The sequence below is a fragment of the Salmo trutta genome, chromosome 37 (genome assembly GCF_901001165.1).
Source record: "Salmo trutta chromosome 37, fSalTru1.1, whole genome shotgun sequence".
In the NCBI taxonomy this organism is placed as follows: Eukaryota; Metazoa; Chordata; class Actinopteri; order Salmoniformes; family Salmonidae; genus Salmo; species Salmo trutta.
The window spans coordinates 22,958,544-23,102,722 of NC_042993.1; the positions used below are offsets into that span (position 1 = coordinate 22,958,544).

Below are 144,179 nucleotides of genomic sequence, written 5' to 3' on the forward strand. Positions count from 1 at the left end.
CTTTTCCAAGTGTCCCATTAGGTGTCAATGCAATGAGGCGCGTGCGCGATTCGCCCCCATGGAGAAATTTCAGTCGGCTGTTTAGGCTCATTGCAGATTCCCGGTCGGAATATTATCGCTTTTCCACGAGACAAATGGCATAAAAATTGGTTTTAAACAGCGGTTGACATGCTTTGAAGTACGGTAATGGAATATTTAGACATTTTTGTCACGCCATGCGCAATGCTCGTGACCGTGATTTAGTATTCTGATAGTGTCTAGAACTCACGAACAAAACGTAGTTGATGGAACATAGCGATGGATTATTTGGGACCAAACCTACATTTGTTATTGAAGTAGAAGTCCTGGGAGTGCATTCTGACGAAGAACAAGAAAGGTAATAACATTTTTCTTATAGGAAATGTGATTTTGATGAAGGCTAATCTTGCCGGGTGTCTAAATAGCTAGCCCGTGATGCCGGGCTATGTACTTAGAATATTGCAAAATGTGCTTCATCCGAAAAGCTATTTTAAAATCGGACATATCGAGTGCATAGAGGAGTAATGTATCTATAATTCTTAAAATAATTGTTATGCTTTTTGTGAACGTTTATCGTGAGTAATTTAGCAAACTGTTAGTAAATTCCCCGGAAGTTTGCGGGGGGTATGCTTTTTCTGAACGTCACATGCTAATGTAAAAAGCTGTTTTTTGATATAAATATGAACTTGATTGAACAGACATGCATGTATTGTATAACATAATGTCCTAGGTGTGTCATCTGATGAAGATCATAAAAGGTTAGTGCTGCATTTAGCTGTGGTTTGGTTTTATGTGACATGATATGCTAGCTTGAAAAATGGGTGTCTGATTATTTCTGGCTGGGCACTCTCCTGACATAATCTAATGTTTTGCTTTCGTTGTAAAGCCTTTTGAAATCGGACAGTGTGGTTAGATTAACGAGATTCTTGTCTTTAAATAGCTGTAAAATAGTCATATGTTTGAGAGATTGAAGTAATAGTATTTCAAACGATTCAAAAATCGCGCCACTGGATTGAAGTGGCTGTTACGTAGGTGGGACAAATTCGTCCCACATGCGCCAGACAGGTTAATGTCCAACCTTTGACATAAAGAAAGAAAAAGATGAATACACACAATTTCAACAAACATTTATGAGATTCTATTAGCTCAGACCTACGGAGCCTTCAAACGGTATTCATGCCCAAAAATTCATTGTGGATAAAACAAAATAATTCTCACTCATCTACACAATACCCCATAATGACAAAGTTATTGACAGCTGAGTCTTTCTGGGTACGTCTCTAAGAGCTTTGCACACGTGGTGTCACACTGTCAAAAGGAGTGGACCAAGGTGCAGCGTGTTTGTAGTTCCACAATTTATTTAATCCGTGAAACTTTGCAAATACACAAATAACTGAATTGACAAAATAACAAACCATGATGCAGAGAGAAACAAACACTACTCAAAATATAATAACCCACAAACACAGGTGGAAAAAACCCCTACTTAAATATGATCTCCAATTAGAGACAACGAGGACCAGCTGCCTCTAATTGGAGATCATCCCAAAGAACCCAACATAGAAATAGAAAAACTAGAACTTAAACATAGAAATAGAAAACATAGACAAACCACCCAAAACACCCCCTGTCACGCCCTGACCTACTATACTATAGAAAATGACATCTTACTAGGGTCAGGATGTGACACGTGGATTGTACAATATTTGCACATTGTTCTTAAATTCTTCAAGCTCTGTCAAGTTGTTTCTTGATCATTGCTAGACAATCATTTTCAAGCCGATTTAAGTCAAGACTGTAATGTAAGTAGGCCACTCAGGAACATTCAATGTCGTCTTGGTAAGCTACTCCAGTGTATATTTGGCCTTATATTTTAGGTTATTGACCTGCTAAAAGGTGAATTTGCATTTCATTGTTTGATGGAAAGCAGACTGAATTGGGTTTTCCTCTAGGATTTTGCCTGTCTACTTATCTGTATTCCGTTTCTTGTTATCCCCAAAAAACTCCCTAGTCTTGCCAATGACAAGCATGCTTATAAAATGATTGTCACGTCCTGACCAGGAGAGGGTGTAGTTGGGTCAGGACGTGGCAGAAGGGAATGTGTGTATTATTGTTTCATTGATTTTGGCCGTGTGACTTCCAATCAGGCACAGCTGTAGAGGGTTGTGGTTGATTGGGAGTCACACATAAGTTGCCTACGTTTCCTTTGTGTTTCGTGGGTAATTGTTCTTGTCATTGTGGTTGCACCTGACAGGACTGTGTTCGCTGTCAGTTTTGTTGTTTTTGTGAATTGCATAGTGTTCGTTGAATTAAATATGACGAACCCTAACTCCGCCGCATTTTGGCCCACTTCTTCCTCAGACAGCCGTTACAGAATTACCCACCAAACCAGGACCAAGCGGCGGAAGAGGAAGGAGCAGCAAGAGTGCAGTGTGATGGACCAATGGACTTGGGAACAGATCCTGGACGGAGAGGGACCATGGACTCAGGCTGGGGATTATCGCCTCCCGCAGCGGGAGATTGAAGCGGCAAGAGCGGAGAGGCGCTATTACGAGGAGAGAGAGCGCAACGATCGCGAGAGGCAGCCCCAATAATTTTTTTTGGGGGGGCACACGGGACATTCGGTGGAGCTGAGGTCGGAACCAAAGCCAGTCGGGATGACATTGGAGGTGAGCGAGGGATATGAGGCAGAGACTGTGACGGTGTTAATGGGGAAATTAGGAGAGAGAGAGATGAGAGAGCTGCTAGTGTGGTGCATAAAGTACGGCATTCGCCCTAATGAGCGTGTCGTGGGAATGACGTCACCTGAGGCAGCTCTCCATACTCGTCCTGAGGTGCGTGCTGGTTGTCTGGTAAAGACTGTGCCTGCGCCCAGAAACAGGCCTCCTGCATGTCTTCCCAGCCCTGCACGTCCTGTGCCTACGCCCAGAACCAAGCCTCCTGCATGTCTTCCCATCCTGGTCAAGCCCGTGCCTCCTCCACGGACCAGTACTCCAGTGGGTCTCCCTATCCTGGTCAAGCCCGTGTCTCCAGTGGGTCTCCCTATCCTGGTCAAGCCCGTGTCTCCTCCACGGACCAGTCCTCCAGTGGATCTCCCTATCCTGGTCAAGCCCGTGCCTCCTCCACGGACCAGTCCTCCAGTGGGTCTCTCCACCCTGGTCTCTCCTGTGCCACCTCCTCAAACCAGGCCTCCAGCGGGTCTTCCCAGACTGGTGAGTCCAGGGCCTGCGCCCAGAGCCAGGCCTCCGTTATGTCTCCCCAGCCTGGTGAATCCTGAGCCGGAGCTTCCAGAGTGGCCAGTCTGCCCGGTTCTGCCAGAGTGGCCAGACTGCCCGGTTCTGCCAGAGTGGCCAGACTGCCCGGTTCTGCCAGAGTGGCCAGACTGCCCGGTTCTGCCAGGGTGGCCAGACTGCCCGGTTCTGCCAGGGTGGCCAGACTGCCCGGTTCTGCCAGGGTGGCCAGACTGCCCGGTTCTGCCAGAGTGGCCCGACTGCCCGGTTCTGCCAGGGTGCCCTGCCTGCCCTCCGGTCCAGCCCGAGTGGTCCTCCTGCCCTCCGGCCCAGCCCGAGTGGCCCGCCTGCCCTCCGGCCCAGCCCGAGTGGCCCGCCTGTCCTCCGGCCCAGCCCGAGTGGCCCGCATGTCTTCCAACTCAGCCAGAGTGGTCCGTCTGCCAGGGTCAGCCCGAGTGGCCCGTCTGCCCGGCGCAGCTATCGGCGTCACCAAAGTGGGCGATGCCGAAGGTGGAGCGAGGTCCACGTCCTGCACCTGAGCCACCTCCAGGATAGGTGGGTTGGAGAGGGAGGGTGTAGCACAGTGCTGTCGGTGACGGCAGCCACCCTCCCTTCCCTCCCTTATTGTTTAGGTGTTCATTTTTGTTGGGGTATTGGGGATTTTCTTGTGATTTCCTTTTTTAGGTGCATCCCGGGGGGGTACTGTCACGTCCTGACCAGTAGAGGGTGTAGTTGGGTCAGGACGTGGCAGAAGGGAGTGTGTGTTTTTTTGTTTCATTGATTTTGGCCGTGTGACTTCCAATCAGGCACAGCTGTAGAGGGTTGTGGTTGATTGGGTGTCACACATAAGTTGCCTACGTTTCCTTTGTGTTTTGTGGGTAATTGTTCTTGTCATTGTGGTTGCACCTGACAGGATTGTGTTGGCTGTCAGTTTTGTTGTTTTTGTGAATTGCATAGTGTTCATTGAATTAAATATGACGAACCCTAACTCCGCCGCATTTTGGTCCACTTCTTCCTCAGACAGCCGTTACAATGATAGAGCCACCACCATGCTTGAAAATATGTGTGGTACTCAGTGATGTATTGTGTTGAATCTTCCCCAAACATAACACTTTGTATTCAGGACAAAAAGATAATTGCTTTTAAAAAATGCAGTATTAAATGTTTTGGAATATTTTAATTCTGTACAGGCTTACTATTTTTCACTTTGTCAATTAGGTTAGTATTGTGGAGTAAATACAATGTTGATCCATCCTCAGTTTTTTCACAGCCATTAAACTCTAACTCTTTTAAAGTCCCCATTGGTCGCATGGTGAAATCCCTGAGCAGTTTTCTTTCCTCTCCAGCAACTGAGTTAGGAAGGATGGCTGTGTTGTACTGACTGGTGTATTGATACACCATCCAAAGTGTAATTAATAACTTCACCATGCTCAAAGGGATATTCAGTGTTATGGTTTTTTGACACCACACTCCACAAAGCAAGCCCTGCAGGCTCTATTTTTAGCTTCTCTTGATGACTGTCCAGTCATATTGTCAAGTGCTGCAATGAAGGACATACAGTAGTTAAGCTGCAGCTGGCCCAGAACAGAGCGGCACGTTTTGCTCTTCATTGTAATCAGAGGGCTAATATTAATAGTATGTATGCCAGTCTCTATTGGCTAAGAGTTGAGGAAAGACTGACTGTTGGAAATTCCAACGTGTTTGCATAGTCAACTTAGACAACTTACATTTTAGTCATTTATCAGGTTATCTTATCCAGAGCGACTTACAGTAGCAATTAGGGTTAAGTGCCTTGCTCAAGGGAGCATCTACATATTTATTCACCTAGTCAGCTCAGGGAACCAGCGACCTTTCAATTACTGGCCCAACGCTCTTAACCGCTAGGCTACCTGCGGCCCCAACACACACACTTATCCCACCAGAAATGCAACCAGGAGATTTTTCACAATCCCCACAATCCCCACAATCCAAAACAAATTCATGAAATCTTATACTATTATACAGAGCCATGATTGCATGGTACTCCATTCCATCTCATATAGCGCAAGTGAACAGCATACCTGGTTAAAAAATAATAATAATGCAGCATTTTACAGCACAACCTCTCCCCCATGTTACCTACTTATTGTGTGTCTGTACTGACATGTATGTGTAAGTGAAAGACGCATACACACACTACATATTTATGTTTTTTTGTATGTATGCAAATTGTAATAATAACATAAAAAAATTGAACGTTTGATTTTTTATTTTGGACCCACCAATCCTGAAGAAGTTTTAAGAAAAATACTTACTGAGGAAATTTTCCTGGTTTAGGATTTGTCCGATCTTCACCTGTAAAACAAAATATTTGACTCTGAGAATTACAATTACCAGTTCCTCACTTTTTCATATAGGTCTCAGAGGTACCCTATACTTCCCACACAAAATCAGTTCATAAAAGAACAGAAAATCTGGGTAAACAAAACATGACAAACTTGATGGTAATTCAAACTGTCCAGCGAGATCAAGCACGATAAAGAAAAGAGGAAGAAACTCACCTCTGATTGTTCAATAAAGTATACAGGGGGGTGCAGTCCAGTTAACCAACTGTCCAGGTGTGCCTCTGAACACCAGCATCCTAGTTGGGATGTATATGTAGTCTCTCTCTCTCTCTCTCTCTCTCTCACACACACACACACACACACACACACACACACACACACACACACACACAACCGGAGGGATGAGGGGAAGGACCTGATATACAGTATCAGTCAAAGGTTCGGGGACACCTACTCATTCCAGGGTTTTTCTTTATTTTTTGTAATTTCTACATTGTAGAATAATAGTGAAGACATCAAAACTTCTAAATAACACATATGGAATCAAATCATGCAGTAACCAAAAAAGGGTTAAACAAATCAAAATATAATTTAGATTTGAGATTCTTCAAGGTAGCCACCCTTTGCCTTGATGACAGCTTTGCACACTCTTGTCATTCTCTCAACCAGCTTCATGAGGAATGCTCCATGTATCATCCTGCAGTCAGATGTCGCACTATGCTAATTCATTCCCACCAAAATGGGACTCAACGGTATGTGGTGTGATGGGTGGTAATGACTGACACTGGAAAACACACTGACCAATAGGTGTCAGTGTGATGAATGAAAACTCAGCTGTAAAATCCTCCCACTGGGCAAAGACGTCAATTCAACATCTATTCCACATTGGGAACAATGTTTATTCAAGAAGTGTGTTTCCAGTTGGCTACTTCCTGAATCCTATTTCCAAAATATTCCACAATACATAATTTGAGATGTCCCCTATCCTGTCAAACATTATGAAATAGGGTGCAGGCCAGGCAGCAGGCTGTTAGCCAGCCTGCCAGCTTAGTGGAGTCTGCCATTAGCACAGTCAGCGTAGTCAGCTCAGCTTTCCCCATTGAGACCGTGTCTGTGCCTCGATCTAGGTTGGACAAAATTAAAAATGCCGGTGTTCGCTTTAGTAATCTCACTAGTATAAAGACCTCCTCCATTCCTGCCATTATTGAAAGAGATTGTGATACTTCACATCTCAAAATTGGGTTACTTAATGTTAGATCCCTCACTTCCAAGGCAGTTATAGTCAATGAACTAATCACTGATCATAATCTTGATGTGATTGGCCTGACTGAAACATGGCTTAAGCCTGATGAATTTACTGTGTTAAATGAGGCCTCACCCCCTGGTTACACTAGTGACCATACCCCCCGTGCATCCGGCAAAGGCGGAGGTGTTGCTAACATCTACGATAGTAAATTTCAATTTACAAAAAAAAACAATGACGTTTTCGTCTTTTGAGCTTCTAGTCATGAAATCTATGCAGCCTACTCACTCACTTTTTATAGCTACTGTTTACAGGCCTCCTGGGCCATATGCAGTGTTCCTCACTGAGTTCCCTGAATTCCTATCGGATCTTGTAGTCATAGCAGATAATATTCTAATTTTTGGTGACTTTAACATTCACATGGAAAAGTCCACAGACCCACTCCAAAAGGCTTTCGGAGCCATCATCGACTCAGTGGGTTTTGTCCAACATGTCTCTGGACCTACTCACTGCCACAGTCATACTCTGGACCTAGTTTTGTCCCATGGAATAAATGTTGTGGATCTTAATGTTTTTCCTCATAATCCTGGATTATCGGACCACCATTTTATTGCATTTACAATTGCAACAAATAATCTGCTCAGACCCCAACCAAGGAGCATTAAAAGTCGTGCTATAAATTCTCAGACAACCCAAAGATTCCTTGATGCCCTTCCAGACTCCCTCTGCCTACCCAAGGACGTCAGAGGACAAAAATCAGTTAACCACCTAACCGAGGAACTCAATTTAACCTTGCGCAATACCCTAGATGCAGTTGCACCCCTAAAAATTAAAAACATCTGTCATAAGAAACTAGCTCCCTGGTATACAGAAAATACACGAGCTCTGAAGCAACCTTCCAGAAAATTGGAACGGAAATGGCGCCACACCAAACTGGAAGTCTTCCGACTAGCTTGGAAAGACAGTACCGTGCAGTATCGAAGAGCCCTCACTGCTGCTCGATCATCCTATTTTTCCAACTTAATTGACGAAAATAAGAACAATCCGAAATTTCTTTTTGATACTGTCGCAAAGCTAACTGAAAAGCAGCATTCGCAAATGGAGGATGGCTTTCACTTCAGCAGTAATACATTTATGAACTTCTTTGAGGAAAAGATCATGATCATTAGAAAGCAAATTACGGACTCCTCTTTAAATCTGGGTATTCCTCCAAAGCTCCATTGTCCTGAGTCTGCACAACTCTGCCAGGACCTTGGCTCAAGGGAGATACCAAAGTGTTTTAGTACTATATCTCTTGACACAATGATGAAAATAATCATGGCCTCCAAACCCTCAAGCTGCATACTGGACCCTATTCCAACTAAACTACTGAAAGAGCTGCTTCCTGTGCTTGGCCCTCCTATGTTGAACATAATAAACGGCTCTCTATCCACCGGATGTGTACCAAGCTCACTAAAAGTGGCAGTAATAAAGCCTCTCTTGAAAAAGCCGAATCTTGACCCAGAAATTATAAAAAACTATCAGCCTATATCGAATCTTCCATTCCTCTCAAAAATTTTAGAAAAAGCTGTTGCACAGCAACTCACTGCCTTCCTGAAGACAAACAATGTATACGAAACGCTTCAGTCTGGTTTTAGACCCCATCATAGCACTGAGACTGCACTTGTGAAGGTGGTAAATGACCTTTTAATGACGTCAGACCGAGGCTCTGCATCTGTCCTCGTGCTCCTAGATCTTAGTGCCGCTTTTGATACCATCGATCACCACATTCTTTTGGAGAGATTGGAAACCCAAATTGGTCTACATGGACAAGTTCTGGCCTGGTTTAGATCTTATCTGTCGGAAAGATATCAGTTTGTCTCTGTGAATGGTTTGTCCTCTGACAAATCAATTGTAAATTTCGGTGTTCCTCAAGGTTCCGTTTTAGGACCACTATTGTTTTCACTATATATTTTACCTCTTGGGGATGTCATTCGAAAACATAATGTTAAATTTCACTGCTATGCGGACGACACACAGCTGTACATTTCAATGAAACATGGTGAAGCTCCAAAATTGCCCTCGCTAGAAGCCTGTGTTTCAGACATAAGGAAGTGGATGGCTGCAAACTTTCTACTTTTAAACTCGGACAAAACAGAGATGCTTGTTCTAGGTCCCAAGAAACAAAGAGATCTTCTGTTCAATCTGACAATTAATCTGGATGGTTGTACAGTCGTCTCAAATAAAACTGTGAAGGACCTCGGTGTTACTCTGGACCCTGATCTCTCTTTTGAAGAACATATCAAGACTGTTTCAAGGACAGCTTTTTCCATCTACGTAACATTGCAAAAATCAGAAACTTTCTGTCCAAAAATGACGCAGAAAAATTAATCCATGCTTTTGTTACTTCTAGGCTGGACTACTGCAATGCTCTACTTTCCGGCTACCCGGATAAAGCACTAAACAAACTTCAGTTGGTGCTAAATACGGCTGCTAGAATCCTGACTAGAACCAAATAATTTGATCATATTACTCCAGTGCTAGCCTCCCTACACTGGCTTCCTGTTAAGGCAAGGGCTGATTTCAAGGTTTTACTGCTAACCTACAAAGCATTACATGGGCTTGCTCCTACCTATCTTTCCGATTTGGTCCTGCCGTACATACCTACACGTACGCTACGGTCACAAGACGCAGGCCTCCTAATTGTCCCTAGAATTTCTAAGCAAACGGCTGGAGGTAGGGCTTTCTCCTATAGAGCTCAATTTTTATGGAATGGTCTGCCTACCCATGTGAGAGACGCAGACTCAGTCTCAACCTTTAAGTCTTTACTGAAGACTTATCTCTTCAGTAGGTCCTATGATTAAGTGTAGTCTGGCCCAGGAGTGTGAAGGTGAACGGAAAGGCTGGAGCAACGAACCGCCCTTGCTGTCTCTGCCTTGCCGGTTCCCCTCTTTCCACTGGGATTCTCTGCCTCTAACCCTATTACAGGGGCTGAGTCACTGACTTACTGGTGCTCTTCCATGCCGTCCATGGGAGGGGTGCGTCACTTGAGTGGGTTGAGTCACTGACGTGGTCTTCCTGTCTGGGTTGGCGCCCCCCCTTGGGTTGTGCCATGGCGGAGATTTTTGTGGGCTATACTCGGCCTTGTCTTCGGACGGTAAGTTGGTGGTTGTAGACATCCCTCTAGTGGTGTGGGGGCTGTGCTTTGGCAAAGTGGGTGGGGTTATATCCTGCCTGTTTGGCCCTGTCCGGGGGTATCATCGGATGGGGCCACAGTGTCTTCTGATCCCTCCTGTCTCAGCCTCCAGTATTTATGCTGCAGTAGTTTATGTGCCGGGGGGCTAGGGTCAGTCTGTTTCATCTGGAGTATTCTCTTGTCTTATCCGGTGTCCTGTGTGAATTTAAATATGCTCTCTCTAATTCTCTCTTTCTCTCTTTCTTTCTTTCTCTCGGAGGACCTGAGCCCTAGGACCATGCCTCGGGACTACCTGGCATGATGACTCCTTGTTGTCCCCAGTCCACCTGGCCATGCTGCTGCTCCAGTTTCAACTGTTCTGCCTGCGGCTACGGAACCCTGACCTGTTCACCGGACGTGCTTGTTGCACCCTCGACAACTACTATGATTATTATTATTTGACCATGCTGGTCATTTATGAACATTTTAACATCTTGACCATGTTCTGTTATAATATCCACCCGGCACAGCCAGAAGAGGACTGGCCACCCCTCATAGCCTGGTTCCTCTCTAGGTTTCTTCCTAGGTTTTTGGCCTTTCTAGGGAGTTTTTCCTAGGGAGTTTTTCCTAGCCACCGTGCCTCTTTCACATGCATTACTTGCTGTTTGGGGTTTTAGGCTGGGTTTCTGTACAGCACTTTGAGATTTCAGCTGATATACGAAGGGCTATATAAATAAATTTGATTTGATTTTGATTTGATTTGATTTGATTATAGTTCACTATCCAGTGCGTGAAAATCCTAAATTATTCATCCATTACCCATTTACCAGCAGGGTTTGTTGTTCATTTTCTACAGCGATTTTTGAAAAAAATTCGTGCCCATTTTAAACGGCCTCCTACTCAAACTCAGAAGCTAGGATATGCATATAATTAACCTCTTGTCGTTCGCCTAGGATAGGGGACGCTACAGCGATTTTTGAAAAAAATTAGTGCCCATTTTAAACGGCCTCCTACTCAAACTCAGAAGCTAGGATATGCATATAATTAACTTCTTGTCGTTCGCCTAGGATAGGGGGCGCTACAGCGATTTAAAAAAAAAATTTGTGCCCATTTTAAACGGCCTCCTACTCAAACTCAGAAGCTAGGATATGCATATAATTAATACTTGTGGATAGAAAACACCCTAAAGTTTCTAAAACTGTTTGAATGGTGTCTGTGAGTATAACAGAACTCATATGGCAGTCAAAACCCCGAGACAGATCATAACAGGATGTGGAATTCTGAATTGCGGACTCAACTTCATCACTTTGCCTATAAATCACACCGTGAGCTATGGTTCATTGAGCACTTCCTATTGCTTCCACTAGATGTCCCCAGTCTTTACAAAGTGGTTTGAGCCTTCTACTGTGAAAACTGACAGAATGAGAGTCTGTGGAACGTGTCACATGGAGAGGGCCATCACCATTATGACGCCGGCGCCCCTGGCTACCCTCCCCTTTCGAAACGTTTAGAAAGACAATTCAACCGTCTCCCTTGAATCTTATTGGAGCTCTGGTTGAAAAAGGCCCTAAAGATTTATGTTATACAACATTTGACATGTTTGAACAAACCTAAATTTTTTAAAAAGCATTTTGTTGAGAGAGAAGTCCCGCGAACGACGGTACTTTTGGAGCAGCCTTCAGAACAAGGCTAACAACAACAAGCTATTGGGACATAAAGGATTAACTTTTTCGAATGAAAATACATTTGTTGTGGACCTGGGATTCCTGGAAGTGCCTTCTGATGAAGATAATCAAAGGTAAGGGATTATTGACAATAGTATACAAGAGTAGATTTGATATGCGATTGTTCCAAGATGGCGCTGACCTGTAACGGTAGCCTATTTTTCTGAGTATCGCATCCCCTTTTATCGCAGTGTGATTACCCAGTAAAGTTATTTTTAAATCTGGCTTTACAGGTGCTTTCAAGAGATATTCATCTATAAATCTTAGAATGACAATATTACATTTTAAAAATGTTTTTGAATAGTAATTTAGTAAATTGTAGCTCTGATTCACTGGATGCATTTGAGGGAAAATAGTTAGTCAACGTTACGCGCCGATGTAAAATGCTGTTTTTATATATAGATATGAACTTTATCGAACAAAATAATGCATATATTGTGTAACATGATGTCCTAGGAGTGTCATCTGATAAAGATTGTCAAAGGTTAGTGCTGCATTTAGCTGTTTTTTGGTTATTTGTGATGCATGTGTTTGGTCGGAAAATGGCTATGTGGCTACTTTTACGATATACTCCTCTAACATAATCTAATGTTTTGCTTTTGCTGTAAAGCCTTTTTGAAATCGGACAACGTGGTTCGATTCAGGAGAGGTGTATCTATAAAACGATATAACATAGTCCTATATTTGAAAAAAGCCCATCCAGAGGTTAATTGACTATACAGTACGCTTATTGATCATAGTATGGATATAGTTAGTATGCCAAAGTTCCCAGATGTCATACTACATTTGCCAAAATACGAAGTATTCATGCAGTGGACACTATTTCCGTGCTTTTAGGGCCCATAATGCAATTATTTCGAAGATGGGCGTGGCTTCACATTTTCAGATTTGAAGAAAATTGCGGAAAGTCCAATGAGAGCTTATACAAATTCGTCCATGAGTTTTACTCGGTTCATTGGAACCTAACACTCCTGTAGCTGCAACCAAACTTATTCTGAGTGATGCCAACTTCCATGGAAATGTTTTATTTAATGCTCTCCTGGAATTGGGTCTGGTGATGCCAACTTCCATGGAAATGTTTCATTAATGTTCTACTGGAATGGGGAGTGGCAATGACAAAGTACAATAAATGAAGTTGATTGGGTTACGTGGAAAGGTTAATCTTCAGTCTTTTGATTGGCTCACAATCCCACAGCTGCAGTGTAAAACATACAGAAGCTGCAACCAAACGTATTCTGAGTGATGCCAACTTCCATGGAAATCTTTCATTATTGTTCTACTGATGAATACAAATACTGAGCTAAATTGTATGAAAAAAGGACAGTTACATTATTTTATACTAATTGTATACTACAATTGCTCAGAGAAATACTTTTTGTTTATCAAGTAATAAGATTTTTATTTCTCAAAAAGAAGAGGGTCAAAATAATTGGCACCCCTGATTTCAATACCTTTCAATTTCTCACCTTGCAAAGATAACGGCACTGAGCCTTTTTATAAAATGTTTTATGATATTAAAGAGCACATTGGTAGGGATTTTATGCTTGGAGTTATTGTCTTGCTGGAAAATCCACTTGCGGTCAAGTGTCAGCTTCCTGGCGAGGCAACCAGGTTTGGGCTAAAATGTCCTGGAACTGGGTAAAGTTTAGGATGCTGTTGACCTTATCAAATGAAACATAATAGCCCCATTGATTTGCTTTTGAAGTGATAGGTTAGCGTGAAATCTGTTGCCCATCTCCGCTGTGCCTTATCAGCACAATTGACAGTGCCCTACAAACTAAAGAGAGGCCTATTTGGCAATGAATATACGCTAGAGTCTAGTTTTCATGTTGAACACATCATTTTTATCAACAAAACATAAAAGTTTATTCCAGACAGTTTATTCAGAGTATTTTTGACCCTGCTCTTTCCAATTAGGGGATGTGAAAGCTCTGTGGGTAAGATATTACAACCACATGGCCACAAAATTACAGAGCATGTTGGGTGTTTTCAAACTATAATTCCATAGTCACAGCTTCTGTCACTCAGATAGCCCTACCGTTAGACTTTGATTGTTTTGCTATGATGTCATTGAATATATACAGTTGAAGTCGTAAATTTACATACACCTTAGCCCAATACATTTAAACTCATTTTTTCAATTCCTGACATTTATTCAAAGTAAAGATTCCCTGTCTTAAGTCAGTTAGTGTCACGTCCTGACCATAGTAAGTTGTTATTTTCTATGGTAGAGTAGGTCAGGGCGTGACAGGTTTTTGTCTATGTTTTGTATTTCTATGTTCAGCTTCTAGTTTTGTATTTCTATGTTGGTTTTGTTTGGTATGATCTCCAATTAGAGGCAGCCGGTTGTCGTTGTCTCTAATTGGAGGTCATATTTAAGTTGATGTTTGTCCCACCTGTTTTTGTGGGTGATTCATTTTTGAGTAGTGTGTTTTCTCTCTGCGTCACGGTTTGTTGTTTTGTGTATTCAAGTATTTTGTGTATTGCATTTAGTTTCACGGTAAATAAAATATGTGGAACTACGAACATGCTGCATTTTGGTCCGATCCTTTGAACAGCCGTGACAGAATCACCCACCAAAAAAGGACCAAGCAGCGTGGTAAAGAGCAGCTGGAGGAACGGACTTGGGAGGAGATTTTGGATTTTGAATTTTCCGCCCTGATATTTCACAGGCTGTGTCCCGCACGTAGCCCTGAGAAGTTAAGGGAATCTGACCTGACCTCAACCCCTCATTCGCCTAATCCACAGATGCCCATCTGCTTCCCCTATAGCAATCCTGTGTCTTCCTCCCGTCCATCCAACACCAGTCTCTTTCACTCCTTAGGTACTATACTTCTGAGTATAACAATGTTCCAAGTTTAAACCAGAATCTAACAATATACTTAAAATGTCACCCCCCCCAATCTCAAAGTAAGTTTTTGGAATTCTCAAAGCATCCTGAATATACCTGACCTGTGTTTAATATATATATATATATATATCTTCCACCCTGGTCATAGGCCTAAGCCATGTCAAAATACATAGAATTACATTAAATTAGCTTTAAAACAGTAAAATGTTCCTGGGGAGAACCCCCAGATCACCAGTCTATGGGTTGTGCCAGGGGGAAATTAAATTCATATAGCAAATCTCACTTCATGTAAGGGTTGTCGTCGGGAATGGAGGACCAAAACGCAGCAGGAATGTGGATGCTCATCTTGTATTTTATTTTAACCAAGAAAACACCAAAATAACAAAAGAAGAACTCACGATCAACAAAACAGTCTTGTCACGCTCACACACGCAAAACAAGAAACAATCTCCCACAAACACTAAACCAAACAATACCCATATATAGGAAAATCAATCAGAGGCAACGAGAAAGCACCTGCCTCCAATTGAGAGTCCAACCCCCCCATTAACCTACACATAGAAATACACCAACCCAGAAAGAACATAGAAGTACAAAACATAGAACATAAACCAAAACCCGGAAATAATAAATCAAACGCCCTACTAAATAAACCACCACCCCGAACCACATAAAACAAATACCCTCTGCCACGTCCTGACCAAACTACAATAACAAATAACCCTTATTCTGGTCAGGACGTGACCCTTCAAGCTTTGTTCAAAAGTTGGCACCCCTGGGTGAGTGATAAGATCTTTAGAGGCTGAACAGGCAGGACAATAATTGAGCCTGGCTTAACCTTTAGTGCACTAGAGATAAGGAACCAATAACAAATCTCTCTTTTGTGTGGTGTATGAAGAGGTAACTTGACAAATTACCAGGGAATAGTACTTTTCAACTTGAACCATTTTGCACCCACTGGTGTGAATACTTTTGTAAAATAATATTTGTGTATTTCATTTTTAATAAGTTAGCAAACATTTCTAAAAACATATTTCCACGTTGTCATTGTGGGATAGTATGTAGACGGGTGAGATTATTTTTTTAATCCATTTTGAATTCAGTCTGTAACACAACAAAATGTGAAATAAGTAAAGCAGTATGAATACTTTCTGAAGCCACTGTCTTGTAATACTGATAGCTTAATAACCTTCCCTGTAGCTCAGTTGGTAGAGCATGGTGTTTTCAATGCCAGGGTTGTGGGTTTGATTCCCACGGGGGGCCATGTATGAAATGTATGCATTCACTACTGTAAGTTGCTCTGGATAAGAGTGTCTGCTAAATGACTAAAATGTAATGTAAATGTTAATATAATGTGCCACGTGAGTATCTCTGGTAATTTAACCTATTTCTTATGTTATTTTTGCATAGTTTGATATTGCCTATAGGGCTCAAAATTGCTGGGACCATGGCAGGCAAGTTGTGTCACGTACGCCTAAAATAACATTGCAGGATGAGCGGTTGGGTTCTGGATCAGATCTTGCAGTAATGGGTGGGTCAAAGCCATTGGCAGCTGGCGGTTGCGGTATGAAAAGCTGTGGGTGTGTGAGGGGGAAATCAGTCCTGCACAGACCTGAGTGTTTGTGTGTATCGTGGTTTTGTTCACATTCAGTCCTTAACATTGCGTCGGCATTCTAATCCAAACTGCTTTTTAGTATTTTTGTTTAGCATGAATAACTAGGCTACTACGTTTAGCATTTAGTTTGCTTTATCACTGTGTGCAGGGCTGCATTCACATAGGGTAATTAACCTATTACAAACAGCCTATATATTTTGTAGGCTACTGATGGGTTCTGACTCCTAAACTTGAAATATTGAGCGCCATAGTCTGGTTTTGTCATGCGCTGACCATAGAGAGCCCTCGGGGTTCTCTATGGAGTTTTAGGTCATGGTGTGACTTGGGGGGTTTCTAGGGATTATATTTCTATGTTGGTGTATGTGTATGGTTCTCAATTAGAGGCAGCTGATAATCGTTACCTCTAATTGGGGATCATACTTAGTGTGTCCTTTTTCCCACCTGCGATGTGGGATATTGTTTTTGGATTAGTGCCTATGTGCGTTACGTACTTCACGGTCGTTATACCTTTGTTGTTTTTTTAAAGTTTCACTATCATAAAAATGTGGAACTCTACTCACGCTGCGCCTTGGTCCAATTATTTATACGACAGTCATGACAGGTTTCTACATGGTTATCTGTAGGAGGAAAGTATATGGTGGGGGCAATTAAGCTTGCAATATATTGAGTAAAGGAAAGACAATCACATGGTTGCAGGGACTGATAAGGGTGGAGAGATGTGGTTTAGTGAAGAATGGAGGTCAGGCCCGGTCACATTAAGGGAGAAGGAACTGTTTATGGCCTGCATCACTTAATCACTTAACTTCCTGCCTAAAAATAAAGATGTCATGTTTAGAGGGAAGGAGGATGCTTCACCCAAACTGGGGTAAATATACTACCACTGGTGGAAACATGTATTTGTCTTATGGAACTGTATGACCCAGTGGGTGAATAAATTTGGTTTGAGCTTTACTAATCGTCCATGAGTTTTACTCGGTTCATTGGAACCTAACACTCCTGTAGCTGCAACCAAACTTATTCTGAGTGATGCCAACTTCCATGGAAATGTTTTGTTAATGTTCTACTGGAATGGGCTCTGGTGATGCCAACTTCCATGGAAATGTTTTATTTAATGCTCTCCTGGAATTGGGTCTGGTGATGCCAACTTCCATGGAAATGTTTCATTAATGTTCTACTGGAATGGGGAGTGGCAATGACAAAGTACAATAAATGAAGTTGATTGGGTTACGTGGAAAGGTTCATCTTCAGTCTTTTGATTGGCTCACAATCCCACAGCTGCAGTGTAAAACATACAGAAGCTGCAACCAAACGTATTCTGAGTGATGCCAACTTCCATGGAAATCTTTCATTATTGTTCTACTGATGAATACAAATACTGAGCTAAATTGTATGAAAAAAAGGACAGTTACATTATTTTATACTAATTGTATACTACAATTGCTCAGAGAAATACTTTTTGTTTATCAAGTAATAAGATTTTTATTTCTCAAAAAGAAGAGGGTCAAAATAATTGGCACCCCTGATTTCAATACCTTTCAATTTCTCACCTTGCAAAGATAACGGCACTGAGCCTTTTTATAAAATGTTTTATGATATTAAAGAGCACATTGGTAGGGATTTTATGCTTGGAGTTATTGTCTTGCTGGAAAATCCACTTGCGGTCAAGTGTCAGCTTCCTGGCGAGGCAACCAGGTTTGGGCTAAAATGTCCTGGAACTGGGTAAAGTTTAGGATGCTGTTGACCTTATCAAATGAAACATAATAGCCCCATTGATTTGCTTTTGAAGTGATAGGTTAGCGTGAAATCTGTTGCCCATCCCCGCTGTGCCTTATCAGCACAATTGACAGTGCCCTACAAACTAAAGAGAGGCCTATTTGGCAATGAATATACGCTAGAGTCTAGTTTTCATGTTGAACACATCATTTTTATCAACAAAACATACAAGTTTATTCCAGACAGTTTATTCAGAGTATTTTTGACCCTGCTCTTTCCAATTAGGGGATGTGAAAGCTCTGTGGGTAAGATATTACAACCACATGGCCACAAAATTACAGAGCATGTTGGGTGTTTTCAAACTATAATTCCATAGTCACAGATTCTGTCACTCAGATAGCCCTACCGTTAGACTTTGATTGTTTTGCTATGATGTCATTGAATATATACAGTTGAAGTCGTAAATTTACATACACCTTAGCCCAATACATTTAAACTCATTTTTTCAATTCCTGACATTTATTCAAAGTAAAGATTCCCTGTCTTAAGTCAGTTAGTGTCACGTCCTGACCATAGTAAGTTGTTATTTTCTATGGTAGAGTAGGTCAGGGCGTGACAGGTTTTTGTCTATGTTTTGTATTTCTATGTTCAGCTTCTAGTTTTGTATTTCTATGTTGGTTTTGTTTGGTATGATCTCCAATTAGAGGCAGCCGGTTGTCGTTGTCTCTAATTGGAGGTCATATTTAAGTTGATGTTTGTCCCACCTGTTTTTGTGGGTGATTAATTTTTGAGTAGTGTGTTTTCTCTCTGCGTCACGGTTTGTTGTTTTGTGTATTCAAGTATTTTGTGTATTGCATTTAGTTTCAGGGTAAATAAAATATGTGGAACTACGAACATGCTGCATTTTGGTCCGATCCTTTGAACAGCCGTGACAGAATCACCCACCAAAAAAGGACCAAGCAGCGTGGTAAAGAGCAGCTGGAGGAACGGACTTGGGAGGAGATTTTGGATGGGAAAGGACCCTGGAGGCAGGCTGGGGAGTATCGTCGCCCGAGGGAGGAAATCGAAGCAGCAAAAAGGGAGCGACGATACTACGAGGCGCTATATGCACCGAGAGGCAAGGCTGATAGGCAGCCCAAGGCTGAGAGGCATACGGGGAGTTTGGCGATGTCAGGGGGATACCTGATCTAACTTCCCGTGCTTATCAGAGAGAGCCGTGGAGTGAACCGGAGCCAGTCAAGGAGTCAAGCGCGGAGCTCGACGCAAGATTCCAGAGAGAGGTACTGGCATTGAGAGCAATGCAGAGCGGGTATGCTGAGGAGCGAGTGGATGAACGAGCAATGGGTTATGGTGTGATGTGCACTATATCGCCCATACGCACTCACAGCCCGGTGCGGTCGGTGCAAGCTCCTTACCGGTGTAGGACGAAGATGGTCATTCAGCCAGGAAGGAGTAGGCCTGCTCAACATGCCTGGTCTCCAGTTCGCCTCCATAGTCCGGTACGTCCTGTGCCTCCTTTCCACACTCGCCCTGAGGTGCATGTTACCAATCTGGCACCTCCTAGGCCAGTTCCACGCATCAGACCTCCAGTGCGCATGCCCAGTCTGGAGTGTCCTGTTCCTTCTCCCCGCACTCGCCCTGAGGTGCGTGTTACCAGTCTGGCGCCACCTAGGCCAGTCCCACGCATCAGACCTCCAGTGCGCATGCCCAGTCCGGAGTTTCCTGTTCCTGCTCCCTGCACTCGTCCTGAGGTGGGGGTTACCAGTCTGGTGCCACCCATGCCAGTACCACGCATCAGGATTCCAGTGCACATTCCCCATCCAGAGCTTCTGGCGACAGTTCCCGTCCAGAGCTTCCGGCGATGTTTTTCAGTCCGGAACCTACTGAGACGGCCTACAGTCCGGAAACTACTGAGACGGCCTACAGTCCGGAACCTACTGAGATGGCCTACAGTCCGGAGACCTACTGAGATAGCCTACAGTCCGGAACCTATTGAGACAGATCTCAGCCCGGAACCTCCAGCGACGCTCTCCAGTCTGGAGCCTCCAGTGATGCTCCTCAGTCTGGAGCCTCCAGCGACAAAGCTTTAACTTCCTGATTGATGTCTTGAAATGCTGCTTCAATATTTCCACATAATTTTCCTCCCTGATGCAGCCATCTATTTTGTGAAGTCCACCAGTCCCTCCTGCAGCAAAGCACCCCCACAACATGATGCTGCCACCTCCGTGCTTCACGGTTGGGATGGTGTTCTTCGGCTTGCAAGCCTCCCCCCTTTTCCTCTAAACATAACAATGGTTATTATGGCCAAACAGTTCTATTTTTGTTTCATCAGACCAGAGGATATTTCTCCAAAACGTACGATCTTTGTCCCCATGTGCAGTTGCAAACTGTAGTCTGGCATTTTTATGGCGGTTGTTCTGGAATTGATTTTGCACTTTTCGCACCAAAGTACGTTCAACTCTAGGAGACAGAACGCGTCTCCTTCCTGAGAGATATGATGGCTGCGTGGTCCCATGGTGTTAATACTTGCGTACTATTGTTTGCACAGATGACCGTGGTACCTTCAGGCGTTTGGAAATTACTCCCAAGGATGAACCAGACTTGTGGAGGTCTGCAACTTTTTTGATGAGGTCTTGGCTGATTTAATTTGGTTTTCCCATGATGTCAAACAAAGAGGCACTGAGTTTGAAGGCAGGCCTTGAAATACATCCACAGGTACACCTCCAATTGACTCAAATGATGTCAATTAGCCTATCAGAAGCTTCTAAAGCCATGACATCATTTTCGGGAATTTTCCAAGCTGTATAAAGGCACAGTCAACATAGTGTATGTAAACTTCTGACCCACTGGAATTGTGATACAGTGAATTTTAAGTGAAATAATCTGTCTGTAAACAATTGTTGGAAAAATTACTTGTCATGCACAAAGTAGATGTCCTAACCGACTTGTCAAAACTGATGTTTGTTAACAAGAAATTTGTGGAGTGGTTGAAAAACAAGTTTTAATGACTCCAACCTAAGTGTAAGTAAACTTCCGACTTCAACTGTATAACACAGTGAGTACAATTCATTTTTCCGATCTGTAACTCCTCACCTTAGATGCAGATTTAGACAATCCTCTAGTGCAGTGTCAGCCCTTTCCTCAAACATACTATACTGTGGTGACCAAAGACGAACAGCAAACCAAATAAATCAAGATAATTTATTTTAACATAGTAATATCCATCTTTGTTTTTATTTGATACAGTAATTTCTGTGATAAGAGTAAGGCATATTGACAGAGATACTAGAACAAAATAATAATTCCTTTAATATCAGAGAAAACATCTTGAACATTTTATTGCCCTCATTATCTAAAGAAAACCACACAAACATGCTACTCTGTATGAAGTGATGATAGTGCCTTGTAGATGAATTATATTATCATTTGTGTTGTTTAAGGCTCATATACTCCTATGTTGACAACGTAATATAGACATGGTTTAAAATGTTCAATATGGAGTCCTTCTTACTTAGTGTAAGGAGGTGCAATGAATTGAGTTCTTTTCATCCCCTTTAAAATGTTGAAGTTGTTGGCAATGTCTAGTTTATAATATGTAGGCCATAGACATCAAACCACCACTTCATAATCATTAATTGATTGCATTTATATAGTGCTTTTCCATATGCTCAAAGCACTGTAAGGGGGGACTCACCTCATCCACCACCAATGTGAAGCACCCACTTCAGATCAACATGTTTTGTAAAATAAAATATATAAAAGTAGTAAAATTCCTCAGAAAACAAAGGTGCAAAATAGATTGAATGCAAGGAAAGTAGAATGGGTTAAACATTATGATACTAAATGTAAGCACGCTTCATAGGGTTGTGGAACTATGGACTTTTATAAACTTAATCAAGATGACCTGTGATAACACAATTTCTGTTAAACAATACAATAGGTAAAGATGTAACGAGCATTTCTATGCTAGGCATTCATGAGTAAACAAACACGTCTTCCTCACAGAAATAACATGTCTTAGCATGCCGTGTTGTGGGTTGATTGATCAAATCCCATGGAATGGGAGCAGCTTCTGAGAAGCAGTGTGTGCCAAAATAACAGAGACAGGAAAAACAAGAAAAAGTCAATTGAGTTGTCATCATATGAATGTAAATTGCAGCAGCTGAAATGTGAGTCTGCAAGTAAAAGTTCACTCTAAGGTGTTTGTTTATATACTGAACAAAAATATAAACGCAACATGTAAAGTGTTGGTCCCATGTTTCATGAGCTGAAATTTAACATCCCAGAAATGTTCCACGTGCACAAATAGCTTATATTGGTGCATACATTTGTGAGCATCCATGTTTTTGAGCATCCATCCACCTGACAAGTGTGGCATACCAAGAAGCTGATTAAACAGCATGATCATTACACAAGTGCACCTTTTGCTGGGGACAATAAAAAAACACTGCAAAATGTGCAGTTATGTCACACTACACCATGCCACAGATTCCTCAAGTTTTGAGGGTGCGTGCAATAGGCATGCTGACTACAGGAATCTCCACCAGAGCTGTTGCCAGAAAATTGAATGCTCATTACTCTACCATAAGCCACCTCCAACATTGTTTTAAAGAAATTGGCAGTATGTCCAACCGGCCTCTAAACCGCAGACCACGTGTAACCATGCCAGATCAGGACCTCTACATCTGGCTTCTTCACCTGCGGTATCGTCTGAGACCAGCCACCCAGACAACTGATTAAATTAAGGGGTATTTTTGTCTGTAATAAAGCCTTTTTGATTGTCTAGACCCCTGCCCAGTCATGTGAAATCCATAGACTAAGGCCTAATTAATTTAATATAATGACTGATATCCTTATATGAACTGTAACTCAGTAAAATCGTAGAAATTGTTGCATGTCACGTATACATTTTTGTTCAGTATATATAATAAGGAGGAATAAATGCAATTTTAGTTATGCAAAATATTGACTGATTTTGTTTTACAGACAATACAAACATTAGGCAGTTATATTTACACACTTCATAAAAAGTATGTTATTTTTTTCAATATAGAATTTGTATCAAGACCCAAAGTTTAATTTAAATTCTCAGAGGCATAGACCATGACTATCAGTTATTATGAGGTATATTTTCTGGGTGATTTCAATATTGACTGGCTTTCATCAAGCTGCCCAGTCAAGAAAAAACTTCAAACTGTAACCAGTGCCTGCAACCTGGTTCAGGTTATCAGTCAACCTACCAGGGTAGTTACAAACAGCACAGGAATGAAATCATCAACATGTATTGATCACATCTTTACTAATGCTGAAGAAATTTGCTTGAAAGAAGTATCAAGATCCATTGGATGTAGTGATCACAATATAGTAGCCATATCTAGGAAAACCAGTTCCAAAGGCTGGGCCTAATGTAGTGTATAAGATGTCATACAATAAGTTTTGTAATTATTCCTATGTTGATGATGTAAAGAATATTTGTTGGTCCGTGGTGTGTAATGAGGAAAAAACAGACACTACACATTTATGGAATTGCTTATTCCAGTTACTAATAAGCATGCACCTATTAAGAAAATGACTGTCTATGCCACTGTCTATGTATGCGGATGACTCAACAATGTCGTGTCTTTGGCTATGCCGGATTAAGTGAAATGACATGCTATTCTATAAAATCCTTTCTCTGTAATTAATATTACCTGATTGAGCTAATCATGTAAAGGTAATTAACTAGAAAGTCGGGGCACCACGAAAGAGTGTTTATACAGCTGTTATCTTCCGAATAAACTCTGAAAGACCTAGTCATATTTTACATCAATAGCAGTCAATATTAATCGTCACCTTATTTCAGTCTCATCTGAAAGTTAAAAATTCTTTGTTATCTTCACGAACCCTGGTTAACAGGTTGAATCAACAATACAACATTGGGTTTAATTATTTATTTACTAAATACCTAACTAATCACACAGAATGCAAATTATGTCATACAGAAAACATCCCTGGTGGACGGAACCTGTATGATGGCTTGTTACACAAAGAGAGGGGGTTGGGCTTGAATGAAAGAGCAGGAAGACTGAGGAACAAAGGGAGAAGCTGTGCTATTGTAAATACAGTATCTTATGCATTCTAAATTACCGACCATTTGGAAAAGGAAAATGCAATAAATATTTACTCTGAGCTGCGATTCGGTAGGTTGGTCGTAGATGCTGGCCGTGTTGGCCAACAGAGATCTTCTTGTCCTCGGAAGAATGTCTCTTGTGGTAAATTGGATACGTTGTAGTATCTTCGTTGTGTGTTAGACTGTATACGTCGTCCGTCCTTTCCTAGCCCACGTTTACAGCTGCTGTTGCTAACTCAACGGCTAGGAGGTCTCACTTCTTTAGTGAATAAGAGTTCAAAGTTCATACCATTCACAACCAAAGCTCTTGCTGAGGTTGGGTTAGTTCTGTAGTTGACATGTTAGTCCTTTTTAACGTATGGACCGACGTCCTATCGTCCTCGGAACAGGAGGTTACATTTTCGTCAAGGGCTTATATAGTGGAGGGAGAGAAGGTTGTGTTTCATAGTTTATAACCCATGTCTCTTCACAGGGGTGGGCCACTGATTGAGCAGGGCTCTAACCTTATGAAAACCCAATTCTCTCATTTGGATGCTAAAATTACATTTAATCTTATCACAAATAGTTTCATATTCAAACATTTAATTTGCACAACAATTCCATGTGAATCTGATAACTAGAATATGTAGACTTTCCCAGATACAGTTTATGTCGTCCTGTCATCAGTCATAATGTCTCAGATGACAACCGAACAGACATCATATACATTAAGTACCAACGCATATTTTCAACTGGTTCTATTACCTAAATATGGTTCCTTTCCCCCCACTTGTTTGATGTTCCCAGACTCTCTATGTTTAACAACTGCTATTCAAGAGTCCTTGAGTAGAGTCAGAGAGAGAGGGAAGGGAGAAAGGTATTTATGGGGGGGTCATAAACCTTACCCACAGGCCAACGTCATGACAACACTATACATGTCAGCTACTACAGTGACTGAAATTACTGCAACACTTAACAAAGAGTTGCAGTTAGTTTCAGAGTGAGTGGCAAGGAATAAGTTAGTCCATTCACCAAACCCTAAACCTCAGATAAATCTTGTAAAATATAATGTGGAAATTGAGCAAGTTGAGGTGACTAAACTGCTTGGAGTGACCCTGGATTGTAAACTGTCATGGTACAACAGTAGCTAAAACGAGGAGAAGTACAGTACCAGTCAAAAGTTTGGACACACCTACTCATTCAAGGGTGTTTCTTTATATTGACTATTTTCTACATTGTAAAATAATAGTGAAGACATCAAAACTATGAAATAACACATATGGAATCATATAGTAACCAACAAAGTGTTAACCTGTTAGTGATCCCTTACCACGCCAATCCCTTTAGCAGGATCGATTTGACATCATCCAGTGAAATTCAAATTAAATTCATATAAATATTAAACTTTCTTGAAATCAGACATGCAATACACCAAATTAAAGCTAAACTTTTAGTTAATCCAGCCAACGTGTCAGATTTCAAAAAGGCTTTACGGCGAAAGCAAACCATGCTATTATCTGAGGATAGAACCCCATCAAACAAACACAGACAATCATAATTCAACCCGCCAGGTGCGACACAAAACTCAGAAATAACTCATTTCTAAAGACTGTTGACATCTAGTGGAAGCCATATGAACTGCAACCAGGTCCCTTATAAATCTAGTTCCCCATAGAAAACCAATTGAAAAGACAGTGACCTCAACGACAACAAAAAATCCTGGATGGTTTGTCCTCGGGGTTTCGCCTGCCAAATCAGTTCTGCTATACTCAGACATAATTTTAACAGTTTTAGAAACTTTAGTGTTTTCTGTCCAAATCTACCAATTATATGCATATCCTTCTGGGCATGAGTAGCAGGCAGTTTACTTTGGGCACACTTTTCATCCGGACATGAAAATAGTGCCCCCTAGCCCAAAGAAGTTTTAAACAATAGTAAAAATGAAGAAATACCCTGGAATAAATAGGTGTTCAAACTTTTGACTGGCACTGTATGTCCATAATAAGGTGCTGTTCTACCTTCTTAACAGCACTATCAACAAGGCAGGTCCTACAGGCCCTAGTTTTGTCACTCCTGGACTACTGTTCAATCGTGTGTTCAGGTGCCACAAAAAGGGACTTAGGAAAATTGCAATTGGCTCAGAACATTCCAGCATGGCTGGCCCTTGGATGTACACAGAAAGCTAATATTAATAATATGCATGTCAATCTCTCCTTGCTCAAAGTTGAGGAGAGATTAACTTCATCACTACTTGTATTTATGAGACATGTTGAATGCTCCGATCTGTCTGTTTGAACTACTGGCGCACAGGTTGGACACCCATGCATACCCCACAAGACATGCCAATAGAGGTCTCTTCACAGTCCCCAAGTCCAGAACAGACTACGGGAAGTGCACAGTACTACATAGCGCCATCACTACATGGAACTCTATTCCACATCAAGTAACTGATGCAAGCAGTAAAATTTGTTTTAAAAAAAAGAAAAATACACCTTCCCGAACAGCTAGGACTGTGAAGCAACACAAACATCAGATCAAATGAAATTGTATTTGTTAAATGCGCTGAATAAAACAGGTGTAGACCTTACAGTGAAATGCTTAAAAGCCCTTAACCAACAATGTAGTTTTAAGAAAATACCTAAAATATACAGGAGGTACTGGCACAGAGTCAATGTGCAGGGGCACCGGTGTCGAGGTAATTGAGGTAATATGTATAGGTCGGTAGAGTTATTAAAGTGACTATGCATAGATATTAACAGAGAGTAGCAGCAGCGTAGAAGAGGGGGGAAGGGCAATGCAAATAGGCTGGTTAGCCATTTGATCAGATGTTCTGGAGTCTTATGGCTTGGGGGTAGAAGCTGTTTAGAAGCCTCTTGGACCTAGACTTGGCGCTCCGGTACCGCTTGCCCTGCAGTAGCAGTGAGATCAGTCTATGACTAGTGTGGCTGGAGTCCTTGATGATTTTTAGGGCCTTCCTCTGACATCACCTGGTATAGAGGTCCTGGATGCAGGAAGCTTGGCCCGGTGATGTACTGGGCCATATGCACTACACTCTGTAGTGCCTCACGGTCGGAGGCCGAGCAGTTGCCATACCAGGCAGTAATGCAAACCTTCAGGAGGCTCTCGATGGTACAGCTGTAAAATCTTGGTGCTCGGTCCTCCTTTTCCTGTAGTCCAAAAGAATTTCCTTTGTCTTGATCGTGTTGATGGTGATGTTGTTATCCTTGCACCACACGGTCAGGTCTCTGACATCCTCCCTATAGGCTGTCTCATCGATGTCGGTGATCAGGCCTACCTCTGTTGTGTAATCAGCAAACTTAATGATGGTGTTGGAGTCGTGCCTGGCCATGCAGTCATGAGTGAACAGGGAATACAGGAGTGGACTGAGCACACACCCCTGAGGGGCCCCGGTGTTGAGGATCAGCGTGGCGGATGTGTTGTTACCTACCCTTACCACCTGGGGTGGCTCGTCAGGAAGTCCAGGACCCAGAGGTGTTTAGTCCCAGGATCCTTAGCTTAGTGATGAGCTTTGAGGGCACTATGGTATTGAACGCTGAGCTATAGAGATTGCATCATCTGTGGATCTGTTGGGGCAGTATGCAAATTGGAGTGGGTCTAGGGTTTCGGGGATAAGGGTGTTGATGTAAGCCATGACCAGCCTTTCAAAGCATTTCATGGCTACAGACATGAGTGTTACGGGTCGGTAGTCATTTTGACAGGTTACCTTAGTGTTGTTGGCCACAGGGATGATGGTGGTCTGCTTGAAACATGTTGGTTTTATAGACTCAGACAGGGAAAGGTTAAAAATGTCAGAGAAGACACCTGCCAGTTGGTCAGCGCATGCTTGGAGTACACGTCCTGGTAATTCGTCTGGCCCTGCAGCCTTGTGAATGTTGACCTGTTTACATTGACATTTTTTTTTTTTTTTTTACATTTTAGTCATTTCGCAGATGCTCTTATCCAGAACAACTTACAGTAGTGAGTGCATACATTCCATACATTCTTTCCCATACTGGTCCCCCGTGGGAATCAAACCCACAACCCTGGTGTTGCAAACACCATGCTCTACCAACTGAGCCACACGGGACGAAAAGACCAAAAGGTCTTACTCATGTCAGCAGCGGAAAGCATGATCACAGAGTCGCCCGGAACATGCACAGTCGCCCGGAACATGTATAGGTAGGTACTCTATGGAGTTTCAAATATGTAGTTCAATATGTAGTTCAATATGTAGTTCAATGCAGTGTTTTAATGGTTTTATGTTATAGAAATGTTTTAAGTATTCACAGTTTGTTGTCTGCATTATATACTCAATTCAAGTGTGTTGTATATCACATCATCAAAGTGCCAAATGATGAAAAAACAACCAACCAATAAAGATCTGAAGTACAGTATGAAGTATAAACAACAAGCAGGAAGCCAATTAGCAACTTCAAACACTATGATGTACTAGAGTAGACTGTGACTGAACGGGTGGTGCTAAGTGCATAGTAACAGTGTCCATTTAAGGAAATTGCGTAGAGTATCTAGCATTGGAATAACATAAGACAAGCAGGGATTAAGACTAGTTTCAGCCTGGAGGCCATTTTAGATGTAATACTATCATTGTATGTCACATAGGAAGTTACAGAACATTTACTACACAGTATATTATGTATTATACAGTAGAATGCATATACCTCTGCTGCAATAAATCATGGCAAATTGTATTGACTAATCATCAAGATCATTTAATTAATTTAAAAGCACCAATTTGACAACTGGCGTGAAATTATTTCAGGTCAAAGTACAATGTTATGAGCTCACACCTTAATAATAAAAACCTAATCCATTCTCCTTTGGCCCTTCAACTACAACCACCATCGCCACCACGGTCGCTTGTCAGCCAATCCAGTCAATTCCAAGTAGGGTGTTGGCGTGATAAACTGTCTGTACGAGATTAAACTTGCCAAGCTGAAGTGCATGTTCCACAGAAACAACTGGAACAACAGCAACAAGACAATGGAAACTATTCTGTCAGCGTCTTAGTCAGCCTTTCTCTGCTGCTGAGGTCTGCCCCAAATGGGTTTACACCGCAGAAGATTAGGGAAAATGTCACCCTCATATCTCAACCTGATCTATCACCTACTTTTACAGCTGTCAAGGGAGGCACAGTCTTTAAGACCGTAGAGAACAGCGACTACTGAGTGAGATGTCCAAGAAAATCCAAGAACTCTAGAACAGTCTGAATAAAGCCACCATAAGAGATTTTCACTCTGTATTTGTATATATTATGGATCCTTATTAACTGCTGCCAAGGCAAAAATTAAGGCAGTTATACCATTTTAAAACATAATACATTCACAAAATATTTCACAACACAAAGTGTGTGCCCACAGGCCACTACTCTACAACCACATACAGTTGAAGTCAGAAGTTTACATACACCTTAGCCAAATACATTTAAACTCAGTTTTTCACAATTCCTGACATTTAATCATAGTAAAGAATCCCTGTCTTAGGTCAGTTAGGATCACCACTTAATTGTAAGAATGTGAAATGTCAGAACAATAGTAGAGAGAATGATTTAGTTCAGCTTTTATTGCTTTCATCACATTCCCAGTGGGTCATAAGTGTACATACACTCAATTAGTATTTGGTAGCATTGCCTTTAAATTGTTTAACTTGGGTCAAACCTTTCAGGTAGCCTCCGCAAAAGCTTCCCACAATAAGTTGGGTGAATTTTGGCCCGTTCCTCCTGACAGAGCTGGTGTAACTGAGTCAGGTTTGTCGGCCTAATTGCTCGCAATTGCTTTTTCAGTTCTGCCCACACATTTTCTATAGGATTGAGGTCAGGGCTTTGTGACGGCCACTCCAATACCTTGATTTTGATGTCCTTAAGCCATTTTGCCACAACTTTGGAAGTATGCTTGGGGTCATTGTCCATTTGGAAGATCCATTTGCGATCAAGCTTTAACTTCCTGACTGATGTCTTGAGATGTTGCTTCAATATATCCACTTATTTTTCCACACCATCCACTTATCTATTTTGTGAAGCGCACCAGTCCCTCCTGCAGCAAAGCACCCCCACAACATGATGCTGCCACCCCCGTGCCTCATGGTTGGGATGGTGTTCTTTGGCTTGCAAGCCTCCCCCTTTTTCGTCCAAACATAACGATGATCATTATAGCCAAACAGTTCCAATTTTGTTTCATCAGACCAGAGGATATTTCTCCAAAAAGTACGATCTTTGTCCCCATGTGCAGTTGCAAACCTCAGTCTGGCTTTTTTATGGCGGTTTTGGAGCAGTGGCTTCTTCCTTGTTGAGCGGCCTTTCAGGTTATGTCGATATAGGACTCGTTTTACTGTGGATATAGATACTTTTGTACCTGTTTCCTCCAGCATCTTCACAAGGTCCTTTGCTGTTGTTCTGGGATTGATTTGCACTTTTCGCATCAAAGAACATTCATCTCTAGGAGACAGAACGTGTCTCCTTCCTGAGCGGTATGACGGCTGCGTGGTCCCATGGTGTTTATACTTGCGTACTATTGTTTGTACAGATGAAGGTGGTGCCTTCAGGCGTTTGGAAATTGCTCCCAAGGATGAACCAGACTTGTGGAGGTCTACAATTTTTTTCTGAGGTCTTGGCTGATTTATTTGGATTTTACCATGATGTCAAGCAAAGAGGCACTGAGTTTGAAGGTAGGCCTTGAAATACATCCACAGGTACACCTTCAATTGACTCAAATTATGTCAATTAGCCTATCAGAAGCTTATAAAACCATGACATCATTTTCTGGAATTTTCCAAGCTGTATAAAGGCACAGTCAACTTAGTGTATGTAAACTTCTGACCCACTGGAATTGTCATACAGTTAAGTGAAATAATCTGTCTGTAAAATTTTTTTCAAAAAATGACTTGTGTCATGCACAAAGTAGATGTCCTAACCGTCTTCAAAACTATAGTATGTTAACAAGAAATTTGTGGAGTGGTTGAAAAACGAGTTTTAATGACTCCAGCCTCCAGACGTGACGCTTTCATTCGGGCCAAAGAGTTCAATCTTGGTTTCATCAGACCAGTGAATCTTGTTTCTCATGGTTTGAGTCCATTAGGTGCCTTTTGGCAAACTCCAAGCAGGATTTCATGTGCTATTCATTGAGGAGTAGCTACCGTCTGGCTACTCTACCATAAAGGCCTGATTGGTGGAGTGCTGCAGAGATGGTTGTTGTCCTTCTGGACCGTTCTCCCATCTCCACAGAGGAACTCTAGAGCTCTGTGACCATCGGGTGACCATCGGGTTATTGGTCACCTCTGACCAAGGCCCTTCTCCCCTGATTGCTCAGTTTGGCCAGGCGGCCAGCTCTAGGAAGAGTCTTGGTGGTTCCAAACTTCTTCCATTTAAGAATGATGGAGGCCACTGTGTTCTTGGGGACCTTCAATGCTGCAGAAATGTTTTGGTACCCTTCCCCAGATTTCACACAATCTTGTCTCGGAGCTCTATGGACAATTCCTTCGACCTCATGGCTTGGTTTTTACTCTGACATGCACTGTCAACTGTGGGACCTTACATAGACAGGTGTGTTTCTTTCCAAATAATGTCCAATCTATTGGATTTACCACAAGTGGACTCCATTCAAGTTGTAGAAACATGTCAAGAATGGTCAATCGAAACAGGATGCAAGAGCTCAATTTCGAGTCTTGTAGCAAAGGGTCTGAATACTACTGTAAACAAGGTATTTATGTTTTTACATTTTTAATACATTTGCAAAAAAATTCTATAACCTATTTTTTCTTTGTCATTATCGGGTATTGTGTGTCGATTGATGAGGATATTTATGTATTTAATCCATTTTAGAACAAGGCTGTAACGTAACAAAATGTGGAAAAAGTCAAGGGGTCTGAATACTTTCTGAATGCACTGTCTCATCAATATTTAGGCCTGTATAGCATTTGCGATGTCATCAACAGCTATTTTGTCAATTCAACCAAGGGTTCAACAACAAAAAATGTCAATAAGCTACATACTGTATATTACCCAAATGTCCGCTTTGAAATGATTTGGTGTGCCGAGTGGGACCTGTACACATTTTTTTTTATGAGAATGTTTCAATTATAGGTTGAAGTTGAAATTGTTGAAGTTGAAGTGTACCGCTCTGTCTTCGGCTGCAAGGATAGCTTCTCTGTCCTGTAGATGTGTCCAGGTCACAGAGAAAACATGTAATATGATGACAGATGACTTAAATGTAGGCGATTCAACACCACTCGGTTGATTTGAGGCAGTCGAGGGAGATGGAACAGAATGAAATGACGTCCTCTGCTGGATGAGGGAGGTCCCACAGGAAATTAAATTAAAGTGACCAAAAACGTGGACCACTCCTTCTTGTGGATAATTCAATGCACTACACTTGAGCAATTGTTGTTGAAGAAACTGTACTCACAGTGAAACAGAGCAAGTGGATGTTGAACACATCAACCAGGCTGAGTACGTCAATGTTACTGACCAGCGCCTTGTACAAATTAGACAGCACACAGACAGGGACGAGCACCTCCAGGTCTGTGATTTCGATGGCCTTGCCCAACTGCAAGGAATAAACAGCTTTAGCCACCAGAGAATATTTGCCAGTCAAAGAGGAGCCCGGTGTTCAAAATTGAGAAATATTCAAGGGTCAGAGAGTCGTTATTCCCCAGTCCCTGCGCCCTGAGATGTTGGCACGTGTCCACTCAAGTCACATTGGAGGTGAGGCCTGTTACAGACAAGCAGGTGACACACTGTATTGGCCAGGAATGCAGAGTGAAATAAAAGACTATGTAAATAGTGTGCAGAAAGTTGCACCACGCTCTTACTTGGTCGAACCGTCATAACATCACCTACTCAGAACAATGATGGTCATAGGGGTCGCGTGACAAAGGACGGAACCCCAGCAAGTCACATGGGGCCTGAGGCACTGGTCAAAGAGCCAGGGTATCACAGGACGCCCGCTCCCTCGTCCATCAATAGCCCCTCAGACAGTCAGGTGACACACCTGTGCGTGATCCCACAGTCCTCACAGAAAAGCCCGCTGTCTTTTCACGCTGCAGGTAGCTGTCCCAGCCACCTAAAATACTTAATCTGTAGGTTTCCTATTATGCATTGCTGACAGAGGTTTGAAAAAAGGAAGAAATGGTCAAAGTGAAGAGACTATCAACATGTGTTGTTTATTTTTTCTATCTGAAAAAAACCTAAACTGTTCATGTTGGATATTATTACTAGGTTTGCTTTGTTAGTGTATTGACATCTCCTGTCCTATTTTATAAAAGGGAAGATGTTATGGGTGTAAGATGGCAGGTTAATGCCATCTATTGGTAAATGTTAATTGCTGCAACACCAGTGTTTTTACCAGTGTGCTTGATATACCCGGATGTATTACAATGTGCTGAACAAGACTGGTTACTCGCATCAATGACTCCTTCTCGTCATTTAACATCCAAACAAATGCTGGCAATGAACTATTTGATAATGATTAACGTCACTAACAAATACAATTTCTCACTCTCCCTTTCCCTCTTTGTCATGTGTTGTTGTGTACAGTAGACTAATAATCCATAAATGCTGTGCTCTAACTGAACTTTGACCCATCTGAGTCATAACCTAATGGGCACACACTGGTTGAATCAACGTTGTTTCCACATCATTTCAATGAAATTACGTTGAACCAATGTGGAATAGATGTTGAATTGACGTCAGAGCTCAGTGGGAAGCCACTGATCTGTATGCACACAGCCGCCCTGGTGGTGAGGGATGCTAGTCTGTCTCTCCATCACAGAGACAGGCCCAAGCCATCAGTCAGTTCCACAGATCGATACAAACTCACGTTGGATCAGAGGAAACAGATAAAGGTTCAGAGGCTAGGATAGGGCAGCTTATTGATTGCAGACAAATTCACCCCAGAGGTCATCCTTGCCCCTACAAACCAAGTGAACCACCTTCAAACTTTATGCAAATTAAAAACGTAATTACTCTGACTATCGTGAATCTTGTTTAAGCATATGTTTTTACTCCCTAATTTTAGGATTGCTTTTTGCTGTAAGTTTCAGCAGAGCCGCTCATACATTAAAATGTCTCTGATGCATGCAGATAGGAGCAATGTTAGAAAATGTGGACAACAGCTACATTCCAATAATCTGTTTAATTGTAACCAGATTATACTGTCTATTGTGTCTCAAATCCTATTCTGAGGTCTATTTGCTTGATGAGTTGCTCACAACCCAGTGAGGCTGTGTAGCTCTCGTTAGAAGCTGGCCTCATCAGTATTTGATTAGGGTCGGTGGTCAGCTAGACACTCACCTGATTCTTTCACGTGCCTCATTGTTCCAGTATCATTTGTCACGGCCCCCTGCTGTGGACCCCAGTCTACCACACACAAGCCCACGATTTTCCGGCCAAACAACTAATACCATTAACAGGAAGAGAGGAGTGCCACAGTGCTTAGTAGAGGCCACATATGGTAACCATGAGTGTCCACCAAAGTCTGCTAAATAGTTAAATACAGTAATACTTGTACGGTGGCTTGCGAAAGTATTCACCCCTTTGGCATTTTTCCTATTTTGTTGCCTTACAACCTTGAATTAAAATAGATTTTTGGGGGGTTTGTATCATTTGATTTGCAAAACATGCCTACCACTTTGAAGATGAAAAATATGTTTTATTGTGAAACAAATAAGAAATAAGACAAAAAACAGAACTTGAGTGTGCATAATTATTCACCCCCCCAAGTCAATATTTTGTAGTCACCTTATGCAGCATTTACCGCTGCAAGTCTCTTGGGGTACGTCTCTATAAGCTTGGCACATCTAGCCACTGGGATTTTTGCCCATTCTTCAAGGCAAACCTGCTCCAGTTCCTTCAAGTTGGATGGGTTCCGCTGGTGTACAGCAATCTTTAAGTCATACTACAGATTCTTAATTGGATTGAGGTCTGGGCTTTGACTAGGCCATTCCAAGACATTTAAATGTTTCCCCTTAAACCATTTGAGTGTTGTTTTAGCAGTATGCTTAGTGTCATTGTCCTGAGGGAAGGTGAACCTCTGTCCCAGTCTCAAATCTGTGGAAGACTGAAACAGGTTTCCCTCAAGAATTTCCCTGTATTTAGCGCCATCCAGCATTCCTTCAATTCTAACCAGTTTCCCAGTCCCTGCCGATGAAAAACATCCCCACAGCATGATGTTGCCACCACCGTGCTTCACTGTGTGGATGGTGTTCTCGGGTTGATGAGAGGTGTTGGATTTGCGCCAGACATAGCGTTTTCCTTGATGGCCAAAAAGCTACATTTTAGTCTCATCTGACCAGAGTACCTTCTTCTATATGTTTGGGGAGTCTTCCACATGCCTGTTGGTGAACACCAAACGTGTTTGCTTATTTTCTTCTTAAGCAATGTATTTTTTCTGGCCACTCTTCTGTAAAGCCCAGCTCTGTGGCTGGGATTGGCAGAGACAGCCAGGCAGAGCCATCCTGCCATTGATCCAGACCCTACAGGGCCACTCTGATGCTGCCCTCCATCAAATCACTCATTTGTTTATGAAATATTGATATTGGCTGCGATCTCTTCCCGAAGACGGGTAAACGTGGGTAGTATGGGAATAACATGTCTGTAGCTCTCTTCACGACAACAGACACAGGTTGGTTCCTTGAAACGGGCGTTTATTGCATTGCAGGTCTTTTTCTTTGATGCATCCACGTCACGCCGTGAGAACTATATGTTTGAATGAACACAGTAACGTTGATAAATTATACAGTACTGAAACAAAGAAATACAAATGGCGCTCGGCGCAACAATACAAATGGCGCTTGGCGCGACAATACAAATAGAACTTGGCGCGACTATAAACAAAGTTCTATAGATTGAACAAAATACCTCGTTGGCTGCTTGTCCTGAAAAGAGGTTCTTGAATCCTTAAAGTCCCTTGAAAGTCCCTTTACTGTCTTTCTTAGCCTCTGCCATCAACAATTATGACTAAGACTAAGATCTGCTTAAGTTAGATTGCACACAGTCAATTAACAAATTCCGTAGCAGTAACACAACAGAGAACGTTAGTTCCGGGATGGAACATAAAAACACAGACAATGGCCTAACGTTAATTTACATGTTACATCACATTTAAATTCTTATCTATACATCAATAAATCATTTATTTATTTACTACATCAAATAAACCTTGAATTATGTATTAATCATGCATCGTGAACACAGCATCTATGTAACAACACTTACAATGTCTCTGAACAGGCCTTTGGATCTACTAGATAGGTTTTATTAGAATTCCTAAGCAGGGTAAAATATTAAATCCAACAAACCTGTTGCTGATTTTTCGTTAATGTCTCCTAACATTCGGGGGCTCAGCTATTCTGTGCAATCAACATGATGAATTTTGTTTCCTGTCTACTCAATGATGATTGTCACAGAGTGGAAGTGTATAGGCATAGATTCCAATGGAAATGTCAGTCGTGGCTTCTTTTCTATTTCATCTGTATCTAGGAGCGATTTGGAGATGGAAGACAGGGATCAATACTCTGATTTTCAATAGTGCCACTGCTTACATCAACTACATGTGGTCCTGTTGAATCATGTGAATCTTTCAATGCTTTATTAAAGTGAAAATAAAAATCAAGCCGTTTAGGAAAATATCTTCAGATTATGATTATTTTCTAGTATTGAAAGGTTTAACATTTTACCACATATTGCAAATAAACTGGTATGAACAATCTAACACGGTCATGCACAATATGTGGTAAATAGCTTCAAATGTTAATCCCTAACTACTTTGAGACAGCTGTATATTGTGGAGAATCACCATACAATATCTGTCATTCTGAGGGAGTCTTGGGGAAGACCATTGAGAAGCCTGTTGATCTGTTTGTTGATAGAGCCCTCTGTTTTCAGAGTAGCACAGGCTCCATGTCACCATACAACCTTTCTTATATGGCCGACTCTTTTCTCTGTATACATCAATGATGTCGCTCTTGCTGCTGGTGATTCTCTGATCCACCGAGGACACCATTCTGTATACTTCTGGCCATTCTTTGGACACTGTGTTAACTAACCTCCAGACGAGCTTCAATGCCATACAACTCTCCTTCCGTGGTCTCCATATGCTCTTAAATGCAAGTAAAACTAAATGCATGCTTTTCAACCGATCGCTGCCCGCACCCGCCCGCCCGACTAGCATCACTACTCTGGACGGTTCTGACTTAGAATATGTGGACAACTACAAATACCTAGGTGTCTGGTTAGACTGTAAACTGTCCTTCCAGACTCACTTTAAGCCTCTCCAATCCAAAATTAAATCTAGAATCGGCTTCCTATTTCGTAACAAAGCATCCTTCACTCATGCTGCCAAACATACCCTCTTGTAAAACTGACTATCCAACTGATCCTTGACTTCGGCGATGTCATTTACAGAATAGCCTCTAACACTCTACTCAGCAAATTGGATGCAGTCTATCACAGTGCCATCTGTTTTGTCACCAAAGCCCCATATACTACCCACCACTGCGACCTGTATGCTCTCGTTGGCTGGCCCTCGCTTCATATTCGTCGCCAAACCCACTGGCTCCAGGTCATCTATAAGTCTTTGCTAGGTAAAGCCTTATCTCAGTTCACTGTTCACCATAGCAGCACCCACCCGTAGCACGAACTCCAACATGTATATCTCAATGGTCACCCCCATAGCCAATTCCTACTTTGGCCGCCTTTCCTTCCAGTTCTCTGCTGCCAATGACTGGAACGAATTGCATAAATCACTGAAGCTGGAGACTCATATCTCCCTCACTGACTTTAAGCATCAGCTGTCAGAGCAGTTCACAGATCATTGCACCTGTACATAGCCCATCTGTAAATAGCCCAACCAACTACCTCATCCCCATGTTGCTATTTATTTTTTTGCTCCTTTGAACCCCAGTATCTCTACTTGCACATTCATCTTCTGCAATTCTATCACTCCAGTGTTTAATTGCTAAATTGTCATTATTTTGCCACTATGGCCTATTCATTGCCTTACCTCCCTAATCTTACCTCATTTGCAGACACTGTATATAGACTTTTCTATTGTATTATTGACAGTACCTTTGTTTATTCCATGTGTAACTCTGTGTTGCTGTTTGTGATGCACTGCTTTGCTTTATCTTGGCCAAGTCGCAGTTGTAAATGAGAACTTGTTCTCAACTGGCCTACCTGGTTAAATAAAGATGAAATAAAAAATAATTATAATAAAATAATAATTCATTATGGAGAAACCCGGATAATGTTTTTAACCAGATGAACTAAGTAACCTTAGCTCCTTTCCCACAAAGCAGATTCCCTCAATAGACCAGGCTGGCAAACAGAAGCTTTTGTCGTTCCATACTGGCAGTTGGAATTGACGTGCTATCACAGGGAAAGCTCTTTATACAGGAGTAGAGCTCCATGGATCAATAGATGTTACCCAGGAAAGCCCTCAGAACCACTAATGAATACAAAAGGTTCCATGGGCTTAAGCTGTATGGTTTCTGCAATAAGAGTTGAACTAACCACCAAGCTACAGTGAAAAACAGACCATGGAGAGTGACAACGTCTCCAATTCTGTATTTAAAAAAAATAAAAACAAACCCCACCAGCCTATGAATTGAGACGTTGCAATTATTTCCTTACTTATATACTATACTATAGCCTATAGCCTAGGCTGCATGAAGACCAAAATGACGTCCAGAGATGCCGTGTTTACTCCAATTTCCTGTCCTCCTGGGGAATATTTGACAATGGAATTCAACTTTGTGGCATTGTTTATCCTGTTGTGATGATGCATTTCACCAGTGGTCTGCAGGACAGGTTGTATGGTGTGTTTGAAGCAGTGGCGGTTCTAGCTTGTATGGCTACCAAGGCAGTAGCCTACCTAGCTCACAAACTAGAATCAGGGCGCCCACTCCGACAAGGTTAATTGAACCACAGTCCCACACGGTGACATGATATCATTGATGTGATGTGCAAATGAGCGATAGAAAACCGATCGCGCAAATGTCACCATTCCGATTTTTTGGGGGCGGGTGCACTGTGACGGCCCCCGGCAAGATGCCGCACTGGGAGGCTGCCCATGTCTTGTATACCTAATTCCGCCACTGGTTTGAAGAGAAGTGCTCTTTCATGGTGACTATTTGACACACCCATTGGTCTGCAGCATTCTTTCTCTTTTCAACACCACCTGTTTTTCAATGGTGGTAAATGTATGATCAATGAGATCCTTCTTATGGAACTCATACCCTTGACTATGAAACTCAACCTTCAGAGAAGAGCAGTGTTATCCCATAAAGCCACCCTAGTAAACAACAAGTAAACAACAAGAAATATCCTAACTCCTGTTTTCCTCACACAGCCCATAGACACATTAAGAGAGGGTGCATGGAAGACAAGGGGATGATTAAAATACATATATTTCCTACTGCACTGTATATTACAGACTGCACTCAATGAATTTTGACAGGCTTGATTAACGATAGTGTAGCACTGAGGCTAAAGCCCTAGCAGAACCATATAGCTACTCCACTGACCCAGAACTGCTGGCCGTCTCCACTGCTCTCCACCTCCAACACAGCTAATGAGTGATTCCATCATGCTGATCCAAGCACTTTGGAGCTCGTCCTCAGGATATTAGCTCAGCCAAAGATTATTCATAGACTATCAAACCAAAGCTGTGGACAGGAAACGCTGACTTATGTGCAAATAGCAATTCAATTAGTAGGGGACCCGGTGAGTGCGGGTGCACTAGCTTGCTTTAATGGAAATAGACGTCAACATGTTTACACAAGACAGGCAAGACACACATATACTGCTCAAAAAAATAAAGGGAACACTTAAACAACACATCCTAGATCTAAATGAAAGAAATAATCTTATTAAATACTTTTTTCTTTACATAGTTGAATGTGCTGACAACAAAATTAAACAAAAATAATGAATGGAAATCCACTTTATCAACCCATGGAGGTCTGGATTTGGAGTCGCACTCAAAATTAAAGTGGAAAACCACACTACAGGCTGATCCAACTTTGATGTAATGTCCATAAAACAAGTCAAAATGAGGCTCAGTAGTGTGTGTGGCCTCAACGTGCCTGTATGACCTCCCTACAACGCCTGGGCATGCTCCTGATGAGGTGGCGGATGGTCTCCTGAAGGATCTCCTCCCAGACCTGGACTAAAGCATCCGCCAACTCCTGGACAGTCTGTGGTGCAACGTGACGTTGGTGGATGGAGCGAGACATGATGTCCCAGATGTGCTCAATTGGATTCAGGTCTGGGGAACGGGCGGGCCAGTCTATAGCATCAATGCCTTCCTCTTGCAGGAACTGCTGACATACTCCAGCCACATGAGGTCTAGCATTGTCTTGCATTAGGAGGAACCCAGGGCCAACCGCACCAGCATATGGTCTCATAAGGGGTCTGAGGATCTCATCTCGGTACCTAATGGCAGTCAGGCTACCTCTGGCGAGCACATGGAGGGCTGTGCGGCCCCCCAAAGAAATGCCACCCCACACCATGACTGACCCACCGCCAAACCGGTCATGCTGGAGGATGTTGCAAGCAGCAGAACGTTCTCCACGGCATCTCCAGACTCTGTCACGTCTGTCACGTGCTCAGTGTGAACCTGCTTTCATCTGTGAAGAGCACAGGGCGCCAGTGGCGAATTTGCCAATCTTGGTGTTCTCTGGCAAATGCCAAACGTCCTGCACGGTGTTGGGCTGTAAGCACAACCCCCACCTGTGGACGTCGGGCCCTCATACCACCCTCATGGAGTCTGTTTCTGACCGTTTGAGCAGACACGTGCACATTTGTGGCCTGCTGGAGGTCATTTTGCAGGGCTCTGGCAGTGCTTCTCCTGCTCCTCCTTGCACAAAGGCGGAGGTAGCGGTCCTGCTGCTGGGTTGTTGCCCTCCTCCACATCTCCTGATGTACTGGCCTGTCTCCTGATAGCGCCTCCATGCTCTGGACACTACGCTGACAGACACAGCAAACCTTCTTGCCACAGCTCGCATTGATGTGCCATCCTGGATGACCTGCACTACCTGAGCCACTTGTGTGGGTTGTACACTCCGTCTCATGCTACCACTAGAGTGAAAGCACCGCCAGCATTCAAAGTGACCAAAACATCAGCCAGGAAGCATAGAAACTGAGAAGTGGTCTGTGGTACCCACCTGCAGAACCACTCCTTTATTTGGGGTGTCTTGCTAATTGCCTACAATTTCCACCTGTTGTCTATTCCATTTGCACAACAGCATGTGAAATTTATTGTCAATCAGTGTTGCCTCCTAAGTGGACAGTTTGATTTCACAGAAGTGTGATTGACTTGGAGTTACATTGTGTTGTTTAAGTGTTCCCTTTATTTTTTTGAGCAGTGTATATACATCCAATAACAGCTTATGTGTTGCCGTTTGTCACGAAGCATAATGACAAATGTAGAATTTAAATGATGTTTTTATTATGACTGAATTGGCACGAATTAGAAAGATTAGTCAATTAAACATCACTTCACATCCATGCTGTAACAACTGGCATGAATAATGTGTTCACAAATAGGCACAGCTTGGGAGGTAATACCATTAAAGTTCTGCTACTGCAGCATGCTTGATATGAGTTCAGAAGCAAGAGTTTGAGTGTATTGTGAAGACAAGGCACAGTAGAGAACACTGAGTGCCAAGTTGTTTTCCCGGATGGCAGAACAGCTTCCATGCTCTCTTTCATTGTAATGTAGGCCAGCCTGTGTCGTAGAGAGACAAAATGAGAGCACAGCTCACAAGCTACAATCTCAGCAAAATCATCTCTGTGGAATTGTGGGCAGCAAGGTTATTTCTCACATAAACTGTGAGTATTTGAGAGCAGGGTAAGATGCATTGAGTTAAGCTATTTAACTATGAGAGAATGTTGAGTAAAATGTGGTCATAAGCTATGGTAGGAGTTAGTCACTTATAATAATAAAATGCATATACAGTTAATGAAATACTCTGCAAACACTTGGCTATGTAACACTGCCTCAAATTAGCAATACATTCAGATTTCTATGCAGTGAATCTAATTGCCACCAAAGCTACTTGCTATACACAGTGCATAGTATTACTTAATGGCTAGGACAAACTGCATGGTGTATTCACAAAACCTCATCACCATTTACCTTAATTACGCACACATCCTCTTTAAGGTGGTCAAATAGGCACCTTAAAGAGAATAACCCCTCAGGTGTTATTTAGAATAACCCCTCAGGTTGATAACATAATGATCCCTATTTGTCTGACTTGTTGCACCTCTATCAGCATCACTCTGAGTGTACGCACAGCGCCACGTTCTTGTGCCTCTCCCAGTAGTGGCAGTCCTCAGGGAAGCTCCAGGTGGCCCCGCTCTCCTTGTGGTGACTGACAGCATGTACCACGAACCCCGCCAGCTGCTTCTCCAGGACCTTCTCCATCACCCTTCTTCCCTGGCTCCTCCATCAGTTGCCGGATGCAGTCGCGAGGCACCGGTTGGGAACTGGTGCTGTAGGAAACCACCAGGTTGGTATCGTTCTCTTGCAGCACCGCAAACCAGTTCTGACCGGCCATGTGTTGGAAGTGGTACCCCGGCACGCCAGTTCCGATAGCTGCTGCCAGAGTGGTTGACCACTCGGACCGACCAGCTCACCCAGTCGTATTTCCTGGTGAGGAATTCCTGTACATCCTGAGCTGTGTCCTGAAGATTGCGTTCCTCTTTTTCCTGGAGAAGACGCTGGGCGTCAAGGCAAGCCTGTTCAGGGAAGGCTGCTACGCAGGCCTCGATGCATGCCTTCATTTTTGATTCCACTTCCTCGATTTTTCTGCTCCAGTTGTGGATGGTTTCCTCATCTGATCCCTTGGTGAGGGCATAGTGGCCCGGCAGGGCAATTAGGCCCAGGCAGAAGAGCTACTTCATCCTCACACAGAAGTCCTCCAGTAGGCGCCTGTTCCTCGCCTCATACCTGAGACAAATGGAGAACCAACCACTCAGCTGTTGTGAATAACAATAAAATTAATCATCATATTTACCATAATCACAAGTTAACAGTTCAAATTCATTCCACAAACTAAATTACTCAACCAATGACATGCTCCACAGATGCATAAAGGCCCATTTAGCATGGTTAAGAACACTTTACCTCTCCACCACCTCCAAGATGGACTCCCCAAAGCTGTTGGTGCCCATCAGAGCATCATACAGCACATACAGGTTCTTCTCCCCTCCGGTCTTGGAGAAGTGCTCCAAAAACAGCCTCTTCTTGACCTCCTGAAACTGTGGCTTGGCCTCCAGAATGTCCATGTACTTCCGGAACTGGTTCCTGATGTTCTCCTCCACCGAGAAGTACTGGGAATCCAGCCGGCCCTTCTTAATCTCACAGTCAATGTCTTCCTGCTGGGTGGACAGTATGTCGAGCTCGTTCCTCACGGACAGGAACTGCTCTTTGACATAGAAGACCTCTTTGCTTTTCACGGTGTCCAGGGCTAGTCGTAGGACAGGGGCGGCTAGCTTACAGAGAGGGAAGAGCTCCCCTACTGCGCTGGCCAACACCTCAGCCCCTCACCTCAAAACTCTCCATCACAGCCTCAATGGCCTCTTTCTTCTGGGCCACCCCCTTCTCCAGAGGACTTGCCATGCTCTGGAGGGAGAATCAATATGAAAGTTGAACTATGTGTCAATGCCTGTTTAGGTGTACCGGTCTTCAGAAATCTGGCTCAAAATCTGGAGGGAAAAGCTGCACATTAACCTCAAATAAAGTGGTTGAATGCCCTATAATAACAGTTGACATTCAATCCCTTATGGGGGCGCCATGTGTGAGTTTTCTCTCCAGAGTAACACAGATCAAATTAACAATTTCGATATCACTATTGGACGTTTACAAATAAGATTGAGAACCTTGTTACAGACCAAAACATACATTTATGGGCCACATCACGATTAAATCTTAAAGGGGCAATCAGCAGTTCCTACACACATTTTTGGAATTATAAAGTAATGATATGTACCCATTGATTCCTGAAGAATATAACATATAAATGCCTGAGCTTATCTTACCGTATCACAACCCAAAATATGAGCTGGTGTTACTCCAATGCTTGTCAACAAAGTAAATATAAACAAACACTATAAAGTCTCAAAAAATGGTTAAAAGTATATTTTTTATATCATGTATGGTCAGTCCTTACATCCATAGCTCTGTTTATGATATTAGAATTTTTTTTACGTTACGAACGTTATAGTGGAGGGGTGTTTTTTGTTATAGTTTCTACTGCTGTTTGTCCCTTTAATGATTGACAGTCAGTAAAAAGAAATACATAGAATATCATAATTAACTCAATAAAGTGCTGTAGTCAGGCAGCAAGTGTAATCACTGGCCATGAATGCCACTATGCCACTATTTACAGACACGTTTTAGAGATGCTTGTATACAAGAGCTACATTTTTATATCTGATATTGTCAAGGTCAAAGGTAAAAATCTGTATAATATTGAATGAGATGCAACATTTGCATGTAAAACAAATGACAATCTAAAGCCAAAAGGGATGATACATTTATCATGTTATAAAATGACTGAAATAGACAGAGGTGTGAGCAGCCCTTCACTGGGTCTGTTTATGCATCATTTGGTTTCAGAACGACCAAGTCCAAGCAATAGATATTTAAAAAATCCCCTTTCATCCCTTGTCTGCAAACTCTAATAGGCTAAATTATTGTGTCCTTGGTCAGACAACAATCCGTAGAGGATGGATGGTCATACAGCCACTGCGTCATTTTCAAATACATGATGTCCAATTAACCAATTAGCCTAAATAAATAAACACCAATTAGATGTGTTTTATTGGAATATCTTAGACTATATTTTTGCCATCCATCTGTGTTGTAATTTCCAATGTTTGAGAAAAAAATGAATAACAACATATAACACATTTTTGATACTGACTTTAATTTACTTCTACAGTTGTATTACTCCAACTGCAATTAATAACGATTGTAGGTCGAATAATATAATAATTCAGTGTTTTCCTTCATGCCCATGTATGATGGAGACACACTGTATAGGTACATTTACGCATGCATTTAGCTAAGTCCCATGAGAAACATTGATTACACCTTGCAGTCTTTACCCCTGTCTTGTTGTTAGAGAAACCCATTCCACTCTTACAACAGCACAGCGTTTCTTTACCTGGTAGTGGCTCGTCCTTCACGCCCGATCAGCCCCAACAGCTGCAGTTCAGATTTTTTTAAAGTTTTCCCACGGCTCTCTTTTCACTGTAATGTTGAGGTTAGGTCCCAAAACGAGAGCAGGATTCACGGCCACGCATTTAATATCTGCAGTTTGACATGTAGAGACAAAGAGAGAGAGGGGGACAGAGAGAGCGAGAGCGAGAGAGAGAGAGGAGCGCACACTATGTGGTGGAATATTTTTGGATTCCATCTCCCCTGACTCAGCAGCCAGTGCTTACGTTTAGAGGTTTTTGCTAAACTCTTATGCAAGAGGGAAAGATAGATGTGTCTGTGTATTCTCAGGTACAGGCATTTGGTTGAAGATCTTCGAAGAGACTATTGCGCACTTTGCGTGAAAGAGTCAGCCATTGAAAATGGGTGCGGAATGTGCACATATTGTGTATTCTGAAATGGTCAGAAAATATCGGTTAGTACAGCACGTTTGTATAAATGTGGGATAGTGTAACATGTTTTATCGATTAAGACATTGATCGATGGGTGAGACGTCGATACCTTTTACCGAGTCCATCTCCCCTACAGGGAAAGCTTTACTCTGCTACCTATAACACATACAATATTTTCTAGCCTAATCTTTTTGTTTAACCAGCATTGTATTCAGGAGTTTACTTACTGAAATCCAATTAATGAAGTGTTGTATACAATTTGGGAATGTGCATGACTGTTTGAAGCTTTTGACCTCATAATCAAAATGCTATTGTGGCATATTGTGCCTCTAATATTGTATAGGCTTATATGACAGTTCAATTACATTGATGAAAATGGTCAATTTTTACAGTTTTTACAATGGATTGAAACAACTCCCTAGTGTCTAAAACAATTAATTGCATCAGTTTTATTATCTCTCTCTCTCTCTCTATCTCTCTCTGTGCACGCCATAGACTCATGAGCTACACCCCATGTCCGCATGACCAGAAACCATTACGCATATCATTATTTATAAATCATTATAATCTGCTTATAGATTTGGTTAATGCACAATTGTACCTTTCTATTCATTGATATGCTATGAAACGGATGACAAAACACAATTTAATTTAACGGCATTTAATTGCCATTTAATAAAAAAATATATCTTATTTTTCGGTGTATTTGAGGCATGCAGCGGCCAATCTCAAAAGATGACTTCTGACTGATGCATAAAGTTGTGGGAGCTGCACATGTAGTCCAACTGCACATGAAACAAGTGAATCCGACACTTCATGAAGTTATGCAGGTAAGACAATATCCTTTCTCAGACAGTTGACCTACTTGTCTTAAAACCTGTTGGGGCTAGGGGGCAGTATTTGCACGGCCGGATAAAAAACGTACCCGAATTAATCTGGTTACTACTCCTGCCCAGTAACTAGAATATGCATATAATTAGTAGATTTGGATAGAAAACACTCTAAAGTTTCTAAAACTGTTTGAATGGTGTCTGTGAGTATAACAGAACTCATATGGCAGGCAAAAACCTGAGAAGATTCCATGCAGGAAGTGGAAATCTGATTTGTGGAATCACCTTCAACACTTTGCCTATGAAACACACCGTGAGTTAGGATTCATTTAGTTAGGATTCACTTCCTAAGGCTTCCACTAGATGTCAACAGTCTTTACAAAGTGGTTTGAGTCTTCTCCGGTAAAAACTGACCAAACGAGAGGCCTGGAAAGTTGGTCATAGGGGGAGGGCTATTACTACTATGACGCAGGCGCCCGTGGGTACCCTTTCGTTCTGAAACGTTTAGTAAGACAATGCAATCGTCCGCCTTGAATATTATTGAAGCTCTGATTGAAAAAGGCCCTAAAGATTTATGTTATACAACGTTTGACATGTTTGAACGAACGTAAATATATATTTTTTGCACATTCGTGACGACAAGTCCCGCGCGCCTCGTACATTATGAGTAGCCTTCGGAACGCGCTAACAAGAAGGAGCTATTGGGACATAAATTATGAACTTTTTCGAACAAAACTACATTTGTTGTGGACCTGGGATACCTGGAAGTGCCTTCTGATGAAGATAATCAAAGGTAAGGGAATATTTACAATAGTATATTTGATTTTAGATGGTTCCAAGATGGCGCTAACCTGTATCGCCTAGCCTATTTTTCTGAGCATAGCACCTCGTTTATTGCAAAGTGTGATTTCCCAGTAAAGTTATTTTTAAATCTGGCAATGCGGTTGCATTCACGAGATGTTAATCTATAATTCTTTGAATGACAATATTACATTTTAACAAATTGTTTTCGAATAGTAATTTTGTAAATTGTAGCCCTGATTCACCGGAAGCATTTGAGGGAAAATATTTTCTGAACGTCACGCGCCGATGTAAAATGCTGTTTTTATATATAAATATGAACTTTATCGAACAAAAAATGCATGTATTGTGAAACATGATGTCCTAGGAGTGTCATCTGATGAAGATTGTCAAAGGTTAGTGCTGCATTTAGCTGCGTTTTGGTTATTTGTGATGCATGCTAGTTGCTTTGAAAATGGCAGTGTGATTCTTTTTGGCAGGGTACTCTCCTAACATAATCTAATGTTTTGCTTTTGCTGTAAAGCCTTTTTGAAATCGATTCAGGAGAGTTGTATCTATAAAATGGTGTAAAATAGTCATATGTTTGAGAAATTGAAGTTATAGCATTTATGAGGTATTTGGATTTCGCGTGATTCCACTGGCTGTTGACTAGGGTGGGACGCAAACGTCCCAGGTTCCCAGACAGGTTAATAGATTTCAGTTTTGGTCCACCGACTCAGGGGAGGGGGGTGTGGGGGGAAACCTGTTTTTCTGGCTGGCATGAGGACTACGACAGAGGCGTAGCCTATAGCTGTGTGTGCTGTCTAGATGTCTGTTCTTTAACCGTGTAGTGGCCTAAAATAAAAGCAGACTTTTGAGTAGGCCTACTCTCATGGTAATATATTTTCCTAAATGAATGTATTTTTCATTTAGCCCCACCATGAGGCTTATCAAAACGGCCCATAGACCTTTACATTGATTTGCTAATACAGTTTGGTATACACCGGGCCCTCTGGTGGAAATATACAGTACACTCTTAGATAAATGGGTTCTTTGGCTGTCCCCATAGGAGAACCCTTTTGGGTTCCATGTAGAACCCTCTGTAGAAAGGGTTCTACATGAAACTCAAAAGGGTTATAGCCGGAAACAAGCATCTTCACACAACAGCATCTGCTGGCGACAAGAACATTCACACATTCACTAATACATCATAGTGATTTATTATAACGATGTTATAACTACTTGTGAGTTATGACAGCTAATAGCAAATGTTAAAATGCACTATATCATTAGGTATTAAATTCACTTATATGGCATCATATGTTGGTGCCTACAGTAGCAGTGTTACCAAATGTTTACATATCAGGATTCCAAGTCTATTCTGACACCTAGAGGTATGAAATTATGCTACAGCAGGGATCTCCTACCCTTTTCCTGGAGAGCTACCCTCCTGTAGGTTTTCGCTCCAACCCCAGTTGTAGCTTATCAACCAGCTAATTATTAGAATCAGATGTGCTAGGTTAGGGTTGGAGTGAAAACCTACAGGAAGGCATCTCTCCAGGAACAGGGATGAAGAGCCATGTACTACAGTCACTACCCGACTGGCTTTATGCGACACATGGGCCCGATCCCAAAAGGACCACTAGACCCTTTACCTTATGCACTTGTGGAGCTATGATAACATTAGACATATACAATCCATATGGTAATAGCTCCACCTTGCCCTCTGATAGCCTAAGTGGAAGTTTCACCATATTGCTTAAAAGAATAAAATCCTCTCAGATCTCCGCAAGTGCATAGGGTCTAGGGGTCCATTTGCGATTAGGCCATGGACTCAGGGGCAGACTGGCCATACGGCAGTTTAGGTAAATGCCAGATAAATTGTTCGTTTTTTTTGTTTCACAAAATTATTATTTGGCTAATAATTTGGGTCTTGGGGAAGAAAATGGGCCAGTGTGTTAGAAATGTTCATGGCTATTTCTGGTCCCAGTCCGTCCCTGCATGGACTTCTCAATTCTCAGCTCCTACCTTTTTCAATGTCTCAGATACAGTCAGGTCCATAATTATTGGCATCCTTGAAAAGATGAGCAAAAAAGACTGTATAAAATAAATAATACAAATACTGAGCTACAGTGCCTATAGAAAGTGTACACCCCCTTGAACTTTTTTCCCCTACAGATCTACACAATCTACTCCACATTTTCAAAGTGAAAGAAAGTAATACAATTTTTTTTTAAATATAATAATATGGAAATATCATAATTGGATAATGTCTATTTTGCATTAAAATGTGTGTAATTGTCCTGCAGAAAAATAAAATCCCAGGGTTAGGTTTTCAAAAGACTGAGGTGGGTTCTGTTGATCCTAACAAACTCCCCAGTCTCTGCCGGTGACAAAAATACCCATAACATGATGCTGCCACCACAATATTTGAAAATACAAAGGGATCAACAACATTGCATTCATTCCATATTACTGGCCTGTATGACAAAGTGAAAAGAAATGAGCCTGTCTTAAAAAATCCATTCCAAATAATCCATTCTGTTTGTAACAAGGCTGTTAAGTAATACTACCAGACAAAAGAGCAAATAAATTAACTTTTTGGCCTAAACTCAAAACTATATTGTGGTGGCAGCATCACGTTATGGGTATGCTTGTCATCGGCAGTGACTGGGGAGTGTGTCAGAATCAAAATAAATATTAAAGGAGCAAAGCCAAGGAAAAAAGTTTGAGAAAAGCCCAGTCATTTGAAAACCTCACCCTGGAATAGAGTTTTATTTTTCAGCGAGACAATGTGGTGGATGAATCAGAATTAGCTGGGTAACATAAGTAATTAAGATGTCTTATCTGCATAATATGCTTATGTGATATACTTGTTATTAGAATGTATTTCTTTGGACTCTGGTGTTGGCAGTTGCACTTCTTCCCTCAGCTGGGTCTCAGTCACTTGGGGCCCAGAGAGGGGAGAGGTCAGACTTGTCTTTTACATGTCTCTGGTGCTATGCAGAATATCAGAAAGGGAAGAGGACAGATGGAACATTGTCTTCATATGTGAATGTGTCTTTACCTATTCTTAAACCATGTGAAGGGATGGCGTGATTAATGGGGAACCAAAAGTCACTCCCTCCTTTGGCATTAGGGGGAGGTGTATGGCAGTGTCTGGAACCATTGTATGTCCTCTCTGATGCTGCACTTATCCTGGGATAGTGTATGACCTAGAGATTCACTCCACTCAGTGAGCTTGTCCAGGAGAGGGGTCAAGAAGGGGTTTTTCTTGAGATAGGAGTATCTAGAGTTGATAATTGAGTTATGCCATTGAATGAGCTAATGTTTTTGTGCTATACCAGTTTGGAGTAGGAGGACCAGACACAGGTCTTTACAATGAAAACTGTTGACACAGCAGTTGTTGTCTGCTATATTTTATAGATATCTTTCATACAAATCTTAACCTTGTGACCATTCTATGTATCTGTTGTTCGTCATGTAGGTTGAGAGGGGTGTATCTTTGTACTTTTGTGTTGTCACTCTCAACGGTTCATTAGAAATGGCAAATCGTTGAAAGTCAGTGCTGTTGCAAAGCTCTTATTATTAAAGATGTAGTTTAAGTATAACTCTGACTGATGTGTGAAGTTTAACTCTCCTCATTTGGTAATGCAGAAATTAACTACCACAACAATTACACATTTTAATGCCAAAGACACACCAGAATGGCTTTCCAAGAGTTGTACCTGAGTGGTCTAGTCTCAGTCCTGACTTAAATTTGCTTGAAAATCAGAGACAATATTTGAATATTGCTGTCCATCAATGATTCCCAACCAAATGTAATGAGTTTGAGCAATTTTGACAAAAACAATTGATATATGTTGCCCTAAGAGTTGTGCAAATTTGATGGAATCTTACTCCAAACGAATCACAGCTGTAATGGCTGCCAAAGGTGCTTCCACCAAGCATTAACTCAGGGTGGTGGAGACTTACCCAATTATGATATTTCAGTTTAGGTTGTTTAAGTATAGAAACATTTCTATAACCTTCTTTCACTTTGAACATGTTGAGTAGGTTGTGTAGATCTGTAGGAAAAAACATTGATTTTTATCACTTTTTAGTTTTAATTTTAAGGCAGGAAAATGTGAAAAAAATTGAAGATGGTGTAGACTTTATATTGCATGCTCAACATTTTTTGTAAATTATATTATTTTATACTAATACAATTGTTCAGAGAACAAGATTTTGTTTAACAAGCCTCAAAAGATAGGGTAAATAAATATTGATACCCCTGTTTTCAATACTCTAGCAGCCTCCCCTTGTGATGAAAACTACACTGATCCCTTTTCTAATTATATTATTTATAGTATAGTATTCTTTTTAATCAAGGGTGCCAAAAAAAATCATGGAACTGACAGCATGTATTGACCCTCATCATCATTTTGAGATAAACCAAATTAAAATAATACTTTTGTGAATGCCTCAGTATATTTTAATGCAAAAAATCAATCTAATACAAGTGATATTTTACATTCAATCTTTATTGATAGTGCTGCATAGTACAACCATGCAACAAAGAACATAACAAAAAATAGGCTATGACGTTTAGATGAGGAGCATATATTTTCAGAAAGCCGTAAATAGGTAAATATATTCCCATCTAATTCATTTTAACTGTCACGTCCTGACCAGTATAAGGGTTATTTGTTATTGTAGTTTGGTCAGCACGTGGCAGAGGGTATTTGTTTTGTGTGGTTCGGGGTGGTGTTTTTGTAGAAGGGTATTTGATTTATGTATTCCGGGGTTTTTGGGCACTGTTCCTTGTTAATGTATTTCTGTTTAGTCTAGTTAGTTGTATTTCTATGTTTAGGTTAATGGGGGGTTGGACTCTCAATTGGAGGCAGGTGCTTTCTCGTTGCCTCTGATTGAGAGTCCTATATATGGGTATGTGTTTGGTTTAGTGTTTGTGGTAGATTGTCTCTTGTTTTGCGTGTGTGAGCCTTACAAGACTGTTTTGGTTGTTCGTGAGTTCTTCGTCGTTTCTTATTTTCGTGTTTTCTCGGTTTCAATAAATATCAAGATGAGCATCCACATTCCTGCTGCGTTTTGGTCCTCCTTTCCCGACGACAACCGTGACATTAACAATGCAGAATTATAACTATTTAACAGCCATACATCTCGGTTGTAACAATATTAGAGACAGGGACTGGTACCACAGAATAGCCATTTCATTGATATAGGGTTATGAATCGCAGATATGGATCGGTGAGCATAGAAATGGCATCAGTATCACTGGAAATCTGAATAGTGGGGTTAATAGCACAGAAGAGATCAAATCAAACTGCAGTGCTTTAGAGCACAAGAACAAATGAAGTAGAGAACATAACTTTGTTAGGCAAAGACACAGTTAAGGGGACATGGAACATGGACCACAGTATAAGAGGAGACATTGTTGGTCAGTTATGAGAGGATACTGATCAAAATCATAACTACTATGGCAAATTAAGATATATAAAATCCCCAAAACATCTAGAAAACATCCCCATAATGTCTTTTAGAGTGATTTCTGATCTCTTACGCTACTTTTGGTGTAAATGGCTTCAAAATATGCAAATAATATAAGTGAAAAGAAAGAGTGTCACAGAGCAAAAACAATTCCCCAGAAATGTAATTATTTAGGGTGTGTTCGTAATTTGTGCTTCTCTCTCTTAAAGCGTTGTCAGATTCTCTGTTTGTATATTCAGAGCGTTTCGCTCTCGGAGCATTTAGAGGGCACAGTGGACGCTCTGGCCGAGGAGTAGGGTTGATCTCACAACGGCAGTCAAGCACCCAAGCTAACTGGCTACAGTTGACTAGCTTGCTAGCTACTTCAAGACACACATAGGAGAACACCTTACTCTGACCATTTTACTCGCCCTAGAATAGCTGGTTAGGCTGTTTTCATGTTGTTTATAGTGTTGGTGACAAACTGGGCTGCTGGCAACAATCTAATTATGTTTTTTTTTGCAGACGTTTACTGACACTGGTCATATTCAACAGGTGTTGCGTGTTCGTAAATTAATCAGTTATTCAACGCTCTGACACTCAGACGAGAGTGCTCTGAAATCGGAGTAGATGGCCAGAGTGAATTTACGAAAGCACCCTTAGTAAAAACAAACAAACATTTGTTCTAATACTTCATTTCTCTGATATACAAGAGAACACATAAGAGAGGAAGCACTTAAAGTTAATGTATACTTTGACCTTTTGTATTGTTGTGTGGTTAGTTTAGTGTTGTCACTGCACTTGGTTGGCTTACATCACATCCACCATAATGTAGTGTGTTCATGAAAACAAACTGAAACACCATACAATGTGGTTGAAAAGGAAACAGTAGTGTTTTTGGACAGTATAGTAACCCAGTTTTGGTATTACATTGAACAGGCTACAAGTGTTTAGCGTTAGTTGCACTATAACTTTCATCCCACTGACTTCATTATCAGGGTCATAGCTCTTTGACAGACAGTCTAGTGTTGTTGTTGAATAATTATGGAAATAACATAATGCTAGTGTTGTGTGTGTGTGGCATTAATTATTGGATTCCCTCCATAAATACATTCTTAGATAACTTTGGATATTTTAAGTTAGATTTTGGTTAAATTAGATTTTACAGTGCATTATTTATCAATACTTTTTTATACTATTTCCAATTAAATGCTAAATAGTTAATTTAGGTGCCGATAATAAGTAAAGTAATACTAATTAACCCACAGTAAAGCCAATAAAAAAATATATATATATTTATATAATTGCCATGCTCTGTTAATAGTGTCCACAGTATAGATAATGTTTATTTATTTGAAAGTGCTAGGTTGCATCAGTGGCACTATTAGATTTGCATGGAGTAGATATCTGTTCAAATAGATACCCATTATGGTGCATCTTACATTCATGCAACAGAATGAGCCCATTCGAACTGTCTCCCTCTAAATCACCAGCAAATACCTATGCAACACAACATATTTTTCAAAAGTGCTGAATATTGTCAGACATTAAAACCACTACATCTTACTCTTTAGAAGATAGGAATGACATAGTTAAATCTAATTAAGAGCCAGTCCAAATGTTGATATTCAGGCTGCTGTGTATGCAGGTTTCCATATCAACATTCACATATATTATATAGGTCTGTTAATTGACTACTGCTGTGGATGAGGCAAATCCCTAACTGTTTTCATTCAATCTACTTACCACTAACTCATAGATACCAACAGTGAATAGCCATGTGATCATTAAAGAATAATTCATCCACATCACAGGAGGCTGCTGAGGGGAGGACGGCTCATAATAATGGCCGGAACAGAGCGCGTGGAATGGCAAACACCAGTCCACTAATTCCGCTCCAGTCATTACCACGAGCCTGTCCTCCCCAGTTAATTAAGGTGCCACCAACCTCCTATGATCCACATTGATAGACAATTAACTGGTTGAATAAACAGACGTTGTATACACAGCTGACCTGGAGTAAGGAGAAAATGGTGGGAAGGAAGGAAGGAAGGATGCGGGGTCCTAAGTCATAGAGGAAATGTGGAGAGAGTCCTACATATTGAGGACAATTAGCAACCTCTACACCTTCTTCTCCTCCTCTTCTTCTTCTTCTTCACTTGCATTTCTGGAGGGCCTCCTGCATCCTCTCCTGCATGTGCTCCATCTTCTCGGCCCACTCATCGCTGATGCCCTCCTCGTCGTCTCCGATGACAGCGGCGTAACCCATGAGGGCGATCAGGCCAATGCAGAAGAGGTATGTGAGGCGCGTGCACAGGTTCTCCATGGTGCGGCGGCCGCCCTGCGAGTGCTTCAGGTACACCTCCAGGATGGGCCTGCTGAACAGCTTCGGCTTTCCCACCACACCCTCGTAGAGTGTGTGCAGGTTCTGGTCGCCTAGGTCGTTGGAGTAGCTCTCCTCGAAGTCATCCTTTTTGCGCTCACGGTGCTTGGGCCCCGCCTCCACCATCTCCATGAACTTGCGGAACTGGTTGTGCAGATTTTCCTCCACACAACAGTACTGGCCGTCCAGCGTCTCCTTCTTGATCTGTAGCAGGGCGCTGCGGTTCTGCTGGGACAGCTGGTCCAGGGCACGGTTGACCGAGCCAAACTCGCGCTTCAGCGTCTGGATGTCCTCATCGTCCACGTGGTGCAGCACCACTCGGATTAGAGAGCTGGCCACGCCAAATATGGGGTTGACCACAGCCGCAGCAGATGAGATGGTGGCCACACACTGCAGGACCTTCACCAGGCCCTGTTTCAGCTTGGCCCTGTCCTCCACGATCCCCATCTCCGACATGATGGCAAGCAGGGGGTCACGACACAGAAGTCAAAACCAGGTAGTGGTTTTATTATACAATCTAGATTTAATCCATTCCATTCATTGACAAAGAGGATTGCCCACCAGCCAAAAGGAAATTACTTTTCTTTTTAAATTGAGGGAAGAGGACTAGTTTAGTCTCCAAACAGCTTTTAACCTTACATGGATACTTCAGGATTTTGGCAATGAGGCCCTTTATCTACGTCCCCAGAGTTAGATGACTTGCAGATACCCATAGACTTCCAGTCACTGCGCTAATGCTAGTTAGCATTGACTCGCAAAATTACCTCTAACTTCCTTCATACTGGACACAGACATAAAAATGGTCTGACTCTGGTGAAGTAGATAAAGGGCCTCATTGCCAAAATCCCAAAGTATCCCTTTAAAGCCCTCATATGCCCACCCGACCCTGGGAGTGGATGAGGATCAGATCCCCTCACACTGGGCCAGCAACTCATCAATCTTGGCCTGAATCTTCTCCACCCTGGGGGCCCATTTATCCCTGAATTCAACGTTCACCCTCCTCTCTGACCACCGTATATGCCATTAGTGTCATCAGGCCCATTTGAAAGACATTAGCCAGTTGGGAACACTTTTTCTCCATGACGTCTCGTTTTTGCTTGTAGTGCTCTAGGTACACCTTCAGCAAACCTCTTTGTTCAAAAGTTGTATTCTCTTCTATGACACTGCTGTAGTACGTGTCTAGAGCAAGGGTATCCTTGTCTCTCTCATTGGAACTCTGAACTCGTTTTTGATCTGTTCCATGGTGTTGAGGGCGGTGTACTGGTGCTTGATATACTCTTCATACTTGCTGTACTTCTCATTGACCTCGTTCAGGTGAATCTGCTTCAGAATCTGCTGGTTTGTCTTGGAGATGCTTTCCAGCTTGGCGTGGTTGTGGCCGAATTGTTGGGCGTCCAGGTTTTGGGTGAGGTCTTTGGCGACCAGGCCCTATGTCACCTTCACCACTGCAGTGACTATGTCGGCCTTCCCTGTAGCTCAGTTGGTAGAGCATGGCGTTTGCAACGCCAGGGTTGTGGGTTCGATTCCCACGGGGGGCCAGCACAGAAAAAAAAAATGTATGAAATTGTATGAAATGTATGCATTCACTACTGTAAGTCGCTCTGGATAAGAGCGTCTGCTAAATGACTAAAATGTAAATGTAAATGTAATGTCAAAGAGTGGGTTAATGGTAGCGGCGGAGACTTTCTCCATGCCTTGTAGGATTATGACCACTGTCTCCTTGTCCATGGCTGCTGCTGTACATACGACTTCACTGTCATCCTAGAGAGAAGAGTATTTTAGTATGTACATCGCTAATGTCTGCAAGTAGTGCCAACTTTATTGAATGTGAATTATGTGGGGTGATTTACTTTAACTTGTATTCAGAATATTCACAAAGCAGCCTTGTGAATCCTTGATAACTTTTTATTGTGTACGCACATTCGGCAAATGCATCTGTAATTTAGCTGAATAATAATAGAATATTGTCATACAGCTGAAGAACAGATTAGCCTGCTCTTTGAACACCGACTGACTCTACAACATTGGGACACAACATTATACCCCTTATTTTTAACAAACAGAACAAGTATCCTGCTGCAGCCAATGGCAGATGGTTGCTGTCCAGTTCTGAAACTGGAGTTTAAAACACCATATATGCCCCACATTAGATGGAAATGTTAATTAAATAAGTACTCTTCTCAGAGTATTGATGAATGTACCATATTTTATGCAATCATTGGAGGGGATTACGTCTTTTGATATCAGTGCGATCTACAACTAGCACTATTCAATCTGAAATTGTGGACAAAAATAGATGTTACTGTGCTAGATACATTCAATGTCCATTGATTTAATCTAAAATTATGATTAGTAATCGGATCTTACCAGAGTCAAGTCGGTAGCTGTTTCCATCCTTCTGGTTCTGTAGTAGTACTCTTGGTAGTTGTGCTTCTGTGGTAGTAGTAGTAGAAGTAATAGTAGTAGTAGTCTTGGTATTGTGGTTTTGTTGTCTCTGAACTAGCAGCCTTTACATCCATCAGTAGACCTTGGCCAGTCCTCCGTGCCATGTAAGGGCAGGGTGTGGGAGTGGCTCATGTATACACAATGCTGATTGGGTTACGGGGAAAAGGCTACTCTTCAATCCACTTTTGATTGGTTCACTATCCCACGGCCGCAGTGTCGAGTGATGCCAACTTCCATGGAAAGCTTCCATTAATGTGAATGGAACTAGAGGAATGAGGAGTGACAATGACAAAGTGCAAAAAGATTTTTTAAATATTTTGTGTTTTTTTTGGCTGTGTCTTCAGAAGGTTTAGATGGAAATGATCTTGAAAGTTATGATGCCAAACGACGCAACTGCACACACAAAGCTACTGAGATGAGGATGTCCATGGTTGCTGTTTCAAGACAGCTGCTAATGTAGCACATGGGGATATGTAAATCTTACTCCTCAACCTGAAGTGTCCCCACTTGCGCCACCAAATAGCTAGTTTTGTGTGGCGTGACTGGTAAGACGCTTTGGGAGGGCGGTCACATGTGCTAGCAAACAAGAGATCCTGGGTTTGAGCCTCTGTGTGAGCCGAATTAGGAGGAAGTGGTACTCGCTAAGCAGGAAGCGTGACGTCCATTTTACTAACACAAGTACCACAGCTGTCATGTAACTGATACCCATTGTCAGCTAAGGGGTGCACAGAGGTGTAGCAACAGCCAAAATAAAACTATACACAGTACAGTAAGTTTACTACGTAAAACAGAAATGTAGGTAAAATAGTGAAAGCTTTAATCAAAGTGGAGGTGATATGTAGGGTACATTAAGAAGTGTCAGAGCCTTTGTATCATTGCTGTGAGTAAAATATCTAAGTAAAATTCAGAGTAAAATTTGGAAAAAGTATTTGTATCTGTTGACAAGTGAGTGGAGGAATTGTAATGGCTTACGCTGAGTCACAGCTCCTGGTATGGGACTCTGATGTGATGCCTGAAATAAATAACATGCACTTATTACTACTAATCACCGTACCTGAGCACAGCTTGTAGTGTCCATTCAATTTCCAGTTGATATTGGACAGCAGTGAAGCTGTTAACAGCCATCTCTGTTAGTGAAACCTAAATCAGTGTGCTGCTAACAGCTTTAATTCCTCAACTGTCCCTGTGTCCCTTTACTGGGCTCAAACCAGTGACGCTCTAATCGCAAACACACGTGACCGCACTCCTTGACAACTTACCAACCAGTTGCGCTATAGAAAATGATCCGATACAATAGCACCATTGGCGACATTTAAGCTAGTTGTGTGGAGTAAGCTCATGGCACTTTCTTACCTCCATAACATTAGCATAGCAGCCCTCCTTTCAGCACAAGGCCGATGTGAATGTACTTTTATGGAGGGGACTGATAGTTCCAGTGAGGAAGTCATACATTTTGAGTGGTTGTTAGAAGCAATGGACACTAACAGCCACTGGGCAGGACACTGAATCATACAGAGAAGCAGAGATGACAGAATATCTGAGCTCAATTTTGGTGGAAGAGAAACCTGTTGTAGGGCCCATAGTGTGTCAGATGATGCAACTGCACATACTGTACAAAGAGATACTGAGATGAGGGTGTTAACTGCTGCCAACAACCATACCACAGCTATCGAGCAACTGACACCTAAAGTTGTAGCAACAGACACAATTATGTTATACACATTGCAGTAAGTTTCCATAAAACACCCTTATTATTATGACAGAAATGTAGGTAAAATAGTGAAAGCTTTAATCAAATTGGAGTTCATATGTAGGCTATATTAAGAAGTGTCAGACAGAGCCTTTGTATTTTGCATGTGATTAAAATATCTAAGTAAAATGATCTAAGTAAAATTTGTAAAGAAGTATTTGTAGCAGTTGACAAGTGAGTGGAGGAATTGTAATTGCTTACGTTGAAGGGTTTGACAAGCTCCTGGACTGCGACTTCAGGCTCTGATCGATGTGACGCCTAAAGAAAAGATAACATCCATCAAGATTGGGGGAAAATATGAACTGCATCTGTGCACAGCTAATAGTGTTCTCTCAATTTCTAGATGAGATTAGACAGCATCTCTCTCTACAGCCTTTCATACAGTTTCTAAAAGGAGATCACATTGCCTACTATACAGAGACATTGTATTTGTCAGTGAAGGAGTTAACAGCTATCTCTGTTAGCATTGCAGCCCTCGGTTCAACACTTCAGCACCACGCTGCTTTGAATGTGCCTCTAAAAAAAGACTGATCGCTCCAGTGTAGCCATGATATCAGCGCTAGCAGGTGAAATGTGGAAGTCATGCCCCTCAAGTGGTGGTTAGAAGCTAACAGACACTGGACAAGACTGAGTCATACAGAGAAGCAGAGACAACAACAGACTGAGCTTAATCTCAGTGGAAGAGAAACCTGTACTATGGCAACACAGTTGCTTAAACTGTTACATCAAAGACAATACTGTACATGAAGTGAAATAATTTCATGGTGCTAATTTAACCTGCATGAGTTGAGTGAGATTGATGGACGTTTTCAAAGATCGGCAGTTGTTGCCAAAGGTGTACCTAGATCACTGCGACCGAAACCGAGGTGGCTTAGCGGCAAAATGCTGGGTCATCTCTTCCACATGTTTGAAATACAAAATATGTTGTTGGTTTTTTAGCTGTGGGTTTACATGGACATTATCTTGAAAGTTATTATATGATTCCACATGATGCACACAAAGAGCTACTGAGATGAGGGTGTTTGTGGTTGCGTTTTTTGTTTTACAGCTGCTAACAACAGTCACACAGCTGTCGTGCAACTGACTTACATTGTCAGCTGTTTCTAAGGAGTGCACAGAAGTGATGTAACCAAAGTAATATGGTGGGAGCTACTCTTCAATACACTTTTTGTTCGCTCACATGGCCACTACTGCAGTAGAACATACAGTAGCTACAAACCAAAACAGAAGTCTAAAATCTGGAGTAGCAGTGGCATTTGGCAGTGAAGGAGTTAACAATTTTCTCTTTAAGCATAGCAGCGCTCTGTTTAGCACTTCAGCACGGTTGGCATAACTATAGTACTACATCAAAGACACTACTGTACATGAAGTTAAATCATTTCACTGTGTTCTAGTGGAGGAATTCAGAGGCTAATTTAACTTGTATGAGTTGAGGTGTATTGTCTGAAGTGCTTTCTCAGTCTACACAGTGGTTCTTATGCTCATGTTTAAATATGTTGTAAAAACACGTAATTGTAGACCAAGGTGTTTTTGAAAAAGCACAGCCTTAATGTACCACAGTCACAAGTTGAATTTGACAGATATCAGACTGAGAGCAGTGGCGGTGTCAAAGTGAGAGCCTGCTCATAATCTCTTTTAGTCTCTCACCTCACTGAGTGCAAATGAAAGGATAGGAATGCCTACTGAGACCACAGCCACTACAAACATACACCCCAGTTGTGGGATTGCAGCAGTGGCTAAATGCCCATGGGTTCTGGCAGAGGTGCACCCACATATACAGGCGGAGACAAGGGTTTATCAAGAGTAGAGGCACTGCACACAATATAGTGTGAGGAACACCCAGGTTGCCTGTCTGTCTTTGGTCCCACTCACTCTTTTCTGCCTGAATCTACCAGAGAGGGCAGTAAAATGTACATATTTTTATGGGGTGAAAAAACTCAGTCAGATTTCAGCACCAATGATGTGGACTGAGTAGCAGTGTCACTCCAGAGCACATTTTAACCCTTTACATTCAGGCAAATATTAGTTAGTAGGTTTGGATAGGATGTTATTGAAATTAATATGGGGGAAAGAAGGAAATTGAAAAGAAGCAAATGGGGAGATAGTAGCTTAACGTAATCTGATTAAAAGCCCATTTTTCATGAGAATATGATCCCTTTTACGACATTTTCTGCCTTCCGGTGCTCAATTAACCCTTACCACACCAGTGAGACAACATGTCACTTTCTGAGATCTGAAATATACCTATGGATACAATTTCTAATTACTTTGGATAATTATTTATATTTTTGTGTCTTTCCCTTTACAGATAACACTGCATCTGAGAGAGAACTCGTTACCCATCACCCATCAGTCAACCCAATACGGCTTTGAAATGTAGGTAATGAAAGTTAATTGTTTTATTTAACCTTGTGGGGAAAAAATGTACTTCTAAAACAACAAAAACAGCAAAGAGTTAAGTAATTTAAGAAACATAAAGCACTATTACAGACATTTTCACATTAGTAGTCTGTCTATCATCATGCAGAAATGCCAGCAAGCGGCACTGTAATTTAACCCTTTGTACAAATGAAGCCTGTGTTTAATTGTTCCTCCCAATTGAATGCTTTATAACTGGTGGTTTCAATTCTACCCATCCCATAGTAAACTGTTGGTACACAGTAGAAAAGTGTATGCATAGAAAAGTGGATTTATATGGGCTGTTAACCCAATATGCTATTTCAGGGAAACTGCTGACCAGGCCACTAACATCTCCCTTTTAGGTTAACCGATCACCACTGTGCTACTGTATAGCTGAGCCTTCAGAGACTCAGGACCATGCAGCACTCCATGTTTGAAGCAGTTAGTCTAGGCCCATGTCCTGAAACCTCAAATACCACCATTATTTCCCAAATAATTAATTTAATTCTAAGTTAAAGATGGTAATTTGTATTCAAACAACATATTTTGCCTGATCATGAGCACAAACAAGGCAGCTGCGATGGTGCTTCAATCAGGAAGTGGGCAGTTACTCTCACCACTCTCCCTAAGTGCAGCGGCCATCTTTACAGTCTCTAGATATGCACATAGCAGAGCAAGCTAAATAAATTCTACATGTTATCTCACACTAAAATCTTTACAAAGTTTACCATTTGCATGTTTGCTCTTTATTTGAATAATTTTGTGTCTCTTACTGTTCAATCATCACAGCTTCCCATCTGTCTTTACAGAGCACAGCCTGTGAAACAGTTTGGGCACTTCCCTTTGGACAACAGCCCTGAGACCAATGTAGAGCTGACCATAGCTGACTAACACAATAGACAACAATACAGTTTCTTCTGGAGTTTTACTGACTTTGTGCGTACTAAATCCAACCCACATCTCCTCTGCAGTAGCACAGAGCCATCAAGCTCCATTCCCTTCCCAGCTATGGCTCCCCCTAGCCGTGCTTCCATATTTCCTTAAATATGCACAGCATAATGGCCTGTCCCTTCCTTCTCTATAACATTTTACAGACACCACCTAGCACCTGAAAATCTACATTTTTCTGGATACATTTTGAGATTAGAGTCTCTATATACCCCACATCCATCCAATGGCACCCTAACCATAGTAGAACATAGCTTTTCTTACCTTTACAAAGTGCCTCTCTCTATACTTCTCGCTCTCTCCAAAGTCCCAACCTCGATAGCCTCCTTCTTCCCAGAAATCCCTGCAAAAGGGGCACTTCCATGTAAATTGAATGTGTAGAGGTGCTCATATTGGACTCAACCATTACTGTAAAATATAGAAGGCCCCAGATGCTCAGTAAGGGCCTATTTGGGTACATAGTCCCACAAGTGCCAACATGTCCCTTTGAAATGGTATGACACTGGCCCTATAGTAAATACCCCTCCCCAAACTCCCTCTGTCCTCCCCCAATGACTTTCACATCATATGGCCCATCCACCAGTCATACAGCCAATATTGAGAATAAATTGTCACTTGCTGCACAAATTAGCTCTGAGAGTTTCCACTGGGGTTTTGTAGATTCACCAAGCCTTGGAGCCTCTGAGAGCGGCTCAAAATCATTACTAGGGGATATTTTGGACACACAGAGACGCCTTTTTATTAAAACTGACCACTTGAATGCAGAGGAAAATATGCTGGTGGGAATATGATGCAATCAAGCAAAAAGAGAGCACCGTCTCCAAGTGTCCCTCTCCAAAAGTGCAGAGATGTATCCAGTGGGACAAGGAGATTTCCACTCACACAACGAGAAGGTAATTAAGCTCCAGAAGTTTAAAATGTAATTTCTAAGAATGTTTTTCTTCATATATTACTGAACAAATCATCAGTTTAAGTGGTGGATGACAAATGCCAATTTTGGGGTCCGCGCTTTGAAAGCCCAACAGGTAAGCTCACTAACTGACAGGACACACGGTAGTGCACAAGGTAAGGACTTCATTCTTGTTCAAAACTATATGTATATACATAAATAAACTATTTCTTTAAATAATTTGAAGGTGTCATTAATATCAATGGTGTATCATCTCAAATTTAAATTAGACATATTTACCATATAGTCTACAATATACACCTACCACTTTATTATCATATTTTATTCAGCACTAGCCTTCAGTTGACAGCATTGTCCTGAAACAAGATAACATGCTAATGTTTTTAAAATAAACTTACATAAACGTTAAGTCTAGAATCAGAAAATGAACAAAACATAGCCTAGCAGTTTAAGACTTGACTGAACCAAATTTGATACAGCCTACCCGAATAAGCAGCTATATTTCAGGATCTGGCAGTAGGCATCAAGACATGACATGAGTATGCTTTAGAAATGTCCAGTGTTTTAAAAACAAACACCAAAACCTTGTAGTCTTATTTCACAGTATTTCCAAAGTAGAAGTGGTGGTAAAACAAATGCCAGTATTTTCCTGCGAGTCCAGGGGCCTGTTGCACAAAAGTAGAATTAAGACATCCGGGATAAATGACTCAGCTGAGCTCAATGAAGCCAAAACATGTGCGTCCAGGCTTAATTGGTTGCACAAAGACCAAGCCAGGATGAGCAGACACGGATTCATTAAGCCAGGTGAAACCAATCCTGGATAGGTGCGCGCTCACGGCTCACTCAAATAGACCCCGCCACAGATCACAGATTAACTGATTTACCATGGCAACTAGAGCCGCGTACTTTTCCCCGTCGGAAGCACAAATCCTCATGGAGGCATACGAGGAGGTAAAAGATATAATTAAGAAGAAAGGCAACACCGCCACAGTGATAAAGCAAAGAGAAAAAGCGTGGCAAAGTATTGCAGACCGCCTGAATGCGTAAGTAGTGCACAATTACACAGTCACCGCTCCGCTGAAACATCACAATTACAATTCAAATATTTAATTCACATCTCCAAAAATGCAGTTGTACTGTAATTATGAAACGGTTAAATTTTTAATTGAAATGCACTGCAGATATGAGTGAAATTGTGTAAAGTAACTCCATCACACTGTATAAAGCTATGATAGATTTTTAGATATTTTTACTGAAAACAAGACAAAAATACCAAGTAATTTTTTGCAGTGTGACTCCATTAAATGTGTGTGTGTGTGTGTGTGTGTGTGTGTGTGTGTGTAGATTAAACATGAACGGGCCAAAACGGACATGGCAGCAGGTCAAAATCAAATACAAGAACATTCTGCAGAATGGTATGGTCCCTGACTAATATTTAACAAAGCACAAGCATATATTGTACCCAGAAGGTGCCTGCTCACACATTGTCTGTACTGTTTTAGCAGTGAAAAAGAATACCCACAGACAAGGCACGGGTGGTGGGTCACCAAAGGCTGACCTTACCCCAGCAGAGGACATGGCCTTGGAGCTAAATAAAGGCAGGCCCGTCTTAGAGGGGATCCCTGGGGGGAAAGAGACGAGCATAGGTTCCTCCCAAGATGCCAACCGCTTCATTCAAGGTATGTCCTTCCATCTCTACATGGGATACAACCACATTCATATTGAATCAATTTGGACTGTCTGACTTTGGTTTACCTATTGCCTTGCAGTGTCTGGCAGCACTGTGTTCCTGTTAGAGCCACCAGCACAAGCACCAGACGATGCTGATCCAGTGAGTACTCCATCAAAGGCATACTGTAGGCCTGGCATGTCTTGTCTACTAGCTTCAATATGAATCCGATTAAATGTGATAGGGTGAAGGCCCCAGTGCAGCAGCAACAGCACATGATGGAGACGATGATGAGGAGGAGACCATCTCTCTGGATTCCAGAAGGCATGAGGTATCATGTTAAGACTGTGAAAGTACTATTTACTCTACAATGGTGAGGAGTCCTCATCAAAATCAAAAAATCTAATTTCTTTTACAGGACCCAGATGCTATACAGTGGGAAAACCAGCCTGGCAACATAGTGAGTATTAATAAAAGGACACCACATCCTGCCAAATTCCAGCTGCGCTAATTGTATTGTGTTCACAGAGCGCACAAGCTATCAGAAAGTTGTATGGCAACCACCTCCGGCGCCAAATAGAACTGGCAGACATAGACATTCAGTACAAGAAGAAAAAGATGGAAAATCTTGCACTGGAGTCCGAAATAAAAAAGAGGACAATTAGGAAACTGGACCTTGAAATAAAAAAACTTGAGAGGGAGGTGAGATATGCCTTCAATGTACACTGTATGCTAACTGTAACACAAATGTATTAATCATTATTTTTCTTTCCTCCCCCAGCTCCAAGAAGATGACACAGCTCAAAATAAAAATTAGGTATATTCTCGTAAAGTCAAGTGAGCCATGACATATGAGCTCTTATTGTGAGCACACAGGACGGTGGCATCTTTCTAAGGTTTTTTTTATTTTCCCAGCAATCAGTACAACCAAGTCATCGTTATAAGGCATCGCCCTCTTTTGCCCACCCCCCCAGCACCAGGTGTGGCCACTAGCCTATATGAAGGCCCAAAATTGTGTGTTCCTTTCTGCTCTGACAATGGCATGCCCATTCGTGCGAGATGTGGTGGATGAAGAAGCACTTGTGCTGAGGAGAGCCTTCAGGCGAGAAAGGGTCTTCAGGGACCGGTTGGACCCACTGGCCTTCCCTGATGACCATCTATATGAAAGATACAGGTTTTCTGCAGATGGCATCAGGTATCTATGCAGACTACTGGGTCCCAGGATTAAGCACCGCACTGCACGGAGCCATGCACTGAGTGTGGAGCAAATGGTTTGTGTGGCCTTGCGCTTTTTTTCTAGTGGAGCCTTCCTGTACTCAGTGGGGGATGCAGAACAGCTGAACAAGGCCACAATTTGCCGCACAATAAGGAGTGTGTGTCTGGCTATCAAAGCATTAGCAGATGTCTTCATCTCCTTCCCTGGCCACAGAAGACTCTGTGACATCAAAGAGGAGTTCTATAGGATTGCAGGTAAGAGGATCTACAAATTACAGGACAACTGTTAACACATAGTAGGATACTCATTACTTTGTGTGACAGGTTTCCCCAATGTCATTGGTGCAGTGGACTGCACACACATAAGGATAAAAGCCCCCTCAGGTGCCCATGAGGCCGATTTTGTGAATAGGAAATCCTTTCACAGCATTAATGTTCAGGTGAACATAACTTTTTGATATTGTCCATTGACGAACACTCTGCATTGCCAGTGATGTGCATTGATTGGTGTAATATTCCTCATCTTATGATTTCAGATGGTCTGCAATGCTGACTGTGTGATCAGCAATGTTGTGGCAAAATGGCCTGGCTCAGTCCATGACTCCAGAATCTTTCGGGCCTCTGAAATCTATCAGTGCCTATCACAAGGTAAGCCACACAACCCCTATTTATAACCATCATGGCTGTGTCAAGAATATCACTGTGTTTATGAGGTAGTAATGATGAGATTTTGTGTTGACAGGTGAATTCTCTGGTGTGTTGCTGGGAGACAGGGGGTATGGCTGCCAGCCTTTTCTCCTGACACCTTTCACAGACCCCCAGGAAGCACAGCAGGCCTACAACCATGCCCATGCCAGGACCAGGGCCAGAGTTGAAATGACCTTTGGCCTCCTGAAGGCACGCTTTCACTGCCTTCACAAATTAAGGGTCAGCCCTGTTAGGGCATGTGATATTACTGTGGCTTGTGCTGTCCTCCACAATGTGGCCTGCCTGAGGAAGGAGAGGGCCCCCAGAGTGCCACCAGCCATGGACTGGGACAATCCGGCAATCTTCCCTGATGACGACAGTGGTCGGCTGCTGAGGGACCAATATGTGTTGAATTATTTTAGTTAGTATGTGTGCTTTCAATTTTGGTTAAATATGTCCTGCGGTGGCAGAGGAATTGGGTTTTTTTTGGGTTCGTTTTTTTACGAATTTGGCCTCTTATGATGTTTGTGCGGTATACTGTGTGTAATACAAGGCTGCAGGGAGGCTACTGCATCCATTCATTTGTCTGTTCAGTTGATGTGTATGGATTTGTCCTGCATTTATTTTAGTGTGCAGACATGCAGGGTGTGTTATATACAGACCTTTGAATGTGTATGTATCATTTTGTATAATATGCTTGGATTCTGTGCTTTCCATCTTGTAGTCACTGTGACTTCAGTTTCGAAAGGAGCTGATGGTTTACCTGCTTTGTTTTGTCCTTATTCAATAAAGGAACATAATGTTACACATTGTGTTTTTATATTCATATGGAATGTGTATTTGTTTATATGACAGAGTACTAGGGCCACACTGAAGAAAAAGGATAAAGTCATAAATTTATGAGGCTGGTTCTTTCTGCAGAAAAGCTACATATTGTTTTTACAGTTTTGATACTTATGACAATGTGATACTTAATATTCTGGCACATCAGCATGTCTTTGTTTATGAAACCATACTGAAGTACAATTTCACGAAATGCCCCACATCTGTCATTTTAACAACTGTCCTCCTTTAAAACAACCAGTTACAATATTATTACTTGTGTTTTTTTCCCCTCTGTGGCCCTAATATTCTATCATTTTATATATAGCCTTATAGTCTATGGGAAACTGTAAATTATCTAATGATAGCAACATAATCTAAAAATTATTTTTTATCCAAAATCATTGAAATTAATGATCACAAACGTTTAAATAATAACAGTGGGTCTAGTTATATGTGATAACAATGTATAGTGAGCAGTGAAATAACTATTGGTTTCCATTTGTGGTGACTGCTGACTGACATTAGGGATGAGATTAAATAGATCCTGGAATTTAGCCTGGTCTGGAGCAGGCTAGCTCCACAGAATAAATCTCCATGGTAATTTATACCATAACATATCCTCCTGCCCCCTATCCATCTTTAGTGCAACCGGATTACGGATCAATTGAGCCAGGATCACCAAGATATCCTGGCTTAATCCCTTATCCTAGTTTTGTGCAACAGGCCCCAGACTTGAGATGATCTTTGTCCTAAAACAATAAGACCCCCAAACCAGTCGTCAACTGTCCAAAGCAACAGCAGATCAATCCAAACCTTCAGGGTCAAAATAGGGCGTAAAACGTGGTCTTTATTTTTAAAACCGTAAATAACAAACTCCAAAACACCTGCCCAGAACGAATCTCAACACTACAGCACAGATATGCTATTTAAATTAAATTATGTATTCGTAAACAATGATAAATTATATTCAATCGAATAAAAATGAGACACTAGGTACATTTACCTAAATCTTGTCAGAATATGGAGACAGGCTTCAGCGCAGGACTGGAGACGTCAGCTGCTGGCACGCGCCTGACGATTTTGTTCATGAGAACAGCCGCAACTGTCAGACTAGAATAGAGCACATTTATGAGCGGAATAAGCACCAGAAACAGAAATTAAGTGGTCATGTATCTGAACAGTAGCCAACAGCCATCGTGGTAATAAGCATCACATTTGAGTTGTCTGTCGGCGGTTTGAATGCGTAAATATGTACGTGTAGGCCTACACACACCTGGATGTTGCGAAAGACAGACGTCCTTGTTGATGGGGGTTGATTAATGCTAGGCTAAATGTTGCCTTTCACTACAAGTCCTAACACATATCAATTCAATCAATCAATACATTCCTGCAGTGTAAGAGTATCGCATTCCCATAATGATATGAGGCTACGCTATGGTCTGCGTGCGTAAAACACGCGCCAACGTCACTACGCTTCTACATTGGAACAGAGCATATGTATGAAATACAGTAATAATGAATGAATGCTTTCACTTTTGTTTCATTAATGTTCTTTATAATGTTGTAACTTTTGAATATCTGTACTATTTATCAGTGGCGTCATGCACTCCAAACATCTGAGGGGCACAAAGTATGTGAGGATGGCTTGGTGGTGGTCAGGAGAGGGGCTTGCCCCCTGTTCATAAGTTGGAGAAAATTGCATTTTTCAAACACATTAAACAGCTTTTCTTGCAATCTAGAGCCATGATCATTGTGCTTAATTCTATGTCAAACATTTTTGTTTTTCTGCATATCTAAGCATACAGTTGAAGTCGGAAGTTTACATATACCTTAGCCAAATACATTTAAACTCAGTTTAATCCTAGTAACAATTCCCTGTTTTAGGTCAGTTACGATCGCCACTTTATTTTAAGAATGTGAAATGTCAGAATAATAGTAGAGAGAATGATTTATTTCAGCTTTTATTTCTTTCATCACATTACCAGTGAGTCGGAAGTTTACATACACTCAATTTGTATTTGGTAGCATTGCCTTTAAATTGTTTAACTTGGGTTAAACGTTTTGGTAGCCTTCCACAAGCTTCCCACAATAAGTTAGGTGAATTTTAGCCCATTCCTCCTGACAGAGCTGGTGTAACTGAGTCAGGTTTGAAGGCCTTCTTGCTCGCACACACTTTTTCAGTTCTGCCCACAAATGTTCTATAGGATTGAGGTCAGGGCTTTGTGATGGCCAGTCCTATATCTTGACTTTGTTGTCCTTAAGCCATTTTGCCACAACTTTGGAAGTATGCTTGGTGTCATTGTCCATTTGGAAGACCCATTTGCGAACAAGCTTTAACTTCGTGACTGATGTCTTGAGATGTTGCTAAAATATATCCACATAATTTTCCTCCTCATGATGCCATCTATTTTGTGAAGTGCACCAGTCCCTCCTGCATCAAAGCACCCCCACAACATGATGCTGCCAACCTACGTGCTTCACGGTTGGGATTGTGTTCTTTGGCTTGCAAGCCTCCCCCTTTTCCCTCCAAACATAACGATGGTCATTACGGCCAAACAGTTCTATTTTTGTTTCATCAGACCAGAGGACATTTCTCCAAAAAGTAAGATCTTTGTCCCCATGTGCAGTTGCAAACCATAGTCTGGCTTTTTTATGGCGGTTTTGGAGCAGTGGTTTCTTCCTTGATGAGCGGCCTTTCAGGTTATGTCGATATAGGACTTGTTTTACTGTGGATATAGATACTTTTGTACCTGTTTCCTCCAGCATCTTCACAAGGTCCTTTGCTGTTGTTCTGGGATTGATTTGCACTTTTCACACCAAAGTACGTTCATCTCTAGGAGACAGAACGCGTCTCCTTCCTGAGCGGTATGACGGCTGCGTGGTCCCATGGTGTTTATATTTGCGTACTATTGTTTGTGCAGATGAACGTGGTACCTTCAGGCATTTGGAAATTGCTCCCAAAGTGTGAACCAGACTTGTGGAGGTCTACAATGTTTTTTCTGAGGTCTTGGCTTTTGATTTTCCCATGATGTCAAGGAAAGAGGCATTGAGTTTTAAGGTAGGCACTGAAATGCATCCACAGGTACACCTCAAATTGACTCAAATTATGTCAATCAGCCTATCAGAAGCTTCTAAAGCCATGCCATAATTTTCTGGAATTTCCCAAGCTGTTTAAAGGCAGTCAACTTAGTGTATGTAAACTTCTGACCCACTGGAATTGTGATACAGTGAAATAATCTGTCTGTAAACAATTGTTGGAAAAAATACTTGTGTCATGCACAAAGTAGATGTCCTAAGCGACGTGCCAAAACTATAGTTTGTTAACAAGACATTTGTGGAGTGGTTGATGAACGAGTTTTAATGACTCCAACCTAAGTGTATGTAAACGTCTGACTTCAACTGTACCTTTTGAGCTGTCTGTATCCTCCTGACTAGTGGTTATTTTTGAAATAACCAAATATGCTTCTCTGCATCTCTGCTAAAATATTGAAAGGAATGTGAGTCTTATTCAGTACATTTAGTTATTACTTGCTTTTCTAAAGTCTACCAATCTTGCCAGCAGGCATGCCAGCGAAGATGATAGTTAGACAAGCTAGCTATTCTAACTTGATTGATTGCCTCAACCTATCTGGGATAGCTAAAGCCAACTTCATAAAATTGCTAGGTGGCAAGTAGTATTACTTTTTTAAAATAAAATTCAGATGTTGTATCACTGATCTACACAGAATACCCCATAACGTCAAAGTGGAATTGTGTTTTTAGAAATGTTAACAAATTCATAAAAAATGTAAAGCTGTCTTGAGTAAATAAGTATGCAATCCTTTTGTTATGGCAAGCCTAAATAGATTCAGAAGTAAAAATGTGCTTAACAAGTCACATAATAAGTTGCATGGACTCACTCTGTATACAATACTACTGTTAAACATGACTACCCCATCTCTGTACCTCACACATAAAATGATCTGTTAGGTCCCTAAGTCAAACAGTGAAATTCAGGCACAGATTCAACTACAAAGACCAGGAAGGTTTTCCTATGTTTTGCAAAGAAGGGCACCTATTGGTAGAAGGGGATAAAAAGCAGACATTGAATATCCCTTTGAGCATGGTGCAGTTATTAATTGTACACTGTATCAATACACCCAGTCACTACAAAGATACAGGTGCCCTTACTAAATCATTTGCCAGAGAGGAAAGACACCCCTCTTGGATTTCACCATGAGGCCAATGTAACAGAGTTTAATGGCTGTAACAGATTTTAATGGTTGTGATAGAAAACTGAGGATGGATCAACAACATCGTTACTCCGCAATAGTAACATAAATGACAGAGTGAAAACAAGGAAGCCTGTACAGAATAAGAAATATTCCAAAACATGCATCCTGTTTGCACTAAAGTAATACTGCAAATAAATTGGCAAATACATTAACTTTTTGTCCTGAATACAAAGCGTTATGTTTGGGCAAATCCAACCCATCACTGAGTACCACTCTTCATATTTTCAAGAATGGTAGTAGCTGCATCATGTTATGGGTTGGCATGAACTAGGGAGTTTTTTAGGATAAATAGAAACACAATAGAGCTAAGCACAGGCGAAATTCTAGAAGAAAACCTGGTTCAGTCTGCTTTCCAACAGACACTGGGAGACAAATTCACGTTTCTACAGGACAATAATCGAAAACACAAGGCCATTTATGCACTGGAGTTGCTTACCAAGACGTCATTGAATGTTCCTGAGTGGCTTAGTTACAGTTTGGACTTAAATCGGCTTTAAAATCTATGGCAAGACTTGAAAATGGATGTCTAGCAATGACCAATAACAAACTTGACAGAGCTTGACACATTTTTTAAATAATAATGGGCAAATATTGTACAATCCAGGTGTGCAAAGCTCTTAGAGGCTTACCCAGAAAAACTCACAGGTGTATTCGCTGCCAAAGGTGATTCTAACATGTATTGACTCAGGAAGTGTAATACTTATCCAATCAAGATATATTAGTGTTTTATTTTCCATTAATACAAAATGTATATACTTTTTCTTCCACTGACATTACAGGGTATTTTGTGAAGATCATTGAAAATGAAATCAATTTGAATCCCACTTTGTAACAAAACAAAAATGTGTAAAAAGTCAAGGAGTGTGAATACTTTCTGAAGGCTCTGTAAATACGGTATATAATGTAAACTCAGCAAAAAAAGAAACGTCATCTCACTGTCAACTGCGTTTATTTTCAGCAAACTTAACATGTGTAAATATTTGTATGAACATAACAAGGTTCAACAACTGAGACATAAACTGAACAAGTTCCACAGACATGTGACTAACAGAAATTGAATAATGTGTCCATGAACAAAGGGGGGGGGGGTCAAAATCAAAGTAACAGTCAGTATCTGGTGTGGCCACCAGCTGCATTAAGTACTGCAGTGCATCTCCTCCTCATGGACAGCACCAGATTTGCCAGTTCTTGCTGTGAGATGTTACCCCACTCTTCCACCAAGGCACCTGCAAGTTCCCGGACATTTCTGGGGGGGAATGGCCCTAGTCCTCACCCTCCGATCCAACAGGTCCCAGACGTGTACAATGGGATTGAGATCCGGGCTCTTCGCTAGCCATGGCAGAACACTGACATTCCTGTCTTGCAGGAAATCACGCACAGAACGAGCAGTATGGCAGGTGGCATTGTCATGCTGGAGGGTCATGTCAGGATGAGCCTGCAGGAAGGGTACCACATGAGGGAGGAGGATGTCTTCCCTGTAACACACAGTGTTGAAATTGCCTGCAATGACAGCAAGCTCAGTCCGATGATGCTGTGACACACTGCCCCAGACCATGACTGACCCTCCACCTCCAAATCGATCCCGCTCCAGAGTACAGGCCTCGGTATAACGCTCATTCCTTCAACGATAAACACGAATCCGACCATCACCCCTGGTGAGACAAAACTGCGACTCGTCAGTGAAGAGCACTTTTTGCTAGTTCTGTCTTGTCCAGCGACGGTGGGTTTGTGCCCATAGGCGATGTTGTTGCCGGTGATGTCTGGTGAGGACCTGCCTTACAACAGGCCTACAAGCCCTCAGTCCAGCCTCTCTCAGCCTATTGCAGACAATCTGAGCACTGATGGAGGGATTGTGCGTTCCTGGTGTAACTCGGGCAGTTGTTGTTGCCATCCTGTACCTGTCCCGCAGGTGTGATGTTCGGATGTACTGATCCTGTGCAGGTGTTGTTACACGTGGTCTTCCACTGCGAGGATGATCAGCTGTCCGTCCTTTCTCCCTGTAGCGCTGTCTTAAGCATCTCACAGTACAGACAGTGCAATTTATTGCCCTGGCCACATCTGCAGTCCTCATGCCTCCTTGCAGCATGCCTAAGGCACGTTCACGCAGATGAGCAAGGACCCTGGGCATCTTTCTTTTGGTGTTTTTCAGAATCAGTAGAAAGGCCTCTTTAGTGTTCTAAGTTTTCATAACTGTGACCCTAATTGCCTACCGTCTGTAAACTGTTAGTGTCTTAACGACCATTCCACAGGTGCATGTTCATTAATTGTTTATGGTTCATTGAACAATCATGGGAAACAGTGTTAAAACCCTTTACAATGAAGATCTGTGAATTTATTCGGATTATTATGAATTACTTTTGAAAGACAGGGTCCTGAAAAAGGGACATTACCATGGAAATGATTGCATCACAATACCAGGCAGCCATTGCGAGTGTACCCATGAGTTTGCCAGGCAAATTGCCAGGGTTAGAGGTTCCAAGCCTGTTCCTTTCATTGTATTCTATTGTATGGATCAATACATTCATTGACATTTCATTCTGTTTAGCTCTTGATAGAGTTCCAAGCAATCCTTAATCTAGCTAACTAGACAGTCTCATCGGACAGATATACAATTGTTTCTTCTATCACAAAAATGTATTAAAGAATGTTGTATACTTTTAACATTATTATACATCAGGGGACATATGTGTCAAGCGTCTCAGAATACAGGTGTAGGATTTTAATTCGATCGCCCTGTTGTAGGAGAACTTTGCAGGGGGAAAAAACTCGTAGATTAGAATTTCATTTTCCACTTTAAAAGACTTTCATGTGCATGTTCATTAATTGTTTATGGTTCATTGAACAAGCATGGGAAACAGTGTTTAAACCATTTACAACGAAGATCTGTGAAGTTATTTGGATTTTTACAAATTATCTTTGAAAGACAGGGTCCTGAAAAAGGGACGTTTCTTTTTTTGCTGAGTTTATTTATCTTTAAACAGGACAAATCTGAGTGGGCACGTGCCCCTGTGAGCATGAAACCTCTGCTATTTATGTTTGTGTTATTGTTATAATAACCAAGGGGAAAATAAATACATCAGAGCAATATTTCAGGGTAAGGTTCTTCTGTCCATGATATGCCATGCATGTTGATGTTTCTATGTCATTTTGATGTTTTCTATAAGCACTAGGGCTAGGCAATGGAAGATGGAGCCTAAATGCAATAGATTATTACACATTACATAGACTATCTATACTGTATGCTGCTTTAGTGACGATATTCAATGCAAAATTGTACAGAGATTATTTTTTTGTCAATAAAATGTAATATTTCAAGACGTTAAAGTGTAAAGTGTTATATTGTTACAATAACCTCTTCTCATATACATTGTTTATAATTCAGAGACCATACAGTAAGTGATATATAGTATTCTACAGACTCAAAAGGGAACTATCTAATACAACCTATCATAATCAACATCTCATATCCCACAACCTGCCTTATTTCTGCTTGTGGTCCAAAAGGGGTTACTGTAATGCCTGTCAGACTACACTGGTACAACCTCTGAGTTACTCTGCATGCACATTTCCCATCTACAGTTACAATCACTCCATTCATAAGGAGGTTTGTCAAGATAGTTCATCTTCACAATGTTGTATCAAGCTGCATTTAGTCATGGTAAAGGATTCATAATTAAGTAATTTGTGCTTGTTCTTTTTGTGACGAGTAGAGCGTAGAGTAGTACTTTATTGATCCCCATTTGGGAAATTGTTTTAGCACTCAGCATCATCAATAAATGAGAAGGACAAGAGAAGACATGTAACAAACACATGATAAAAAACAGACACATACAGTATGAAGGCATCTGCACCTTAGAGGCCTTAAAGTTCAATTCACTACAGTGTTGTGGAGTGGGTGCTGCATTACAGTGCTCTGGAGTGTGTGTGTGTGTGTGTGTGTGTGTGTGTGTGTGTGTGTGTGTGTGTGTGTGTGTGTGTGTGTGTGTGTGTGTGTGTGTGTGTGTGTGTGTGTGTGTGTGTGTGTGTGTGTGTGTGTGTGTCCATGATCATGTGTCTTAGCTTGCAACCTTTTTATGAATATGTCCTATTCTAGACTGCAGCTGATTGTGGCACTGGCTTTCTTGATGATTTTGTCAAGCTTGTTTAAGTCCTCCTTGGCTATTCCAGCACACCACACTGCTGTAGAACATGCAAAGAATTTTGTCAACGACAATATCTAAGCTTCCCTAAAAAATACAGTCTGGATTGGGCTTTTTTGTACACTGTGTGAATTCTCCTTCCAGTTCAGCTTGTTGTCCACTATTACACCCAAGTTCTTGTAAAAGTCAACAGTACTAAGGTCTTTACCATTAATACAAATTTGATTTTAAAAAAAAATCCCCTAAAATCTACCACCTGCTCTTTGGTCTTTAGTAGATTCAGGTCCAGGTAGTTGGCCTCACACCATTTCACAAAGGACTCTGTTGTTTCCCTGTGGTGAGTATTGTCTCATCTCGTGACACAGCTTACTATAGCAGTCATCAGTTCATTGTTGTGTGTAAAGACATTTGTGTAAAGGATAAACAGGAAAGGTGACAGGACCGTCCCTTGCGGGGGGGCCCCATGTTTGTACATATCCGATCCGATACTGCCTGGTTCAGTCTTATGAACCGTGGTCTATTGGTCAGATCACAATCCATTTGATTATGTGTAGGTTGACATGAAGGTCCTTTAGCTTTTGGGCCAGAAGGTGGGGTTGTATGGTATGGAAAGCACTGGAGAAGTCAAAGAACATTGTTGTCACCACACAGCCAGGCTTCTCCAGGTGCTCTGTGGAGATCGAGCAGAACATCTTCAACACCAGTTTTAGGGTGGTATGCAAATAGCAAAGGATCCAGGTAGGCTGCCACCTCGGCTCTTAATAAGGACATTCAACTTTGTTCGATCATAATGTAATAAAGATATAAATAAGTCATATTCTTCCAAAATCAAGGGGTTTATTTTGGTCATAATTCTATAACACCTATCCAATTGTTTCAGATCATGAGCATTTGAAATTCAGAAAAATACTTCAGTAAGTTAAAGGTTATTAATGTGCAAAAGATGGACAGTATGTTTAAATGAAAAACATTTGTCTCGCTTTATTGCTATTACAAACTGTATAATATTTTATGCTAAACTGAACACCTGATAGAATAACGCTGCAAGTATGGATGATGAGAAGGTATGGGGGGCACCTGTAAGTTCAACCTGTCAGGAAACTCCTCAACATGCACAAACAGTGCCTCCTGTTGATAGGCTCAATTACATACATTTCAGAGATGAACCAGGTATCTATTCAGTCCTGAAACTGTTTGTTACCGGCCATGCTCAACATCTCATTTTAAGTAAGTGGTCTGTATGGAATGTCAAAAGAAGACTGTCCAGTAGCTATCCAAACTTGCCACCCTACTGCCTGCCCCTGCGTCGTCCCCTAGTCCCCCCAGGTGTCTGTGTTCTGGGGGGGGTGGCAGGGCTGTGTGGGGTTCGTCTGAAGGGAGGACATTTTGCGGGCACGACGGCGTCTAGATGCTTCTCTCCAGGCCTCCCTCTGCTGTCTCTGGGTCTCTTCAGGTAGATCTGATATCAGCACCCTCTTCTGATAATACCTGAAGAGAGAATGAGTATGAACACAGGCTCCACAACACAGATACACACACTAGGGCTGTCATAGTAGAACCGCCCAACCTTTGCTTTTGGAGAATGTGCTTATTGTTTTCTAGGTATTATCACTGCACTGTTGGAGATAGAAACACAAACAATTCACTGCACCTGCGATAACATCTGCAAATAAACTTTGATTTGATAACCGGTCATAAATACAGACCGTACACAAATTGAAGTAAGCCTAAACCTTGGTGGACAGTCATTGTTTTACATTTCAGTAAATGCATTTATTTAGTTTGGAGTGGTACAGTTCCACATGGAGATTAAAAGAATGTATGACGCTGTTTTGCTGCCTTAAGTCGTTTATTTATCAGGCCTCTATAACCGGCAGATGCTTGATAGAAAACATGAACATGCATGCAGCTGTTGTACAACATTTAAAAAATACTATTATGGCTAAACAGAGTTTGGAGAGCACGGCTCTGTGGAGTAGTGCAGCTCGCTCTACTTTGTCTTCTTGGCAGGTGGCTGGTAGTCAGGTTCCATGTCCTCTTCATCTCCCTCAGCTCTATCTCCATCATCTTCTCCCACTTCCACATCTGCAGCTCTTCGTCCACTCCTTCCCCAGTGCTAACGTCACCCTCCTCTCCGTCCGGTCCCTCTTGTCCTTCCAGAAGACTACCACTGGTGGCTTCTGTGGAGTTGGTGGGGGGCTGGTTGACGAGGATATCTGTTTGAAGAAAAATGCAAGGTATTTTTTATGCAAGGTATATCTTCAATAAAATAATGTAGCATACATTCTGAAATCTTCACTTTAATGTGCTGCTACAGAGGGGAGTTGTTGGTATATGCTGTTGTATGTATGCTATTGAACGTATACTGACTGTACAAAACATTAAGGATACCTACTACCATACCCTGTTGAAAGACACAAATCTTTTGTCTTGCCCATTAACCCTCTGAATGGCACACGTACGCAATCCATGTCTCAATTGTCGCAAGGCTTACAAATCCTTCTTTAACCTGCCTCCTCCCCTTCATCTACACTGATTGAAGTGGATTTAACAAGTGACATCAATAAGGGATCATAGCTTTCACCTGGATTCACCTGGTCAGTCTATGTCATGGAAAGAGCAGGTGTCCTTAATGTTTTGTACACTCAGGGTATATTGTGTATGTGGTTGAGAGTGGAGAGTAACTTACGCTTCAGTAAAGATTCATAGTATTTGAGCAGCTCCTGGAGGCAGTCCTGCTCCAGACCTGGCCGAGGGTTAGTGGGCATCATTTCTACTCACAAGCAGCCTCCATGGGACTGCTTCCCTATAAGGAGGACGGGCTTAAAGCCCAGAGCATGCACTTTCTGGAGCTGCAGAAGACAACAGGGTTTACAGAATTATAACTTCAAATCAGATGGCTGCTAATCATAAATACAAATGGAATTAGTTCAATTCAAATGGAATAAAGCTAAGAATGTGTCCAGAAATATGGAGGGTTACCATTATAAAAAGTGAGTCCAGAACCTGGCAATGTTGTTTTACAGGATGGTCTTTCTTGTCCACTCTATCAGTGTCTTGTCCATTGCCTTATTTTGTAATTTGTAGTATTGTTGAAAGGCTGCACAGATTTGCAGCTCTCACATATTTTAGAAGCATAATATAACAACCTTTTGCAGTTGTCACACACCTTCGTTGAGCCATAAGTTGGTTACATTTGATAAAGAATGAACAAAGAAACAAACAGAAAGGTGTCAAGGAGAGCACATGGTTAGCACATTTGATTTGACAATAAACAGAAGTTGCAGTCAATATTACCTCTTGAACAGGGACCCTGAGTGTGCCTTATTACAATCAGCTAGATTGGGTGGGTTTTGATAATAGCATAGCCTTAAGCATAGCCTCCCCACTCCCTATTAATCCCATTCAAGTGCAAAAAAATGGAAATAACCTACTCAGCAGCAGAGCGCACACATCAAGTACAGGTTGAAGGAATGGGGGATTAATGGAGATTTGATTGATTTATGGCCAATTGTATTTTACTGTAATTTTACAGGTGCGAAATTGATTAGCTACCAGTCAGAGAAATACACTGCACTGTCAGGAGTAGACAAATTCCAATCCTCAAGCTAGATCGGCAATGGCAAAATGCAGTTTAATCCAAAACAGGATGTTTTATCACAAATAAATAATATTGAAAAAGATAACAGCTTAAGCCCCCATGCAGTCTTTGTAATTCTATTTTTAAATCACCACTGTATGTCTAATAAATTACTGTGTTTATTTAATGAAAATAACTCCAACATATACTGGATGTTTAACGATTTATTTCCCTGAGCCTCCTTTGGCCCTTAAAATGCTCAGTCTGTTTATGTGGGCGTTAGGAAACACATTTGAAGATACAGTATTTACATACACAGACCTGATTGGCTGATGGGTGGGTTCTAGGCCATCCTCCTTACCCAGATGAACAATCATTGGTCTATTATAATCAGATCACATTGTGACATCATGATGTGGGCCAAAATTTCATCCTACCTGAACAGGCTTATATTCCAGGCAATTTTCAAATAGCTCTTACACAAAACAGGCATCATTTTCACAATTTCTGAGTTTTATTTCAACCTCATTGTGTGGAAATATTACAAAAAGCAGGAAAATCACGTTTAACTTCACTGCCCCTTTAACACTGTAGTGAAATGGGAACTCGTTCCGAACAAAACTGAATTTATCACACTGATTTTGTTTACAGTAAGTCAACAAAACGTCTTAAAGAAATCTGTCAACAAAAAAAAACACACTTCCGGTAATCATTTAGAACATCATAACATAAGTTATAAAATCCCGTTACCCCATCACAGACAGGGCCAGCCAACAGAAACATAGGACAAATATTCCAAGATGCATATCATGATAGAACTCAATTGCAATCTGTAGTGGTGATTGGTTGATATTAAACAAGAGCAACATTACAACATTTGAAGCTATGCATCATGTATGTGCATCCTTGTTTGTGCGTTTGCATCTCCTATGAAACTGGTTCTACCATTCAAATTCAGTCAGGTCTTTGAGGAAGGTGGCAACTGCATCGGCCTTCCTTTGCACAACTCTTCCAGTCCTGCGGCTCACCCCGGCTTCTGAATCAAGGTATGAAGAGCATTTGGTTCCTTCATTTGGGTTGATCCCTACTAGAAACCTAAACAGTCAACATAGAAGCGTTTGTCAATCCAGGCAATCAGGCATTGCTTTCACAACTCTTTCAATTCGGGTTGCAAAGCTACGGGTAATTTAGAAATCTAACGGAATCTTCTGTAATTTTGGTAATTAAGAGAAAATGTATAGCAATCTATTGTAACTTTGGTAATTTATACTTGAATAAAAATACATGTATTCATATATAGTATTATTTTTTATATCTGTGTACATATTATCCATGAGTTTCTAGTAGATATGGTTCAAGAGAAAATAGCCTAATTAATGAAAAAAGCATCTAATCAACGTTGGCATTATTTTTTGTTAACTCTGCAACTTCCAACGATTTACTTTTTTACAACTGCCACCAGTGTGACGCCAAAACATTGACAACAAATACATACGGGGTGGCAGGTAGCCTAGAGGTTAGAGCGTTGGACTAGTTGCAAGTTCGAATCCCCGAGCTGACAAGGTAAAAATCTGTCGTTCTGCCCCTGAACAAGGCAGTTAACCCACTGTTCCTAGGCCGCCATTGAAAATAAGAATTTGTTCTTAACTGACTTGACTAGTTAAGTTAAAAAAAATAACACATTTTAAAAAATACTGACATAGTAAAATAAGTGTGTAAAAAATATATGAAGGATACTTCATGCTGAAACCCTCATATGAAACACCAATGGTATTCACTAAGTTGATGGTTTATATTTAGGATGTTTTACAGCTTTGTTTTTCTATTTTAAAATAATCTTCTTTAATTATTTCATATATTTACATGTGATAAGGCCACACAGAGGGCCAGAGATAATTACAGACACCTGTGATAATCTCAGGTACCCAAAAGAGCCACTATATGTATTGTAATAGATTACATAAAATCCTTGAAAGATACCAAAAATCTGTCAGTTTACTGGTAAACAAAAGTTTCCAGTAATATACCCTCCCTTTGAAACACTAGGTAAGAGTCTCAACACCGAGATGCGCAAAGACTAAATGTAATTTAACTACAAGGCATGCAAGACAAATGTAAGTGCTGGATCAATAAATGTTCAATACTTGCCTCTGAATAAGCTCCAGTGTTGCTGAGGCTGTCTCCTGGTACTCTGTATTGAACACGTAGAAACATCCGAAGAGCACAGAGAGGGCAGCAGCAAAGTCGGACTGATTTTCCAAAACACAGACCACTCTCCCCTCGATCGACACCATCCACTTAGATGAAGCCAGCAGGGAACTCCCTGTAGTATACAGTAATAATGATTGTGTTACACAATATATTTTTTTAATATAAGCCTACACAATATATTTCTGTTCCACCACAATTAAAGATTACAGTATTAGGCTAGAATTCATCTTATTGTTCTGTTCTTCTGTGCAGTATTAACATTATGAAGTTAAGTACCAGTATGTATTTCTGGTGGTTTATCTAGCCCCACCGTCGACATAATCTGAGTTATGAATATGATCATCTCCAGTCCATACACAAAATGTTGTCATTACCAAGCATGATAAGTCTTGGAGTGGCCGGCAAATGCAACTGAGACTCTACATCCATCTGGGTGTCATTCACCTACATTAAACACAAAAAGAAGGTTGTTGAATCCTGATATGATCAATCATGTGTGTAAAAGCACAGTATAATGTATATAGTCCCAGTATAAAACAATCAGATTACGTTTTTTATTTGAATAAAATCACACACACAATAACTTACATCAGCCAAGAGGAAGAGAGAGTCCTCTTTCTCTCTGAAGTGGGACAGCACCAGAAGAATGGCAGCACAGGCTGTGAGGTTTCCACTGACGTCACCTTCAATGTCATTGAGGAGACTTTGGATGCCTCTCCTCCAGTTGGGTTTCTGACTTCGGAAGAAATTGACAATGGTCTTTCCTTTGCTCCGGAGAGAGTCACTGAGGCAGCGGTCGATCTCAACTCCAGTGAGCATGTGGAAGTGGGCGCAGAGCCATCTCTTGGTAAAAAGAAAAGGCCATTGTTCCTTGACGTCACCAATGCTTGGGGCTGGCCATGCATTTATCATGTGGCGTTGGTTAATGTACGTAAGCCTCATGAATTCATCCACGTCTCCCCTGTCCACACCTCTGGGGCTTGCACTGTTGAAAATGGTGGCCATAATCTGTCTCTTATTTTCCAGGGAGTCAGGAGTCTCTCCTTCCGGAAGGTCCTGTGGGTGCCAGTTGATGCACCCATAACTGTCCACTTTTGTTCTTGCTGTTTTGACTTGTCTGTTGCCGTTTTCCCCTTTTTTGCTCGTCTTGGGTCTGCGTATTCTATTTTCAGTGTTCCGGTTCACATGCTCCACTCTGGTCTTTATTTGGGTGAGCAAGGAGGAGTACCTTCTGCTAAGCAGTTCCCCTTCTTTTGACAGGTCTGCAAAGCTCTCTGGATATTCTGAAACTATAGCTTTGGCAATTTCTGAACATACTTTCTTGTTGGGGTTGAGGCAGTGTACACGCATTGCATCAACGGTGATCCTCACCATCAGCCGCCTATCTGCCGCCTCGACTCTTCGTCCCTCTGCAATGGCTCGCCTGAGGCTTTCAGGTGTCTGCTGCCAAGGGACATGAAAGTTGCTGATCCAATCCTCATCATCATCATCATCCTCCCTAAAAAGCAATACCAATTGCATGGGATAAATTGATGGTTGCTTGTGTGGCAAGTGTTCACAGTGCTATACAAAGCCAATATGTTATGATATGTTTATTTTTGCCTGAGCCAAGAGGATTTGGTACCTCCAATGAATCCTGGTAGAGAATTATTGATAATGATGATGGGAGGCTCTTGTAAAAGTCCATTTTCTTTCAAATTTGACCATTTGTCATGTCCTCATTAGCAACAAGGTGGATCATTTTGTACTGTTCTTTCACTGTTGACAGTCCAAGAATAGGTGTTAAGAGTCTCTTTGATAGGGATCTACTGACAGAAACGTATCCAGCCTGTCGCATCGGAACCAAGACATCTGAGCTGAATTTGCTCAACATAGTGTCCGGTTAGACCATAAACCTTTTCCATTTATACTGTACGCAGATCTTTCGTGACAATCAATGCTTTTTAAAATATCTATTAAAATATTTGAATAAAAATATCTGAGTGTCTCCCGACATGAAGCACTGTTGATTTTAACACAATTGTCATTTATCAGACCTTTTGTTTACTGGCCCAACGCTCTTAACAGTAAATATGTTTTTATGTGAAGTACAGTAATATTACAGTAATATAACAGCAAGCTTTATATTATGGAAGATTACAGTATTGTTTTCCCGCCTTCAAAAAATGTCCCATACTGTAATTAGAGATTCACGATATATCGGTGAACATATCGGAATTGGACGATATTAGCTAAAAATGCCAACATGGTATCAGCCTGATGTCTAGTTTAACGCTGATGTGTAAAACCAATGTCAAAGCTGACGTACATACCTATATAACGTAGGTGCATGGCGTAATGACGCCACGTAAAATTTGGCGCTACGCGTGCAACACAGCATTCCTAACCTAGCCCACAATGTCTGCTGTGTGGATCAAGCAGTCAACAAGTCGAGCAGTCATTTCAAAGAGTAAGAACATTTCAGAGAGACAACTCAAAGGCGAAATCCATTGACGCAAAGATAATGGAATTCATTGCCCCTTGACAATCAACCGTTCTCTGTTGTGGGTGATGTTGGCTTTCGCCGACTGGTCAAGCACTGGTACACAAGTTGCCCTACCAGAGTTACACAGTAATAGCATCACTGGTATTAGCTTCACGACATACTATGGAACACCGTTTGGGTCTTTGCGTGTCAAAAAAGATACGTCAAATAACACTATTTGACACGTTAAATAAGCTTTTAATTTGACACGTCAAATAACAGTTCTATTATAGAATGTTGTGTGTTCTGAATTTGCACATGCAAGCCAAGCGCCACCACTACTATCAGTAGCACTGTCAAAGCTGTACAAAAAAAGTCTGCAAACAAGCAAACACCAGCCACGAACAATGTGTTTACAATAGCGCGTTGGTAATAAAGCATTATTTGTTCAACCACAACTTCTGGGGTAGCTAGCTTTAGCTTGGTACCTAGCTAGCACCAATACAACCAGCCTGAAAACAATGACCAGTACAAATTGCAGTCATTTTCATTATTCTTAGCAATGATTTTAGAATACTTGTGAGTAAGTATTAGCTAGGTAGCCACTTGTTGTTCGCCTATTGAAACTGAACTTCAGTTCATGAAAATAAATAGCTAGCCAGCTACTTAACCCTGTTGCCCAAAGCTAACGTTATAAGCAGCCAGCTAACTTCATCTGGCTAGTGACGCGCAACCGGACCGCGGACCCAGGTTATTTTTTTTAATTTTTTAATTTATTTTATTTCACCTTTATTTAACCAGGTAGGCAAGTTGAGAACAAGTTCTCATTTATTATGTGTAGTGAAGCTAGCCACAATAAGGATTAAGCACAATAGTGGAATTTGCAGTTTGCCTTCAAAATAAAAGTACATCTTTGAAAGTGATGCAGAAGGTGGAATCATGCCATATTTAGACTAAATAATGTTAAACAAGGTTGGAATGTGAATCAATGAAATGGGGTACCAGTCTACTCGGTGATACCCACAGAACACAAATGTGAAGATTTTACACAAATAATAGCATTGTAGCTCTAATCGCGGGACTGTGACTGTGAAAACACCTCCCCAGTCAACCTATTGTGTGTATTAACATTCATATTGCACTGTACAGCTTTACCTAAGGATTGGGGATCAATGAAATTAGGTATCAGTCTACTCAATACCCAATATATTTTTTTACAACGTCCTCCTCAAAGTTATCAGACTCAAACATCCATGCAGAATTGTTTTTCCTCGGGAATGGTGTTCACGTAGATTGACAATAAATGTGGCTCAATTCACAGTTGTTTCAGAGTACTGCAATAAGAGCTACGATGCTAATGTTCTCTGGGTGTTACTGAGTAGACTGATACCTATGGATTGTGGATCAATGACATGGGGTAAGGCTGTACAGTGAAATAAGTATGCCCCCAATGCAATTCTAAAGTTTAATACATCCAGTGTGATTTCAACAGATTTGTCAAATTAACAAATTATTGTCTTCTGTTGATTTTATATAACAACATTCCAACCTCATTTAGCATGATCTATTCAATTATGGCATAATTCTACTATTTGTATTAATTTGCATCACTGTCAATTATACTTTTATTTTGAAGGCTAACCGCAAAGTAGACTATTGTGGCTAATCCTTATTGTGGCTAGCTTCACATAGATGGGTCTGACCACCATTAATCAGAACTGTCTTATAAATTAGGGTTATTTCAGATAATGACACCTAGCTATATAGTTAGCTAGCTAACTATAGCTACTGAAACGGTTTGCTATGTTTTTGGGGAAGAACATTGTTTGCATCCATAAGCTAGCTAGCTTTTATGACCAGCACATTTACATTACATTTACATTTAAGTCATTTAGCAGACGCTCTTATCCAGAGCGACTTACAAATTGGTGCATTCACCTTATGATATCCAGTGGAACAACCACTTTACAATAGTGCATCTAAATCTTTTGGGGGGGGGGGTTAGAAGGATTACTTTATCCTATCCCAGGTATTCCTTAAAGAGGTGGGGTTTCAGGTGTCTCCGGAAGGTGGTGATTGACTCCGCTGTCCTGGCGTCGTGAGGGAGCTTGTTCAACCATTGGGGTGCCAGAGCAGCGAACAGTTTTGACTGGGCTGAGCGGGAACTGTGCTTCCTCAGAGGTAGGGAGGCGAGCAGGCCAGAGGTGGATGAACGCAGTGCCCTTGTTTGGGTGTAGGGCCTGATCAGAGCCTGAAGGTCTCGCGCGAGACAACTTTACCAGCATCATAGCATACGTATCAATGAATCGTTGTGACATATGAAATACGAGTGATAGTGTAATCAATGTATAATAACTATGTAAAAAATGTATGAACGCGTTAAATTATTATGTGACGTGCAGTCATGTTCAGGTCCTGATTGGTCAACAAGTTTATTTGACACTTCAAATAGTGTTATTTAACACGCAAAGACCCAAACAGTGTTTCATAGTATGAGAAATCCTGGTTGAGAAAGACACGACTGAACAAATAAACAACGAAACAGCACAGCAAGTAAGTGAAATAAATAGGTTTTGATGTTTTACTGGTAATGAGGACATGCATAAATTCCCAAAAAATAACTTTTTGGTCAGTGTGGTGTGTGTGTAACCTTTAACTAGACACGTCATTTAAGAACAAATTCTTATTTACAATGGCGGCCTACCCCGGACGACGCTGGGCTAATTGTGCGCTGCCCTATGGACTCCCAATCACGGCCGGATGTAATACAGGCTGGATTCGAAGCAAAGACTGTAGTGACGCCTCTTGCACTGAGATGCAGTGCCTTAGACCGCTGTGTCCGTGTGTGTGTGTGTTAACTACTTAACTGTACTAGAATGCTTAAAAGGCTACAAAAAAATATAATATCGGTATCGGTATTACTGTGGATTTGTGACAGTCTTTCACAGCACTGCATGCTCCATGTTTTGCAAGAAAACTTAACTAAATTGAATCACAATTTAAGTGACATTTTGGACAGCCAGACTGTGTGGATGAAAGGTCATACCTGCATTTTGCCCTCTCCTTGTAGGCCCGCAACTTCTCAGGGTCAGCACGGATTCTCTCTCTGTATTGCCGCTGTGTTTCTGCGCTTGACAGCCTCCCTGATGTCAAGAGACAATAGAACCGTATTGTTATTGGCATGATCCTCTTAAACCTAAAATTAACTTGGATTTTACCATGAACTTCATCGCAGACAGTTGTTTTTAAATCCATAAGACCCCTTACAACTTTACAATCCCCTCACCACTCCACTATAAAAAAACAACAACAAACAGAAAAGGACAGAGACAAAACACACAAGCATACTTTTCACACGCTCTGTCGATGTCTCCTCAGACAGTTCTGAACGTCTATCGCCTGGACTCTGGCTACCAGCAACAGAAGACGTTCCATCAGACTCTTTCCCCAAGACGTGCATCGGGCCTAAGCCCTCCTGTTGTTCTGCAATGCTCTCCTCACTCATCTCCCATTTGATGTAGAAGGACCCAGTGTCAGCAGGCTCCTCTTTTATCACTGGGCTGGTGACTGGACTGGCTGATGGGGACTGGCCTCTGGTTCTCTCTGCTGAAAGCCCAGGAGTCCCTGCATTGAGACCTGAGATTGAAACAAATACATTATATCTAAAGCTGGGGTTGGTCTCAAACTGGCCAGGTTTGGGCATAGACATGTTCAAGTAGCCTTTACCAGCAGATCAGTTACCATGAACAACAAGATGTCTCATCATAGGTGTTGCAATGCTGAATGGGGCAGTACCTAGTACACAATAATAATCTGCAGAACATATACTGAGGCAAGTAGGGTAGTTAGCTACATGACCACATGGAAAACATGTTCTGTTATGTACCAGATTTGTCCCAGTATTGGGAAGGGCATCACTTTAGCATATGGGGGAAATCAACTATGAATGCATTCATCATGATATCATAGTGTCTATGATGATGTACACACTGACATTTATGCACCGGTGACCTGAGTGGGAATGTACAGTATTATGAACTACTGATAACCAAGCAATTAGGACAGAGCTACTCACTGGGGAAATCCATTCTCCAATCAGTTTCGCTTCCCACCTCGTTCTCATTGCACATCGGTTTCCCAAAATCTCTTCCTGGTGAAAGTGCAGAAAATTCAAAGGATAGGCCTACTCGAAATGCTGTTAATTCGTCTTCAGCTTTTTTAAGCTTACATTTAAGCGTTTCATTTTCTTTGTCCCTCTCGGCCACCTTCCTTTCATATTCCAGTATTTTGCTGCTGTTCATATTGTAAATAACATCCATGACAGTATTTACCGCTTTTCTGATAGCATTTTCCACTGCACGAGCGTTTTCTTCGTTTTGTAAACAGGAATTCATTGCTCTACTAGGGAGATAAAAATAATAATAATCACCCACACAGGCTAGCGTTACCTAGCTTGCTAAATTGGCCAAGTCACTAAGAGTGAAGCAGCAATACCAAAGATACTGATAACTAGCTAGCTAACCCTTTTGTCTGTGGCACTGTAACGTTAACGTCACTAGCTAGCTCAGCTGGCTAAACAGCAGCCAACAACTTTACCGATGTGTGTGTCAGTTTGTAACACTTCAGTGACAATATTATCGAAGAGAGAAAGCGAACTAAAAAGTGGTATTTCAAAGGCACTTTCATAAAAAATTAATTTGACATGTTTTAGAGAGCAACTGTATTACAGCTAAATGTTTACCTCGCAGTTCACTTCCGCCGCGTTGAACGCGCGCGTCACGTGTCAAATGTTTGCGGTGGCTCAATCACAGCACCATCTAGTGGTAAATCCGTGAATAATCAAATAGCAATAGGTGTACAATGTGAACTAATTTATTGACATTTCTAAAAAAATAAATAAACATAAAACATTAACAGCCCCAACCAATTAATTGAATAACTGGATTGTTAGAATATGATACAGAAATAATTCCCTCAACAAAGGAGATATCAATAATTATGATCCCCAAATCCCCATCTTTGTTCAGTAGCCTAAACTCATCTGTGCAGGCCTAATCCCCCCCACCGAATTCCACCCTACTGCCTGCCCCTGCAGTGTCCCCTTGTCCACCCAGGTGTCTCTGTGTTCTGGGGGAGGTGGCAGGGCTGTGTGAGGTTCGTCTGGAGGGAGGACATTTTGCGGGCACGACAGCGTCTGGATGCTTCTCTCCAGGCCTCTCTCTTCAATCTGCGTGTCTCTTCAGGTAAATCTGATATTGACACCTTCCTTTGCTGATTCCTGAAAAAAAAGGAGTGAGTATGAACACATATTATAACAAATACACATGATCATAACATTAAACATATTGCATGCTCTGTTTTCAAATGTCTATGAAATGAACGTCTTCATGCAGGACAATGGACTTAAATTGTATTCACGTTAATGTCAATATTCTCATCAAGACTGTATTGAAGGTGGACACCCAGACGGTGGTAGTGAAAGGTACTGTAACCTATTTACCTGCGTCGTTCCTTCTCCTTGTAGGCCCGGAACTTCTCAGGGTCAGCACGGACTCTCTCTCTGAACCTCCGCTGTGTCTCTGCGCTTGACAGCCTCCCTGAGACAATAGAACCATATTGTCATTGGCATGATCCTGTTAAAGCTGATTTTTTTTAAAATAATGTAATAATTTCACATGCATACTTTTCAGATGCCTGGTTGGTCTCTCCCCATATTCATGTCCACTCTGGCTACCAGCAACAGGGTGAGTTCCCTCTCTTTGCGTGGTTGGAGTTCCACCCCTCTGCTGGGCTTCGTAATCTTTTCCCAGGATGTCTGTCGGGCCTAGGCCCTCCCGTTGTTCCCCAATGCCCTCCTCACTCATCTCCCATTTAATGTAGAATGTCTCAATGTCAGAGGGCTCCTCTTTTATCACTGGTCTGGTGACTGGACTGGGTGATGGGGACTGGCCTCTGGTTCGCTCTGCTAAAAGCCCAGACTCTTCTGCAGAATGGGAGATAGGGTTCTGGTGATGGGACATATAAATAGTTGATGCCCCAGTGGGAAGAGCTGTGTCTTTGCACTCGGAAAAAACCTGTGGAGGAGTCCTTCCACCAAGACCTGTGATGAAAACAAAGATATTTGGACAAAAGCAGGGGTTGGTAAGTGTATGTCAGAGTTAAATATTGGGATAAAAATCAAATCGGGACAATACTCACTGGAGAAATCTATTCTCCAATCAGCTCTGCTTGACACCTCGTTTTCATTGCAAATTGGTTTCCCTCTTTGCATTTCTGGTGAAAGTGTATAAGTGCTTGACCTGACTTGATGACATTCATTTCCAGAAAATTCAAAGGAGCCTCGCAATGCTGTGATCTCTCGTTCTGCTGTTTTAACTTTGCGTTTCAGCGTTTCGTTTTCTTTGTCCTTCTCGACCAACTTACTTTGATATTCTTGTATTTTGGCACTGTTGATACTAGAAATAACACTCACAACAGTATGTATCGCTGTTCTAACGGCATGTTCGACTGCACGAGCGTCGTCTTCATTTTGCAAAAAGTTGAACGTTGCTCTACTATGGAAATAATTCATTTTTTTTTCAACATGAAAGCCAGCCACTAAAGACTGCATGTGCACCAAGCAGTGCTAGCCGACAGCTTCTAACACAGGTGATGAGATAACAACAAATTGGTAAGAGAACGAACCAGCGGTATTTCAAAAGAACACGTTAATACCAGAGAAAATAAGACAACAGACCCAGTTCATGTGGATTATCTCCAAACAACATTCACTTCCGCATGTATTTTAAAGGTGGTGGCGAAGTCACAGCGTCGTCTAGTGGTAGCTAACTCAATACTGATTTTGTTTCAAGTTTTAAGTCACATGCGCAAGTACAGTGAAATGCCTTTCTTGCAAACTCAAACCCCAACAATGCAATAATCAATAACAATGTATCACTAGAAAGGAACACACGAGAAATACTAATAAGAAATACGAAATACACAATTAAGCAAGTAAGTAGGCATACTATATACAGGAAATATTTAAAAAGTCAGTTCCAATACTATGCATGTGCAGGGATTCTGGAGTGATGGAGGTAGATAGGTATAAGGGTAAGGGGACTAGGCAACGGGATATACGATAGACAGAGTAGCAGCAGCTTGCATGTGAGTTGGCGTGTGTAGAGTCAGTTTAAATGTATGTGTGAGTGTTTGTGTGAGTGTTGGAGTGACAGTGTGTGTGAGTGTGGTGCCCTGTTAGTGTGCATAGAGACATTGCAAATATTGAAATAAAAGGGCCAACTTGCAGTAGCAGCTTTGCTCCACATGACGGTAGTATACAGCAAATAATATGGACATAAGGGAAGAAAGTTGCCCATTGCTCCAATGCTGTAGGTACCAGCCTTTGACGGATGGTCACAGTCCATCATATATGCACAGGTGCATTATATCATCAAAATAAAGCCAGAAAGTTTTATGGGAATATCTTTACAAATTGATGTGGATATATCCATATAATGTGGTTTGCTGACTCATAACATTTCAGGTTATGGATATGCATGGAAATCTAAATCAATTGCTGTGAGCAGAAAGTATGGGATAGATTGGGGTGGAATTACAAGTCTAACAATAGACAACCAAAAATATAACATGAAAAATTATAGCTTTGGACATTTTTTGATCATTAGAAGGATGTACCAATATGAGGTAAAGTCAGGTATGCTGTATACATATCCTGCTTAGTTCTTACTGTCTGACTGAAATAGAAAAAAACATGGAGTCATCACAAGTGCAAACACAGTCACAGCATGTTCTTTTTTAGCCTTTTTGTGACCTGGGTGTTAGGGGAAGCGTTCTTTTCATTAGAAGTGGCTGAAATGACTCTCCCAGGTCTAGGGGTTTTAACGCTCTTGAGGCTGCTTCACCAAGTTGTTCTGTGACCCGGATACTAAAGCAAAGTGGTGGAGGTGTCTTATCGTGGGGGGTGGAGGACTTGTATGTTGAGAGTAGATGGAGGTGGTAGGGGAGAGATATGCAGTCTTGCAGCGGTGCGTGTGCTTGTGTGTCCGTGTGTTTGAATAAGGGGGGCAGAAAAGGTTCAGAAGTGTTGGAGCAGAAAATCTCTCTCCCTCTTTTCTCTCATTCCTTTTCTCTTTCTCTCCCTCTGTCGCTGGGCCAGACGGTAAGCAACAGCAATTTGCGCGATTTCACAGCTCACTGGGTCCCTAAAACTCTGACTGCCCTGCGATGACAGAGGGAGAGGAGGAGGAGAAGGGAGAGGAGGGAATGAAGAAGAGGGCAGAAATAAAGGGATGGAGAGGCAGGGTGGTGGCGAGGGTAAATAGAAGAGGAGGATTAAGAAAAGCAAATTAAAAAAGAACAGAGAACATTGTAGAGAGATGGAGGAAGATTTATTATAACATATACATATATTTGGCTAAATGTGAGGGCAGGGCAAGATGTGTACTGTATTGTGACGGAAACAAGAATACCTGCATGTGTAACACTGATCCAACACTGAAACTGTCAAACCTTGATGAAGACATGGGGCTATTATATTCCCATCTGTAAGAGACTCCATCTTACTTAAACAGTGTAAACAGTTTGGTATCTCAGGTCTATAAGGAAATACTTGGACATTTCATGAAAATACTATGGATGGGAATATGGGAAAGACTGGGAATATGTGTAAGAAATAATAAGAGCCATTTTGGATGCTAATCCCAGCATCTGACCCGGAGTCCTAATCCGTTCATCTCTCCATGCCCTCTTAGACATCAATAGGGTTCCCTTTGGGTGGTCATTACCCTGCCAAGTGTCTGTCCTTTGGAGCAGGGTCACCCTCATGACTCCTCAAGGACCACCACCAACTTCTGAAGACCTGCACCGCACGAGGTTAGCGCGGTCACAGACACATTCTTGAACAGAGTCACAGGCAGGTATACATACAGACCAACTTTTCCTTTCTTCATTTAACTTCATACAGATAGCGGATGTCTTTGTCAGTGGCTCTCGACCTTGGTCAGCTATTCTTAAACACCTTGCAGCAGGCATGCAGCGGAGGATTGAGACCAAGAGACTCATTTCCATTCTTAAGTCTTTCAGAACCCCAGACCGCGAGTCCAGTCGAGGGATAGTCGACACTCCGAACACCCTCTCTCAAGACTAGAGGGCAGGGAAAGCCGTTAAGAGGCTGAGCAAGAGAGAGAGAAAAGAGGGAGCCGTTGAGATAAGAGGTGTCACCTGAATGCTTTGTCTTGAGAGAGTTAAGAGCGGGTTCAGGGGTGGTTTAGGACATCTGGGCAGGGTTTGAAGGGTCAGCCAAGGGACAGGAAACCCTCCTAATCCCCCAGCTGGGCCTGGAGGAGAGGATTTGCCCCCACTCGGCCGACGGCCCCAATCCCAACACCCACAACAGTAGCTAATTGAGCCCCACTCTGATCACAGCACTCCCATCTAAAGCCTGAATGCTTTCACAGGCTTTTGGAGCTCAGCCTGGAAATCTGTGCTACTGTATCTGTTATGGTAGATTGATAACATCTATGTGCACAGCATATAGGAAGCCTGCGATTTGAATTCTAAGCACTTCACACAGATGTACAGATGGCTGCAATGGCTTTGAATATGTTCTGCCTGCCTGTATGCATACAGTTAGACACTGTTGGCAGGCATGTTAAGAATATTGATAACAAGATAGGCAGATGGATGGACTTAGAGTTCAATGAAGGAATAGAGGGCAGTAGTTTGTATACAAAGATGCGTAAACATAGCTAAGTCAGGCTGGTACATAGTTAGAGGACACTGGCCTTGAGCTCATGTTGTGTGGCCTCTCTCCTCTCAAATAACTGCCCCTCCCCCTACATGGCATTACCATACAGGCCGAGGGGTCAAGTGAAGGTGCTGTCCTCCACCAGCCAACTGGAAATCTAAAGAGTTCAGAGGTCATGAATAAGCAGCCCAGTTGGCTGGTTGGTCAGACAAATCAAATTTACATCATATTGTGTTCCCTCTTAATTAACAGTACATATGGAATTAGGTTGGAAGACTGCACATTTAATTTAGTTTATCCTGGTACTTGACCAAAATATTGATAAGAAATGACATTAGATCAATTGACAATGCTGAATTATGTTTTTTAAATTTGATTTAGCTTATCTGATAATATCATGCAAAATGATTTAAACTTTAGTTTGCTGGTTCTCATGAAGCAATGTGTGTGCTTATACAGTGCATTCTGAAAATATTCAGACCCTTCACTTTTTCCACATTTCGTTACAGCCTTATTCTAAAATGGATTAACGTATTTTTCCCCTTCATCAATCTACACACAATACCCCATAATGACAAAGCGAAAACAGGTTTTTAGACATTTTTGCTAATTTATTGGAGTCCACCTGTGGTAAATTCAATTGATTGGACATGATTTGTAAAGGCACACACCTGTCTATATAAGGACCCACAGTTGATAATGCATGTCAGAGCAAAAACCAAGCCATGAGGTCGAAGGAATTGACCGTAGAGCTCCGAGACAGGATTGTGTTGAGACACAGATCTGGGGAAGGGTACCAAAAAATAAAACTGCAGAAGGTCCCCATACACAGTGGCCTCCATCATTCTTAAATGGAAGATGTTTGGAACCACCAATCTGGCCTTTATGGTAGAGTGGCCAGACGGAAGCCACTCTTCAGTAAAAGGCACATGACAGCCCGCTTGGAGTTTGCCAAATGGCATCTAAAGGACTCTCAGACCATGAGAAACAAGATTCTCTGGTCTGATGAAACCAAGATTGAACTATTTGTCCTGAATGCCAACCGTCACGTTTAGAGGAAACCAGGCACCGCTCATCACCTGGCCAATACCATCCCTACGGTGAAGCATAGTGGCGGTGGCAGCATCATGCTGTGGGGATGTTTTTCAGCGGGAGGAACTGGGAGACTAGTCAGGATCAAGACAAAGATGAACAGAGCAAAGTACAGAGAGGTCCTTGATGAAAACCTGCTCCAGAAACTGATATTTCTGTTTTTTATTTCTAAAAACCTGTTTTTGCTTTGTCATAATGGGGTAGATTGATGAGGGGAAAAAATAATTGAATCTATTTTAGAATGAGGCTGTAATGTAACACAATTGTTGGTCAGGTCATGTCATAGTTCTTTGTCCCTGCTCTTTTGAACAGTGCTGAATAGACTGTTGAACAGCCATCACTAGCCATCTACCGTGTGATGCACACTCACTCACGCAAAACACACACAAGCTATCACACACACACACACACACACACACACACACACACACACACACACACACACACACACACACACACACACACACACCTCATATTCACAAACACATGCACATGCATATACATGCACACAAACACACACTCATACACACACAGCCAACGCTGCTGTCCCATGCTATAGAGACATTGAACCACTGGTCACTTCCCGTTTCACACTGTGTATTTAAATACTGTATCCCCAACGTAGCTCATAATATTTCTACTACTGTACATTGTCTTTTAGTTACACTGTTTATACACACCACATATATATTTACAGTATACACTGGATTCTTGACATAGCTTACTCTAATATATCCCCTGCTATACATATGCTATTTGGGTTGTTAATCAGATTTGTCCCAGATTTCTTGATTTCTTGTCCTTTTTTGTATTTTATTTCCTTACATCCTTTAATTGTTTGACATTTTACTGCATTGTTAGGCACTAGTAACATAAGCATTTCACTGCACCAGCTATAACACCTGCTAAACTGTACGCGACCAATAAACTTTGAATCGATTTTTCTTTGAATAAGTTATTCAGTCCGTTTCATGTACAGAGGACAAGCTAAAAGTGAAGGGGTTTGGGTCCAGTTTGCCACCACCACCCACAGGGAGATGTGCATTACATGCTACATTGGTGTTGGCACCTCTCATCTGAACTCACTATCTCTGTAATTTCCTTTTTATCCCTTCCATGACTTTGACCTTCTCTGCACTGTGAGCATTTGGTAAGCAGTGATTTATCTGCCAAATAAATGTGTTGGCTCCATTGAAATGTGTTTAAGGTGGGGGTCATTCTCCAGGCCAAAGATGGCAGCTAATAAATCCAAGTTGGGGTGAGGGGCGAGAGGAGAGATAGATGGACCAGGAGATAAAAGGGGGGAGTTCACAATTCTGCGCAAAATGGGGGGGGGGCATTCTAAAGAGATATAGGGTGTTTTATAGAGGCTTGAATGCTAAACGTCTCGGTACAGTGCAGCGTGGGAGACCTCACCTTGAGTGAGATCCGACATTAAGATGGAGCATCATTCATGTTGACAGTTTGAGGTTGAGCCAGCAGGTTAGAGGGCTCATCTAAAGACTAAAGGGCGGTGTCCCTCCCTCCCAGCTCTCTGGGTTTAGAATGCTTTAGTTACATCACCTGCCTGAAAAATGACTGGCCTCATTCACATTATTACCCACAAACACTTCTCTACTTTTAGCCTGTATCACTGGCATTATACATTACTTTGATGATCTGACTCTTTTAATGAGCATTTATGACAGTGTATAAGATTTTATGGAGAAGGTGAAGGTTCGAATCTAGTTTGAATACTGTACTACTATCCCATATACACTCTTAGAAAAAAAGGTGCTATCTACAGTCGTGGCTAAAAGTTTTGAGAATGACACAAATATTAATTTTCACAAAGTCTGCTTGCCTTAGTTTGTATGATGGCAATTTGCATATACTCCAGAATGTTATGAAGACTGATCAGATGAATTGCAATTAATTGCAAAGTCCCTATTCGCCATGCAAATGAACTGAATCCCCAAAAAACATTTCCACTGCATTTCAGCCCTGCCACAAAAGGACCAGCTGACATCATGTCAGTGATTCTCTTGTTAACACAGGTGTGAGTGTTGACGAGGACAAGGCTGGAGATCACTCTGTCACGCTGATTGAGTTCGAATAACAGACTGGAAGCTTCAAAAGGAGGGTAAGGCTTGGAATCATTGTTCTACCTCTGTCAATCATGGTTACCTGCAAGGAAACACACGCCGTCATCATTGCTTTGCACAAAAAGGGCTTCACAGGCAAGGATATTGCTGCCAGTAAGATTGCACCTAAATCAACCTTTTCTCGGATCATCAAGAACTTCAAGGAGAGCGGTTCAATTGTTGTGAATAAGGCTTCAGGGCGCCCAAGAAAGTCCAGCAAGCGCCAGGACCGTCTCCTAAAGTTGGGGGCACCAACAGTACAGAGCTTGCTCAGGAATGGCAGCAGGCAGGTGTGAGTGCATCTGCATGCACAGTGAGGCGAAGACTTTTGGAGGATGGTCTGGTGTCAAGAAGGGCAGCAAAGAAGCCACTTCTCTCCAGGAAAAACATCAGGGACAGACTGATATTCTGCAAAAGGTACAGGGATTGGACTGCTGAGGACTGGGGTAAAGTCATTTTCTCTGATGAATCCCCTTTCCGATTGTTTGGGGCATCCGGAAAAAAGCTAGTCCGGAGAAGACAAGGTGAGCGCTACCATCAGTCCTGTGTCATGCCAACAGTAAAGCATCCCTAGACCATTAATGCGTGGAGTTGCTTCTCAGCCAAGGGTGTGGGCTCACTCACAATTTTGCCTAAGAACACAGCCATGAATAAAGAATGGTATCAACACATCCTCCGAGAGCAACTTCTCTCAACCATCCAGGAACAGTTTGGTGACGAACAATGCCTTTTCCAGCATGATGGAGCACCTTGCCATAAGGCAAAAGTGATAACTAAGTGGCTCGGGGAACAAAACATCAATATTTTGGGTCCATGGCCAGGAAACTCCCCAGACCTTAATCCCATTTGAGAACTTGTGGTCAATCCTCAAGAGGCGGGTGGACAAACAAAAACCCACAAATTCTGACTAACTCCAAGCACTGATTATGCAAGAATGGGCTGCCATCAGTCAGGATGTGGCCCCGAAATTAATTGACAGCATGCCAGGGCGGATTGCAGAGGTCTTGAAAAAGGGTCAACACTGCAAATATTGACTCTTCGCATCAACTTCATGTAATTGTCAATAAAAGCCTTTGACACTTATGAAATGCGTGTAATTATACTTCAGTATTCCATAGTAACATCTGACAAAAATATCTAAAGACACTGAAGCAGCAAACTTTGAAAATTAATATTTGTGTCATTCTCAAAACTTTTGGCCATGACTGTAGAACCTAAAAGGGTTCTTCTGCTGTCCCCATAGGAGATCTCTTTGAATAACATTTTGGTTTCAGGTAGAATGTTGTTATATAAAATCAACAAAACACAATTTGTTAATTTGACAAATCTGTTGAAATCACACTGGATGTATTATACTTTAGAATTGCATTGGGGGCATACTTATTTCACTGTACAGCCTTACCTATGGATTGTGGATCAATGACATGGGGTATCAGTCTACTCAGTGACACCCAGAGAACATTAGCTCTTATTGCGGGACTCTGAAACAACCGTGAATTAAGCCACATTTATTGTCTACCTATGTGGATTGAACACTATTCCCGAGGAAAACCATTACTGCGTGGATGTTTTGGAGTCTGATAACTCTGAGGAGGACGAAAAAAATCTTGGGTATTGAGTAGACTGATACCTCATTTCATTGATCCCCAATCCTTAGGTAAAGCTGTACAGTGCAATATGAATGTCAGAACACACAATAAGCTGACTAAGGAGGTGATTTCACACAGTCACAGTCCCGCGATAAGTGCTACAACGCTAATATTTGCGTAAACTCTTCACATTTGTATTCTGTGGGTGTCACCGTGTAGACTGATACCCCATTTCATTGCTTCACATTCCAACCTTGTTTCACAGTATCTAGTCTAAATATTGCATGATTCAACCAATTCTAACCTTCTGCATCACTTTCAAAGAGATGCTTTTATTTTGAAGGCAAACTGCAAATTCCACTATTGTGCCTAATCCTTACTGTGGCTAGCTTCACAACACATAACCCGGTCCAGTCGAGCCTCCCTAGCCAGATGAAGCTAGCTGGCTGCTAGCTATTTATTTTCATGAACTGAAGTTCAATTTCAATAGGCGAACAACAAGTGGCTACCTAGCTAATACTTACTCACAAGGATTCCTAAATCATTGCTAAGAATAATGAAAATGACTGCCGTTTCTACTGGTCATTGTTTTCAGGCTGGTTGTATTGGTGCTAGCTAGGTACCAAGCTAAAGGTAGCTAGCTACCCCAGAAGTTGCGGTTGAACAAATAATGCTTTATTACCAATGCGGTATTGTAAACACATTGTTCGTGGCTGGTGTTTGCTTGTTTACAGACTTTTTTGTACAGCTTTGACAGTGCTACTGATAGTAGTGGTGGCGCTTGGCTTGCATGTGCAAATTCAGAACACACAACATTCTATAATAGAACTGTTATTTGACGTGTCAAATCAAAAGCTTATTTAAAACCTCTCTGGGACATGTGGGACGCTAGCGTCCCACCCGCGGTACAGCCAGTGAAATAGCAGGGCGGCAAATTCAAAACAACAAAAATCTCATAATTCAAATTTCTCAAACACACAAGTATTATACACCATTTTAAAGATAAGATGCTCCTTAATCCATCCACAGTGTCCGATTACAAAAAGGCTTTAGGGCGAAAGCATAACATTAGATTATGTTAGGACAGCGCCTAAACATGAAAAACCACATAGCCATTTTCCAAGCAAGGAGAGGCGTCACAAAAACCAGAAATACAACTAAAATTAATCACTAACCTTTGATGATCTTCATCAGATGACACTCCCAGGACTCAATGTTACAAAATGCATGTATGTTTAATTCGATAAAGTTCATATTTATATCCATAAACCCCATTTTATATTGGCACGTGATGTTCAGAAAATGTATTCCCACCAAAACCCCTGGTGAATGAGCACATCAATTTACAAAAATACTCATCATAAATGTAGATAAAATTTACAACAGTTATTGAAAGAATTAAAGATACACTTCTCCTTAATGCAACCGCTGTGTCAGATTTTAAAATAGCTTTACGGCAAAAGCACATTTTTCAATATTCTGAGTACAGAGCTCAGCCATCAAAGCAAGCTATACAGTTACCCGCCAAGTTCTGGAGTCAACTAAACTCAGAATTAGTATTATAAATCTTCCCTTGCCTTTGCTGATCTTCGTCAGAATGCACTCCCAGGACTCACACTTCCACAAGAAATGTTATTTTTGTTCGAAATACTCCATATTTATGTCCAAATACCTCCGAGCGTAAAACCAGAGACAAAAAGTCAAATAGTTCCATTACCTTTCGTAGAAACATGTCAAACGATGTTTACAATCAAACCTTAGGTCTTTTTAACATAAAACTTTGATAATATTCCAACCGGACAATAGCGTATTCATTACAGAGGAAAAAGAAGGAGCGGCGCGCTAGCGTGCCTGCGCAGTAAACAACTCACTGGTCCCAGGCAATCCACTGATTGACTGACTGAGCTCCTATTCTCTGCCCAGTAACAGTAGAAGGATGAAACAAGTTTCTAAAGGCTGTTGACAGCCAATGGAAGCATTAGGAAGTGCAAAATGACCCCACAGACACGGTAGTTTGAATAGGGATTAGATAGAAAAACTACAAGTCACTTCCTGGTTGGATTTTTTCTCTGGTTTTTGCCTGCCATATGAGTTCTGTTATACTCACAGACATCATTCAAACAGTTTTAGAAACTTCAGAGTGTTTTCTATCAAAATCGACTAATAATATGCATATCCTATCTTCTGGGCCCAGGAAGCAGGCAGTTTAATTTGGGCACGTATTCATCTGAATTTCTGAATACTGCCCCCTATCCCAAAAAGTTAACGCATCAAATAGTGTTATTTGACGTATATTTTTTGACACTCAAAGACCGAAACGGCGTTCCATAGTATGTCATGAAGCTAATAGCAGTGACGTTATTACTGTATAACTCTGGTAGGGCAACGTGTGTACCGGTGCTCGACCAGTCGGCGAAAGCCAACATCACCCACGACAGAGAACGGTTGATTGTCAAGGGCAATGAATTCCATTATCTTGGCGTTAATGGATTTCACCGTTTGAGTTGTCTCGCTGACATTTTCTTACTCTTTCAAATGACTGCTCGACTTGTTGACTGCTCGATCCACACAGCAGACTTTGTGGGCTAGGTTAGGAATGCTGTGTTGCACGTGTAGCGCAAAATATTACACGTCAACTTTAACAATGGTTTTGCACATCAGTGTTAAACTAGACACCGGGCCGATACCGATGTTGGCATTGTTAGCTAATATCGGCCAGTTCCGATATGTTCACCGATATATTGTACATCCCTAGTATATACATATGAAGTGGGTTAAACAGTATATTATTAGTGACCCGTGTTCAATGACAGTGTACATAGGGCAGCAGTCTCTAAGGTGCAGGGTATCGGCTAATAAAAGTGACTAAGGGCAGGGTAATGGGCGGAGGCCGGCTAGTGGTGACTATTTAATAGTCTGATGGCCTAGAGAAAAAAGCTGTATTTCAGTTTCTTGTTTCCAGCTTTGATGCACCTGTACTGTTTCCGCCTTCTAGATAGTAGAGGGCTGAACAGGTCATGGCTGGGGTGGCTGAGGTCCTTGATGATCTACTTGGCCTTCCTGTGACATCGGGTGCTGTAGATGTCCTGGAGGGCAGGCAGTGTGCCCCCTGTAATGCGTTGGGCTGACTGCACCGCCCTCTGGAGAGCCCTGTTGTTGTGGACGGTACAATTGACATACCAGGCTGAGATACAGCCCAACAGGATGCTCTCAATGATGCATCTTTAGAAGTTTGTGAGGGTCTTAGGGGCCAAGACTAATTTCTTCAGCCTCTTGAGATTGAAGAAGCGCTGTTGCGCCTTCTTCACCGTCTGTTTGGACGGACCATTTCAGGATGTCAGTCGAGGAACTTGAAGCCTTTCACCCTCTCCACTGCGGCGCTGTCTATGTGGATGGGTTATCTACTCTCTCTGCTGTCTTCTGTCCACGATCAGTGCACGATCAGCTCCTTCGTTTTGCTGACGTCCTCCATGGATTTGTTGGGGCGGTATGCAAATTGTAGTGGGTCTAGTGTGTCGGGTAAGGTGGAGGTGATATGATCCTTAACTAGCCTCTCAAAGTACTTAATGATGACAGCTACTAGGCATGCAGCCTCTTCTGTGTTAAAGATACTGGACTCACATTACATGCGCGGACAGCTACATTTGTATGTGTTCATCTACAAAACCCTTCTGGGTAAACTCCCCCTCTATCTTGGTACTCTGCTCCTCTTCACCACTAGCATTTATCAGATGCTTTCTGCTAGGTGGTTGATACTAAAAGTCCCCAAGGTCGTTACAGAGTTAGGCAAGTCTGCCTTTTCCTATTGTGCACGGGAGGAATGGAACAGTCTGCAAAATACGCTTCACCTGTATGAACTAGTGCCCCTTAGTGAGTTTAAACTCTGTGTAAATGTTTCCTGTAGGCCGGATCAGCTCTTAATGATGTGCTGTTTGTATTGTATGTTTTAAATGTTGTAATGTTGTATTGACTGCTGCTGCTTTCTTACCTAGATCTCCCTTGCAAAACTGTGTTTCAGTGTGTATCTTCCTGTTTAAAGAAAGATTAAATAAAACAAGATGGTGCTACATATTCTAAAATATTTCTAAGCATTGATCAAGAAACATCAAACATTCTGCAATCTTAAACTAAACCAAGGGCAATACAGCACATGACTGTACAAGCAACTTGTTGGCGAGCGTTGCTCAGTGTCAGTATATCCATGATTGCCCTTTTGTTTACCTTAATTCACCACCAGCAGTTTCGCCACAAATGAGGTGGCCAGCACTGGTACCAGGGGTCGTTTGGTTGGTTCACGCTGCTCTGTATTGCGTCACCATGGGAGGAGAGGGGAGTGCAAGTGGCCAGAACCCCGAGCAGATGTCAGCAGCTCACCATTAATGAGGCCTAATCACTAATTAGGGAGGGGTGGCTAATGAAGGTTACTACTGAGAGGGAGCCAGGGAGCAGCCTGGAAAAGGGAGGATAGGACAGTCTTATCAAAACAGGGCTGTTATGGAAGGTTCATGGTAAACCGTTGACATATCCAAGCTAAATGTGCTCCATTGTTGTCCTTGGACCAGATGCGGTGTCTGTGAACGTTTGAGTTCTGAACTGTACACGACCGTCGACCGGGGGTCAAGCACACGCTTGTTTGTCTTGGAATAGGAATAACTTTGTACTGGGGATTGCATTTGCTCGTGAAGGCAGCACAATGAGGAAATCAAAAGCGGTAGTAGCAGATGGAGACAGAGATGGATGGAGGGTCCTAAGAGGCAGATGTTTATGGGCCATTATTTACAAGCTCTTTAATCTGGGCTATTTCCTCGCCCTTGGCAATGGACAGGTCTATGGGTCACGCTAGCTGAACCCTTCCACTCCTGGTCATCCATCTCCCACTGGCTATGAGATACAGAGGGATGAAGGGATAGAGAGAGGGAGGGAAAGAGGGGGGAGAGAGAGAGGAGTAGTGGAGGGAGGGAGAGAGAGAGGGGAGATTGATAGATGGAGAGAGACATGGAGCCACTCCACTGAAAAGCTGTCACAGCCATTATTCATTCATCTTTCTGTCGTTCTTTCACTATTTTTCTCCCTCTGCATACATTTAAATTAGTGGAGCCCTTACAGTGCTGTTGCAATGCCAACAGCGCTCCTCTGGCCCAACTCTCGCCTAATTTTCCCATCTGCAAGATGAATATCAGCCGAATTGCTGTCCATATCGATTTGAGCTAAGGTTAAAAGATTTGAAAACCTTGGCTTGAATATGAGTCGCCTAGCAACCGGCCCTTCGACCCCCCCCCCCCCCCCCCCCCCCCCCCCCCCCACCACTGTTTGACTGGGGTCCCAGCCTACCAAGACAGCTTAAGCCTGGACCTTGATTTCCTCTCCCATTTGTGATTAAATGCAGCCCCTTCTGCCTGACACGGCGACCTTAACCCCGGACCTCCCTGCTCCAGGGTCACTTAACCTTGAACCCAATTACAAGATAAGGTTACTTAAGTGTGACCCACGCCTTGCTTCACTCAGTTAATAGAACAGTCAGGAAAAAGGGCCAGCGCAGCTGATTCGCTTCTAGCTAATTCGCTGGTTTGACAAAGGTCGGGTGGCTTCCATAAAGAACGGGCAGCTTCGATTTCTCATGCAAAATGAGACTCAGCAATACAATATTGCTGTGGACTAAACAGCAGCGCTAGCAAACCTGGTATTCAGATAGGGCGGTTTCATCACTTCAGACACCTCTGCTGAGCCTTGTCTTCTGTGTTGCATATCAAGTAGGAACTGTCTTGTAGTCATAGAGCTATGCTCTACTAAACAAATATATTATCTATTGTCAGTCCAACATTGTTCTAACAATGCCAGTTTGCTTTGCTATGATGCTTGGGACCCGTTATGACTGAATTAACTAGTCATTCTCTTGTTCTGCCGTTCACCCCTCCAATCTGGCTCTACTCCTGTTGGAACCTGGCCAATGGGCTGGTTTAACAAGCTGTGCTACATCCATAGCAGACCAGAGGGAGGGAGATCAAAGTCTACAACTGACGAGCTAGCATTAGCAGCTAATCCTGCTAGCTTGCTAGTTTTAATGCTGCTACTGGTGTTGCTGCTACAATGTACAAATGTATTCAAAGACTAAAATAATACAAATATATTAATATGGACCGCAACTGTCAAACACTACAACTACCAAGCTAGCAATACATCATTACAGTGTGCTTGTTCTAGTGCCGCTACTGCTTGTTAATGTATCATTATGGGATGCGTTACTGTTATTGGTGTTACACTTTGTATTATTCTCCTGATCAATTTAAGATAGACTTAAGCTAAGACTTTATAGCTGTGTATGCTACTAGCACCATGTATTTTATGCACTTGCCGTCATAGCAAAATATCTTCAAACTCCAGTTCAAATACAAATAGCCATGTATATGAAACAATGATCTTTGACCAGAATGAGCAATGCAACAAGGGAATGACAATAATGTGAGCACATCGGCATGCGTAATGGCTACAACTGGCATATGTTCAGCCACTGACTGTAGAGGACACACTATATTATAGTGGTCTGGTTTAGCCTATGTGGTCTTTGGGCTTGTTTTTCCCTGGGTTGTTGTGTCACAGTGGTCCTGAACTCTCTGGAACTGCCCACAGATCAACACATGGTTAACCTTATCAACACGTCGCCTTTTTTAACAGCTCCTAAAATAGGTCACACATTTTACCCATAGTGAAAGACAAAGGGTTTGTGATAAAATTTTGCGACCATGTTTGTCGACATATGGATTTAACCAGATCACAGCATGTCAGGTCATACAGACGTACTGTACAACCTCATCACAATCTCCCTTGTGAAATAAATACTTTCATATGGCGGACCACAATGTACCGTGACACAAATTTTGTTAAATTTGATAAAATCTCAACTACAACCACTTTACTTTGGGTATAGTAAAACGGTAAACAGGCAAAAACATTTACACACAGACAAGCATGCACTTAAACACTTAGCCAAACACACAGTGTATATCTCCCTCGATCGAGCATGCATAGAGGGAACAATATGGCTGTTGTGTTGGCTATGGCAGTAAAAATAACACTCATTTTTAATACACTCCTTTGGAGAGAGTGCTGGCTGATTACTTAACACAGTCAAAAAAGAGACGGAGAAAGGAGAGGGAGAATAAGAAAAACAGAGTAGGGTGGGGAGCGAGCAAGCGAGAGAGTGCCCTGGTAGCGGCTTGCTGACCGCCAGTTGAACCTATCACTGAACTGAGGATGAACCCTCAACTTGAGGAGCGTCCGTCACAGATCTCCCTGGGAGCTACAAGCGAGGGCAGCCACCGCTGGGACACACACACATTGGTACGTCATAACACGCATAATCCTAATTCATTCGGTACTGGGTGTGCAAACATACGCACAGCGCACACACACACACACACACACACACACACACACAGCAATGTAATAATGACACACTCACATGCACACTTTCGATCCCTAACACACAGGTCGACCATGCGTGCCATTTTCACAGGCACATGCCCTCTGGTCCGCAGAGGTGTGCGTGTACAAGCAGACATGCAAAAGCATCACGCACAGTGTTTGTGTGTCACACACACACGCAAGCACGCACATACACAAGCACACGCTAACAACAGCTAACACTTTACCAGACACATTCGCGGCAGCTAGCCCTTTAACCATCCCACTGTGACACGCCCATGGGGACATGGCAGAATGCACCGCGGGGTCATGGACAGGTCAGCACAGAGCATACCAACCATGTCCCAGTTTGGCATTCATCTCCAAATGTCAGGGGAGGGGAAAGAGAGAGATGGAGACTGAGAGAGATGTAGGGGAAAACGGTTAAAGGTTGCAGAAGGGGCGCTGTTTTTCATGTTATCTGACTTTTCTGAGGGGTATTTTGTGTTACCATGAGATCCCAATGGAAATCCCCACTGTACAAAGTGGGGCAAGAGGGAGCTTCGGGGTGAGGAAGGACGGTAAACAGGAGGATTTCGGATCACAAACCCCCCCAACCCCCCTTGTCTGGTCTGGCGGTGTGCTGTCAACATGGCAGACACAAAAGCACCAGAGTTCCACGTACTGGATCCCCCGTCGGTTAGCCTGCCCCTTCACCCCAAATGTGACCTTGAATCTAAACACCACCAGGATGCACTGTGGTGGAAATTCGGTCTGTTGTTGAATGGTTTGACACGGCCACAGACTCATAGGATTACAGTTTGCGTGGTATGTACTGTGCGTTGAGTTATTGTCACAGATGCTTGCAGCAGATATACAATATTCCAAATCCATTTTGTCTACAACAGATTGTCTATCCTGAAATACACAACAACATATTATGTAACCATTTATGTTGTAATATAAATGCAGTGATATGTGTATGGTATTAATTACATATTTATCAACATATATTATTCATTGCCCAACAAAAATCCTAAATTCTAGTGTAAATTGATTTTTGTGAATTGGCATTTGCTCTGTAAAGGTAAGAACTATTGTCCACATATGGAATTGACTCTGGCTTGGACACAGTCAAGCTTCTTGTAGAATTTACCATATCTCATTGTTTGAGAATAGCTGAGTATTTAATTGAACGGGTGGATGAAATAAAGACATTTCCTACGTTTCCTCTGATAATTTATTCATATCCCAGAGGATGGATGTGGGAAGGAAAATAACAGAAGCTTGGTGTACTTGTACAAATAGGCTTACCCCAGGAACAATCATCACACAATCATTTCCTCTTATATTGGTGTTATGTTCTTTCTTTTTTCTTGTAATGTTTTTTAGTCACTTAAGTGAATCCCAATTAAACTGGAGTTGTGTCCGCCTCCTTACACTACATGTGTAATGGATGAGGCACTGCATAATTGGATAACCTATTACAGGGTAACTACACATAGGTCATTCCACTGGCTGTATCTGGTGTAGGGCTTATTCAATTTAAATTGTGACCTCTTTATTTTATATAATAAAATGATCTTGAACCTCTTTGCAGAACATGCATCTGTCAAAATGATAAAGACAAAGGTCTGTGTAAATGATAAACGGTTTGAAAGACAAAACACACACAAGTGATTTGTAGGAGTGACGCGAGGTAAGAGGATTTCCAATTGATCCCCTGTTGTTTCCTAACTGTAGATGGATATGAGTGTCATCTCAGGTCAGTAAGTTATGTCAGACATAGGTCACGGAAGCATGTCTTGCCCTTTTTGTTATCCAGGCCAGCAGGCATCACATTGAGAGTTCTCACAGAACACTTTAGGTTTACTTGTGATAGATATCACACACGGTGAGTGAAAAAGTGACTGTGTGACCCCTGGAGGGGCTGGTGGATGGGGGCCCCCGCTGTGTTGTTCTGTCCTCCGTACAGGGACACTGAGGTCTTTATTGAGTACTGAGGAGGTTTGAACATTAGCTCATGAGGTCTATCATGTTGGGAAGCGTGTTTGTGAGTGTATAATTAAAATTCTGTGGATGTGATATAAAACATGTACAGTATGATTGCGTATCAGAACGTCCACATCTAATCCTAAATTAAGTTCTAAAACCAAGACAATAGTTAGTCTATTGACCTGTCTAAGTTTTTGTCCTCATTGTTTCAATACTGAATGAGACCTCTCGAACCAATGACTCTCACCATTAATGAGGAATAAATATCAACCAGCAGACATTTGAGCCTTCATGGAAACGTGGCAATTTTCTGGACTTTATAAAAACAACAACTGGGAGTCTGGCTGTCCCTGAGGTAATGGCAGGTGTTGGTATGTCCGGGTAACGTCCCTATCGACAGCTGCCATGGAGATCTGGCTGGGCGTTGGCCACACAGACACAGTGCGGGGAAGGCTGACAGGTGGTGGAGAGGGAACCGCTGTCAACATCCCTGTCATGAGTCATGACCTAGGATGGGGTTTCACCTCCAGGCAACTGGTAGGTCATTGATACACATACACAATTCCCTTTGATAGAACGGTGATGGTTGCTTTGTTATCGTTCCTCACAAATACTGGAACAGTGTCTATACTGGTTATTTGAGGGTGACTCTCACCCTCACTTTCTCACTTTGGGTTTGTGTGTGTGTGTGTTCAGTGTCCAAGCCAAATAACACATAATTTACAGCATTGATGGAATTGCTTTCATTCTGACCCCTGTGGAGAATTCATACACTCACAAAATACTAATTTCACCAACACACACGTACACACCAACATACATACACACACGCGTGCGCCCAAAAGTCTCACTCTTTAATCACACTCGATGAAGTACTCAGGAACATACAGCTGCATCACCCAGCACCAATTACCACAGTGGAGACCTCACACATCCAGGTCAGTGATTCCCACAACAGGAACAAAAAGAAAGCTTGTCCTGGAATCCCTGTTCCCAATTACTCTACTGTGAGCTGCCCAGTGGACAATGCTGCAGGTGAGAAGTTGGATGGGGCCTCTGTTAGAGCTTGACAGAGACACAATGGAACACTGTGGCTTCGGCTGGAACATCTAGGCTACATGCTTGCTGGCGATTTGGCACTCACCCTGCTCTTGTATCTGATATTTCATATAAAGTATGATAAGTCACAATGCTGGAAATGGCTATGCTAGTTTTATTACCTGTCCTGATCTGGCGTCTCTCTCTATAACTTATATTTAACTGACAGTGCATTGTCTTTATTCAATTTCAGATAACATAATGATCCATAAGGACATCAAATGTTAATTATCAGATTTTAAACTATTTCAAATCTGTTCTCTACTTCACCAATACATTCTATTGGGTTACATGGAAACAAAGAAGATGAATGTATGGTTGCAATGCACAGACCATCTGAGGGCAAAAACAACAGAGCTCTCCATTGATCCCACATACAGTGGGGGAAAAAAGTATTTGATCCCCTGCTGATTTTGTACGTTTGCCCACTTACAAAAAAAATGATCAGTCTAATTTTAATAGTAGGTTTATTTGAACATTGAGAGACAGAATAACATTAAAAAAAATCCAGAAAAACACATGTAAAAATGTTTATAAAATGATTTGCATTTTAATGAGGGTGTAACGGTTGTCGTCGGGAATGGAGGACCAAAACGCAGCAGGAATGTGGATGCTCATCTTGTTCTTTATTTTAAATCAAGAGAACACCAAAATAACAAAATTGAAGAACGCACGAACAACAAAACAGTCTTGTCAGGCTCACACAGGCAAAACAAGAAACAATCTCCCACAACACTACACCAAACAATTACCCATATATAGGACTCTCAATCAGAGGCAACAAGAAACACCTGCCTCCAATTGAGAGTCCAGCACCCAAACCTAAACATAGAAAACCTAAACTAGACAGAATGCAGAAATACAACCTAGAACATACTAACCTAGAACATACACCCAAAACCCAGGAACACATAAATCAAACACCCCTCTACAACACACACAAAACCCCCACCATACAAAACAAACATCCCTCTGCCACGTCCTGACCAAAATACTAAACAACTACTCCCTCTGCTGGTCAGGACGTGACAGTACCCCCCCCCCCTAAAGGTGCAGACCCCGGATGCACCTCATAAATAAACAAAACAACAAAAAATCCCCCTAAACTAAAGGGAGGGATGGGAGGGTGGCTGCCGTCACCGACGGCACTTGTGCTACACCCCCCCTCCCCAACCCACCTATACAGGAGGTGGTTCTGGCTCCGGCCTACTGTCCTCCAGAATGCAGACAGACTTGCTCAGTTTCGGGCTGTAGGCAGACTCCCCTCGTTCCGGATCGTAGGCAGACCTCTTCCGTTCCACACTGTAGGCAGACTCATTTGAAACACAGTTACTCATATTTAGTTCCGGATCGTCAATAGACTTACTCAGTTCTGGGTTGCTGATAGACTCCCTTGGTTCCGGGTCATAGGCAGACTCCCTCGGTTCCGGACTAGAGACTGTTGCCGGATACTCTGGACTGCACACTGTTGCCGGATACTCTGGACTGCACACTGTTGCCGGATACTCTGGACTGCACACTGTTGCCGGATACTCAGGACTGCACACTGTTGCCGGATACTCAGGACTGCACACTGTTGCAGGATACTCTGGACTGCACACTATTGCCGAACTCTCGAGGCTGGGCTGACGCACTGGAAGCGTGGTACTGGTACTGGATGTGCCAGTCTGGGGACACGCACCTCAGGGCTAGTGCGGGGATCGGGAACAGACCGAGTCGGACTGGGTTGACGCACTGGAAGCCTGATGCGTGGTGCTGGTACTGGAGGTATCAGCCTGGGAACATGCACCTCAGGGCTAGTGCGGGGAGCGGGAACAGGACGAGTCGGACTGGGCTGACACACTGGAAGCCTGATGCGTGGTGCTGGTACTGGAGGTATCAGCCTGGGAACACGCACCTCAGGGCTAGTGCGGGGAGCAGGAACAGGACGTACCGGACTGGGCTGATGCGCTGGAAGTCAGGTGCGTGGTGCTGGTACTGGACGTGCCAGACTAGGGGTTCGCACTTCAGGGCTAGTGCGGGGAGCGGGAACAGGACGAGTTGGACTGGGCTGACAAACTGGAGGCCTGGTGCATGGTGCTGGTACTATCTTCACCAGACAGCTAGCACACACCTCAGGACTAGTATAAAATGCTAACTCAGGTGATATCATTAGGACACGGTCTGTAGGGCGAATGTCGTGCCTAATACACCAACACAGTAGCTCTCTCATCCCTTTCTCCTCCAATTTTCCCATCATCTCCTTTATAGTCTCTGTTTCTCTCACCTCCAATTTTACCCCGACTAGCTCTGGTTCCATCCTCGGCTCTGCCGATCTGTCCATGTGCCCCCCCCAAAAAAAATTATTGGGGCTGCCTCTCCGGTTTCCTCGCCCGCCGTGTACCCCAGTAGCGTTCCCGGTCCTCACCAGACTTCCTCCATGGGCCCTCTCCGGCCAGAATCTGCTCCCACATCCATTTCTCCCGCCAGTCCATATCGAATTCCCCTTGCTCCTTACTCCGCTGCTTGGTCCATTTGTGGTGGGAGATTCTTTAACGGTTGTCGTCGGGAATGGAGGACCAAAACGCAGCAGGAATGTGGATGCTCATCTTGTTCTTTATTTTAAATCAAGAGAACACCAAAATAACAAAATTGAAGAACGCATGAACAACAAAACAGTCTTGTCATGCTCACACAGGCAAAACAAGAAACAATCTCCCACAACACTACACCAAACAATTACCCATATATAGGACTCTCAATCAGAGGCAACAAGAAACACCTGCCTCCAATTGAGAGTCCAGCACCCAAACCTAAACATAGAAAACCTAAACTAGACAGAATGCAGAAATACAACCTAGAACATACTAACCTAGATCATACACCCAAAACCCAGGAACACATAAATCAAACACCCCTCTACAACACACACAAAACCCCCACCATACAAAACAAACATCCCTCTGCCACGTCCTGACCAAAATACTAAACAACTACTCCCTCTGCTGGTCAGGACGTGACAGAGGGAAATAAGTATTTGACCCCTCTGCAAAACATGACTTAGTACTTGGTGGCAAAACCCTTGTTGGCAATCACAGAGATCAGACGTTTCTTGTAGTTGGCCACCAGGTTTGCACACATCTCAGGAGGGATTTTGTCCCACTCCTCTTTGCAGATCTTCTCCAAGTCATTAAGGTTTCGAGGCTGACGTTTGGCAACTCGAACCTTCAGCTCCCTCCACAGATTTTCTATGGGATTAAGGTCTGGAGACTGGCTAGGCCATCCAGGACCTTAATGTGCTTCTTCTTGAGCCACTCCTTTGTTGCCTTGGCCGTGTGTTTTGGGTCATTGTCATGCTGGAATACCCATCCACGACCCATTTCCAATGCCCATTCCAGCCTTGTGTAGGTCTACAATCCTGTCCCTGACATCCTTGGAGAGCTCTTTGGTCTTGGCCATGGTGGAAAGTTTGGAATCTGATTGATTGATTGCTTCTGTGGACAGGTGTCTTTTTTACAGGTAACAAGCTGCGGTTAGGAGCACTCCCTTTAAGAGTGTGCTCCTAATCTCAGCTCGTTACCTGTATAAAAGACACCTGGGAGCCAGAAATCTTTCTGATTGAGAGGGGGTCAAATACTTATTTCACTCATTAAAATGCTAATCAATTTATAACATTTCTGACATGCGTTTTTCTGGATTTTTTTGTTGTTATTCTCTCTCACTGTTCAAATAAACCTACCATTAAAATTATAGACTGATCCTTTCTTTGTCAGTGGACAAACGTACAAAATCAGCAGCGGATCAAATACTTTTTTCCCCCACTGTATGTGGCATGGGTCAAAATACATCATGGGACATTTACTCCTGGGCCCATTGTAATTGTTTATGTTTCTGGGAAAACTTGCACCATGTTTTCAGTCCAATGGCCGCTCATCTCCGCAACAATTACCCTGCCCTCTCTGCATCCTGTGCGCTCAATGCAACATGCATGTGATCTAATATTCCTGATCTATGGCCACTGGTTTGAGGGCACTGGAACCAGAGGACCATAATTAGTCTACTGTACAATAGAATGGAATGTTTCCTTTCCACAAAGAGTAGTTACAAAATCTATATGGTATAAAATGTTCTCTCCAAACATAAAAAACAATGTTGATCTGCGAACCGAAACGGACTATATGACTGACACTATTCACTCCAAAGACCAATCCTGAAATGGATCTGTTAGGGGCATAGTGGGTGATGGTTCGCATTGACCCCAGCAGTCAAGGCTTCAGTTTCACAACCTCTGTGGCTCTTCTGTGGTTGGATGTTTACGCTCAGTTCACAACCAATTACAGAGGGACCCTTCTGCACACAATGCGCGACTGATATGCCTCTGGGCCATGTGAAGATGACTTAGTGGGTCAAATGGAGCCTGCAGAGATGGCAGTGAATGAGAGAGAAACAGAGGGAAAGAGAGATGAGATAAGAGAGGGAAAGACGGAAAGACGGAGGGAGCAAAAAAGAAAACTGAAAAAGAGAGGGGAACAAGAAAGAAAGATAGAGGGGGAGGGAGTAATGGAAAGAGACAGGGAACAAGAGAGAAGGAAATAGAGAGGGAATGATAGAAAGAGATAGAGGGAACAAGAGAGAGAGAGATGCACTGGTGAACACACATGAGGGGAAAGTACAGAAAGTGGAAACAGACGGGCTAAAAATAAATCATCTGAAATATTTAACTTACTGACCCAGAAACAGCCTCACTGTAATCATATCTGTGCTCCAACAGAAGAGACTGCAATGGCACAGTCATGATATCATTTGGGCCAATGGAAACGGCAATGAAATGCCAGGAGTACGCGGCTCGTCGCAGGAGAACACACTAGAAAACCTACGCAAATGAACCACATAATGTCCGTGTGTCAGGCATAATGTTGGCAGCGAACATCTGCATGACTGAGACCAGAGTACCACTGAGTAAAATGAAGACACTCACTCAGAACGTTTGATGCGGTAGTAATTTATCAATGAACTCATAACACTTTTCACAATGGTCCAGTTTTTAAACTCTCACGTGACCTTTCTCTGCAATGAACAGCAATAGGGTAATACCTTTTCAGATATCTCAATCAGATATGGAAAATACAACTTTTGCATGGCAATACTGAAAGAAAACATAAGAACAATAGTCCTTCTCCTTATGATAGAATGGTCAAATGAAAATAATTGAAATGTATTTGTTTATTTGGATCCAAGTTAGCTTTTTGCAGAAGCAGCAGCTACTCTTCCTGGGGTCCACAAGAAACACAGTGACTAGACAACCCTCGACAGACACGTATTGTGATGGTGAAGATATTGGAGAAGACCTGGTGATTGGCATGTACCTTTGTCCCTTTCTACCTCATGTCCATATTCAGCAGTGAGATTGGCCTATAACCCCAGCCCTGTTGCCATTACAATTTTACAGTTCCAACTGAGCAGCGGAGATGCTGCACAACACCATCAATATTAATGTTCTGTGGCTAAACCGGCTTTGGAAGAACTTTCTCCCACATTAATATTGATGCTGTTGCCATATATTGGAGTTGGGCTCTCTTTAAGGATTTATAACAGGAACAGTGGAGGCTCACTCCTCGCGAGGGGCAATGCCATTTTGGATCCGTACCTCGAGGATGCAGACTATTTCTCTCTGTTCGTAGCAATTTCCGTGGGAGAGGGGTGACTTCTGTGCACCCTTGATGAGATCTGAGGAGAGAGGGTTGCCTTGACGCAGATCCAATTCCCTTCTGATGCTGCATGGCCGGGATGATTGTTATGAGCTTTCCAGTTCAAGGGATCTGGGAATGCCAAATGGGTTTGTTGATTCTGGAATACGGGGTATTGCTTTTGGGACATCTTCACAAACAGTCCACTGTTTAGCCACACACACTGACTCCCATATCACATTCATTATTAGTTTTGAAGATGAATTGCTTTACATATCAAGTGTCAAGTGGGTTTACTTATGAAGCGTTCCAGGCCTGGATATTTTGTCATGCATTCTGTGATAAATTGACTTTGTAGAAAACCCAGTATAAATAAAACGGATGTGAATGACCTTGACATCGCTGCCTGACACAATCATTCTATCAAGACTTAATAAGGAATCCAGAAGCATTGGTCATTTTCTTGACTGTTAAATTTAGTGACAGAGACATTATCGGTCATGATTTTGGGGATCTCCTTCTGAATCTTATGTCCCTACTAGGACTTTATGAATCCGTCTATTTCCATCATGGACAAACATTTCTTAATAGGCAACACAAATTGCTTATCATACACTACATGTCCAAAAGTGCTGTACACCTGCTCATCGAACATCTCATTCCAAAATCATGGGCATTAATATGTAATTGGTCCCTCCTCTTCTGGGAAGACTTTCCTCTAGATATTGGAACATTGCTGCGGGGACTTGCTTCCATTTAGCCGCAAGAGCATTTGTGAGGTCAGGCACTGATGTTGGGCGATTAGGCCTGGCTTAAAGTCGCCGTTCCAATTCATCCCAAAGGTTCGATGGGGTTGAGGTCAGGGCTATGTGCAGACCAGTAAAGTTCTTTCACACCGATCTCGAAAAAACGTTTCTGTATGGACCTCGCTTTGTGCGTGAGGGCATTGTCATGCTGAAACAGGAAAGGACTTTCCCCAAACTGTTGCCACAAAGTTGGAAGCATAGAATCGTCTAGAATGACATTGTATGCTGTAGCATTAAGATTTCCCTTCACTGGAATTAAGGGGCCAAGCCTGAACCATGAAAAACAGCCCCAGACCATTATTCCTCCACCAACCTTTACAGTTGGCACTATGCATTCAGGCAGGTAGCGTTCTCCTGGCATCCGCCAAACACAGATTCATTCGTCAGACTGCCAGATGGTGAAGTGTAATTCATCACTCCAGAGAACGCGTTTCCACTGCTCCAGAGTCCAATGGTGGCAAGCTTTACACCACTCCAGCCGATGCTTGGCATTGCGCATGGTGATCGTAGACTTGTGTGCGGCTTTTTAGCCATGGAAACCCATTTCATGAAGCTCCCGACGAACAGTTCTTGTCCTGACATTGCTTCCAATGGCAGTATGGAACTCGGTAGTGAGTGTTGCAACCGAGGACAGACAATTTTTACATGATATGCGCTTCAGCACTCGGCGGTCCCGTTCTCTGAGCTTGTGTGGCCTACCACTTCACGGCTGAGCCGTTGTTACTCCTAGACATTTCCATTTCACAATAACAACACTTAAAGTTGACCGGGGCTGCTCTAGCAGGGCAGAAATTTGACGAACTGACTTGTTGGAAAGTTGGCATCCTATGACGGTGCCAATTTGAAAGTCACTGAGCTCTACGTTAAGACCATTCTACTGCCAATGTTTGTCTATGGAGATTGCATGACTGTGTGCTCGATTTTATACACCTGTCAGCAATGGGTGTGGCTGAAATAGCCGAATCCACTAATAGTATATATTAAACATTTGAATTTGCATGGACTATATAGAACAAAACGTGTCAACAATGAAAACCATGTCTTGGCTCAGACTCCCAATGAACATGTTACTGACAAAACCTATATATCTCTGACATGGGTCGCTAAATACAGCTGTCCAGCTAACATCCCCCTCTCTCCATCCCCCTCTCTCTCTCCATCCCCCTCCCTCCATCCCTCTCTCCCTCCATCCCCCTCTATCCCTCTCTCCCTCCATCCCCCTCCATCCCTCTCTCCCTCCATCCCCCTCCATCCCTCTCTCCCTCCCTTCAGCCCATCTAGCTTTTGCGTGCGAGCCAGTAAGTGGGACCTCTTAGGGGACAAAGAGTGACCTCAATTCAATCTGATGTCTCGCCTATCGATCTCCTCCGATGGCGGCCTGGGCTGCCGTATCCCCCGGAGACAGACAGCTTGGCCGTACTTGTATGACTGACGTTCACGTTTAATAACCTCTGGCCTGTCAACCCCCCATCTCCCTCTACCATCCCCCTCCCCGAAATATAAGTTACACAGGCTGAATCGGAATACACCCCCCCCACCCACCCAACCCCCCAACCCTGTTTTACAGGTTTTCCTCATACGCATTGCTCATCTGTGGAACCGTTTGCAAAATGTGAAGTGTTTGTCATAACAGGTTGAGGAGGTGTCTGGGTTAAATGCATGTGACTGGTGCCTGTGTGTGTCATCTCCAGAGGCACCTGCGTGTTTTAGGAGGCGATGGGACCTGAAACAATTACTGTCAGGCTACGGGTGACGTATCGGCAGGGTTATTGTATTTATCATCCCAACCTCTGACTTGAGCCTTGATTGGTGAGACCTAACCTCCTCTTACATGCATGCAGGTCTTTTGCAATGCTGTCCCAATATTGGTTTATTCAATGAAATACTTCTATGTTCACACATGGGGAAGTACTATACAACCTTGAATTTGGTGTTTGACTCCACCTACAGATTCATATGTCTATGTAGTCATGTTTTGATGGTATGTGTAGGTGGAAATGTTCGCCGTAAAAAGGCAGGTGTGCAAAACGGAAGGCAAGAGTAATTATTCTCAAGCCATTCAAAGCAGCCATGTCAGGGTTTGATTTACCCTTACCCCCAGTAGTGTACACACACACACGCAGTCACTCACACACACAGTTACTCACACACACACACCTTTGGGCCACATGTGTTTTTTATATTCATACCAAGGGAGGGGGAAAAAGTGTGCCTTCAAAATGGGGGTTGAGGGGTCATGGTGTTTGGCCAGGAGTGACAGCTCTGAAATGAAGGCATAAGTCATTCTCCTACTCACCACATGCACCATTCTGGGATAGGGTGAGAGGGGAGAGGAACAGAACAAGGCTATGAAGGGTAGGGGACTGGGGAGGGAGAAGGCTGTAAGGCAGTTGGTGGGAGGGAGGTGGGGTGTAAAGGGCACAAGGTTACAGTGTGGGGTAGTGGTGTGTGATGGGAGGAGAGGGCGGGGGGAGAATGACTGAATATAAAGCATGTCTTTAGGGAGGTGGAGGACCTGTGAGCTCTTCTCTCTTACCTTTATCAGGCTGACACAGAGCTGCCACTCCGAGTGAAGGACCACAGATGTTGTTTACACATACAGTACCCACCCACCAAGCCACTCTCTCTCTCTTATACACACACACCACCTTGAACTGTGTGCACTTTCTCTCTCTCTCTTTTTCTCTCTATTTTTCTCCCTGACTCAAACACACACATACATCATTAAGTGAGAGGTCAGAGTGTTTGTTTACACTCTATCTCTCACACTAACAGCAGGGGAGTATCAACATTTGGGCTGCACCCTGCCGTGAGAGTTGGGGAGTCCCCCACTTTGTTTCTCACTGATTGGTTTAGAGTATTGATTTGTTTCATGTCTCTGTACCCCGTCATATCCGAACAGCTTGAGATAAACACACTGTCCACACTGAGCGACTACTACTCATGGCCAATGGACTGCTCTACATGGAATTACCCATATGACTTGAGCCATCTGTCATAAGCTCTGTCTAAAATGCCCACTTGAATTCATATCGACTTGGTGTATCTCCTGATTTCAGCCTGTTCTTTGGTAAGAGAATTTAGTTGTATTATGTTGTAGTCATAATGACAGAATATGCCATGGTGTTTGAAGTGAATAAACCTTTGATAGGATAGTTAAACATCAAATGTTAGTCATTGTTATGACTGATTATGACATCTGTAAGTCATGTGTTAAGGAGTAGGATGTTAGCTGGTTCGCATAGGGATCATAGCAACACAAGACGGAGAAATAACCGTGAACAACACATTTTTATTTCAATTCATGGATCCATTTTTCCAAACAAAAATAGAGAGAAAAAAAACATACTCTTATAGAAATATTCTGTGAACAAATTTATCAACAGACAGTCCTGCTCTCCAAGGTCCCAATGGCTTTCAAATCCCAATAATTGTCGCTGATACCCCAGTGCCACTTTAAAAAACAGACTGGTCGTCCAACAATCAATGTTGCCTTACAGCCCGTCATCAATTGATGGTAACAAAAACACAATAATATCTATGCTAAATCACAGTAATGACCATTGTAACTTTAATTGAGGTTTGGAGGTTAGTAATACAATTTCCTAGTATGCTGCTTGAATGACAATTGAATTGAGGTGGCCTCATATGGAGGACATATTGCCTGTCATAACAGGTAACTTCAGATTATGGCACAGTCATAAAATAAATGCTCAGTGACAATCTTGTTCTAAGGCAAGTACAACTATAGTTTCAAATGCTTATTGGTTCAGGCTCCATAACAATTTTCATTTTTCACAAAAACATAAAATGTGATTGTGACATGAAACTAACAGGGATTAACTGGCATGTGTTATGTCATTCCTATGACAGCATTATGTAGATGTTATGAAGGGATACTTGTATGATATTCCGCTTTGAAACAGTGACGGAAGTACACTGACCATTACCAGTTAGTGGACCTGTAGTTTTAACCTCAAAATGGCGGCTGAGGAAGAATCTACCAGTGCTGTGTTTATGATGGGAGTGGGTCAAGCGTGGGTTCTGGATAGTTTCACATTGCAAGTGCCTATTTTTGTATATATATATTTGCAACTTCCCACACCCTCTGACATCTAAATACAAGTAAAAGGTCAAATTATAGACAAACCAAAAGGTGTTTTTGTCACCACTACCACAAAGATAATCCAAACAATTAATATCCATGTTCCACTTTGGTACAGGCTGTTGATAGGTGTTTTGCCCTGTGTGAGGCGTGATTCTCTGTTTCCTACTGATAGTGGCATGTCTGTCCTGTCTGTCCTGTCTCCCCAACCTGAACCTGAGCTAGTCCCAACTTACCCCTTAACGTGGATGTCTATGAGTCAATGACATACATATGGACACAATCATGAATTTCTCTCATTATAAACAGTGCTAATACACACTCACACACACACACAATAAATGTCTTCTGAAAATTCCAAGGAAATTTGGCATTTGTTTTTTAATGGCTTCTGGTTAATAAAAAAATTATTGGTTGATGAAGAACCTTTGGCCTGGCTCTCTCGGTCAAGCAGTTCTATCGGCAAAGGCCTTGCTCTAAATCGCCATACAGTGGAGATTCTTGGACACATCTCCTTTAGATGCAAGCACAGTGCCGACAATAGAGTGACTGCGTCGCCAGTAGCCGCCACCGCGTCGAGTCCGAGACTGACAAAGTCGTCTTTAACGGCGTGAGTCCGACAGAGCTGCAGGAGAACGGCGCAAAAACCCTTCTGCCAGCCGGCCCGTCTAGTGTCACCTCTCAAATGTGGCAATGGCGAAGTAGGAGGGGCCATGGCAGCCACCTTGTCTCTCTATTGGCCGTGGTCCCCTGGAGAAGAGGCGTGTGAATGGCTGGATTGGTGAATGGGGTAGGGATGTGGTGAGGTGGTCAGTCTGCTTTTTGGCAGAACGGTGGTGGTCTTCCAAGGGATGGAAGGAGGAGATAAACGGAGGGAGGGATTGAGGGACGGTCGATGAAGGATGGATTAAGAGCTGAATACGCGACGACTCGTCCTCCTCAGGGCCCGTTCTCATTGTAGTGGAGGGAGATGGGGCGGTCGCGCTGCACGGGCATGTAGGGCCAGTTGTAGCTGGAGCCAGAGAGGAGCATGTCGCGCAGCAGCGTCTCGATGGGCGTCTTGCCCACCAGGCGCACGAAGAAGAGCTGCTCGATGACGGGCGAAGAGACGATGCGGAGGGAGGGCAGCCGCAGGAGCAGGCGCCCGAAGCGGTTGGGCTGGCTGGGGTACTGGTTCCTCACATACTCCTCCAGGGCACACTGGGACTTCTCCTGGATGCTCTCCACGTGGGCCACATCCGACAGGCCCATGGCATCTGAGAAAGGGATAGGAAGGTTAGGCGTTGATGAGTTTCTGGTTCATTCTGGTTCTGATGAGTTGACCTCACACTGACATGCAATGTGAAATTGTGTCCAGCTACATATATACATTAGTGCTGAAATGTCTGTATCCCTAAGTAAATATGTCATGCTCTCACTCCTCCCCTAGCACCAGTCCCTGGTGTGAGTCTCACACCTCCCCTAGCACCAGTCCCTGGTGTGAGTCTCACACCTCCCCTAGCACCAGTCCCTGGTGTGAGTCTCACACCTCCCCTAGCACCAGTCCCTGGTGTGAGTCTCACACCTCCCCTAGCACCAGTCCCTGGTGTGAGTCTCACACCTCCCCTAGCACCGGTCCCTGGTGTGAGTCTCACACCTCCCCTAGCACCAGTCCCTGGTGTGAGTCTCACACCTTCCCTACCACCGGCCCCTGGTGTGAGTCTCACACCTCCCCTAGCACCGGTCCCTGGTGTGAGTCTCACACCTCCCCTAGCACCAGTCCCTGGTGTGAGTCTCACACCACACAGAGAGTGTGTCGACTGTGTGTGATACTTTTCACATCCTTCGAGCTCCGTGGTTATGGGGTCAGAGATGGGTGAACTCAAAACAAAGTCCCATTTAGTGTACTGCATGGTGCTGTGCTGTACTGCACGTTTAGTACTACTGTGCCAGTGTTTAGCTACATCGAACAGCGAGGGTAATTTTCTCCCAAGTGCTTTACTCTTGTGTGCAGCAGAAGCACTGGGCCAGGATTTTTTTTTACCCGCTACCCAGCATGCTAGTCCCTTTGTTACAGTACCCTTTTAGTCGGCCCCCTACACAAACTTGGTCCAGCTGAGCTTCAGTTCTGCGTAACAAAAGATTCATGTGCCTCATATTTTTGTCGCAGAGGGCCCCCCCCCAGGTGGGGTATAACTGCAAATTCTGCCACATTTCCCACTTTGAAGGGAGGCATGTCGTTTTTTAGCTATCCACCATTTTAGGGTCTGTGTGAAAGATAGTTCTGTCTGTGTGACTGAGCCCTCGCGTGCTACCACGACCCCTCTGCAGGCATCCTTTACAGGCACCTCCTCCCTTTGTCTGGCTCCCTGGGCACACACAGCCACACTCTGGGGATGAGGATGGTGGCGGTGGTAAGATGGCTGCTCTTTGATTTGGGGTGATGGGACTGGGATATAGGGTGGAATGTCTGAGGGCGGAGGTGAGAGGGGGTATTGAGATTTTGTCTGTCCTTGTTAGCTCATGCAGGCAGGTCTCGATGGGGGGCCTGGTCTACGAATGGTCTGTCTATCTCATTGTGTGTACATGCATGTGTGTGTGTATGCGTGTGTGTTGGCTGGAGTTGTGGGACGGATCACATGGATGCTCAAGGCTACAGGCGTTGTGTAGGTCAGGGCCTGGGCTGTGGCGAATCCCCCTTGTCGCTGCAACCCACCATGAATAATTCAAGCACGGTGGTGGGGGCAGGGGTGAGAGGGCTGGGATTTGGAGAGGAGGAAAGGGGAGGGGCTGCCTGACTGGTTTCAATAATAGATGGAAGCGTGAAGGAGAAGAGGGTGATGAAATAAATGAGAAGAGTGAAAGGGTTCTTCAGACATCCAAACGGAAGACTGCGAGCCAGAACTTGGTACATGCAAAGTGATTCTGACGAGCTGTGCAATGGAGACGAGGAAAAGGGCGATTGACAGGAAACAAAAAGCAAGACCTCAGAGTTGGGTTCTCTCACACTCATACCCCCTGGGTCATAAACAATGAATCCTCAACACATCCCAATCCCAGATCTGACAGCATTCTGGGTGGCGTAGAATAACCATAATTATCTACTGTGCCTCATACAATGGCAAAAGTGGTGTATCAAAGCAGTAAGCAAACTATTGTTTTTATATTGCTATTTCACCAATATTTACGCTTCTTTAGCTCATATAAGTAGTCCATCCATGATAATATTGATATGGTATCCATACATTATTGATACATTGTTTACAAAGACATTGTTAACCACTTGGTTGTTAACCACATGCTCTACTGCAGACTTTATACGTCTGCTAACGTATCTGGAGTGACCACTATGACCTGAATGTGTAGTTCCGCACAGAATACAACACAAACTATCCTACAGATAGACATAAACAAAGACATATAGAAGCAGAAACCACTAAAGTCAACGCCACTCACCGGAGGTGAAGAGCACGATGGATTTGAGGCAGGAGTACTCAGCCGTGTCCACCTGCAGAACCTTCAGTTTCTCCACCTGCTCCTGGAACACCCGGATGTGGTCCATAAACGCCACCACGCGCTCCGCAGACATGGGCGATGCGTGCAGGCCGGCCGCCGCCAGCAGGGGCGCCACGTGCAGCGGCATGGAGCACTGGGCCGCGTTCAGCACAAACAGCTCACTCCATGACATGCGCAGGAGCGCCACCTAGGGCATGGGAGGAATGATGGTAGAATTGTTTAGTTCAGAGTGGACAGAGGGTGGTTCTGAGAAACAAGGATAATAGTGTTTATCTTCCTTATGCAGATGATTGACTATGGCACGTGTTAGTGATATGCTCAAACTTAAAGGCTGCTGACCCCACAATTGAACCTTTACATGACATACCAATTGCAGACATAAACATATTTGTTCTGGGCAATATGTGTGTTGAGCATCTACAGCTCATTCATAAGGGACTACCCAAATAAATTGACCACACCACATCTCTATGCATTCATAATTTCTATTTTCTAGTCAGGCATAAAAAAAGATTATAGTCAGGCATAAAAAAATATCTAGTCAGGCATAGTTTCTAGTCAGGAATCAGGGTGGTCGTCCTCACCTGGTCCATGAGCTGCAGGTCAGGGAAGAAGGGGATGTTCTTGGCCCACTCCACAGCACTGAAGAGCAGCCGTGCGGCCAGCTCGCAGATGTTCTCGATGCCCATCAGGTTGTTTCCCTGCATGCACTGGGACCCGTAGCGGGACGTGGGATAAGGCTCGGCGCGCAGCAGCAAAGAGATGAATCCTGATAGGTAGGGCTGCCCGTTGTAAGGGTCACTGCCATTGGTCAGGTACTGACCCGGGCTAGACTGGGAGTTGGACATGCGGCCTCTCTGGACAGCTGAGGGAGAGAGAAAGAAAGAAAGGGTTAAGAAAATAAGGAGATAAAGCATTTGAATTTTATGAGCAAAATGCATTTTCCCTCTTTTGACATTTCATAAGCAAATACTCAAGTGCTAGAAGCTAATTGTTTGGCATGGAGCTAACTTGGTTAGACTACTGCATTTTTCATTCATTCATGTGGCTGTACTCTATCCACCTATCCTAAGAGGCTTTATTTCAATCCAGGCTGGCACAGTTACAGTAACATTTAGGACCTGAAGCTTCTCAGCATTCACATCATCATGACTGCATCCAACACTAACTGCCTTGATTTAGTAGGCTGCAATTACCACTGTGTCATAAAGCAGCATCTAGAGGCACTCAGACGAGTCTGCTCTTTCTCAATGGGAATATATTGGGCCAAATCACACTGGGGCTAGCAGCTAAAAGCCATGTCTGGGGAGAGGAGGAAGGAGGATGGAGGTTGGAGGTGGGGGGTGCAAAGTGTGGAGAAACGGGGGGAAATTTCTGCGGCTCTAAATGTGTCGGCACTCTGTCTCCTGACCGGCAGACCCCGGTGCCGTGCATCAGTGAGTAATGGCAACCAGCAGCCAGTAAAGACACTATGGTTCTTCACACCTCTTCCCCCCACCCCCCCACCCCCACTGCCAAATGGCTCAGCCGAAGGGGAAGGGGGCACGCAGAGGCTAAGCACACATCCCCACCCCCGCCGAGCTAAGAAGCGGCGGCTCAAAGCCCATTTGGAAAACACCTGTTCAGTCATCCCTCTGTCTGACTAATAACTCCCTCTACAGTTACAGAACGAGGGAGAGAGAAGGAGATGGAGGGAGGGAGGGAGGGAGGGAGGGAGGGAGGGAGGGAGGGAGGGAGGGCAGGCAGGCTAGGGTTTGGAAAATACTTTGAAACTCAGCATCACCTGTCCTTCAACACAACAGCTGTGAAAATTGAATACACTAGTGTACCAAAGAGGACAGGTCAAATCACTCAAGAACATAGTAAGTCAATAGATACGTCCATAGAATTTCAAGACTGTTGAATGATTAGAAAAACGTTTGAGTTTGTGACCAAAAAATACTGGTCTCCCTTGAACACAAGCAGCTCCTGTCCCAGGGTGTCACGTCCTGACCAGTAAAGGGGTTATTTGTTCTTATAGTTTGGTCAGGACGTGGCAGGGGGTATTTGTTTTATGTGGTTCAGGGTGTGTTCGTGTATGTGTTCATGTAGAGGGGGTATTTGTTTTATGTGGTTCAGGGTGTGTTTGTGTATGTGTTCATGTAGAGGGGGTATTTGGTTTATATGGTTCGGGGTGGTTGTGTATGTAGAGGGGTATTTGATGTATTAGTCCAGGGTTTTGGTTATTGTTCTATGTTAGTTTATTTCTATGTTCAGTCTAGTCGTTTGTATTTCTATGTTTAGCTAATTGGTGTTGGGGCCTTCAGTTGTCACGTCCTGGCCAGTATAAGGGTTAATTAGTATTGTAGTTTGGTCAGGACGTGACAGAGGGTATTTGTTTTATGTGGTTCAGGGTGGTGTGTTTGTTTAAAGGGTGTTTGATGTAGTATTTCCGGGGTGATTGTTGTGTGTTGAGCCTATGCTTTGCAGACTGTCAGTTTATCGTTCGTTTTCTTGTTTGTTGTTTTTTGTATTCGTGTTGATTTAATTAAATGTTCAAGATGAACTATATCGACTCTGCTGCGTATTGGTCATCCTTTTCCGACGACGATTTCGTTATATCGTCAGAAGACGAAGATACATGTGACAGAATCACCCACCACTCAAGGACCAAGCAGCAGAGGAAGGAGCAGACGGCGTTCGAGTTGGACTGGCGGGAGAAGTGGACTTGGGAGGAAGTTCTGGACGGGGCCGGACCTTGGCACCAGGCTGGGGAGTATCGCCGCCCGCAGTGGGAAATTGAGGCAGCCAAGGCAGAGAGGCGGTGGTACGAGGCCAGAGACGCGCTGAGGGAGAAGCACGAGAGGCACCCCCAATAAAAAAATTTGGGGGGGCACACGGGTAGTTTGGCTAGGCGAAAGAAGAGCCGGAAGCCAGCTACCCGTGGTTATATGGAGGAGCGTATGGGGTGGAGAGCGCTGTGTTTCGCTGAGAAGCGCACTATCTCACCCATACGCACGCACAGTCCGGTGCGAGTTATTCCAGCCCCTCGCAGGTGCCGTGCTAGAGCGGGCATCCAGCCTGGTAGGAGGATGCCTGCGCAGCACATCTGGTCGCCGGTACGCCTCCGAGGACCAGGCTACCCAACTCCCGCTCTACGCACGGCTACCATCAGGCCCCTGCACAGCCCAGTCTGCCCTGTACGAGCACCCCGCTCGTACAGGGCTACTAGTTCCATCCAGCCAAGGCGGGTTGTGCAGGAGGTAAAATCTAGACCGGCTGTGCGCCTCCATAGCCCTAGGTTTCCAGCTCCTGTCTCTCGTGCGGACCCGGAAGTGCGTCAACCCAGTCCGACTCGTCCTGTTCCAGCTCCCCGCACTAGCCTGCAAGTGCGTAAACCCAGCCTCGCCAGTCAACAGTCGTCGGAGCTGCCCGCCAGTCAACAGTCGTCGGAGCTGCCCGCCAGTCAACAGTCGTCGGAGCTGCCCGCCAGTCAACAGTCGTCGGAGCTGCCCGCCAGTCAACAGTCGCCGGAGTGGCCAGACTGCGCTGAACTGCCGGGGTGGCCAGACTGCGCTGAACTGCCGGAGTGGCCAGACTGCGCTGAACTGCCGGAGTGGACAGACTGCGCTGAACTGCCGGAGTGGCCAGACTGCGCTGAACTGCCGGAGTGGCCAGACTGCGCTGAACTGCCGGAGTGGCCAGACTGCGCTGAACTGCCGGAGTGGCCAGACTGCGCTGAACTGCCGGAGTGGCCAGACTGCCCTGAACTGCCGGAGTGGCCAGATTGCCCTGAACTGCCGGAGTGGCCAGACTGCCCTGAACTGCCGGAGTGGCCAGACTGCCCTGAACTGCCGGAGTTGCCAGACTGCCCAGACTGTCCCGAGTTGCCAGACTGCCCAGACTGTCCCGAGTTGCCAGACTGCCCAGACTGTCCCGAGTTGCCAGACTGCCCAGACTGTCCCGAGTTGCCAGACTGCCCAGACTGTCCCGAGTTGCCAGACTGCCCAGACTGCCCCGAGTTGCCAGACTGCCCCGAGCTGCCAGACTGGCCAGACTGCCCCGAACTGCCAGAGTGGCCCGACTGCCGGGAAAGGCCTGAACCGGAGCCACCTCCTGATATAGGTGGGTTGGGGAGGGGGGGGTGTAGCACAGTGCCGTCGTTGACGGCAGCCACCCTCCCTTCCCTCCCTTTAGTAGAGGGGAATTTTTGTTTTGTTGTTTGGGGTTGTTGTTTTTGTTTTGTTTTTTGTTTTAAAGGTGCTTCCGGGGTTAGCACCTTTAAGGGGGGGGTACTGTCACGTCCTGGCCAGTATAAGGGTTAATTAGTATTGTAGTTTGGTCAGGACGTGACAGAGGGTATTTGTTTTATGTGGTTCAGGGTGGTGTGTTTGTTTAAAGGGTGTTTGATGTAGTATTTCCGGGGTGATTGTTCTGTGTTGAGCCTATGCTTTGCAGACTGTCAGTTTATCGTTCGTTTTCTTGTTTGTTGTTTTTTGTATTCGTGTTGATTTAATTAAATGTTCAAGATGAACTATATCGACTCTGCTGCGTATTGGTCATCCTTTTCAGACGACGATTTCGTTATATCGTCAGAAGACGAAGACACATGTGACATCAGTTGGAGGCAGCTGTCTATCGTTGCCTCTGATTGAAGGTCCTATAATTAGGAATGTGTTTGTCATGGGATTTTGTGGGAGATTGTTTCTTGTTTTGTGTTATGCCTGACGAGACTGTCCAGTTCGTTTGTTTTTTGTATACGTTTTTCCTTCTTCACTAATATAAAGAAGATGAGTATACATTTTCCTGCTGCATTTTGGTCTACACCCTACGACACCCGTGACACAGGGAAAGAATGTTGCCTCACTTTGCAAACGACAACGTAGTGTACAGAGACAGCATTGCACAATGGGCCGTACCATGTCACTCACAAAAAAGAAAACTCCTGGTCGTACCCAAACCTGAACTTTTTCTAGAGCATGGTTGTCCTTCATTAGAGGTTAGTATGTTATAACTATCTGAATTAAAATAATAATAATCAATGCATCATAATGATTAATGCCATAATCCACCAGATGCCAAATCCACCCCATCCACTCGTCTTCTGAAAAGCCTCTTTGAGGAGGTTGTGTGTGAGTGCTTGAGTCGAAATGACGCATGAAAAGCATCTCTATGTGAATGAGCAGGGGAAATGAATGAGACAGGGAGAGAAGGGCATAGACAGGGTAAAAGGGAGAGGGAGAAAGATAGTGAGTGGCATGAGAGAGAGTGAGGATGTAGAGACAGATTTGAATGCCTGCCATAATCGATTTCCCGATTTCTAATTGGTCGGCGGTGGCTTAGTGTGATTGGAAAGACCAAAACCCCTATCTCTTGACAGTAGAGGTACTGGCAAACAGTGGGACCAAACAACTAAAGAGCCTAAAACCCCAAACAGAAAGACCATGGCACTACATATTTTTTATTTTATTTGACCTTTATTTAACTAGGCAAGTCAGTTAAGAACACATTCTTATTTACAATGACGGCCTAACCTCATGGTATATAAATAAGGCAGAGGGGAGAAAAGGGCACTAAACAGGTATCATGGGTGATTTCAGTCGTGACTTTTAAAAAACACCACCACAGTGAGTCACAGAGAGTGTGTGGCTGTGGAGTTAAGCATGCCTCATCCCACTGTGCTAGAAGTACAAGACAGTTGAGCAAACCATTGTAGATAAATACAGTTAAGGACTATCTGCTACTGTAAAAGGTCATAGTCAGGGGCTATGTACTAGAAGCATGACAGATTTGGCACAGCCTCATTGTCAACTGAGATAAGTGGTATAATGGTTTTCGTGTAGTCCCTTAAAAGTCTGCTAACAAAAAACACAAGATACTGTAACATTCAAACACAGATACACAAAAAAAATAGCTTATTTTGGACAGTAAAGCAGTGTGTATTGTGTAAGGCCGCTCAGAGAGGAGTGTCTGATGAGTGTGTGATGTGACATTCATGTGTTATTCCTGTGCTTCTCACAGACTCCTTTAGCTTGGGTTGAACTCTGAACTCATGGGTCACTGCTCTCACTCTGCATGCAAGGGTTACAGTGACACACCAATCCCCCAGCAAAAAGTCAAACCATTTACCCTTGGTCAACTACAAATTCACAGAGGAAAAGGGGCCAAGGCTGTGAGAAAGACGTGGAGAGAAGGAGAGGAAGAAAGGGTGAGAGGAAATGAGAGAAAAAAATAGGTTGAGAATGAAGATCAAGGTAAGTGTAAGAGTAGAGAATTGAGAAATAGAGGGATGAAGTGAAATAAACCAGTGGTTCCCAAACTGTGGGGCGCGCCCCCAAAGGGTCGGAAGGGGTGGTCCCGCCCACAAAAATAAATAAATAAAGGAACTCAGTCAGGCTTTAAACGTACTCTTGAAAGTTGTAATAGTAGAATGCACAAGGTGCAATTCCCGAAATTGGGTATTGCGTCATCAGTTCCTCTTGTCATGTCAGTCACTGCATACCTTAGAGACCTATATATATATATATATATATATATATATCACATGAATACACATTAGACATGACAAAATGTGTAGAATTGCAGGAAATAAGCTTTAAACCTGCAAAATTCTCTCCACCAGCAAGAGGGGTGTGAACAGTTTGTGTCATGAACAGTGCTTGTGCCCATAGAAATAGATGTGGCGTGGGTGCAGGATACTCCCCATAGTGAAAAAGTGAAAAAGTTTGGGAACCCCTGAAAGAGACAATGGGATCAAGGAAGAGGGAGGGAGGGAGACAGAGTGAAGTATGATATTGTATGGAAAGGGAGAGGGAATGGGTAAAGAGACAGGGAAAAAGAGAGATTCAGACAGACGGAGATGGAGAGAGCTTCCCGGTGAGGATGCTCAGATGCATTAGCTGCAAACGTAAACCCTTTAATATCCACCCAGTCACGTTGGCGCTGCTTTGATGAAGCAGGTATGAATTAATAACAGAAATGCACCCTGCACGGAGGAGTGCTCTGTCTTTCTATCCATCTCTCTACTCACTCATATCCATTTCTACAATGGAAGAGATCACACAACAAGCTATGCTATTCAAGCGATTCAATGATTTTCATTACATTGAGTTAAAAACTCAATGGCTGTATCTCAAGAAAATGCGTGTAAAAAAAACAACACGATACTTCAAAATCTAACAATGGATATGGATAACGCTGGACTTACTGTAAAGGCTAGCCTTTCATATTGTGGCAATAGGCTAACCTGGCTATTGTACAGACAACAGAGAAAATGAGAGACTCAACAGAGAAATATAACAATATGACATGCAATGTATCGTGAACTGGAGTCTATTCACCTTGAGGTGTCAAACGAAGCCCATCTCTGCAGAGTGAGCTCTATTCCTTCACACACATCCCCTCCTCTAAAACATTAAATCCTAGCCTTGGGGATATCAGAATGGGAAACGACTAGTGCCTCAGGTCTATGGTCTCTTCGTGGCCTATCACTTCAATGGAGGCTGCTTTCTGACAGTAAATCATGGCAAGGCCTCTGTCAATATGGAAGCCATGGTGCTGGAACCTTACAGCCAGCTTGGACTTAAAGAGACCTATTCTAACATGTCAATAAACTATGACAGTATTGTAATAGGGGAATGTTGCAGCGGGCCAGAGTTTAAGGGTCAAACTAGTCCCGGTTTGTGATTGCCTGCTCATACAAACTGGACAACGTGTATGGATTAGTCAATAAAGGCAGTCAGTTAGCGAGCCGTGGTACTTACTCAATAGAGTCAACCTCACATTTGGACCTTGAACATGTCCATTATTAATGTTTACTTTCTGGTTCCCGTTGACCTACAGTATATCCGTCTCTGGGTTTGGTCGGTGTGAACCAAGGGTCAACCAGCTGTAGCAGCGAGTCTCGTCAAGGGTGATGTGTTTCATAATCCTATGTATGAGTAACTGAATATCAATATACAGGACTTTCCCTGTGTTATTTACCATTGAAGTACACACACTAGGAGTCACAATGAAGATAATCTGTCTTTGAATGTTCTGTCTATGAACAGTCGTAACTATGTACTTTCTATGAACAATCTAGAGCAGGGTTCTCCAACAGGTCGATAGCGAGCTACCAGTAGCTCACAGCCCACCTATGAGTAACTCGCCAAACAATTCTGAAAGTACATCCAATTTTCACGTATTCCACAGCAAACTGTCATAAACAAATCTCAGAAGTATCAGACACCACAAGCTCCCAGCTACTATTTATTGATATTATCCCACCCCTAGTTAGCCACTATTGGCTTAAAAAGTCAAACCTAACACCATCTGCCAATAAATGTCCAGCAATATTGCCCCTGTCTGTGTGTGTGGTGCGTGCTTTTGTCACTCCGTGTGTAGCCAGTTGATGTGATAACCGTCTTGTGGGTTGACAGAAATACTTTCTCCCAATCCTTCTCAATGAAATATTAACTGCAAAGTAGGCATACCTGGCAGAAGTATATTATGAGTAAGTATATCATTTGTATCTATTATTTGAAAACTTTGCCATGAAATGAGCATTAGCAGTACAGAACCATCACTAGACCAGCTCATTAGATGGCACAATCCTCACTTGCTAGATGTGCAATTAAAGGGCCAGATGCACAACTAAAGGGGAATAACACACAAAAAAATGAATTTGCTAGTTTTATTTCTAGACCTACAAAAAGGGTCTTCTGATTTAATTTGAGCTTTGACATGGACTCAGAACATCCAATTTTATTGTTTCTCTATGAATAATTGCAATTTTGAGAGTGAAAAAATCTGAAAATCTAAAACCAGGAAAAATAAATCTAAGAAAGTTGGGAACATCTAAAACAGAATTGTGAAGAAACATTCTATAGGACCCTGCTTGTTTATTAACCATTATTTTAGCAGGTATATTGACAGAAAACATAGCTAGAAAAAATGAGTAGCTCGTGACACGTTTAATTTTTGAAAAGTAGCTCCCATACTAGAAAAGGTTGGAGACTCCTGATCTAGAGTGTGTACTCTAGTGGACAGTGTACCTGTCCATGCCAATCTCTGGGTGCATGTCACCATGTGAGTTGGTATCTGTGACCATGTCACTATGTGTGGTAGCTGGTAGGGAATGTATTGTATGCATGAGAAGGCTGCTAGTTGTGAATGTAAAATTGGCAATGTGTCAAGTATACAGTGTGTTCTTCGAACGTGTGAATTTGACAAACATCACCGTCTATATTGGCCTTTTTTGGTCTCACTAAGGTCAGAGGAGCACATACGGAACATTCCGACAGCATAACATGATATGCACTTCACTCCCAACTAGCCCAAGGAACTGTCAGCCAGTTGCACAGGTTCACTGTCTCTCTCTTCCTCACTCCTTCCTTATCCCTTAAACCAGTGTTCTACTCTAAGCAGGAATGTCATTGAGAAACATGGAGAGTAGAGATGCCAGAGGTGCCAAACAGGTAGAGCAGTGAAGAGATAAACATGACCTTTTACATGACTGTTTAGTATAGATCAACCTTTAACACGAGATATTTGATATCTATGTGGGCTGAAATAGAGTGACCTCTCAGTCAAGTTACACACTAAGGGTCACCCTAAAGATCAACTGAACTGTCCAAATAACACTCCTGAAATAGCCAGTGAATGTGACACATCTTAAATAATGCAGATGTGTGTGCAGCACATTTTGGAGCAAGTTACAGCATAGATAGGATCAATTACTCATTTTTTGTACCTTACTAAAACGTTGCCATGTTTTACAGAATTTTGCCACTAGGGAGTGGTGCATTTTTGGAGAGGGAGGGGAGATGCGGGGCAGCGACTTGGTCGACAAGAAAGGCCCGCCTAACCACAAACATAACCTGTCAGGTTTGTTGTTATATGCTTTGTTGCTGATATTCTGCTATATTTGTTTATTTTCACTGGCAGAGGCCTCCTACATACACCATCAATACGTTACTTTTATGCATGTTACCAACAGTAGAAGGGCGTGGGTAAAATCCCTGGGGAAGCCAGGAAAAATACCATATTACAACCTACTGGTATGTGTTGTGATAATTACATTGTTTGCTGTATAACCTGTTAGTTCATATGCCTTGACACCATGATATATAGGCCAAAGGCTGAAACAATAAGAAGACACAGTGGTAGAATAAATTCAACCACACCTTTGTTTCATCACAAAACCAGAGAGCAACCTCTGTCCAGTAAAGTCCACAAAGCATTTTGCATGTAACAAACAGTTACAAGACCTACAGCATGGTCAAGCAGTTAATGTTTCTGACATTTTTGCACTACTAAACAACTATTGATTTAGAACCAGAGTTACCTCAAGTCACAAAGAAAACAGGAGCTGTCTCCACTATTCCAGCACCATTTCAACTTCAACATTTCAACATCATCAAATCAACTATGTTAGTCTAATACAGCGACAACTAAAAGATACAAAAACCGATTTAGTCCAATCATCAAGCTAAATATGATGTGGCTGTCCATGGTTTATTTCTCTGTGTGTGTGTGTGCGTGTGCGTGTGTGTGTGTGTGTGTAGAAAAAGTAGAAAAAACATGTTGATTAACCCTACTTGTTGAGAAAGGCCAATGCCATCCTCCTCTCTTTCATGATGACGAAACGGTCTTTCACTCTGTCATACAGTACATGCTTTTATTTATTGTTGTCCTAGGCTACCTGGCTAAAATGTTTGCTCACTAATCTAACTTCCTTTCATGGGCAACATTAGCTAGTTACATTAGCCTTCTAAATCTAGCTACATATTGAACTTCTATCCTCTCAGGCCAGAGGCACAATGAAGGAATTAATGGTTGGATCAGAATCGCCGTTATAATTATTGCCAGTACCAGAGAATTAAGTAAAACCAGGAGTCCAAATCTCTATCTCCATCCATGTCTAATTTAGGAAAGGGACAATTTTAGCTAGCTAGCCATCGGATGACAACAACACAACAACGCAACTATTCAAGTTGTTTCTGTCATTGACGTATGCTCTCAATTCAATTTGATAGGAGTGAAGCCAAATCCAAGCTGCTGACCCTTAACACTTTTGTACTTTTGGTGCACCAGGACCATTCACAGTTGAGGTCACTCAGCTTTGCTCAATGCTGATTGGCTATTATTTGATACTTTTTTAATCAATGTATGGAAGCAAATGTAAGGAAGCATGCGAAACTGTGTCCTATTCCGAAAGACTGCAAAGAACCCATTACTCCTGCCAATAGTCGACCAATTAGTCTACGCCCTACACTCAGTAAGATATTGGAGGGTATTGTGAGTATTACATGGAAAATAATGATCTGATTACAGCCAATCAGCATGCTTATCGCAAAAACCATTCCACTACCACTGCATTGGTTGACGTGACTGACCAGTGGCTCAATGCTATGGATAATGGCAGATTTCAGTGCAGCATTTGATTTAGTGGATCATGAAATAATTTTGACAAAATTAATGCATTATGGTTTTATGGAGGTAGCATTGAATTGGGTACAGTCATATCTAACTGACAGGAAACACTCCACCTATATCAATGGTTCATTTTCTTCCCCTCGTGTGTTAAACTGTGGAATACCGCAGGGCAGCTGCCTTGGGCCACTTCTTTATTTAATATATACCAACGACCTTCCCTATGCCTTAGCTGAAACTCAAGCTACTATATTTGCAGATGATACTACAATTTATGCAGCAAGACAATCGATTCAACAGGTACAGCAAGCTTTACAAGGAGATTTGGAGAATATCAGGGAGTGGGTTTGCCAGAACAAACTTGTTTTAAACACCAAGAAAACCAAAGTTCCACTAGGAAAAGGACAAAACAGCATGGGATACAATTAAGTATGGGAGGAGTACAAATTGAAGAAGTGGCAGAAACCAAACTATTGGGAGTGCAGCTAGACAACTGCTTATCATGGTCGTCTCAAATAACTAATCTATGTAAAAAAAATATATTAAAACAGCATGCATAATCAGAAGGATAGCTAAATATATACCAGGAAAAATTCTTAAGCAAATAACACAAGCATTAATTGAGAGTCAGGTGAACTACTGTTCTGTGGTCTGGGGAAATGCATCAAGTGAAGTTAGGAGGCTGCAGATTGCACAGTTCAAAGCAGCAAGGATTGTTTTACGGTGGAGATATGGTTCTTCTGTTGCAGTCATGCGCAATGTTCTTGGTTGGTCATCAATCGACAAGATAATTGAAAAAAACATGCTTATTTTATTTCATAATATACATCATTTAAAACGGCCAAGTTCTATTCACAACGGTAATCAGTTGGTAAGAGACAGACATTCCGTAAATACTAGGAATAGATTGTCCACCATCTATGCGTTATCCAGACAGAAAAGAGAAATAGGCAAAAGAACATTTCGATTTAGAGTAATAAAGAAATGGAATAAATTAACTGAGCAAACCAGAAACCTTTCAATATATACATGTAAACATTTTAAAACGATTTAAATATAATACACAGAAATGTTCTGGGATTATAGTAATGAAGAATCAATCTTTTTTTGATTTAGTATTTATTGGTTCATTATGTTAGTATATTATGTATGTTTGTAATAGTGTGTTATATGTGAAAATGTGTTCGTATATAAATTGTATTTTAATGTTTAAGGACTCTTGGAAGATTAGTCCAAATGGGGACTAAAAGAGATCCAAATAAAATAAATAAATCAATGGAGGCCAAATGCTCGCTGGCTTCCCGTGCATTCAATGCTACGAGCTAGCAACAATGTCATTCTCTTTAAATCAGACAGCATCAGATACATGGCCTACACATACAGAGACAGAGGGGCAGTTCATATAAGGTAATCAGTCAGTTGAAATAAATGAATTAGACCCTAATCTATGGATTTCACATGACTGGGCAGGGGCGCCGCCATGGGTGGGCCTGGGAGGGCATCGGCCCACCCACAGGGGAGCCAGGCCCCACAAAAGGGTTTTATTACAGACAGAAATACTCCTCAGTTTCATCAGTTGTCCAGGTGGCTGGTCTCAGATGATCCCGCAGGTGAAGAAGCCAGATGTGGAGGTCCTGGGCTGGCGTGGTTACACGTGGTCTGCGGTTGTAAAACCGGTTGGACGTACAGCCAAATTCTCTAAAACGACGTTGGAGATGGCGTATAGTAGAGAAATGAATATTCAATTCTCTGGCAACAGCTCTGGTGGACATTCCTGCAGTCAGCATGCCAATTACACACTCCTTCAAAACGTGCCATTGTGTTGTGTGACAAAACGGCACATTTTAGAGTGGCCTTTTATTGTCCCCAGCACAAGGTACACCTGTGTAACGATCATGCTGTTTAATCAGCTTCTTGATATGCCACACCTGTCAGGTGGATGGATTATCTTGACAATGGGGGATTTGCTCATTAACATGGATGTAAACCATTTTGTGCCATTTTGTTTGAGAAATAAGCTTTTTTCTGGGATATTTTATCTCAGCTCATGAAACACTTTACATGTTGCATTTATATTTTTGTTCAGTATATATTTTTTTCTTGGTCAATTTTCTGGGGCCGCCTGACTTCCCTTGGCAGCCATGAATACACACCACTGGTTACCAATCCATGTGTCGAGAATAGCATGACATTTAGATGATTACTTTGTGCATGGCTTGCATAACACAAGTAGGCCATACCTTGTAGTGGTTTCTTTTTATTTGGGGAAATTAAAGATATTTCTGATGACTGTTATAGAAGTGATAGTCCTCTGCTTTAACCCAAGAGCAAACACACATTTTTGAATAACTATTACAAAGTTAATTATTGATAGTTTCAACAATCAATTTGAGATGATTTCAAATCCATATTCAGGGCAGGAATGTACATTTGTGTATTTCCAAAATGTTCCAAAAATCACACGGATTACAACTCAGAAAGCCCAATTGCCTCCTCTGTCAGCCGACCCAGGTGCATTATGTAGAAGAAACATGACTTATGTATGACCTCTGGGGAAGACGAAAAGTAGCTTTGGGTGTGTAGTCTTACTGCTTTCTCGCTGCTACCAGTAAACCTTTAATGGGATTGCAATGCTGCATTTAAATGTATACAATTGGTGCTTTTATTATTAATTATCCCCACCATTAGGCTACCTCTGAACTTTTCAGGGCAAATAGTTAGCAGGACTTTATTTTAGGCCCTATTGCCGAGTTACAAACATATATGTAGACTATTTCACACCAAATTATGCCTCTAATATTTTGTTAATTATAATCTGACTAAAAAGATAATTTGATTTTCTTTCAGGGTTTGAAAAGTATTGGTAGGCCTAAAGAAACAATTTTGTTTTAAATTGTTTTATTTACTACCTCACAAAGGTTGCCGTTTAAAAGCATTGCTAACACTTGGTTGTAGTACAACACAACTCTGCATTTCAATTATAATTATTGATTGAATGTCAATTAGAAAATTAGGCATATACAAAATAGTTATGCCTAGGCCTGCATTAACCACGTCATCATCTTCAATTTAAAACCAACACTTTTAATATTTTAAAGAAGTGCGATTTCAAAATGTTCCTCAAAGGCACTGACACTTACGAGGACATGTCTCTAGGCCTATAATCCACGATGAGGATGAGTCTGTTTTGCGTATGACAGACCTGTACCAATTTAATCAACACTTGAAAGAATTTAGATTTTTGAATCGTGTTTTTGCTGAATATTATTCTAGACCATATAATAGTAACATGGCAAATCAAATCCCTTTTAAAATGTTATCTGCAGTAGTTAATATATAATGTAGCCAAATAATAGTCTGATAACATATTGAGCGTGTTTATGTAGATGAAAGGTCAACAGACTGCGCTGCGTCAGGAGATTTCCTCGGGTTCATTCAGTCAGAAAGGAGCATGGATGACTAAATTTACCCTGCAGTACTTTACATGAACTGTGTACAGTGTACACACTAGCATACTAACGAGATCCCTTGAATGATAATTTTAGGCGATAGGACGGGTATTTCCACCTAAATGTATTGTATAGTTCATTATGACAGAGGCTACCGTATTCAAGACCTCGTTTGTAATAGGCCTGCCTGCTTGATACACTCACACACTGGAAGTTAAACACAGCGTGCTTCCTGCACAGAGCGCACGTCTTCTGTTGACTACTGTTTGTGTCACTATTTGCACTGTTTATGGTCATATCATAGGAACCTTTTGGAGTATCCACAACAGCTTGCGTGGCCAGGTTTAGCAAGAATTTCAGTATATAATTTGCGATAGAATCTATTACAATAAACTAACAAGGTTGACTCCAGAGTAGGCTACACTGCACAGCGATGCACATGTATTTATGATTAGAGAAATGTAGTATTGTTGGTGGGTAACGCATAAAACACAGAGTCCATCGACGTCCAGCATGGAGACACGCATGTGCAAAGCTTTTGTGAGGATTGTCTGGTTTGCGTGTTGTAATTAACACAACTCGTCTGATTGAACACGACGCAGTAAGGTCCAAGCTGACTGATTAAAAGTGAAACGCAGTGCTTCGCGAACACGTTGCCACTGTTCATCTTTCGCACTAATTGACCCGTTCTTAATCATGCACAATACAATACATGTAGCGGGGCCTCTTGTGGCGGATAGGGTGTAGAGGAGCAAACACCAGAATTAATTGGGGAGACAAAGGGAGCCCTTTTCCGAGAGGAGAAAAATAATTGCATACTATGGACTGAATAGGAAATACAAGGGTAGACGATCTGAAACAACAAACATTGCGTTACAGCAGACTACAAATGCCTTTTAGGGGAACTATGACTGATAGAAGCAGGAAAGCTATAAGACACGGATATCCATCGTTAAAGCACTAACGTTAAATGGTTTCAACTTTACGCACCGATATTATTGACATCAAACGTCCGCCAAAACCCAATTTGATAATTTTATTAATTTACCATACATTTGCATAAAGGCTACAGTCTTCACCGAATCTCAAATCATATCTTACCTTCTCTTCTCATGCCGACTTTGAGGCACTTCTTCAGTCGGCAGTACTGGCACTGGTTCCGATGATGTTGGTCGATGGGACAGTCGCGGTTCCCCCGGCATGTGTAACTGAGGTTCCGTCGCACCGAACGCTTGAAGAAGCTTTTACAGCCCTCGCAGGTGAATTGGCCGTAATGCTTGCCACTGGACTTATCCCCGCACACCATGCAGTCCACGTTGGGAATCTTGTCCCCGGAAAGTGCATCGTTCCCCGGGGTGGAACCAGAGGGGGTTCCCGGTGTCCCGCCAGGCTCCTGACTGCAAATCTGGAGCTGGGACCCGGGATCCGCCGAAATGTTCTCTTGCCACTGGTTTACTACCATTGCCATGCTATCCTAAAATAATTTGGTTAAACAACAGATACGAGTCCAACTCCGTAGCGCGGGGAGGAGATAAGAATCCGTTCTGACGTCTTGGGAAAACAAGGCAGGGCGAAAAGGCGCTTCCCACTTCCTCCAAAAAGTATTTAATATATTATCAAATATATTTTCTCTAGTTAATCAAATGTCCCTGTCGTAAACGTATCTTCTGTAAACTTCTATCAAAGTTTACGAAGACAGCACGGTATCAACATGACTATTGCGTAAGAATGGAGGCTACTGCCAGTGTTCTGCTCTGCGCAGAAATCCATAAACACGCTCTCTCAAAAACGTTGAGTGTATTTGAAAAGTCGACTAACAATACAGCATGTACAGAATGGAGAAATGTTCGTTAAAGTGTCATTTTCATGAATATCGACTGCCTCGAATCTTATTCTGCTTATTATTCGAACTGAACTAAATCAAAATATTCTCTCAATCACAAAAACACAATACTGACCATAGTTCTACGCAATTATGTGATCGAAGTTGTCTTGTGAACTCATACGGACGTGCAATCCCAAAAGAAAAGTTACTTTCGTTCCTCTAATGTTGTGCGGCACGATGAGGTCTGAATAGAAATGTCGATAAACCATGGATGGAGTGCTCTGTGGTAGATGCAGTATGTTTACAAGCAGATATCTTTGCCAAGCATGTACTTCACCCGTCGGCTGTCTGTCCCATCTCTGAGAATCATAGTTAGAATTTGGTGAAAGTGACACCAAACAGCCGCGCTTGTAGCCCCCCCATATAAGGCCAAAACTACCATATAAGGCATGACCCCTCCTCTCATTGAGAACGGTTTTACGCATGTGCGGGCAGATTCAATTGGCCAGAGGAGAATAAAGCAGTAAGGCACTCTCCAATTGGCGCAGCCGCCGATTAGCTATACAGTATGGTCTGGTTGATAGAGTGGCTGTGTTATTACTGTATAGCAGAGTGAAGCTGTATACACATATCAACGTATCATAGATCTTGATTTTTTTTAAATATAATAACACAAAACTGTTAGGCCTCAGTCAAAGGGTAAAATGCCTTTATCAAAGTAATAGGCCTATGTCAAATACGTCCCCAAACATCAGTCTTTATATACCTTTCCACTCTAATTTAGCTTTTACTTTCATTGTTTATTTGATGGCTATTGAACTCAATCATACCCACTTTAATTCACTTTTTTTTAAATGTTTTAATTACTTGTATATCCTACTGATACCACAATGCACTCTTTCTGAATGTTTAATGTTAAGCCCTCGTGCTGAAAGCTATACAGTTTTCACAGTAAGATGATCGATTGTGCCAAACCAAGGTGACAAACTTCTCGCCAAGACACACATATGGAGTGTTCATTTTGTCAGTTTGTTGTGCAGCTAAACTTGCCATCTGGATATCAATGCACAAAAGGCCATAGCAGTAATTAACGATGGCTACTGTGTTTTTCTCTAATGGGGTTTTCAAGCTGAAAACAACAGGGACCTCATTATTTTTCCAGACAGGTCCTAATATGTCATTTGAGGAGTAATAAGACCATTGTACATGACAGCAGCAGAATCCCATGTGAAGACTAGAAGTAAATTCAACTAAAATAGTACATGTTTTCAACCTTTCGCTCAGCAGAATTTGATAACCTAGGCCTGGGTCATGGGATATTAATAGTAGTATATGTAACAGCCATTTGTTCGTGACTTGAACATAGTCAATATCGAAGGTAAGCTATAGGCCTAACTCAAATACAAATTCATATTTTCTAACTCCAGCCTGAAATGTCAGATGTTGAGAACAACATTTAAGCCTAGCAACTTTGACAATACCAACAATGTATGTTTTCTCGCAACAGATCTGTGAGTAGATTTTTTCCCCAGACGTGTCATAACATGTAGAGGGAAATACTCCCTAAATGTCCCCAACCGTTGTGCGCCAAAAGTTAGCTCTCATAAGGCCAATAAATTGTCACAAATGGAAATGCCATTAACCCGCTATAACTATTCTGACGTGAACTCATTCACACAATTTTAAGCTGTGCCATTTAGAAGGCATTTTCTATTTAGCTTTCATGCTGTTTGAACAGTTGTACCAGAACAGACCGAACAGTGTGAGTGGTGAAGGCTTTGCGCTTTCAGAAATGCAAAGCTACACACATTTTGCTTTTATGATTTTTACTTTTTCAATGAGGATAACTCATCTTTAAAATATCTTAATTACAATGTCATTAGCCAACCTATTGGCGGTGCAGGTTGGTTTGAAAACCATGCGTAAAACCAAATATTCAGTAGCCCTAAGTATAAACAGAGTACAGCCTGGGTTAATCACATTCACAGAAATAAGCTACGGGAACGGAAAAACTTCATTAACGTTGAAGTGATTTACCCAAAGGAAAAAAGCGCGAAGAGGACGGGACCCCACTTAGCTTTTAGCCAGGTTGAGTGCAGTGCTTCAAGTGCCCCGGGCGAAAACGTTGGCCTCGCGCTCGGCATAATTGTTGTCACATGTAACCTTACCTGTCTTCCAATTAGCCCCTTGACTCGCTATTAGAGCATTCCATTGACTATAGGCTAGTGACCAAGGGCACTTTTTGGTTTGGAGGCCTAATAATTAGGGTGTAATTCTATACGTTGAAGGCTTATGAGGAAGGCTGGAGGAGTTTTCAAGTCAATTTAATTGAGCAAAGCGACATTTAATGAGGTTCAACCAAAATTGTTCACTTTTTTAATGCATATTATATGTACTCCTCCTCCATTCTTCAACATAAGTAGATAGACCAATACTAGTTGTATATTATCTTTTCTTTGACTTAAGTGAACTGTTGAAATTTGTAACTAGTGAAATTGGATCAGTTTCCATGGTAGATTAATTAGAATGCATAAAAATGATCCACCAAATTATAATTGTATTTATTTGTCACGTGGTTCGTATACAATAGGCATATACTAACAGTGAAACGCTTAATTATGAGTCATTTTCTATCAACGCAGAGTTATAGATGTAAAATAAAACAGAAATACTGACAGGAGGAAAAAATTACACAGTGAATAAAGAATACCAATGAGTAAAAATAACATGACTATATACAAGGAGTACCAGTACCGAGTCAAGCAGGGGTACGGTAATTGAGGTAACTATGTACATACAGGTAGGGATAAAGTGACTAGGCAACAGGATATATAATAGACAGTAGCAGCAGCATATGTAGTGAGTGTGAAAGTGTATAGGCTGTGTGTGTGGAGGGGGGGGGGTGAGGGGGTGTTTGTGAATGTGTGTGTGGGGTCAGTATGCATGTGTGTGGGCGTATGTAGTGTGCATGTGTGTGTGTGTGTGTGTGTATGTGCGAGTGTGTGGGTAGAGTCCAATGGATGTGCATAACCAGTTCAAGAGAGTCTTTAATAAGATGACAATAAAACTTGTGATTGTATTTCTGAATATAAATTAGGGTAATTGTTGTTGTTATTTAGCTGTAACTTGGTGATTGAAATTGATATTACAGCTCATGCCAACCTAGCCCATGTCAAAACTAGTTAGTCCTAAATTAATGAACCAATATCTTTGCATGTTTAAGTGACAGATGACCCCAGCAACTGGTGGTCAGGTTTGGGTTTAAGGGGTAAGAGGGGTAAGAGGGGTTGGGGGGTAAACATGACCGCATAGGATTGCCTAGCAAATGCAAAGGCAACAGGTTTACTGGGTAATTTATGGAGGCCCTGACAACGCCAGAGGCCCACAATGCAATGCTTCTTCTGGCTATGCTAAATATGACCCATTTTCAGAAAGGTGTCCATAAACTGATCAGGTATGTGAGCTGAGTGTGGGGCAAAAATAGAAGTGGGACCTGAATGACCTGTTGGACAGGGCCTCGCTAATCCCCTTAGAGAGACAAGAAGTGGTGTTTGGACTCTATGTATGTGATCAAGTCCAACTAGTTACATTGAGTGTAGTTTTCAAGAACTAGGCTAGCACAGAGACAGACATAAATGAAAATCCAAGGAAATGTGTGTTTGTGTGTGTGTTTGTGTGTGTGTGTGTGTCAAAGTGAATGGGTGAGCATGTTTACTTTTTATAGTGGTCTGAGCCGACAGTTTTTTTGGCCTTGCTGTTTCCTTTAGCCGATTGGGGTTGATTAAGAGGTTAACCATGGAGAAGCATGGCGTCTTTAAGGGAGATT

General features: G+C 42.4%; 5 protein-coding genes, 2 long non-coding RNA genes and 1 pseudogene across 9 annotated transcripts in view; 1 reads left to right on the forward strand and 7 right to left on the reverse strand.

Annotated features, from left to right (window-relative positions):
• The window catches only part of LOC115177234 (uncharacterized), a 9,042-nt gene extending 3,172 nt beyond the window's left edge, over positions 1 to 5,870 (reverse strand). Inside the window, exons 1-2 of the mRNA XM_029737828.1 lie at positions 5,789 to 5,870; positions 5,543 to 5,582 (exon numbers count right to left, since the gene is read on the reverse strand). The gene's annotated coding sequence lies outside the window, so the exon portion shown is untranslated. The remainder of the gene's footprint in view (positions 1 to 5,542; positions 5,583 to 5,788) is intronic.
• Positions 5,871 to 35,598: 29,728 nt separating this feature from the next.
• Positions 35,599 to 35,924, reverse strand: LOC115177042 (uncharacterized). The gene is made up of 2 exons (XR_003872321.1): positions 35,830 to 35,924; positions 35,599 to 35,667 (listed from the first exon to the last, which is right to left on the reverse strand). It is a non-coding gene; the product is annotated as an uncharacterized LOC115177042 (long non-coding RNA).
• A 5,508-nt stretch (positions 35,925 to 41,432) lies between these two features.
• LOC115176874 (protein rapunzel-like) lies at positions 41,433 to 43,640 on the reverse strand (annotated as a pseudogene).
• A 1,358-nt stretch (positions 43,641 to 44,998) lies between these two features.
• On the forward strand, positions 44,999 to 65,329 carry LOC115176876 (uncharacterized). 3 transcript variants are annotated; one of them, XR_003872302.1, is made up of 7 exons: positions 44,999 to 45,614; positions 46,303 to 46,421; positions 61,554 to 61,621; positions 62,455 to 63,486; positions 64,848 to 64,918; positions 65,006 to 65,182; positions 65,273 to 65,329. It is a non-coding gene; the product is annotated as an uncharacterized LOC115176876 (long non-coding RNA). The 3 variants fall into 3 exon arrangements; XR_003872301.1 differs by having other exon boundaries at positions 45,100 to 45,614; positions 61,554 to 61,625; positions 64,848 to 65,182; XR_003872300.1 differs by having other exon boundaries at positions 45,100 to 45,614; positions 64,848 to 65,182.
• LOC115176875 (protein rapunzel-like) lies at positions 53,989 to 55,817 on the reverse strand. Its single transcript, XM_029737227.1, has one exon. It carries the CDS (start codon positions 55,504 to 55,506, stop codon positions 54,823 to 54,825), a length of 684 nt encoding a protein of 227 aa, XP_029593087.1. The 5' UTR covers positions 55,507 to 55,817; the 3' UTR covers positions 53,989 to 54,822.
• A 15,055-nt stretch (positions 65,330 to 80,384) lies between the features above and the next one.
• Positions 80,385 to 89,356, reverse strand: LOC115176878 (uncharacterized). The gene is made up of 8 exons (XM_029737231.1): positions 89,309 to 89,356; positions 88,643 to 88,968; positions 87,916 to 88,203; positions 87,614 to 87,710; positions 82,692 to 83,601; positions 82,478 to 82,547; positions 82,041 to 82,215; positions 80,385 to 80,987 (listed from the first exon to the last, which is right to left on the reverse strand). Exons 2-8 carry the CDS (start codon positions 88,959 to 88,961, stop codon positions 80,834 to 80,836), a joined length of 2,013 nt encoding a protein of 670 aa, XP_029593091.1. The 5' UTR covers positions 88,962 to 88,968; positions 89,309 to 89,356; the 3' UTR covers positions 80,385 to 80,833.
• A 67-nt stretch (positions 89,357 to 89,423) lies between these two features.
• Positions 89,424 to 91,374, reverse strand: LOC115176879 (uncharacterized). Its single transcript, XM_029737232.1, has 4 exons — positions 90,766 to 91,374; positions 90,251 to 90,667; positions 90,068 to 90,164; positions 89,424 to 89,845 (listed from the first exon to the last, which is right to left on the reverse strand). Exons 1-4 carry the CDS (start codon positions 91,175 to 91,177, stop codon positions 89,644 to 89,646), a joined length of 1,128 nt encoding a protein of 375 aa, XP_029593092.1. The 5' UTR covers positions 91,178 to 91,374; the 3' UTR covers positions 89,424 to 89,643.
• Positions 91,375 to 119,357: 27,983 nt separating this feature from the next.
• LOC115176883 (nuclear receptor subfamily 2 group F member 5) lies at positions 119,358 to 140,755 on the reverse strand. Its single transcript, XM_029737239.1, has 4 exons — positions 139,630 to 140,755; positions 124,270 to 124,550; positions 123,626 to 123,872; positions 119,358 to 121,446 (listed from the first exon to the last, which is right to left on the reverse strand). The coding sequence occupies exons 1-4, from the start codon at positions 139,994 to 139,996 to the stop codon at positions 121,130 to 121,132; spliced, it is 1,212 nt and encodes a 403-aa protein (XP_029593099.1). The 5' UTR covers positions 139,997 to 140,755; the 3' UTR covers positions 119,358 to 121,129.
• Between the last annotated feature and the right edge of the window lie 3,424 nt (positions 140,756 to 144,179).

Bases quoted from the DNA above. Each gene is read 5' to 3' on its own strand.
- LOC115176879 (XM_029737232.1), bottom strand. From the start codon at position 91,177: ATGCAGTCTTTAGTGGCTGGCTTTCATGTTGAAAAAAAAATGAATTAT. The intron at 90,668-90,765 runs GTGAGTATTGTC...TTTTCATCACAG, and splicing joins TTGGAGAATAGATTTCTCCA to GTCTTGGTGGAAGGACTCCT. The intron at 90,165-90,250 runs GTATGCATGTGA...CTATTGTCTCAG, and splicing joins ACCAACCAGGCATCTGAAAA to GGAGGCTGTCAAGCGCAGAG.
- LOC115176875 (XM_029737227.1), bottom strand. From the start codon at position 55,506: ATGTCGGAGATGGGGATCGTGGAGGACAGGGCCAAGCTGAAACAGGGC.
- LOC115176878 (XM_029737231.1), bottom strand. From the start codon at position 88,961: ATGAATTCCTGTTTACAAAACGAAGAAAACGCTCGTGCAGTGGAAAAT. The intron at 83,602-87,613 runs GTATGACCTTTC...ATTGCTTTTTAG, and splicing joins AAGGAGAGGGCAAAATGCAG to GGAGGATGATGATGATGATG. The intron at 82,216-82,477 runs GTAATGACAACA...TGTATACTACAG, and splicing joins TCCAAGACTTATCATGCTTG to GGAGTTCCCTGCTGGCTTCA.
- LOC115176883 (XM_029737239.1), bottom strand. From the start codon at position 139,996: ATGGCAATGGTAGTAAACCAGTGGCAAGAGAACATTTCGGCGGATCCC. The intron at 124,551-139,629 runs GTAAGATATGAT...TCTCTCCCTCAG, and splicing joins AGTCGGCATGAGAAGAGAAG to CTGTCCAGAGAGGCCGCATG. The intron at 121,447-123,625 runs GTGAGTGGCGTT...TCCCTTTCTCAG, and splicing joins CATCGTGCTCTTCACCTCCG to ATGCCATGGGCCTGTCGGAT.